Genomic DNA, 121,896 nt, shown 5'->3' on the forward strand with positions numbered 1-121,896 from the left:
ACTCGCACTCTCTATCCTCTCCTTCACTCGCTCACTCTCTCCTCTCCTTCACTCGCTCGCTCACTCTCTCTCTCTCTCTCTCTCTCTCTCTCTCTCCTCTCCTTCACTCGCTCTCTCTCTCCTCTCCTTCACTCGCTCACTCTCTCCTCTCCTTCACTCACTCTCTCTCTAAGCCCTTTATCCTTTACTTCTCTCTCGCACACACTTCCCATTACTCACTCTTCCCCAACAAGTCACTCGGTTAAGGAGACTCAGACTGGGTCTTGACTGTAGAAGTGGTAGCAGAGTCTCAGGATAGAACAACGGTGCCTGGTCTGCATATTCCCATACCACAAACTGCACAACAATGAGGGTCTTTGTCCAAGACTGTGAAAAACCACACATCACCTTCACTTGACTTTAATACTTAGCAGGCATCCCTGCTGATAATCGCTGGAGAAAATGTGTTGGCATTCTCCCTCTGGGTAATTTAGCCAACCTTATGTATTTACAGCAGCTGTCCAATAGGATGGCATGGCTCTCACCCACCAGTCACCACGGCCTACTGTAGAGCCTCTATGGACAGCACGGACAGTGATCACAGCTATTACTAAATAAACATTTCCAGATTGCAAGATTTTGTTATTGCACACACTTTCTGTGGGAGTATAATTTTCTGGATGGCAAAGAAATATAAAAGTATAAAACTCTGAAATAGTTTCCGAATGTAGAAATCTGTTGGTGTTTAGGCTGAAAATCTGTAATTATTTCATTTTTGAATCGATATCTACACACTGTAGATAGCAAGTAACTAAAGTCTCCTGTCCCTTTTGACAAAACAGAGGTCATCCCAATAGGACATTGGTCCTTGGTGCATTGCTGTAATTGGTTATCTGAGCCAGTGCTAATGACTTAGAGGCAAGGTCGCCATTGAACATTTAGATTCATTTGACCCAATTTTCATATCAATATCTGACCTGCTCTACTATTCAATGGGGTAGCTACATTCCAATATGACTGGATACAGGTGAAGACCTGGCTATGAGCCTGTTGTGGTATGTTCCTCACTAATTAGTCTTAAATATCAAACCCCAAAAGATGAGACACAAAACAAACGGTCTTGCTTTCTTGTGGTATGAGATCTGGAGCCGGGACATCTCAAAATGTTCTCCGTATGTAAGGGACCTGCACTGGCTCTTCTGCTGTAAAACGGTATGTTAGATGTTGTCCGTATGTAAGGGACCTGCACTGGCTCTTCTGCTGTAAAAAGGTATGTTAGATGTTCTCCGTATGTAAGGGACCTGCACTGGCTCTTCTGCTGTAAAACAGTATGTTAGATGTTCTCCGTATGTAAGGGACCTGCACTGGCTCTTCTGCTGTAAAACGGTATGTTAGATGTTCTCCGTATGTAAGGGACCTGCACTGGCTCTTCTGCTGTAAAACGGTATGTTAGATGTTCTCCGTATGTAAGGGACCTGCACTGGCTCTTCTGCTGTAAAACGGTATGTTAGATGTTCTCCGTATGTAAGGGACCTGCACTGGCTCTTCTGCTGTAAAACGGTATGTTAGATGTTGTCCGTATGTAAGGGACCTGCACTGGCTCTTCTGCTGTAAAACGGTATGTTAGATGTTCTCCGTATGTAAGGGACCTGCACTGGCTCTTCTGCTGTAAAACGGTATGTTAGATGTTCTCCGTATGTAAGGGACCTGCACTGGCTCTTCTGCTGTAAAACGGTATGTTAGATGTTGTCCGTATGTAAGGGACCTGCACTGGCTCTTCTGCTGTAAAACGGTATGTTAGATGTTGTCCGTATGTAAGGGACCTGCACTGGCTCTTCTGCTGTAAAACAGTATGTTAGATGTTCTCCGTATGTAAGGGACCTGTACTGGCTCTTCTGCTGTAAAACAGTATGTTAGATGTTGTCCGTATGTAAGGGACCTGTACTGGCTCTTCTGCTGTAAAACAGTATGTTAGATGTTCTCCGTATGTAAGGGACCTGCACTGGCTCTTCTGCTGTAAAACAGTATGTTAGATGTTCTCCGTATGTAAGGGACCTGCACTGGCTCTTCTGCTGTAAAACGGTATGTTAGATGTTCTCCGTATGTAAGGGACCTGCACTGGCTCTTCTGCTGTAAAACGGTATGTTAGATGTTGTCCGTATGTAAGGGACCTGCACTGGCTCTTCTGCTGTAAAACGGTATGTTAGATGTTGTCCGTATGTAAGGGACCTGCACTGGCTCTTCTGCTGTAAAACGGTATGTTAGATGTTGTCCGTATGTAAGGGACATGCACTGGCTCTTCTGCTGTAAAACGGTATGTTAGATGTTGTCCGTATGTAAGGGACCTGCACTGGCTCTTCTGCTGTAAAACGGTATGTTAGATGGTCTCTGTAGTAAACTAACTAATCACCTCTGGCATGTTTTTGCTAAATTAATATCTTGGTAGAGGAGGGATGGTGACTACAGCAAGAGAAATATGGCAGACAGACTTACTGCACCATAACTAAACGTGAAAGAGGAACTTTGTCACTTGTGTTAATCCTTTTATAAGCTCCCTCAGTCATTTTCAGAGTTTTAGTAATATATTGTGCACCATTAGTAAGTGAACTGTGCCTTTTTATGTACTTGCTAACAGCGGGTAGATTTATGGAAAAAGCGGTGTGAGATTGTCAGCATTAAAAGCACTCAGTGGAGTCAGTGAGAGTTACATGCAGGAGACCAGTACATACATGTGTTGTTATTGTCTATTTATCTTCGTTGGGCAGTGATGGCAGCGAGTCAGTCCTGTTTCCCAGATCTCTCAGCAAGAGCATGATTCATCTGGACACAAGCCAGAGATTGACTCAGTGATCACCCAGAATAGCTTAGCTCAGTGTAGTGCACGTGCATGTGTCTATATGCATGCGCACACGTGTGTGTGCGCATGTGCAACATGTGTCTTTGTGTGCGTGTATTCCTGTGTGTGTGTGTCATGAGATCTGCACTGTTTCTCTCCACCCACTGTGGGCCTCCCCATACAGGCCAGATGGATGGTCTCACCCAGTGTCAGGGAGGTGACAGCTGCCTGGCCTGGCCCCTCCTGTCCTGGCCCTGCCTGGGTCTGGATCCCGTCCTCTGACAGCCCCTGACAGGCCATCTGACGTGGGACACGCCACGCCAGCCTCTCCCCTCTCTCTTCCTCCATCTATCCCTCTCTCCACCCTCCCCACTCTCCCGTCTCCCCTCTTCCCCCTCTCCCCAGCCTCTCCCTCTCTCCTTCCCCCTCTCTGCCTTCTCCTCACTCTCTCCTCTCTTCCCCTCTCCCATCTCTTCTTACCCAGGATGCCTGTCTTATGGAAACTCCAGGTTTGCTGAGAAATTAATGATGTCACACAGAGTCCCTTAAATGAAATGTTAGTTATGAGTCACACCCCTACTCTATGCGTTTTTAGTGGCTGTGAGTGCCATGCAATAGGTATTCACCCCACTGACGACTGATTAATTAGTCTGTTCAATGACAATGATGAATGTTTTCATTAAAAGATCCTTAGCAAAGATTAAAGAGACTAATAATTATCTTACAACATACACTATATGCTACAGTGTGTGTGTGTGTTTAAGAGTGTTTCAGTGTGTCTAAACTCTAACGTCAGCCTCCCTTTTTGTTTACGATAACCTAATAATGCCTGTTTGGTGTCAGACTAATACACTTTATTTGGCTTTGGTCTAGCATGTTCAGAAGGGTTAGCAAAGGAATGTGAGCTATCAATTCTTCCTCTCCTCTTTATCACCCCCCTCTCTCTCGCTCTCTCTATCTCTCTCTCCCTCTCTCTCCCCTTTTTCTCTCTCTTTCTCTCTCTCCCTCTCTCCCCTTCACCCCCGCCCCTCTACCCCTTCTCTCTCTCTCCCCCACTCTCTCTTCTCTCTAAATGCTGTATAGACATTACAGAGCTCTCATTAGAGTGACTGGGGGTATGTGCTGCTGGGGCTGGTGCTGTGCAGACAGCAGTAACCTGGGGTGATGTAGTATGGTGCTGTGCTGGGACTGTGTAATATGTGAGTCATTACTGCAGACTAGGTAGTCTGCCGTTTGCAGGGCTCCACTAGGGTGGTGGAGGAGGAGGAGGAGGAGGAGGAGGACAGAGACTGGCTTGGTATAGCGCTGTGTTAACGAGACAGAGATCTCTGTGGGGAGGGAGAGATGGAGGGATGATGGGGAGAACACACACAGAGCCACTCCAGAGACGTCTGTCTCAACCTCCCATAGGTAATCCACTAAATGAAAACTGAGATGACTGCACTAAAATATAAACAGAAGCTATAGGCCTATTTTTATCATATTGAAATACATTTCATGTTCAATCAATTGAGTTCTATTTTTCTACTTGTTGGGTACTGTCTGTAATTTGTCTCAATATATTTCATGATGTGTAGCCTAACATGATCGCAATGCTGTGCCAAATCACCATGGTAATATCTGGTCATTTCTATTTAGTAGCTTATCTTTAATTGTGAAATGTAAGATTTTAATTGAGAAACCTGATCCAAGAGCAGCGCTCCCTTTCTTTCAATCCTATCAGTATGGAAACATGCTCCAACAATGCACTAAGCGAACGTTCTTTCAATCCTATCAGTATGGAAACATGCTCCAACAATGCACTAAGCGAACGTTCTTTCTGCTTGGTTGTTGGGGAAGCGCATGTTGCATTTTCGGTCATCATTGTGAAAACACTTGTCAGCCTAAATTCCATCGCTATCAGGAAACAGGACCCAGAAGCTCTATATATGATTTTTATTCATTGTAATTATTGTCCTCAAGCTTCTTTTTCATCAAAGACACCAGCATCACTAATGAGGTACATCTGGTATACATTATGACAATATAACCGACTCGATAAAGACTTGATAAAGCCCATTCAGGAGCTCGTTAGCCCACCTACTGGTTTGATGTGGAACATTGAGAATAATCTGCTTTATGTGTGAATAACCTCAGTTCAGGCATTGCTGTGCAATGAGCAAGAAACCACAGTGTCCCTGGAAGTGCTCTGTCATCTCCCTTCCAGCCTCCTAGGCCAATAGGCCTCCATCAGCCATTACTATCAAACTAGGCCCAAGCTGGGAATCCAGGGCCAATAGCCTTTCCAGATGTTCTTCTCCCTTGTATTTCATTTAATCCAACACCTCTTCAGGCCACTGTCCAGCCATAAATCAGAGGCTTGCTGCTGGAGGAGGGAGGGAAAGAGGATGTGGCTGGTTGCATAAGTCACATGCTGACTTCATGAGCTCAGTGTGGATATCTTCAGGACACTAGTGAAACAATTAGCTGTTACCTTAACCACAGAGGCCATCAAGTCTCTTAACAGGGGTTTAGTATCCCCTTTACTGCCCCTCCTCACAGCCATGGGGACTGTGGGGTTTTATAAAAACTAGTTTGTTTTCTGTGGTATTCTTGGATGACAGTCGGTCACGAGTCACTGAGCGGTGTTGAATGCAGTTTACAGTTCTATTTGTTTCTGCATTACTGAACTGTTTGAGTTGAAGTGTGTTGTACAGAAATTGTGGACTACACAAACTTTATCAAATGTGTGATATTTTCATTTCATTTTCAGTAGAATAAAAACGGAGTCAATTTATTTTTAATAAAAGAAGGAATCGTGCTACAACCACTTCAATCCTCTTTCTATTAGTCACAAAGTTAGTTATTCTCATACGATGTCCTTGAGGATACAGCCATGACTGTCACTCACATACTTCTAGATGGTTATTCCTCATCAGTCTCTGCTCTCTGAGTGCCTCCAGGTCATCTAGCCATATGGGAAATCCTAGCACTCGAAATCTGTCACCTTCCTAAAGGTACGATCCATCAAAGTCCCCCTTTATCTTGCTTAATAAATGGTCATTGTTAGGTTTGTGCTCCTTTAATGTGCAATCCATCTGCTCTTGGACTCAGGTAAAGGAAATTACCAGATCCATAATCCATACCTGCACTGGCAAAATGATTTGACTTCGCAAGGAGAATGAGTGATTCGGTTTTGGCCCACGGTTCATCTTTTTACTATAAGTTTTTACTTCTGAATGGCATGAGAAACTGGATGGGCTGAAAAAATCATGCAGACAGCCATTTGTTATAAACGCTCCAGCTCTGCTCTCCAAGCTGGTATGAATCATCAAGTCTACAAAAGATCTGCGATAGGCTATGGATGCAAAAGTTTATGATGCATTGCTCACACACTGTTAGACATTCTCCACATAGCTCCCCACCCTCCATATGTGGCTGGTGGAGTATTCAAGTCCATATGTGACTGGGCCAGTATTTAGCAACGTTTATACCTGATTCTAACATGCTTCCTTTGTCCTGATCTTGTCCTCATTCTGATTGTGCCCACCTTTTTAGACAGGTGTAGACAATTAAGTGTAAATTGGCAAGATCAGGAAAAGATGTAAGCAGTAGGTATACATGGGGCTTTTAAGAGCACAGGTTCTACTACCATAGAAAGGCTGTACATATGTGTCATTCTGAGGTGTGAAGAAACTATTTCCCGTGGACTATAGATTCACAGAAGATAAGCATGTCTGTGGGTAGATCCTGTGTGCCAGAGGAGGCTGGTGGGAGGAGCTATAGGAGGACAGGCTCGTTGTAATGGCTGCAAATAAATAAATGGATCAGTATCAAACACATCAAACATAGGAAATTGTTATGCAGATGAGTGAGGACCCAACAGCGATTCAACAGAAACAGAGTCCTTTAATGTCCAAACAGGGAAAACATAAATCCTCAATCTTTACAGGAGATGTCCAAACAGGGAAAACATAAATCCTCTATCTTTGCAGGAGAGTCCTCCTTCTAGTAGTAGAGGAGAATTGCAGGGCTAGCGGCAACCGACTGCAGGTCCCTCTGGGTAGGCGCGGGCCGTAGAGGACAGAGACACCTGCTCACACGCAGCATCTGATGAAGAGGCAGATTACGACAGGACGGGACAAGGGCAAAGCAAACAAGAATCCGACAAGGACAGAAGCAGAAACAGAGAGAGAAATAGAGACTTAATCAGAGGGCAAAAGAGGGGACAGGTGTGAGAGAGTAAACGAGGTCGTTAGGAGAATGAGGAACAGCTGGGAGCAGGAACGGAACGATAGAGAGAGAGAGAGTAACCAATACGACCAGCAGGGGGAAACGAAGAGAAGGGAAAGCACAGGGACAAGACATAACATGACAGTACCCCCCACTCACCGAGCGCCTCCTGGCGCACTCGAGGAGGAAACCTGGCGGCAACGGAGGAAATCATCGATCAGCGAACGGTCCAGCACGTCCCGAGATGGAACCCAACTCCTTTCCTCAGGACCGTAACCCTCCCAATCCACTAGGTACTGATGACCACGGCCCCGAGGACGCATGTCCATAATCTTCCGAACCCTGTAGATAGGTGCGCCCTCGACAAGGACGGGGGGGAGACGAACGGGGCGCGAAGAAAAGGCTTGACACAGGAGACATGGAAGACCGGGTGGACGCGACGAAGATGTCGCGGAAGAAGAAGTCGCACTGCGACAGGATTAACGACCTGAGAAATACGGAACGGACCAATGAACCGCGGGGTCAACTTGCGAGAAGCTGTCATAAGGGGAAGGTTACGAGTGGAGAGCCATACTCTCTGACCGCGACAATACCTAGGACTCTTAGTCCTACGCTTATTAGCGGCTCTCACAGTCTGCGCCCTATAACGGCAAAGTGCAGACCTGACCCTCCTCCAGGTGCGCTCACAACGTTGGACAAAAGCCTGAGCGGAGGGGACGCTGGACTCGGCGAGCTGGGACGAGAACAGAGGAGGCTGGTACCCGAGGCTACTCTGAAAAGGAGATAGCCCGGTCGCAGACGAAGGAAGCGAGTTGTGAGCGTATTCTGCCCAGGGGAGCTGTTCTGCCCAAGACGCAGGGTTTCGAAAAGAAAGACTGCGTAAGATGCGACCAATCGTCTGATTGGCCCGTTCTGCTTGACCGTTAGACTGGGGTGAAAACCGGAAGAGAGACTGACGGAAGCCCCAATCAAACGGCAAAACTCCCTCCAAAATTGAGACGTGAATTGCGGACCCCTGTCCGAAACGGGCGTCTGACGGAAGGCCATGAATTCTGAAAACATTCTCAATGATGATTTGTGCCGTCTCTTTAGCAGAAGGGAGTTTAGCGAGGGGAATAAAATGAGCCGCCTTAGAGAACCTATCGACAACCGTTAGAATAACAGTCTTCCCCGCTGACGAAGGAAGACCGGTAATAAAGTCTAAGGCGATGTGAGACCACGGTCGAGAGGGAATGGAAAGCGGTCTGAGACGGCCGGCAGGAGGAGAGTTACCGGACTTAGTCTGCGCGCAGTCCGAACAAGCAGCCACGAAACGACGCGTGTCACGCTCCTGAGTGGGCCACCAGAAACGCTGGCGAATAGAAGCAAGCGTGCCCCGAACGCCGGGATGGCCGGCTAACTTGGCAGAGTGAGCCCACTGAAGAACGGCCAGACGAGTAGGAACGGGAACGAAAAGAAGGTTCCTAGGACAAGCGGCGACGGAGTGTGAGTGAGTGCTTGCTTTACCTGCCTCTCAATTCCCCAGACAGTCAACCCGACAACACGCCCCTCAGGGAGAATCCCCTCGGGTCGGTGGAGGCTACTGAAGAACTGAAGAGACGGGACAAAGCATCAGGCTTGGTGTTCTTTGAGCCCGGACGATAAGAAATAACGAACTCGAAACGAGCGAAAAACAGCGCCCAACGAGCCTGACGCGCATTAAGTCGTTTGGCAGAACGGATGTACTCAAGGTTCTTATGGTCAGTCCAAACGACAAAAGGAACGGTCGCCCCCTCCAACCACTGTCGCCATTCGCCTAGGGCTAAGCGGATGGCGAGCAGTTCGCAGTTTCCACATCATAGTTACGTTCCGACGGCGACAGGCGATGAGAAAAATACGCGCAAGGATGGACCTTATCGTCAGAATGGGAGCGCTGGGACAGAATGGCTCCCACGCCCACCTCTGACGCGTCAACCTCGACAATGAACTGTCTAGAGACGTCAGGTGTAACAAGGATAGGACGGATGTAAAACGCTTCTTGAGGAGATCAAAAGCTCCCTGGGCGGAAACGGACCACTTAAAGCACGTCTTGACAGAAGTAAGGGCTGTGAGAGGAGCTGCCACCTGACCGAAATTACGAATGAAACGACGATAGAAATTCGCGAAACCGAGAAAGCGCTGCAGCTCGACACGTGACTTAGGGACGGGCCAATCACTGACAGCTTGGACCTTAGCGGAATCCATCTGAATGCCTTCAGCGGAAATAACAGAACCGAGAAATGTGACGGAGGAGACATGAAAAGCGCACTTCTCAGCCTTCACATAAAGACAATTCTCTAAAAGGCGCTGGAGGACACGTCGAACGTGCTGAACATGAATCTGGAGTGACGGTGAAAAAAATCAGGATATCGTCAAGGTAAACGAAAACAAAGATGTTCAGCATGTCTCTCAGTACATCATTCACTAATGCCTGAAAGACAGCTGGAGCGTTAGCGAGACCGAACGGCAGAACCCGGTATTCAAAATGCCCTAACGGAGTGTTAAACGCCGTTTTCCACTCGTCCCCCTCCCTGATGCGCACGAGATGGTAAGCGTTACGAAGGTCCAACTTAGTGAAAAACCTGGCTCCCTGCAGGATCTCGAAGGCTGAAGACATAAGGGGAAGCGGATAACGATTCTTAACCGTTATGTCATTCAGCCCTCGATAATCCACGCAGGGGCGCAGGGTCCCGTCCTTTTTCTTAACAAAAAAACCCCGCTCCGGCGGGAGAGGAGGAAGGGACTACGGTACCGGCGTCGAGAGCTACAGACAAATAATCTTCGAGAGCCTTACGTTCGGGAGCCGACAGAGAATATAGTCTACCCCGGGGGGGAGTGGTACCCGGAAGGAGATCTATACTACAATCATACGACCGGTGAGGAGGAAGGGAGGTGGCCCTGGACCGACTGAAGACCGTGCGCAGATCATGATATTCCTCCGGCACCCCTGTCAAATCACCAGGCTCCTCCTGTGAAGAGGGGGCAGAAGAAACAGGAGGGATAGCAGACATTAAACATTTCACATGACAAGAGACGTTCCAGGAGAGGATAGAATTACTTGACCAATTAATAGAAGGATTATGACACACTAGCCAGGGATGGCCCAAAACAACAGGTGAAAAAGGTGAACGAAAAATCAAAAAAGAAATGGTTTCGCTATGATTACCAGAGACAGTGAGGGTTAAAGGTAGCGTTTCACGCTGAATACTGGGAGAGGACTACCATCCAAGGCGAACATGGCCGTGGGCTCCCTAACTGTCTGAGAGGAATGTCATGTTCCCGAGCCCAGGCTTCGTCCATAAAACAGCCCTCCGCCCCAGAGTCTATCAAGGCACTGCAGGAAGCTGCCGAACCGGTCCAGCGTAGATGGACCGACAAGGTAGTACAGGATCTTGAAGGAGAGACCTGAGTAGTAGCGCTCACCAGTAGCCCTCCGCTTACTGATGAGCTCTGGCTTTACTGGACATGAAATGACAAAATGACCAGCGGAACCGCAATAGAGACAGAGGCGGTTGGTGATTCTCCGTTCCCTCTCCTTAGTCGAGATGCGAATACCCCCAGCTGCATGGGCTCAGCACCTGAGCCACTGGAGGAAGATGGTAGTGATGCGGAGAGGGGGAACGGATAACGCGAGCTCTCTTCCACGAGCTCGGTGACGAAGATCTACCCGTCGTTCTATACGAATAGCGAGTTCAATCAAAGAATCCACGCTGGAAGGAACCTCCCGGGAGAGAATCTCATCCTTTACCTCCGCGTGGAGACCCTCCAGAAAACGAGCGAGCAACGCCGGCTCGTTCCAGTCACTGGAGGCAGCAAGAGTGCGAAACTCTATAGAGTAGTCCGTTATGGATAGATTCCCTTGACATAGGGAAGACAGGGCCCTGGAAGCTTCTTTCCCAAAAACTGAACGATCAAAAACCCGTATCATCTCCTCCTTAAAGTTCTGATACTGGTTAGTACACTCAGCCCTTGCCTCCCAGATTGCCGTGCCCCACTCACGAGCCCGTCCTGTAAGGAGAGATATGACGAGGCGATACGAGCTGTACCCCTGGAGTACGTGTTGGGCTGGAGAGAGAACACAATATCACACTGGGTGAGGAACGAGCGGCATTCAGTGGGCTCCCCAGAGTAACACGGTGGGTTATTAATTCTGGGCTCCGGAGACTCGGAAGCCCTGGAAGTAGCCGGTGGATCAAGGCGGAGATTGTGAATATGTTTCGAGAGGTCGGAGACTTGGGCGGCCAGGGTCTCAACGGCATGTCGAGCAGCAGACAATTCCTGCTCGTGTCTGCCTAGCATCGCTCCCTGGATCTCGACGGCTGAGTAGAGAGGATCCGAAGTCGCTGGGTCCATTCTTGGTCGGATTCTTCTGTTATGCAGATGAGTGAGGACCCAACAGCGATTCAACAGAAACAGAGTCCTTTAATGTCCAAACAGGGAAAACATAAATCCTCAATCTTTACAGGAGATGTCCAAACAGGGAAAACATAAATCCTCTATCTTTGCAGGAGAGTCCTCCTTCTAGTAGTAGAGGAGAATTGCAGGGCTAGCGGCAACCGACTGCAGGTCCCTCTGGGTAGGCGCGGGCCGTAGAGGACAGAGACACCTGCTCACACGCAGCATCTGATGAAGAGGCAGATTACGACAGGACGGGACAAGGGCAAAGCAAACAAGAATCCGACAAGGACAGAAGCAGAAACAGAGAGAGAAATAGAGACTTAATCAGAGGGCAAAAGAGGGGACAGGTGTGAGAGAGTAAACGAGGTCGTTAGGAGAATGAGGAACAGCTGGGAGCAGGAACGGAACGATAGAGAGAGAGAGAGTAACCAATACGACCAGCAGGGGGAAACGAAGAGAAGGGAAAGCACAGGGACAAGACATAACATGACAGAAATGACATGTTTGACCCCATCCATTTTTCCTTCTATAGCTGCTCCCACCAGCCTCCACTGTTGTGGATCGGAAAAACTGAAGGAATATAAAGCATATATAACATGGTAGGCCTAATGTCTTTGAGACTGACAGTGTGTTCCAAATACACTTTTACAAATTACACATCTTTCCATGGCTAGTTTCCTTTCCCCCCCTGACCTGAGAAAACTTGGAAGATGAAAGTGGTGGTCATAAATGAATTGGCAAATATGTGGACAAAGCCTGTGTGTTCCAGGTCTTGTCCAATGAGTCAGTGTCATTGACCTTATGCTGGACTCTATGGTGTCTCCACCACATTGACAGTAGAGTAACGCCACTTCAGTGACGCCTCCTGAGAACTGCTGCCTCCTCCAGCCTTCACAACAAAGCCACTAGAGCAGCTGCTCTGAACTGACTGTCAGAAGATCATCCATTTATTTATTCTAAACAAATTGCTTGCACATGTTCCACACTGCCTTGCCCTCAAGGTTAAAGCACTTCCTGCTTGTAGCCGTGCCTGAGGAGTAGGGATGGAAAGAGAGAGGGATGGATGGATAGATGGAGAGAGGGATGAAGAGAGACAGTCGGCAGACTGATAGATCTGCTCTCTGCCGTGGCGACTACAGTGGTGGCTCTCGTTTCCCATCGACACCTCAGAACAGTGGATCAGACACAGGGGAAATTGGTTCCAGACACACCCATGTGTGATGTTCCATTGATCCCTGGTCTGTTTGTGATCACACCTTTAGATCCAAATGAAAATCAAATCTAAAATAACATGAGGCAACACCCTCACATGGTGAGCAATTACTATCAATGTCATTTGCACAAGTTGGGCTGTTCGGAGCAATGGGAAGTCCTGGGCGTGATGTGTTTCTTTATTTCCATATCAAAGAGTGTGCTCTTGGTTTCATAACTATCTTAGACCATACTTCATGCCATACCAGTGAGTGGTGTAATGATAAATGGCAAAGTTGAACCTAAGGTGATTTGAGGCTGCAGCTTGGAGCCAAAGGCTTGAAGACTTTGTTGTATGGGCTGATGTGTTGTCACCAGTACCCGCCACGGGGACCTGTAAGGATGTAGGGAGGTTGTTGCAGACAGCGGATGGGGTGACAGTACACCCTAACCCCAGTCATGTGTGGTGGTGATGAGGCCTGCTAGAACCATCCATATTCATCACAGGTCTTGTAAATGTGTACATGGGAACTGTTGTACACATACATTGGAAAGACCAACCGAAACAAGAATAGCCCTTATGGTTCAGTCCTATTAACTGTAACCACTTGATGTGCCAACGTGATGTGTTAAAAACAAATCATCATTCAAATCAAAATCAACACTAAAACATTGGCTGGCAGACAATTTGAAAAACAGCCATGGCAAAGTCAGTGACACTGTCAATGACACACAATAGCCAAGACTCACAAGACATAACAACAACAAACACACTTTTACTGCACTTCCGAGTTGTGTTCCAGGAAAGTTTTTGACTGCATCTCACATCGTTGGCACTGTCTGCTATAAAACTCTTTTCATATTTAATCAAATGTATTGATAGCAACAGCCATTCATGAAAACTTGGCAAAGGCCGTTGAGCAGATTTGTCTCTTAAACTTGGAGCTGCTCTTCTGGGAATGGTATATCCACATGTGCATTCCATGACATTCCCCCTCGCTTCTTAACAAGCTCAGTGAGACATATAAAGCCTTCAGTGTGGACTCAGTGTGGACTCTGGGACCAATGCAACTCCAGCTCTTTCATCCTGCACTTCAGACAATCTCACTGCAATGCAAAAGAACATAGAACTAAACCAATCAGAGTAAATCCCATAATTGAGGTATTAGATGGGATCCCATGCTGTAAATCTATTTTAATTGATAGACTAAAAGCTAAGCAGGCCCCTAAGTAGACGTATTTGTGCATATTGGTGATGTTCATGCTAAAGGAATGTCAGTTGACGGGTGATTCTGAATTCGATATAAAACTGAATCCAATCAGTCACCTCTATGTGATGTTCCTAAGTATTTATCTTCATTGCAGCATCATACAAAAGCACTGAGGAGAATATAATGATGAAAATAAACATTGTGATCGTGGACTTTGTTTTGAAACTTCGATCTGTTAGAAATGGGTTGCTAACAAACAAACAAACGGCAGGCTTTCCCCGAGCTCCTTAGGGGATCATGAAGCTTAAGAATAAACAATGACACAGAAATCATAAAAGGAAAACTCAAATCCCCTCCATGGCATGTGCTCTCGACATCACCATCAGTTTGAAAGAGCTGTTTCAAAATGGAAAGAAAAAAAACATCTCTGAATTTGAAGGGGAATTACTTTAAGCTCGGCTAGAAAAATATATATCTGTTCCATCCTAATCCATCTGTAACTTGTAAACAAACAACCCAGTGCTTTAACACCCACACCCGGTTTATGAACACCGCTGTAGTTAACCTAAAATACAATAAGTCATACTTTAAATTCTACTGTACAGTATGCAGAGACCTGTGGGGGCTCTTTGAATTGTGGTTTTCCTCCCTCATTGCTCATGGTTCCTTGTGGCCTATTACCGTGTCTTTTATGAATGCATGTGTCCTGCACTGCTTTTAAAGGTGATTGCATGTAGTCTGCTGTCCAAGACTCCTTGGCTCCAATGATGTGAATAAAAATGTGTTTTTCTCTGGATGGTGCTCCTCTCCCTCTCTCACTGAGGTGTTGGAATGAACTCTCTCTCTCCCTCTCTCTCTCTCTCTCTCCCTCTCTCTCCCTCTCTCTCTCTCTCTCTCTCTCTCTCTCTCGCTCTCTCTCTCTCTCTCTCTCTCTCCTCTCTCTCTCTCTCTCTCTCCCTCTCTCGCTCTCTCTCTCTCGCTCTCATATTAATATTTGATTTTACTGCAAAACTTATATAAGCTTGCGTGTGCCAGAATAAATGATTTTCTAGCGCATTTTAATGTATGCCTGTTACGATTTGATAAGGAGCATATGTGGTGGAACACCTCTGATATATAAAGCCATAGCTTAAAATGGAATAAAGTACGAGTTTTTTCTCTTCAATCATCAAACGGATATAAGTCATTTGCTTGAGAAATGTCACGCTAGCCATGTGCTACCCTTAGCAATACTGATTGTATTACTGCCGAAAGAGAGATTGGCTCTGTAGAGTACCTGAAATTAAATGTCCTCCATAGTACCAGTCAAAACTCATTCAAGTGTTATTCTTTATTTTTACTATGTTCTACATCGTAGAATAATAGTGAAGACATCAAAACTATGAAATAACACATATGGAATCAAGTAGTAGGCAAAAAAGCTTTGCACACTCATGGCACTCTCTCAACCAGCTTCACCTGGAATGCTTTTCCAGCAGTCTTGAAGGAGTTCCCACATATGCTGAGCACTTGTTGGCTGCTTTTCCTTCACTCTGCGGTCCAACTCATCCCAAACCATCTCAATTGGGTTGAGGTCGGCTGATTGTGGAAGCCAGGTCATCTGATGCAGCACTCCATCACTCTCCTTATTGGTCAAATAGCCCTTGCACATCCTGGAGGTGTGTTTTGGGTCATTGTCATTTTGAAAAACAAATGATGCACCCACTAAGCGCAAACCAGATGGGATCGCGTATCGCTGCAGAATGCTGTGGTAGCCATACTGGTAAGTGAGCCTTGAATTCTAAATAAATCACTGACAGTGTCACCAGCAAAGGAGACCCACACAATCACACCTCCTCCATGCTTCATGGTGGGAACCACACATGCGGAGATCATCCATTCACCTACTCTGCGTCTCACAAAGACACGGTGGTTGGAACCAAAAATCTCAAATCTGGACTCATCAGACCAAAGGACAGATTTCCACCGGTCTAATGTCCATTGCTCGTGTCCAAGTAATTCTCTTATTATTATTGCTGTCCTCCAGTAGTAGTTTATTTTCAGCAATTCAACCATGAAAGCCCGATTCACGCAGTCTCCTCTGAACAGTTGATGTTGAGATGTGTCTGTTACTTGAACTCTGTTAAGCATTTATTTGGGCTGCATGAACTTATGAACTTATCCTCTGCAGCAGAGGTAACTCTGGCGGTACTCACAAGAGCTAGTTTCATCATGAGGGCTTGATGGTTTTTGCGACTGCACTTGAAGAAACTTTTAAAGTTCTTTAAATTTTCCGTATTGACTGACCTTCATGTCTTAAAGTAATGATGGACTGTCGTTTCTCTTTGCTTATTTGAGCTGTTCTTGCCATAATATAGACTTGGTCTTTTACCAAATAGGGCTATCTTCTGTATATCACCCCTACCTTGTCACAACACAACTGATTGGCTCAAACGCATTAACTTTTAACAAGGCACACCTGTTAATTGAAATGCATTCCAGGTGACTACCTCATGAAGCTGGGTGTGAGAATGCCAAGAGTGTGCAAAGCTGTCATCAAGGCAAAGGGTGGCTACTTTGAAGAATCTTAATTTATTTTTAACTTAATTTATTTAATACTTTTTGGGCTACTACTTGATTCTATATGTGTTATTTCATAGTTTTGATGTCTTCACTATTATACAATGTAGAAAAAGTACAAATAAAGAAAAACCCTTGGATGAGTAGGTGTGTCCAAACTTTTGACTGGTACTGTATATGGTACAGTATATACAGTGCCTTGCGAAAGTATTCGGCCCCCTTGAACTTTGCGACCTTTTGCCACATTTCAGGCTTCAAACATAAAGATATGAAACTGTATTTTTTTGTGAAGAATCAACAACAACTGGGACACAATCATGAAGTGGAACGACATTTATTGGATATTTGAAACTTTTTTAACAAATCAAAAACTGAAAAATTGGGCGTGCAAAATTATTCAGCCCCCTTAAGTTAATACTTTGTAGCACCACCTTTTGCTGCGATTACAGCTGTAAGTCACTTGGGGTATGTCTCTATCAGTTTTGCACATCGAGAGACTGACATTTTTTCCCATTCCTCCTTGCAAAACAGCTCGAGCTCAGTGAGGTTGGATGGAGAGCATTTGTGAACAGCAGTTTTCAGTTCTTTCCACAGATTCTCGATTGGATTCAGGTCTGGACTTTGACTTGGCCATTCTAACACCTGGATATGTTTATTTTTGAACCATTCCATTGTAGATTTTGCTTTATGTTTTGGATCATTGTCTTGTTGGAAGACAAATCTCCGTCCCAGTCTCAGGTCTTTTGCAGACTCCATCAGGTTTTCTTCCAGAATGGTCCTGTATTTGGCTCCATCCATCTTCCCATCAATTTTAACCATCTTCCCTGTCCCTGCTGAAGAAAAGCAGGCCCAAACCATGATGCTGCCACCACCATGTTTGACAGTGCGGATGATGTGTTCAGGGTGATGAGCTGTGTTGCTTTTACGCCAAACATAACGTTTTGCATTGTTGCCAAAAAGTTCAATTTTGGTTTCATCTGACCAGAGCACCTTCTTCCACATGTTTGGTGTGTCTCCCAGGTGGCTTGTGGCAAACTTTAAACAACACTTTTTATGGATATCTTTAAGAAATGGCTTTCTTCTTGCCACTCTTCCATAAAGGCCAGATTTGTGCAATATACGACTGATTGTTGTCCTATGGACAGAGTCTCCCACCTCAGCTGTAGATCTCTGCAGTTCATCCAGAGTGATCATGGGCCTCTTGGCTGCATCTCTGATCAATCTTCTCCTTGTATGAGCTGAAAGTTTAGAGGGACAGCCAGGTCTTGGTAGATTTGCTGTGGTCTGATACTCCTTCCATTTCAATATTATCGCTTGCACAGTGCTCCTTGGGATGTTTAAAGCTTGGGAAATATTTTTGTATCCAAATCTGGCTTTAAACAGTATCTCAGACCTGCCTGGTGTGTTCCTTGTTCTTCATGATGCTCTCTGCGCTTTTAACGGACCTCTGAAACTATCACAGTGCAGGTGCATTTATACGGAGACTTGATTACACACAGGTGGATTGTATTTATCATCATTAGTCATTTAGGTCAACATTGGATCATTCAGAGATCCTCACTGAACTTCTGGAGAGAGTTTGCTGCACTGAAAGTAAAGGGGCTGAATAATTTTGCACGCCCAATTTTTCAGTTTTTGATTTGTTAAAAAAGTTTGAAATATCCAATAAATGTCGTTCCACTTCATGATTGTGTCCCACTTGTTGATTCTTCACAAAAAAATACAGTTTTATATCTTTATGTTTGAAGCCTGAAATGTGGCAAAAGGTCGCAAAGTTCAAGGGGGCCGAATACTTTCGCAAGGCACTGTATATATATATATATATATATATATATAGTGGGGAGAACAAGTATTTGATACACTGCCGATTTTGCAGGTTTTCCTACTTACAAAGCATGTAGAGGTCTGTAATTTTTATCATAGGTACATTTCAACTGTGAGAGACGGAATCTAAAACAAAAATCCATAAAATCACATTGTATGATTTTTATGTAATTAATTTGCATTTTATTGCATTACATAAGTATTTGATCACCTACCAACCAGTAAGAATTCCGGCTCTCACAGACCTGCTAGTTTTTCATTAAGAAGACTACTGTTCTCCACTCATTACCTGTATTAACTGCACTTGTTTGAACTCGTTACCTGTATAAAAGACACCGGTCCACACACTCAATCAAACAGACTCCAACCTCTCCACAATGGCCAAGACCAGAGTGCTGTGTAAGGACATCAGGGATACAATTGTAGACCTGCACAAGGCTGGGATGGGCTACAGGACAATAGGCAAGCAGCTTGGTGAGAAGGCAACAACTGTTGGCGCAATTATTAGAAAATGGAAGAAGTTCAAGATGACAGTCAATCACCCTCTGTTTGGGGCTCCATGCAAGATCTCACCTTGTGGGGCATCAATGATCATGAGGAAGGTGAGGGATCAGCCCAGAACTACACGGCAGGACCTGGTCAATGACCTGAAGAGAGCTGGGACCACAGTCCCAAAGAAAACCATTAGTAACACACTACGCAGTCATGGATTAAAATCCTGCAGCGCACGCAAGGTGCCCCTGCTCAAGCCAGCGCATGTCCAGGCCCGTCTGAAGTTTGCCAATGACCATCTGGATGATCCAGAGGAGGAATGGGAGAAGGTCATGTGGTCTGATGAGACAAAAATAGAGATTTTTGGTCTAAACTCCACCCGCTGTGTTTGGAGGAAGAAGAAGGATGAGTACAACCCCAAGAACACCATCCCAACCGTGACGCATGGAGGTGGAAACATCATTCTTTGGGGATTATTTTCTGCAAAGGGGACAGGACGACTGCACCGTATTGAGGGGAGGATGGATGGGGCCATGTATCGCGAGATCTTGGCCAACAACCTCCTTCCCTCAGTAAGAGCATTGAAGATGGGTCATGGCTGGGTCTTCCAGCATGACAAAGACCCGAAACACACAGCCAGGGCAACTAAGGAGTGGCTCTGTAAGAAGCATCTCAAGGTCCTGGAGTGGCCTAGCCAGTCTCCAGAGCTGAACCCAATAGATAATCTTTGGAGGGAGCTGAAAGTCCGTATTGCCCAGCGACAGCTCCAAAACCTGAAGGATCTGGAGAAGCTCTGTATGGAGTGTCACGAACCGGCTCAAAGCCCGTAACAAAGGGAGACAACGTGGAGATAAGGAGTAGCAAAATATGTATTTATTACCTAAAGCAACTAAGTATAATATACAATGGTGTGTGTAATCAGTAATCAGTAGTGTAAGTGAGTGTTTTGCATGCATGAATGTGATAATGCAGGGTGATGAAAGGTGCCAAAGCAAACAAACAAACAAACGGCCACCAAGAACCACAACACAATCTACAAAGGGTGTTAGCATGGAGAGAGTCTCCTCCATGAATGGGGAAGTGGTGTATTTATCCTGGGAGACACCGGGCCCAGGTGTTTCCCATGTAGCTGACGACCCTCCCAACTCCGCCCACCAGCATCCTAATAAGGAAATAACAGAGAGAATACGGCAGACAGAGTGGGAGGGTCGTCACATCCCCCCCCATAAAACCGGGGACCAACAAGGACCCCGGAACAAAATACCAGCCTCTAAGTTCCAAATTGACACAGCTTCTGCGCCACAAATTGATGAGGGTTTACGTGTTCACACTTACAATTTGCCCCAGCCAACCTCCTCCCCAGACCTCAGCGACCTTCGCACAGGAAGCAACATTTAAGAGGAAAGAAGAAAACAAGACCAGGAGGGAGCAGACAGGACAGAGAGAACATGACAATACGAAACAATGGTCAGTCACGTAAACATTAGGAACAGGGCGCACGAGAGAGCGCATCAGCAATCACGTTTTCAGTCCCCCGGATGTGCCTCACATCGAGATGGAATGATTGTAAAAATAAACACCATCGCATTATCCTCTGGTTTGGACACATCATGGACCTCAAAAAGTGAGGGGGGAGGGGGTTATGGTTGTAGTGCCCAAATTAGTGCTAGACCAACTGATAATCATTAAACTTTTTGGAAAAAAAACTAGGCCTCTCAATCCCAGACACATCTGCTTGCAGCCTGCACCTGCCCCCCATGACTAGCATCCACCTGCAAGGTAAATGACAAATCCATGCGAGGAGCAGCCAGCACTGTTGTAGCAACCTCTTTTCTTCCCAAGTAGATCTAAACAGCCATCAGATCACAGTAGAGAAGTTATTACATCGTAATCCAAATAAACAGCGCACCCGGCACTTCAGACCGCTGACAACCCTGTTCATAAGTCGCTGAAAAGTGGCAGGTGCATTGCGTCAGACCCGAAACTCATAACTGAAACTCATAACTGAATACGCAGAAACTCATAAGTACAGACCAAAGGGTGTAATAAAGGCAGAGATTTCACGTGCCCTACTCGTCAGTGGCACCTGCCAATAGCCTTTTAACAGGTCAAATTTGCTCACAAACTTAGCTGCACCGACTTGATCAACACAGTCCTCCATCCGAGGAAGAGGAAATGAATCTGGCTTTGTGACACTGTTTACCTTACGGTAGTCCGTACAAAACGGTTTGTTCCATCCGGTTTACTGACCAAGATACAGGGAGAAGCCCAACTGGAGAAAGAAGGCTCTGCTATCTTACTCTCCAGCATGTACTTGACCTCAGCATCCAGACAACGTAGTTTCTCTGAAGAAACTCTATAGAAGCGCTGACGAATGGGGTCAGCACCTCCAATGTCAATATCATGTTCTATTAAGTTTGTACGTGTAGGTGTATCAGAAAACAAACCTGGAAATCTCTGAATCAGACCAACTATCTCTTTCCGCCCATCAACAGGTAGGTGAGTGAGAAGACTGTCTAAAATATCCAGTGTTTCTGAATTTTTCAATCTACCCTGCAATATACAATCGTCAGGACCAGGAACATCTTCCTCCTCATGCACAGATCTAGCACGACAAGAACCCAAGGAAACAACGGTATCAGCCAAAAGAACAGGTTTACCGTCCTCTGTAGAATCCCACTGTTCAGTCTCAGAGGAACGTGCATAATAGGGTTTTAACAGATTTACATGGCACAGCTGGTGTGCTTTCCTCCGTTCTGGAGTGGCAACTAGATAATTTTGCTCAGTGCACTGGCGCACCACTGTAGTGCACTGGCGCACCACTGCTCCTTTTCAAGGACCTTGAAACTTGGCTTGAAAAGGAGAACCAACAATTGGCAGCAGAGCAAGAACCTGGTCACCTGGACTAAAGTGACGAGGCTCAGTTCGGCGATCAAATATGCCCTTCATCCTCTCCTGTGAAGATGATAACTTCTCTTTAGCCATTTCACCAGCGGCATACAGCCGTCGCCGGAAATCACACACATACGATAACAGGGACTGAGGAGGCTCGGGAGACTTCCAGTCATCCTGGAGAACAGATAAAAGTCCACGCACCCTATGTCCAAACACAAGGTCATTTGGACTGAAACCTGTGCTCTCCTGTGAAACTTCCCTAGCAGCTAACAGTAACCAAGGCAACCCCTCCTCCCAATCCTTATCCATCTCAGTACAATAAGCTCTCAACAAAGACTTAAGTGTTTGATGGAAACGTTCCAGTGCTCCTTGACTTTGCGCGTGATAGGCGCTAGACAAATTGTGTTTAATATGGAGCTGTTGAAGAACCTGACCAAACAGATTAGAGGTAAAATTAGATCCTTGATCACTCTGAATGACCTTAGGGATTCCAAACAATGAGAGAAACTGAGTCAAAGCTTTTAACACCGATTTAGTCGTGATAGATCGGAGAGGATAGGCAGCAGGAAACATAGTGGTCTGACACATCACAGTGAACAGGTAACTGCTACCCTTTTTAGAACGAGGCAGAGGACCCACGCAGTCAATAATCAGATACTCAAAAGGTTGGCTGAGTACAGGAATAGGAAACAATGGTACTGGTTTAATAGCTTGATTAGGCTTACCAGTTAATTGACAGGTGTGACAAGTTTTGATAAAATCAGAAACATCCCTCTTTAATCTAGGCCAAAAGAAATGTCTTAATATGCGATTGTAGGTTTTCCTCACCCCCATATGTCCAGCAACGTCGCTGTAAGAAGTTTCCAACACCAACTCACGAAGCTTAACTGGTACAACAACCTGACTAATTGCCTCCCCCAGAAAAACACTATCATGAGACACCCACTTTCTCATCAGGACATCCTCTTGGAGAAAATAGCCATGGGCGACATCTCCCAACTGTTCTATAGGCACAATTTGATCACGCAACTCTTCCAACGTGGGGTCATCCCGTTACGCATTGATTAGATCTGAGCGGGTTACAGATAACGGGATAACAGGGAAAACAGTGACATACTTTGTATTATTATCATTAGTCGGCGCAGTGACCAGTTCGCCACGGCTCATAGAACGTGTCACTGCACACGCAGAGAACACCTCTGGGAAACTCTGTACACTCTCATCAGGAATCCCAACAAATGACGGCTTAGTGGAAACCACTAGAGATGGAAACACGACAGGCCATACACGCTCACCAGCCAAGTTATTCCCAAGGATAACATCGATACCCTCAATAGGCAACGAAGGACGCACACCCACAACAACTTCACCCTTCACCAGCCCACAATCCAACATCAGTTTATGCAATGGAACTGACAGAGTGTTCAAACCTATTCCCCTAATTAGAACACTATTCCCCGAATCAGTCTCAGCAGAAAAGGGTAACACAGACTCCAACACAAATGATTCAGAGGCACCTGTGTCTCTCAGGATCTTCACTGGCACTAGGTCTTTACTTCCTAACATAGACACAAAACCTTCTGTAATGAAAGGTAAATAGTCTGGATCAATATGGACTTTCACATTCTCCTGGGCCTGAGGAAATGAGTCATGAATGAACTGATGTGGAACAGGTGCAGATAACGCAGTAGGCTTAGATTTAGCGTAAGCACCCTTTGACCTGAGAAGTGGACATTCGTTTTTCCAATGCCCTGAACCTTGACAGTAGTGACACTCCTGCCCAAAGTCAGCTTTACCATGGGAGTCAGGTTCAACCCTAGTTGAATAGAACTCTGCCCGAGAACCAAAGTATCTCGGTGAGCGAAGCCCAAATCTATCCGAACGCCCCCACTCTTTCCAAATACGGGGTTCTGCAAAGACACTTTTGTGAGTCAACACATACTCGTCTGCCAAAACTGCAGCTTCAGCAACATTCTTTACTTTCTGTTCATTAATATACGTGGCAATACGATCAGGAATTGTGTCCTTAAATTGCTCTAACATAATCAGATCACACAGCCCTTGAAAGTCACAACTGCAGAGGCGGAACACCAGCGATTAAACTGTAAAGACAACTGTCGCGCAAACTCAACATGAGTCTGGTTATCATCCCTTTTTAAAGTTCTAAATCGTTGGCGGTAAGCCTCAGGGACCAATTCATAAATCTGTAACACAGCTGTTTTAACTTTATCATAACTGGCACTATCGTGTACACTAAGAGCTGAATATGCTTCCTGCGCTTTACCAGTCAGCACACACTGCAACATTAAAGTGCGGTCAGAATCAGGCCAACTCCTAGCGTCAGCAACCCGCTCAAACAACGAAAAGAATGTCTCGGGGTCCCTTTCATTAAACCGAGGCAATAACCGTAAGTTCCCAACAATATCAAATGTCTCTGGGGCACGACCAAAAGCGGAACTACCCCTAGGTAAATCTGGGTCACCTTCCCAAAACAAACTCTCCCCTGAGATCTTTCCTTCCCTAACCAACTCTATACGTTCTTGTTGCAATTTGATTTTAGCACGCTCCATATCTTGTTTAAATGCCAATTCCTTTTCATATTTTACACGATCATGCTCTAGCTTCTCACGATCATGCTGCCGATCATGCTCTCTCTTCTCACGATCATGCTCCAGCTGTAACAAAAGCAGTTCTTTCTGCTGTTCAAAAAGAAGGCTACTAGGACTAACCGATGGAATGTCCATTGTAACGTTATGGGGAGACGACAAATCCTCAGCAGAGGCTGGCCCAGTGGTAACTTCAAGAATACCACTCTCCATTAGATTGGCTTTCAATATCAACCTAATAGAATTCTTTAGACGTTTATCACTAATCTCAACCTTGTAGTGTTCCGCGACCTTCAACAGCTGTTCTTTAGTACCTAAATCTAACAATTCCTCTGATGGAGAGCGAATGAACTTATCTACATAAGACGCCATAATCACACAAAAAAAAAATTCTCGCTCTTCCCTTCTGCTGAGCACACCAGACCACAACCCGAGAATTGACAATCACCCTGAGTACCACAGAAGAGAGATGAGATACAGAGCTTCCCCAAAACCTACAATAACTCAACCCTAGTCTTCGTGCAGATTTGCGGTGGGAATTTACGCACTGTAGCCCGCTGGCAAGGAAATAGAACTCCCCAGCATGCTGGCAAATTCCACCAAGCCACGGATGTGCCCCCGAGACAACTGCTCAGTCCACAGACACCACACAAAAATAACAAACATTAACCATGCCCAACATATTCCAAAAAATGAAACACGTCGCTAAACCTATCAGGGAAAAAAGGCTATAGCTCCGGGTAGCAAGTTCCACTACCCTACCCAAATCTCCCACCGAGGTACACAGCAGATTACTCACCTCAGACTGATGTCCCAACAGAAAGTAGAACAAGAGTTCAGGCTAGGCAGGGCCTGGAAACTAACCATTATAGTCTCTCCAACACAGCACACAAACCAAACAACAAAAGGCAACCAATACTGGGCCTATCAAACACAATATGCAAACCAAACGCGTACCTCCACGGTCTCCCAAACCAATAGTTCAAATATCCCGGATGAGCCCCCACTTGTCACGAACCGGCTCAAAGCCCGTAACAAAGGGAGACAACGTGGAGATAAGGAGTAGCAAAATATGTATTTATTACCTAAAGCAACTAAGTATAATATACAATGGTGTGTGTAATCAGTAATCAGTAGTGTAAGTGAGTGTTTTGCATGCATGAATGTGATAATGCAGGGTGATGAAAGGTGCCAAAGCAAACAAACAAACAAACAAATGGCCACCAAGAACCACAACACAATCTACAAAGGGTGTTAGCATGGAGAGAGTCTCCTCCATGAATGGGGAAGTGGTGTATTTATCCTGGGAGACACCGGGCCCAGGTGTTTCCCATGTAGCTGACGACCCTCCCAACTCCGCCCACCAGCATCCTAATAAAGAAATAACAGAGAGAATACGGCAGACAGAGTGGGAGGGTCGTCACAGGAGGAGTGGGTCAAAATCCCTGATGCAGTGTGTGCAAACCTGTTCAAGAACTACAGGAAACGTATGATCTCTGTAATTGCAAACAAGGTTTCTGTACCAAATATTAAGTTCTGCTTTTCTGATGTATCAAATACTTATGTCATGCAATGAAATGCAAATTAATTACTTAAAATTCATACAATGTAATTTTCTGGATTTTTGTTTTAGATTCCATCTCTCACAGTTGAAGTGTACCTATGATAAAAAAATGACATATCTCCACATGCTTTGTAAGTAGGTAAACCTGCAAAATCGGCAGTGTATCAAATACTTGTTCTCCCCACTGTATATATATATTGTATACATAATATATATTGTGTATATATATATTTATTGATAGGAAAGCATAATTTTAGCAGGTCCCCTCTCTTAACTCACATAAGGCTTGGTCCCTCCTATCTGAAGGGGTTCAGCTGCACTGTGTGTTTTCTTCCCAGCATATTGTACCGGCGTCATAGCCAAGGCCACACTGCCCTCATAAACACATCCAGAAGGGAGTGATTATTTCTCAAGATGTGGAGATCTGTGACTTGCCAGTTCATGAGTGTTTTGGCACAATGGCCTGTTTTGCTTCACAATGCTTTTGTTTCGTATCACCGGGGAGTCTTGTCGCACCTATTCAGCAGGAGTGTGTCTTTGTCACCTCAAGCATGCGGAGAGGGGCAGGGGCCCTCACTGTGGGCAGCCCTGTTTGTCTCTAAGCTAATGAAATGCACCATATCAAAGGAACAGTATTGCGGGTCATAATAAATGTAACCTAGCCTAATCTGAAATGGCACAGTGATGCCCACATCCCGACAGTCGGCAACATCATGAATTGATTTTCATCTAAAGCATTTTTGGGGAGGACAATTTGTCCCCAGATCATGAAACTTGAAGAAGTAATAAATCAGGACATTGTACAGCAGATTATGATCGGTTAGACCATTATTTTAGGGGGGGGGGGGGTCTTCAGTAACTGTCCCAAAGTGATCTTTTGCTGTGGAGTGCACTGATTATTTAAACTACAGAGATGGTTCTATTCTGTAATTTCAAATACAGTGCCTAGTGAAAATCTACACACCCCTTGCACAGTCTTCACATTTTCCTGCCTTAAAATAAAATGTACATTTAAATTTAGTTTGACACCCCGTCTTAGGGCAACATACAGTATTGTGAGAGCTCCGAATTATGTTGACGGAGACCTGTTAGCGGAGACCTGATGGCGGAGCCATGTTGGCGGAGACCGGTTAGCGGAGACCTGTTAGCGGAGACCTGTTGGCGGAGACCTGTTGGCGGAGACCTGTTGGCGGAGACCTGTTAGCGGAGACCTGTTGGCGGAGACCTGTTGGCGGAGACCTGTTGGCGGAGACCTGTTAGCGGAGACCTGTTGGCGGAGACCTGTTGGCGGAGACCTGTTGGCGGAGACCTGTTGGCGGAGACCTGTTAGCGGAGACCTGTTGGCGGAGACCTGTTGGCGGAGACCTGTTGGCGGAGACCTGTTAGCGGAGACCTGTTGGCGGAGACCTGTTGGCGGAGACCTGTTGGCGGAGACCTGTTGGCGGAGACCTGTTGGCGGAGACCTGTTGGCGGAGACCTGTTGGCGGAGACCTGTTGGAGGAGACCTGTTGGCGGAGACCTGTTGGCGGAGACCTGTTAGCGGAGACCTGTTGGCGGAGACCTGTTGGCGGAGACCTGTTGGCGGAGACCTGTTGGCGGAGACCTGTTGGCGGAGACCTGTTGGAGGAGACCTGTTGGCGGAGACCTGTTGGCGGAGACCTGTTGGCGGAGACCTGTTGCCGGAGACCTGTTGGCGGAGACCTGTTGGCGGAGACCTGTTGGCGGAGACCTGTTGGCGGAGACCTGTTGGCGGAGACCTGTTGGCGGAGACCTGTCGGCGGAGACCTGTTGGAGGAGACCTGTTGGCGGAGACCTGTTGGCGGAGACCTGTTGGCGGAGACCTGTTGCCGGAGACCTGTTGGCGGAGACCTGTTAGCGGAGACCTGTTGACGGAGACCTGTTGGTGGATTGGATTGATGACTGACTAACTGACTTGACAACTTTTCCTAAGCAGTATTTCATAATGTTTTTTGTGATCTACTCAGTGTTGGGTTGGTTTGAGTCCTGATCATCTTTATTTGTTGTGTGGAAAGGGAGATTTGAGTGATCTGAATGCATAATGAGACCAGTTTTACGCCTCCCTTCATGAACGAACATGAACATTGCATGACTGAGGTCACTTGAACCATTTACCGGGCCGGATGATTTTGTATAATACAACAAATGCAAAACAACCATTGTTTTGAAGTGGTTTCTAATGTTTTGAAGGGTTTATGAAAAGTTTATTTTCTATTCTGAGTTTTTCATGAGTCATTTCTAGACTATTGGTGCAGACTTGATGGGCCAGAGGGGACTCATTAATTGACAAATAAAAAGGAGAAAACATTTTTTTGCCTGTGCTACAGACTGCTCTAATACAGGACTAGTAAAGGCCCAGCGCACTACTTATATTATAATCTTCTTTTAATTTGTAACTTTTTATTATGATTTTTCAGCAACCTCAGCACCCGTACTTCCTGCGGCTATGGGCCTAACCAGTCACTCTCTTATTGACATGGACCAGTGTGGAAGTTCTGAGCTAGCCCTCCCTCTGAGCTAGCTCTCTCCCCCCAAACCTTCCTCCATTTTCTGTAACCCAAGACAAAGCATCAACCACAGCCAGAGCCTCCAGCCAAAACCCCTCAGGTGTTCCATTGGAGACATAGCAAAGAGGGACAATCTCCAGCCACATGTCCAAATCAGTATCAAGCAAACTACTCCAGAAAACCACAAGCCATACAACAATCCACAACAGGTCAACACACCTAACTCCCATCACAAGAACGAGTATCCTACTCTGGGGGCTTTGACAAAAGCTGAAACCCCAAGATTCACCGCCTACTACCCATCGGCATCCCCTTCCTTTCAGCCAATACCACACCAGCTGGTGTTACGCCTGTCCATAGGCCCTTGGACAGGAAGAGCCATCCTGGACACGGGGTCATCCTACACTGCTCAATGAGAAGCATGGAAGGAGGTGAAAGGTCCACAAGACAACAAGAAACCTTGGACAGAAGGTCCATTGTATCTCACTGACGGTAAGGCTAAATGATCACTTGGATGGAGAGGGGTTGAGTTCCGCCTGTGTAACCTCCTATATGATTCCTTCAGTTATTTTGCCATCCAAAACCCTTGCTTTTTCTGTCATTCTGGGACTTCATTTTGTGTACTTCAGTGGTGTCTAGATTGACATCACAGACAATTGCTACTGGTTTACACACAATCCGAGCTAAAAGCATTACTTCCAAGCAGAAGCTACTAAGTTACATGATTGTGTTCCAAGTGAGGCAGTTTTCTCTGCCATTGGTCCGGTACAGCTAACCCCCGGTAATCCTGCTGATGATCTACTTTTACAGGCTGTGAGAAGAGCTCAGCTGGAACAGCCAGAGGAGTTAAGACTGTTGGAACAGCTGCAGAATAACTCAAATGTCTGTACATCGGAGTTGGGACGCACCGGGCTCCTGAAGAACAAGATATTCCATACACAGGAAAGGCATATCAAGCAGAAGCCCTATCGGTTGTCACCAGCAAAGATGACGCCTTTTGGATTAAAGAACGAGCCTGCCTCCTTCCAAAGACTCATGTGTTAGGTGAGCTCAAAGAGAAGATATGTTTAGTCTATCTGGACGATATAATAATTTCTCCCAGATGAGAGTACCACACTTTCAAAGTCTTCAGGTAGTGTTAGACAAGCTAAGAGTAGCCGGTCTGACAGTGAACATGAAGAAGAGCATCTTCTTCCAAACCTCCCTGATGTTTATTGGCCATATTGTATCCTATTACAGTATTCCCTAGTAAGACTTCCCTGTGCCAACCACCCTCATGGCCCTTCAAAGGTTCCTTGGGACAGCAGGATGAAACCATCAGTTTGTGTCAAACTTCTCCCTGATGGCAGAACCACTCAATGCATTGGAGCGTAAAGGAGCGAAGTTCCAATGGCCGATAGACCTCCTTTGAAACCTTGAAACGACACCTTGTCACACCTCCCATTTTGGGTCCTCCCAACTTCGACTGTCCTTTTGTTGTTTACACTGATGCAAGTGAAGTTGGACTTGGTGCTGTCCTAGTCCAACGGACTGGGCTTGGTACTGAAGAAGTGCTGGTGTTGGCAAGTCAGACATTGAATGGGGCAGAACAGAACTACTCCACAATTGAGCAAAAGTGCCTTGCAGTTGTCTGAGCTTTGGGAAGGCTATGCCTTCAACTGCTACAACATTTCCATGAGGACCTGTTAGCTGGTCATTTGGACAGGTTCAAACCTACAAGCACTACTGTACGGGCCAAATCTGAGCCTCGATGTAAAGTCACACATCCAAAACTGTCAGGTTTGTCAAATGTAAAAACCAGAAGAACGGAAGACTGCTGGCAAGTTGCAGCAAACTGTGGTTACCCAATATTGGTAAATGTTTGGAGTGGATTTGATGGTTCCATTTCCTAGAAGCTCAAATCAGAATGTATGGGAATTCCTGATCACATCCTGTCTGACCGAGGTTCCAAATTCATCTCTTTGAGGAGACCTGCCAAAGATGGAACCTGAGACAGAAGATGACCACGGCCTATCACCCACAGACCAACCTCAAGAGAGGGTGAATCGAACCTTGAATACGATGTTTGCTTCCTATGCAGGGACCCAGCACAAAGACTGGGACAAGCACCTTCACAAGTTTTATTTTGCTCTAAATTCTGCTGTGTAAGAGTCCACTGGAGTCAGCCCTGCAGAGATTAACCTGAGTCGTCCTGATCAAGGCCCATCTCAAGAAGAAGAGGAACTATCATAAGAAGAGACAAGGCATGCAGTTCCAGGTCAGTGATCGGGTGTGGCTACGCTCCCATCTGTATTCAAAAGCTGAAAGATTTCTCGTCCAAGTTTGCTTTATGTCAGTTATGTCTGAACTGTGTCAGTGCGTCTCCTCCTGGCGTTGCGCTTCCTCTTTAATTTCCCATTATATAGCCAGCATCGCATCAGCTACATGAACAGGGTGACGTGATGCTCGAGAGAGAGAGAGAGAGAGAGAGAGAGAGAGAGAGAGAGAGAGAGAGAGAGAGAGAGAGAGAGAGAGAGAGAGAGAGAGAGAGAGAGGTGGATCCACTAATTTCCATTGTTGGACAACACATCTCTGTTGGTCTCCGCTGTTCTCTATGGTGTTTCTATGCCAGAGATCTGTTGGCGGATTGGATTGACGACTAACCAACTGACTAATAACTTTTCCTAAGCGGTTTTCATATATTTTCTTGTGATCTATGAGACCTTTCCACCCTGCTCCAAAACCACTACCCCTCTGCTATTTGTCCTCTGTTGCTCTGTACCCTCCGTATACTTCCTACTTTTCATGTGTCTAGATGTAAATCCATGTCTCATAGCCCCATGTCTCCACCCCCCTCCAGGTGGCGCCCATCTTCCCCATTATCCCCTGGGTACTTATACCTGTGTTCTCTGTTTGTCTGTGCCTATTCGTCTTGTTTGTCAAGTCAACCAGCGTTTTGTCTCAGCTCCTGCTTTTCCCCAGCCCCTCTTTTTCTCGACCTCCTGGTTTTGAATCTTGCCTGTCCTGACACTGAGCCCGCCTGCCTGACCACTCTGCCTGCCCCTGTCCCTGAACCTGCCTGCCATCCTGTACCTTTGCTCCTACTCTGGATTACCGATCTCTGTCTGACCTGACCCTGAGCCTGCCTGCTGTCCTCTACCTTTGCTCCACTACTCTGGTTTATCAACCCCTGCCTGCCTGGACCTGTCGTTTGCCTGCCCCTGTTGCTGTAATAAACATGGTTACTTCAACACAATCTGCATTTGGGTCTTACCTGAAACGTGATAGTGTTAAATTGTTGAGGAAAAGCAATGTGAGTTCTGCTAATCTTTATTTGTTGTGTGGAAAGGGAGATTTGAGTGATCTGAATGCATAATGAGACCGGTTGTACGCCTCCCTTCATGAACGAACAAGAACATGGCATGACTGAGGTCACTTGAACCATTTACCGGGCCGAACTGTTTTTAGGCCCGAGGTACGGGACTTTTCCTGAGTAACCTATATTATTATTTAGTGATTATTGTTTGTGTGATCATTTATTCTGTATAATACAACAAATGCAAAATAACAAATGTTTTGAATTTGTTTCTAAGTGACCTTTGTAATTTCCATTGTTGGACAACACATCTCTGTTGGTCTCCGCTGTTCTCCGTGGTGTTTCTATGCCAGAGATCTGTTGGCAGATTGCATTGACGACTAACCGACTGACTAACAACTTTTCCTAAGTGGTATTTCATTTATTTTCTTGTGATCTACTCCGTGTTGTGTTTGTTTTGTAATTGTATTTATTATGGATCCCAATTAGTTGCTGCCAAGGCAGCAGATACTCTTCCTGAGTCCAGCAAAATTAAGGCAGTTGGTGTTCAATTGTTGGGGAAAAATACTGTGAGTTCTTATCATCTTTATTTGTTGTGTGGAATGGGAGATTTGAGTGATATGAATGTATAATGAGACCGGTTTTACACCTCACTTCATGAACGAACATTATGTGACTGAGATCACTTGGGTTCACTTGAACCATTTACCGGGCCAGACTATTTTTAAGGCCAAGGTATGGTACTTTCCTGAGTAACATATTATTTTGGACTATTGTTTGTGTGATAATTTATTTTGTATAACACAAAAAAAGGAAAATAACCATTGTTTTGAAGTTAATGGGGTTTATGTTCCATTCAGACTTTTTAATGAGTCCTTTGTATTGGTATAGACTTGAAGGACAAGACGGGACTCATTCCCTTACAGACAAAAAGGAGAAATCATACCATTTCTCTGGTAGCCCAACCTACCTGGCACCCACCCCTAAGTCAAAACCGTTACAGTATATCCATTGTTTTTTTATCAAAATTGCTCAAGCTCAGTAGATTTGGTTAGGAATCATTGATGGACAGCAATATTCTAACTTTGTATCTGATTTTCAAGCACATTTAGGTCAGGACTGTGACTGGACCACTCAGGAATACTCAACACTTATTCGAAAGCCATTAGGTGAGCCTTCAGCATAAAAATGTGTGTAACTGTCCCACTGAAAAATAAAATCTATCCCAGAGTTAGGTATTCAGAAGACTGAGGTTTCCTCTACCTTTTTACCAGAGATTTTCTTCTTCATATTTATTTTGATCCGAACAAACTCCCCAGTACCTGCTGGTGACAAGCATACCCATAACATGATGATGCCACCACAATGAACGAAAATACAGAGGATCAACAACATTGCATTCACCCCACATTACTAGCCTGTATGACAAAGTGAAAAGATGAAATCCTTTATTATGGTTACTCATTGTGTATTTATTCCTCATGTTTTATTTTATATATACTTTTTTCTCTGCATTGTTGGGAAGGGCCGTAAGCATGTCACTGTTGTTAACAACGAAGCATGTCACAAGTACGTCACAAATAAAATGTAATTACATTTGACACTGGCAGGATCTGGGGAGTTTGTCAGAATCAAAAGAAAGATCACAGGAGTAGTTGGTAAAATCTTATTTTAAATTATTCACAGCTGTAATGGCAGCCAAAGATGCCTCCACCAAGTAGCTCAGTTGGTATAGCATGGTGCTTGCAACACAAGGGTTTTGGGTGCGGTACTCACGGGGGACCAGTACGAAAATACATGCACTCACTACTGTAATTTGCTCTGGATAAGAGTGTCTGCTAAAATGAAAATATATTAACATGGGGTTTAACTATTACTGAACAAAAATATAAATGCAACATGGAAGGTGTTGGTCCCATGTTTCATGAGCTAAAATAAGATTCTAGAAATGTCCCATATGCACAAAAAGCTTATTTCTCTTAAATGTTGTGCACAAATTTGTTTACAACCCTGTTAGTGAGCATTTTATCCTTTGTCAAGATCATCCATCCACCTGACGTGTGTGGAATAACAAGAAGCTGATTAAACAGCATGATCATTACACAGGTACACCTTGTGCTGGGGACAATAAAAGGCTACTCTAAAATGTGCAGTTTTGTCACACAACACAGTTTTGAGAGAGCGTGGAATTGGCATGCTGACTGCAGGAATGTCCACCAGAGCTGTTACCAGAGAATTGAAGGACCTCCACATCTGGCTTCTTCACCTGTGGGATCATCAGAGGAAAAACTAATTCTGATTGACTGGGCCTGGCTCCCCAGTGGGTGGACCTATGCCCTCCCAGGCCCAACAATGGCTGCACCCCTATCCAGTCATGTGAAATCCATAGATTAGGGCCTAATGAATTCATTTCAATTGACCGATTTCCTTACATAAACTGTAACTTAGCTAAATCTTTCACATTGTTGCTTGAAGTATTCATATTTTTCAAAATGTGAAGACTGTACAAAGGGGATGTAGACTTTCACTTGGCACTGAAACTGAGCCAGACCATGTAACATGCCAATAATACAGTATTATGTATGTGATTTCCTCTTGGCATTCAAGCTTTCATCAAAACACAACATTCAGTGAGTGAGAAACTCTAAAAGGCTTTGGAGTAGATGCTTGAAGTGAAAAGATCCATGTACATACAGTACACACTGTGCATCTTTTTTGTACCCACCAGTATCTTTAACCTGATCCTCAGTGTACTCAGACTGGGTTACGCAATATGAATTACACAACTCCACAACGAGATCATCTCTAAATACCAATCATTTTAATTATGTTGTAGAAATACCACTGACACTGTTCCCAGACTTCTATGTTCACAATCAGTCACACAAGATCAGGCTTGGCTGACAACTGTTTATTTTCCCAAATACTAAATGGGAGCCTGAGGATATTATGATTCATCCCAATTTATCTCTGACTTCAAAGGCTCTGCTGGGAATCGATTGTGTAATATTTCCACCGTTTCTATTTAGAAATAGAGCCTTGCTTATCAGAGAGAGAAGCTATTCCTCACACAGAGAGACAAAGAGACACGTTGATGCATAACAATGGAACTTCTTTTCCCACTGGGCAAAAACGGATTAAATCAATGTTTTTTCCCACAAAAAATCTATGTGATGACGTTGAATCAACGTGGAAAACTGAGCGGATTTGAAAAAAGTAATCAATGCAAGGGAATGTTGTCTTTTACACCCAACTTATAACCTAAATCAACATACATGGTAATTTTTTTTTGTTGATTTCACATTGAATTCATGTTAGTTGATAACTCAACCAAATGTAAATCAAAACTAGACATTGAACTGACATTTTTTTGCATTGTTCGTAACTTGTTTTGTACATAATGTTGCTGCTACTGTCTCTTATGACAATAAAGAGCCTCTGGACATTAAAACTGCGATTACTCACCTCAGATTAGACAAAGAGTTTTTCTTTAATGAGCTGGACGGGAGGAATATACTACAGACACCTGACCAGGCCCAGATCCCCGTCATTCGCTGGAGAAGGAAACGGAGATAACACAGAAAAAGATCAGGGTGCCTTGTGAGGATGAGGCGACGAGCGGCTAATCTGCCTTTGTCTTCCATCCTGCTAGCTAACGTTCAATCGCTGGGAAATACATGTGACAAACTGAAAGCACCCATATCTCACCAATGGGACATTAAAAACTGTAATATTTTATGTTTCACAGAGTCGTGGCTGAACGACGACATTAAGAACGTACAGCTGGCAGGATACTCTCTATCAGCAGGATAAACAGCAGCCTCTGGTAAGACATGGGGCGGGGGCCTATGCATATATGTAAACAACAGCTGGTGCATAATATCTAAGGAAGTCTTAAGGTTTTGCTCATCTGAGGTAGAGTATCTCATGATAAGCTGTAGACCTCACTATCTACCTAGAGAGTTTTCATCTGTATTTTTCGTAGCTGTCTACATACCACCGCACTCCGATGCTTGCACTTAAACCACACTCAATGAGCTGTATACCACCATAAGCAAACAGGAAAATGCTCCTCCAAAGGTGACACTCCTAGTGGTCGGGGACTTTAAGCAAGGGAAACTTAAATCAGTTTTTCCTCATTTCTATCAGCATGTTAAATGCGCAACCAGAGACCACCTTTACTCCACACACAGAGATGCGTACAAAGCTATCCTTTGCCCTCCATTTGGCAAATCTGACCATATCCATTCTATACTCCTGATTCCTGCTTGCAAGCAAAAAACCTCCCTGGGATAGACGTCCTGCCAGCGGGACACCTGTCGACAACTTCCGGTGAAATTGGAGGGCGTGCAATTCAAATAAATAATCATACAAATGATGGATATTAAACATTTAGGTACATACTGTACAAGTGTCTTATATCAGTTAAAAGCTTAAAGTATTTTTCATCTAACTGCATTGTCCGATTTACAATAGGCTTTACAGCTAAATGCATGCCATGCGATTGTTTGAGGACGGCGCCCCACATCAAAATATTTTTTAACCAGCACAGGCTTCGTAAAATCACAAATACTTTTTGAAAATCTTCCTCTGATTTGCAATCCCAAGGGTCCCAGCGACAACATGCAGGTCGTTTTGTTCAAATCATTCTTTATATCCCAAAAAGTCTGTTTAGTTGGCACCATTGATTTGAGTAATCTACTTGTTCAACATGCAGAGAGAGATTCCAACTTTGTTAAAGCAAGTCAAAATACGTCTCTCCGACGCTCGTCGGATGTGGCAGGGCTTGCAAACTATTATAGACTACAAAGGGAAGCACAGTCGAGAGCTGCCCAGTGACACGAGCCTACCATACGAGCTAAATAACTTCTATGCTTGCTTCGAGGCAAGTAACACTGAGAGCATGAGAGCATCAGCTGTTTTGGAAGACTGTGATCACACTCCGCAGACGATGTGAGTAAGACCTTTAAACATTCACAAGGTTGCAGGGCCAGATTGATTACCAGGATGTGTACTCCGAGCATGCGCCCTGTGCCCAAGAACACTAAGGTAACCTGCCTAAATGACTAGCGACCCGTATCACTCACGTCTGGAGCCATGAAAGGCTTTGAAAGGCTGGTCATGGCTCACATTAACACCATTATCCCAGAAACCCTAGACCCACTCCAATTTGCATACTGCACTAACAGATCCACAGATGATGCAATCTCTATTGCAATCTCTATTGCACTCCACACTGCCATTTCACACCTGGACAAGAGGAACACCTATGTGAGAATGCTATTCATCCATAGTGCCCTCAAAGGTCATCACTAAGCTAAGGACCCTGGGACTAAACATCTCCCTCTACAACTGGATCCTAGACTTCCTGACAGGCCACCCCCAGGTGGTAAGGGTAGGTAACTACACAACCGCCACGCTGAACCTCAACACGGGGGCCCCTCAGTGGTACGTGCTCAGTCCCCTCCTGTACTCCCTGTTCACTCATGACTGCATGGCTAGGCACGACTCTAACACCATCATTAAGTTTGCTGATGACACAACGATGAGACAGCCTATAGGGAGGAGATCAGAAACCTGACCGTATGGTGCAAGGACAACAACCTCTCCCTCAACGTGATCAAGACAAAAGAGATGATTGTGGACTACTGGAAAAGGATGCCAGAGCACGCCCCCATTATAATCGACTGGGCTGTAGTGGAGCAGGTTGAGAACTTCAAGTTCCTTGGCGTCCACATCACCAATAAACTAACATGGTCAAGGCACACCAAGACAAAACCTATTCCCCCCCGCATTGGTCCTCAGATCCTCAAAAGGTTTTACAGCCTCACCATCGAGAGCATCCTGGCGGGTTGCATCACTGCCTGGTATGGCAACTGCTCAGCCTCCGACCGCAAGGCACTACAGAGGGTAGTGCGTACGGCCCAGTACATCACCAGGGCCAAGCTTCCTGCCATCCAGGACCTCTATACCAGGCAGTGTCAGATGAAGGCCCTAAAAATGTTCAAAGACTTCAGCCACCCTAGTCATAGACTGTTCTCTCTTCTACCGCACGGCAAGCGGTACCGGAGCGTCAAGTCTAGGTCCAAGAGGCTTCTAAAACAGCTTCTACCCCTAAGCCATAACACTCCTTAACAGCTAATCAAATGGCTACCCAGACTATTTACATTGTCCCCCCCCCCCCCTTCTACACTGCTGCTACTCTCTGTTATTATCTATGCATAGTCACTTTAATAACTCTGCCTACATGGACATATTACCTCAATTACCTTGACACCGGTATCCCCTGTATATAGCCCCGCTATTGTAATTTACTGCTGCTCTTTAATTATTTGTTACTCTTATCTCTTGCAGGTATTTTCTTAAAACTGCATTGTTGGTTAAGGGCTTGTAAGTAAGCATTTCAAATCAAAATCAAATCAAATCAAATTTATTTATATAGCCCTTCGTACATCAGCTGATATCTCAAAGTGCTGTACAGAAACCCAGCCTAAAACCCCAAACAGCAAACAATGCAGGTGTAAAAGCACGGTGGCTAGGAAAAACTCCCTAGAAAGGCCAAAACCTAGGAAGAAACCTAGAGAGGAACCAGGCTATGTGGGGTGGCCAGTCCTCTTCTGGCTGTGCCGGGTAGAGATTATAACAGAACATGACCAAGATGTTCAAATGTTCATAAATGACCAGCATGGTCGAATAATAATAAGGCAGAACAGTTGAAACTGGAGCAGCAGCACAGTCAGGTGGACTGGGGACAGCAAGGAGTCATCATGTCAGGTAGTCCTGGGGCACGGTCCTAGGGCTCAGGTCCTCCGAGAGAGAGAAAGAAAGAGAGAATTAGAGAGAGCATATGTGGGGTGGCCAGTCCTCTTCTGGCTGTGCCGGGTGGAGATTATAACAGAACGTGGCCAAGATGTTCAAATGTTCATAAATGACCAGCATGGTTGAATAATAGTAAGGCAGAACAGTTGAAACTGGAGCAGCAGCATGGCCAGGTGGACTGGGGACAGCAAGGAGTCATCATGTCAGGTAGTCCTGGGACATGGTCCTAGGGCCCAGGCCAGTTGAAACTGGAGCAGCAGCATGGCCAGGTGGACTGGGGACAGCAAGGAGTCATCATGTCAGGTAGTCCTGGGGCATGGTCCTAGGGCTCAGGTCCTCCGAGAGAGAGAAAGAAAGAGAGAAGGAGAGAATTAGAGAACGCACACTTAGATTCACACAGGACACCGAATAGGACAGGAGAAGTACTCCATATATAACAAACTGACCCTAGCCCCCCGACACATAAACTAATGCAGCATAAATACTGGAGGCTGAGACAGGAGGGGTCAGGAGACACTGTGGCCCCATCCGAGGACACTACCGGACAGGGCCAAACAGGAAGGATATAACCCCACCCACTTTGCCAAAGCACAGCCCCCACACCACTAGAGGGATATCTTCAACCACCAACTTACCATCCTGAGACAAGGCCGAGTATAGCCCACAAAGATCTCCGCCACAGCACAACCCAGGGGGGGGGGCGCCAACCCAGACAGGCCGACCACAACAGTGAATCAACCCACCCAGGTGACGCACCCCCAGGGACGGCATGAGAGAGCCCCAGTAAGCCAGTGACTCAGCCCCCGTAACAGGGTAGAGGCAGAGAATCCCAGTGGAAAGAGGGGAATCGGCCAGGCAGAGACAGCAAGGGCGGTTCGTTGCTCCAGAGCCTTTCCGTTCACCTTCCCACTCCTGGGCCAGACTACACTCAATCATATGACCCACTGAAGAGATGAGTCTTCAGTAAAGACTTAAAGGTTGAGACCGAGTTTGCGTCTCTGACATGGGTAGGCAGACCGTTCCATAAAAATGGAGCTCTATAGGAGAAAGCCCTGCCTCCAGCTGTTTGCTTAGAAATTCTAGGGACAATTAGGAGGCCTGCGTCTTGTGACCGTAGCGTACGTGTAGGTATGTACGGCAGGACCAAATCAGAGAGATAGGTAGGAGCAAGCCCATGTAATGCTTTGTAGGTTAGCAGTAAAACCTTGAAATCAGCCCTTGCTTTGACAGGAAGCCAGTGTAGAGAGGCTAGCACTGGAGTAATATGATCAAATTTTTTGGTTCTAGTCAGGATTCTAGCAGCCGTATTCAGCACTAACTGAAGTTTATTTAGTGCTTTATCCGGGTAGCCGGAAAATAGAGCATTGCAGTAGTCTAACCTAGAAGTGACAAAAGCATGGATTAATTTTTCTGCATCATTTTTGGACAGAAAGTTTCTGATTTTTGCAATGTTACGTAGATGGAAAAAAGCTGTCCTCGAAATGGTCTTGATATGTTCTTCAAAAGAGAGATCAGGGTCCAGAGTAACGCCGAGGTCCTTCACAGTTTTATTTGAGACGACTGTACAACCATTAAGATTAATTGTCAGATTCAACAGAAGATCTCTTTGTTTCTTGGGACCTAGAACAAGCATCTCTGTTTTGTCCGAGTTTAATAGTAGAAAGTTTGCAGCCATCCACTTCCTTATGTCTGAAACACATGCTTCTAGCGAGGGCAATTTTGGGGCTTCACCATGTTTCATTGAAATGTACAGCTGTGTGTCATCCGCATAGCAGTGAAAGTTTACATTATGTTTTCGAATAACATCCCCAAGAGGTAAAATATATAGTGAAAACAATAGTGGTCCTAAAACAGAACCTTGAGGAACACCGAAATTTACAGTTGATTTGTCAGAGGACAAACCATTCACAGAGACAAACTGATATCTTTCCGACAGATAAGATCTAAACCAGGCCAGAACATGTCCGTGTAGACCAATTTGGGTTTCCAATCTCTCCAAAAGAATGTGGTGATCGATGGTATCAAAAGCAGCACTAAGGTCTAGGAGCACGAGGACAGATGCAGAGCCTCGGTCCGTTGCCATTAAAATGTCATTTACCACCTTCACAAGTGCCGTCTCAGTGCTATGATGGGGTCTAAAACCAGACGGAAGCATTTCGTATACATTGTTTGTCTTCAGGAAGGCAGTGAGTTGCTGCGCAACAGCCTTCTCTAAAATTTTGAGAGGAATGGAAGATTCGATATAGGCCGATAGTTTTTTATATTTTCTGGGTCAAGGTTTGGCTTTTTCAAGAGAGGCTTTATTACTGCCACTTTTAGTGAGTTTGGTACACATCCAGTGGATAGAGAGCCGTTTATTATGTTCAACATAGGAGGGCCAAGCACAGGAAGTAGCTCTTTCAGTAGTTTAGTTGGAATAGGGTCCAGTATGCAGCTTGAAGGTTTAGAGGCCATGATTATTTTCATCATTGTGTCAAGAGATATAGTACTAAAAGACTTGAGCGTCTCTCTTGATCCTAGGTCCTGGCAGAGTTGTGCAGACTCAGGACAACTGAGGTTTGGAGGAATACGCAGGTTTAAAGAGGAGTCCGTAATTTGCTTTCTAATAATCATAATCTTTTCCTCAAAGAAGTTCATGAATTTATCACTGCTAAAGTGAAAGTCATCCTCTCTTGGGGAATGCTGCTTTTTAGTTAGCTTTGCGACAGTATCAAAAAGGAATTTCGGATTGTTCTTATTTTCCTCAATTAAGTTAGAAAAATAGGATGATCGAGCAGCAGTAAGGGCTCTTCGGTACTGCACGGTACCGTCCTTCCAAGCTAGTCGGAAGACTTCCAGTTTGGTGTGGCGCCATTTCCGTTCCAATTTTCTGGAAGCTTGCTTCAGAGCTCGGGTATTTTCTGTGTACCAGGGAGCTAGTTTCTTATGAGACATTTTTTTAGTTTTTAGGGGTGCAACTGCATCTAGGGTATTGCGCAAGGTTAAATTGAGATACTCAGTTAGGTGGTTAACGGATTTTTGTCCTCTGGCGTCCTTGGGTAGGCAGAGGGAGTCTGGAAGGGCATCAAGGAATCTTTGTGTTGTCTGTGAATTTATAGCACGACTTTTGATGTTCCTTGGTTGGGGTCTGAGCAGATTATTTGTTGCAATTGCAAACGTAATAAAATGGTGGTCCGATAGTCCAGGATTATGAGGAAAACATTAAGATCCACAACATTTATTCCATGGGACAAAACTAGGTCCAGCGTATGACTGTGACAGTGAGTGGGTCCAGAGACATGTTGGACAAAACCCACTGAGTCGATGATGGCTCGAAAGCCTTTTGGAGTGGGTCTGTGGACTTTTCCATGTGAATATTAAAGTCACCAAAGATTAGAATATTATCTGCAATGACTACAAGGTCCGATAGGAATTCAGGGAACTCAGTGAGAAACGCTGTATATGGCCCAGGAGGCCTGTAAACAGTAGCTATAAAAAGTGATTGAGTAGGCTGCATAGATTTCATGACTAGAAGCTCAAAAGACGAAAACGTCTTTTTTTTTTTTGTAAATTGAAATTTGCTATCGTAAATGTTAGCAACACCTCCGCCTTTGCGGGATGCACGGGGGATATGGTCACTAGTGTAGCCAGGAGGTGAGGCCTCATTTAACACAGTAAATTCATCAGGCTTAAGCCATGTTTCAGTCAGGCCAATCACATCAAGATTATGATCAGTGATTAGTTCATTGACTATAATTGCCTTTGAAGTAAGGGATCTAACATTAAGTAGCCCTATTTTGAGAAGTGAGGTATCATGATCTCTTTCAGTAATGACAGGAATGGAGGTTGTCTTTATCCTAGTGAAATTGCTAATTCGGCGCATGTGACAAATACAATATGATTTGATTTTTGATGTATTTTCACAACGACCACAAAATACCACACCTAACGTAATTTCCAAGAATTTAAATATTCAAACCATGCACAAACGTTCTGGTAATGGGAGCACAACTCTTAAATCGTGTTAGTTTTTAAGTATAGGAAAAAGTATTGGATGATGATGTGTTTTTGTTTATGGTTCATTTCACAGTGATTTTTCCTGCTATTGGCCAAGCCTTGTTGCTTTGCATCAACATCAGAAAGGAATGCTCTGGCCCCGTACCTACAGACTTCATAAATAAAGATGTGTAGACAAATGATGCATGATGGCAAACATGACCGAAATGTGAGCTGTGTATTTAATAGCATGCTGTTTTGACTCTCTGGCAGGATAACAGAGGTATTATTATCGTGCTGCCTGCCCAGTCTCCCCAAACAAACTCACACTCGCTTAATTAAATCCTCTATTCAAAACATGTTTATGGAAAGAAAGAAAATCTCAGGTCCTTTCAGACAGCTTTCACTCCATCAGGGGATAAAAGAGGGGGGTAAAACATCGAAATACAAATAATGAGTGTGTTTGCAACACTGCCTGTCAAAAGCTGAGCGGAGTGCGTTTAGTACTATTTTACAGTTACAAGCTGACAGACAAATATAATTAATGTTTATTGTCCTAATAAAAATTGTTTGGCATTCAGGGTTGCATGTCCCACATTTTGTGGTGGGAGAAGCTGAAGAGAAGGAGGAAGCCTCCTTACTAACCCATGACATGTCAGGGATGAGGGTTATGGTGGGTTTCCTGTTGCTTGTTCTCACCACTCAATATTATTCTTGGAGTCTTTGTTTTGGGTGTCAGAATAAACATCCAATAAGCCTCTGGATTTTTCCATTGACTTTGCATTGTGTGAGTCAATGTGTGAGATATATGGTATGAAGCACCTTGAAGGAATCTCTGCATTGTGTTGGATTTTGTCCTTGAATAAGAATTCAGTTCCTACCAATGACAAGATGTTGCATGTTACACCTTCCATACACTACCCTCTGGTAAAACCTGTTTGGATTTTATCATACCAGTACATTGAGTGAGCCAGTTCCAAATGGTAGTTAACACTTACATTGTCAACTTACCACTTGCTGTTACTGTGGACCAAATAAGTGGAGGAAACTTCTAGTGTGCACTTGTAACACATCCATCACAGCATTATTCATATTTGGCATGAAGGGGCCTTCGTAAGTGTGAACAGCTATGGCATGCTGGCTAAATCCTGCCTAAATGCTATTCAGCTTTTAGTTTTATTCCACACCATTAATGATGTGATATATGGGCTATGCCAGAAGGGTGCCTGCACCAGAGGCTCTGTGTTGTAGTGAACTGACAGGCCTGCTTCAATGGACAACTTTCAAGTGGAGCTTGGTGTTGGAATAAGGACTCTGATTGGATGACGAATGGAGACATGTTGCCCTAGGCGACACCTGTCATGTGTTTCAAATGCCATGCTATTACTACAGCAGTCAATCTCAGTCTGTCTATAGGACTGGTTGTGGAACGAGCTGAATAAAACAAATGCATATTCTCTGGAAGATGCATTTCCACTATCCACAGAAAGCACATTCAATACTGCAGCATCCGATTGTCAGTGGTTTCCCATGACAATAGGAAAACCAGCTATTACATCCACTTAGGTTTGGCTCCAGACACCACATATCTTCCCATTTAGTGGCGTCCATCTTGAAGGGGGAGAGGGGTAATGGAATGCAGGGAAGGATGGTAGCCCTGAGAATGTCTGTAATGAGAAGCAGACTATGGGGGAATAGGAAACCTATTGTTGTCCACAGGTTTCCTTAAACTATCTCTTCTCGCATCCCCCCCTGCAGGCCCAGAAGCCCATGAATATTTAAATAGGAAAGTAACTTCCTTAAAACATCAATCAGAATCCATCTATTAAATTACTGGATCTAGATGTGAGATCTGAGGTCCACCCATACGTCGTCAGCAGCTCCTGATGAGAAGAAAAACTAGCAGCGCCCATGGCAAAATCTTATGAATATTCCAACCATGTGGACAATGACTCAATACAAAACAGGCTTTCTAAATGTTTGGCAGACCTTCAAGAGAATGATATTGGACATAATTGTGGGTAGGTCCATATTGAAAGAGAATCAGAATACCATTAAGGTATAACTTAAGACTCAAAAGAAAGACATGGCAGAAAGTCAAAGTAATCCCTTTGATTGAGGAGAACCTCAGTATCCATGCATGAAAATGAGACTAAATTCAATCTTCTCCCATAACTATTACTTGGCTGAATACAGAGGCCATCTTAAACTATTACCTTTTATTGAACGGGTTCAATCTTTGTCAGAATGATCCCTGAAGCAAGAATTTGTGTCCAGAAAAAGTGGAGCACATAAATCGTAAGAGAACGAAGTCTAGTGAAGATATGGTGCATCTCTGCTCAGAGTTTCCAGTAATATGAGGTCGCCAGAATCTTTTCTCTGGTGATGTCATCAGGTGGAAGATAGACAGTGAGAGTGTGAGAAAGATGAAGATAGATATATAGAGAAAAAAAGAGAGGTGTGTGAGAGAGATACAGGAGATAGGCAACAAAGACTACATTATGACACCTGTTCAAAAGCATTCTACGGGGGCCCTCCAAATGAAATAAAGAAATAAATATGACTCACATTAACTCCCATTGGCAAGGCATCAGTTGATAGGTGTGTTATTTAGTGGTTCTGACATCTGTCAGTGAGTGATCGCACACAATAGCACACGATCCACACAACCACAACAACACACACAGCCTGAGGAAAGTCTTCTTTTGAATAGCTGTTTCTGAGAGGAACCTATCTGATGTTAACAAGAGCCAGACACATCAGCTAGAGTGCTATTCTTGGCAGCCAGCACTGGTTCCTCTATGAAAGACAGATCCTGCAGCAAGACTAGACGTCTATCATGACCACTGGAGTGGTTGGTTAATAAAATGTTTGGCTTTCCTATTATATATATAAGTATTATTGCATCTTGGTTCTGATTTGGCCGTGCTAATTAAATTAATCAGACTCTAGACAGATGTAGTGTATGGTGTAGGTCGGATCTTTGGTCCTGCATGCTACCAAAGACTTCACCCATGAGCCCCTCAAACCAAACTGCTGTGTTCAGGAACTACTACCACTACTCCATTTCAAGAGCAGTGAGAGAAAGTTTAGACAGATTTAAGTAGTTTTAGGACTAATATCACTCCTCTCCTTTTATTTTGTGGAAAATATATAACAATTAATGTCACTGAAGATGTTCAGAAATGTAATGTGATGTAAGCTACATGACAGTAAAAGCACCAAATTAAGATGAACCTGATCGACCACACCAGTTAGTTGTGGGTGCTCAACAGTTGTGGGAATGTCTCATGTATGACTACAGAGTCATATGGAAGCACTAAAGTCCAGTGAACTTTACTTCTGATACTCTATGGCTAACTTGGATATCAAAGGGTGTAGGAGGGTTTTAACAAAGTAGTGTACTGTATGTCTGACACTCTCTGTCAAAAACTAGACAGACTTTTATAGAAGTAAAGAGAGTAGTGACTTTGCTTTAAAGTATCATTAAGATGAATAATATACAGCTCATTCCAAACAACCAGAAAGTGACGATGGTTAAATATTGTGAGAGTTGAAAAGGACCTGTGATGTATTAAGACTTGTGTTTCAAGTTAAAACAACTAGCTATCAGGAAGTGAAGGATTCCCCCTCGGGAGTAATCAAAAACATTATCTTTCCACTGCCAGCCATGCTGACATCAACTCAGTTGTGTTGTCAATCCATTTGAATCAAATTACGGAACTATTTCAAACAGTCTGTTTTGAAACGTGAAATGACATGTCTGAAAAACCTCACGGTTTGCATCAGAGGAGCTGGTTTCAATCAGCTCCTCAAACAGTACAATATTTTAAGTTGTCTTTGGAGCGTTGCTTCTTTATAAAAGCCTTTCCACCCAATGAGGTGGAGATGAGCTGAGGGGGGGGCATGGCAACATCATAACAACATGATGCATTCGTTAACGTGAGGGCAGCCAACAATGCCAATACACTGTGCATATAAAATATGAAATAGTTCATCAAATCTGAATCAAATGGGGAAAATATTAATTTGCTCATCTCATGTGAATCTGAAGTCATAATGTGGATCAAAGGCCTTGTATTGGGTGATATCTGATCCGACTCTATGCTCCCTGATGAACACACTAAGCTATGGGAACTCCTCCTCCTTCCCTGATGACTCAGTGATTCATGAACCATCCCTTGAAGCCTGGAATTGGCATGCTGTTTTAAAGTCAATATACGAGAAATCTGACATGAAGCTCACCCTAATATCAGCACATGGTATGAATTAGTCCTCCATGTATTGTTACTTGTTTGATTGGGCCTGTATGAAGATGGATTCTCTTGATGAGATAACTCAGACAGTAACCCAATGTAAAAATGTGCTTACACATTGAAGTGATCAGTGTCCAGTGAACCTTACATAAGACCTGACAGATGATGTCATGACAATACAGAGATTAACAACCACTAAATGTTGACCTAGCATTATATCAATGTCATTGAGAGCAAGCTGGTCCTGAAAAGTATTAGCTAGGTTAGTAGTTAGTAAGGACATCCATCCCAGGTGCATACGTGGCTAATGGTCACCTATCATCAAAGTGTGGAAACAGAGGGATCATTTCCCCTCCTGGCTGTGCAGTGTAAAGCTCCTTAACACATATCCCATATGTTCCGGTCCTGTGTGTGTCATAAACGTGTTACAAGCAGCGCAGCCACAGTCACCCATCCTGACACACAATCACAGCGCTCCCACGACTCACCTAAATCTGGGGCGCTCTCAGCACCTCTACACAATCGGAACGGTTTATGTTGTTGTGAGCAGCCTCCAGGAAATGAAGCATTAAAAACAGTGATATATGTTCAAAATGTCCATAGCTGTTACGCTTCTGATTTATTTCGAACCAAGGTTGAGAGTCATTGTCCAGGTATATTCACAATTGAAATGTCAAAAACAGTGTTCCTATGTTGCTAATGCTGCTTTGGCATGTTGGCCTAGTGCCAATGTTTTCTTTTTAATCATTTACAGTAATATAGGTGAAATGAAATATTAAATGGTTGTTTGGTTTGGAACTTTGACTTTGCAATAACAGCTGGGATGCAGATGATGATGGGAGATGAGGAGAGCAGCACACATGGGGTCCCCTTCTGAAAACTGTACTCTACTCACTGTGAGTTAAAGCAATGTGCTACTCTCTCCAAGCCAACACACACTGTAGGGTAGCATCATGGTGTAGCTGGAGGACAGCTAGCTTCCATCCTCCTCTGGGTACATTGACTTCAATACAAAACCTAGGAGGCATATTGTTTTAACCCCATTTCATAGATTTACACAGTAATTATGACAACTTCTGGAGGACATCCTCCAATCTATCAGAGCTCTTGCAGCATAAACTGAGGCAAGCTAGCTGTCCTCCAGCTACACCATGCTGCTACCCTACAGTGTGCGTTGAATCTACTGTAGACCTTCATTACAAAACAGTGTGTTTAAAAAAATTATTTGGCGACGTGAATATATTTAGTATAGTTTTATCTAAAAATTAACTAATTGTATGTTTCAATATTTCTATGAAATTCACCAAGGAGGATGGTCCTCCCCTTCCTCTTCTGAGGAGCCTCCACTGGTCCCTGAGATACACAATTTAAAATACATTTTTAGAGAACAAACATTAAATTGATTAAGTAGAAGTCAGTAGCGCTGATGACGATTACTATTTCGGTCTTTTTCTAATCCAGTGTGAGTTTTCCAATCTGATATATCTCCAACTTGATTTTGCCTCATGATATGATATTTTGCCTCACGGAAACATGACCGAATACAAACAGTGTAGCTATTCCCTCCGCAAGGCAATCAAACAAGCTAAGCGTCAGTATAGAGACAAAGTAGTCGCAATTCAACAGCTCAGACACGAGAGGGATGTGGCAGGGTCTACAGTCAATCACGGATTACAAAATAGAAAACCAGCCCTGTCACGGACCAGGATATATTGCTCCCAGACAGACTAATCAACTTCTTTGCTCGCTTTGAGGACAATACAGTGCCACTGACACGGCCCGCTACCAAAACCTGCGGACTCCCCTTCACTGCAGCCGACGTGAATAAAACATTTAAACGTGTTAACCCTCGCAAGGCTGCAGGCCCAGATGGCATCCCCAGCCGCGTCCTGAGAGCATGAGCAGACCAGCTGGCTGGTGTGTTAACGGACATATTTAATCAACCCTTATCCCAGTCTGCTGTCCCCACATGCTTCAAGAGGGCCACCATTGTTCCTGTTCCCAAGAAAGCTAAGGTAACTGAGCTAAACGACTACCGCCAGTAGCACTCACTTCCATCATCATGAAGTGCTTTGAGAGACTAGTCAAGGACCATATCACCTCCACCCTACCTGACACCCTAGACCCACTCCAATTTGCTTACCACCCCAACAGGTCCACAGACGACGCAATCGCAACCACACTGCACACTGACCTAACCCATCTGGACAAGAGGAATACCTATGTGAGAATGCTGTTAATTGACTACAGCTCAGCATTTAACACCATAGTACCCTCCAAACTCGTCATCAAGCTCGAGACCCTGGGTCTCGACCCCGCCCTGTGCAACTGGGTACTGTACTTCCTGACGGGCCGCCCCCAGGTGGTGAGGGTAGGTAACAACACCTCCACCCCGCTGATCCTCAACACTGGGGTCCCACAAGGGTGCGTTCTGAGCCCTCTCCTGTACTCCCTGTTCACCCATGACTGCGTGGCCATGCATGCCTCCAACTCAATCATCAAGTTTGCAGACGACACTACAGTGGTAGGCTTGATTACCAACAACGACGAGACGGCCTACAGCGAGGAGGTGAGGGCCCTCGGAGTGTGGTGTCAGAAAATTAACCTCACACTCAAAGTCAACAAAACAAAGGAGATGATCGTGGACTTCAGGAAACAGCAACCCCCCATCCACATCGACAGGACAGTAGTGGAGAGGGTAGTAAGTTTTAAGTTCCTCGGCGTACACATCACGGACGAACTGAATTGGTCCACCCACACAGACAGCATGGTGCAGCAGCGCCTCTTCAACCTCAGGAGGCTGAAGAAATTCGGCATGTCACCAAAAGCACTCACAAACTTTTACAGATGCACAATCGAGAGCATCCTGTCTCACCGCCTGGTACGGCAACTGCTCCGCCCACAACCGTAAGGCTCTCCAGAGGGTAGTGAGGTCTGCACAAAGCATCACCAGGGGCGTACTACCTGCCCTCCAGGACACCGACACCACTTGATGTCACAGGAAGGCCATAAAGATCATCAAGGACAACAACCAACCGAGCCACTGTCTGTTTACCCCGATATCATCCAGAAGGCGAGGTCAGTACAGGTGCATCAAAGTAGGGACCGAGAGACTCAAAAACAGCTTCTATCTCAAGGCCATCAGACTGTTAAACAGCCACCACTAACATTGAGTGGCACCTGCCAACATACTGATTCAACTCCAGCCACATTAATAATGTAAAATTTGATGTAAAAAATGTATCACTAGCCATCACTAAACAATGCCACTTCATATAATGTTTACATACCCTACATTACTCATCTCATATGTATATAATGTACTCTATACCATCTACTGCATCTTGCCTATGCCGTTCTGTACCATCACTCATTCATATGTTTTTCTGTACATATTCTTTCATTCCTTTATACTGTGTGTATAAGGTAGCTGTTGTGGAATTGTTAGGTTAGATTACTCGTTGGTTATTACTGCATTGTCAGAACTAGAAGCACAAGCATTTCGCTACACTTGCATTAACATCTGCTAACCATGTGTATGTGACAAATAAAATTTGATTTGACGTCCACCAAATCAAAGGATCAGAGAATATATCTAGTACTGAAACCATAAGCTACAGCTATCTAGCACTGCAGTGCATAAAATGTGGTGAGTAGTGGACTCAAAGAGAGAGAAAGACAATAGTTGAACAGTTTTGAACAAATACATTTCTTAATAAATGAAAGAGAAGCAAGGGTGAGAGAGAAAGCTAGCTATATTTCTTTTTTTCCTTCACTTTCACTTGCTTAGCTAGCTAATGCTGCTAGCTAGTTTAGCCTACTCAAACACCCGGCTCTAACAGAGAGGGATGTTAAGCCAAGTTTAGGTCCAAAAGGCTCCTTAACAGCTTTTACCCCAAAGGTAGAAGACTGCAGAACAATTAATCAAATGGCCACCTGGACTATTTGTGTTGACACCCTCCCCCCTGTTTTTACACTGCTGTTGCTTGCTGTTTATCATCTACGCAGTCACTTTACCCCTACCTACATGTGCAAATTACCTCAACTAACCTGTACACCCACACATTGACTCAGTACCCCCGCACATACCCCCTGTATATAGCCTCATTATTGTTATTTTGTGTTACTTTTTTAAATGTTTTATTTTTTACTTCAGTTGATTTAGTAAATATTTTCTTAACTCTATTTTCTTAAAACTGCATTGTTGGTTATGGCTTGTAAGTAAGCATTTCACAGTAAGGTATTTGGGGAAAGTGACAAATAAAATTTGATTTGATATTAGCTAGCTGGCTATAGCTATCCAATAATGGAATTCTTCCAAGTCAGGGTAAGCTTTTGGTTGTATTACTTTATGGCACCTTGATTACTCAAATGTCTCTCGATCTGTGCACCTACTTTGTAAACTCTCATTCATAGGCTAGGTTGTACGAACCTCATGATGGGTGTAGGGAAAATGTTAGTATCCTGTAGTAGTCGTAACCTATCAATGTTACACTGAGCTGGGTGAATAGAATATTAATGACAGTCGTCCACTATTTTGTAATAGAAAATAAGGCCATGCTCATTAAAAAATGATCGTCCTCCCTCATCTAGAATGGCACCGACCGCCACTGTCAGGTACCCAATAAGGTTTTATTAAGCACACTGTGATGCATTAATGTGACAGTCTGAAAGTATGGCAGTTGGCAGGATAATGTCAGAGGCAATGCCAGATTCCAATAGCTCACTTCAATTGGCTTCAGATCACTTACATGCTGTGATAGATTGTTATTACTGTCATTTGAATAATTTCCTTACCATTGTAGTCTAGGCAGAGTACCAGTAAAGACAGAAATCATTTGCATTAAACCCAGGAAAAACATGATAATTGGCAGTAATGGGAACATATTTATTTACTTTTACCAACAGCAGCTGTAAACAAATGGCAAGCAAAAAGACAAAATTCACTAAATGAAAATGAGAGTAGAGAGACAACCAAACCCTAGGGAATAATAGTACCCAAAGGTGTCCTGCAGTTTCTACTTTTTTATGTTCTCACCATCCAGCACAGAGAGGCTCATCATAGGCGTATGAAAGGCTTAACAAAGGCTTATCATACATGTATAAAGGACAGAGAGTGGGGGTCTTCACTACTGGGCCATAAAGAGAGAGCAGCTCTCATCCACCCTCCAGCACGTCCCAATGTTTGACATCATGTATTGTTAATGAGAGCCAGCTGCCGACAACATTATAACTTAACTTCATATAAGTATAAAAAAAACATAAAAGTTAGTGCTTTAAACACGTCCAGATTCCTTTGTGTGCCACGGGGCAGAACAGCCTGCTCGTTGTGATTACAATCAATGGTGCCTGTGATCATCAGGGTGGAAATTAGCTCTCAGCCCAGGAGCACAAACACACACACGTGCACACACATGCTTGGATGTGCACCCCCCGGCCTAGGAACACACACACGATCATTCGCTATAGCATACATATACACACACGCAAATGGGGCAGGACTTATGCCTCAGACTGGGGATTCATTTTATAAACACTGTGGTTTGCCAGAGCCATGTGTTGGCTGCAGCCTGTCTTATATTTAGAAGCAGCAGTGTACAATATAAAACACGTCAAATTACCCTGATGATGTTTTATTAGTAAAGTCAATCATTTCAGAGTGCCCACCTCCCTGTTTCCAATGACTTAATAGTTTAAGTGCCGAATAGTTTTGACATCCATGCCATTCTTTTACAGTGTAATCAATTTCATGCACCTTCTCGGTTCCTGCCTCCTGTTGGGTTCTCAGAAGGGAAAATGGCTTTAGCAGAGGTATAAAGCACAACAACGGCTATAATTACAATATTATGAGTAATATCAACTTCTGTCGACCTCTTATTACACATAAACAAGTGACATTAATTTGTCTGGTTTTGAACCAGATGTGACCTGATGCTTAGCAGACCTTACATAAGGAACACCCAATTCCAAGCAGTGCAGACATGTGGATTGTATATTCTGATAGGCAGACTGTTCCAGTCAGGAACAATCAGAACTAAATAGAACAGCTTTTCTTTCTCTCTGTTCACTAACAGAAACACACTGCTCTTTGAACCAACTAGATGTTATCACGGTGTATTACCTGTTTCCAGTTGCATGAGACAGATGCCGGATAAACAGATGCCAGGTTGCCCAATTCATTAGTTTATCAAAGCAAAAACAGGGAAGAAGGAGATGAACAGATGTTGTTGAATTGTCAATAATCTTTCTAAGCATTTGAAAGTTATTTTCCATACAATCTTAGGACCAAATCCCTCCTCTTACAAGACAACCTCTCACATAACAACAATCTGCTTGATATGATCACTTTTTGATTCAGGTGGAACTAAGGAGGAGGTTGATCTTCTATCCATTCTAACATCCTGTGAGTGGATTCCCAACTTCTGAAGTCGACCACTGACCCGGCTCCTTGTCCCCCCGCCCCCACCCCAGGTCCTGCCCTGCCCCTTGCCCTTCCACGGGCCCCGGCTGCAGTGTCTGTCCTCTGGGGGGACAGTGACCTCTGACCTGCCTTTGAGGCTCCTCTACCGTCCAGCTCTGTGACCCGGGGTCCTGCCACGGACTTCAGAGGACAGAGAGGAAACACTAGATCTAAAGTTGACTTCCTGGCCACTGGTCACTCCTAAAGCTTTAGGCAAATGTGACATGATGACAAGGGTAAATTATTCCATGACTAGTGGCTGTAACCTGAGTTCAAATCAAATCACAGTTCCCTTTATCTAAACTTTCACTTAGCTTTACGGTAGACATAATCTTACCTTTCACCTAGTACACATAATTGTGTATTGACATTTACAGTATGTATTTTACAATCAATATCTGAACGTAACTGGGCTGAATGTTTGAGGAAGTGAGCATGCTAAGATAGATGGAATAGGCCGATAGGGCCTATACCTAACCTCTTAACATTCTAACCTCTTAACATCCTAACCTCTTAACATCCTAACCTCTTAACATCCTAACCTCTTAACATCCTAACCTCTTAACCTCTTAAAGTCATTCATTATGAGCAGGTAACGTTGGTCAATATTTTTTCTTTCCCAGGAAGGACCATTAAAAAGTCCAAGAGCAAATCTGAGAAGATTATAAACCGCTATTATTCGTCTGAATGATAGTTTCAAACTGATCTCTCTCCACTATGTATGCCTGTTAGTTGAGAAGGATGTTTGGTTAGGAGAGAGGGATCTGGATAATGATTTCTCAGGGGAGGCCTTCTTAGTAAACACTTAGTGGGATCTCAATGGACCTCTTGTTTACCTTTGACCCGAAGCTCGAGGAACTCAATGGCAGGTCCTCCTAACATTGCGTGTTTGTAATTCAACACATTAGGCTAGTGGGTGAAGAGTGAGAAGTGTTGCTCCCACAAAGAGGAGGATCACCTGTGTGATTAGAGAACAATATATAATTTATAAATGTAGAATTGATACAGTATAAGACCATAAAACAGAGGGGTAAACAATGACTACTTTTTGTCATTTGAAATTCATGTCAAATATAGGCTCAATAAAAACCTCTACCCTTCTCCACAAGTGTGCAGAATTCGGAATATAGAGCTATCCAAATAAAGGGAATTCAGAAAGACATATTAATATTTGTCACTTTATGGGTCCTTGAGAATCCATACACTATTCTGTGCATAACAGAGTTATGTTCTGTGTGTGTCTGCAGTGAAAGTGTGCCTTACAGAAATGAAAACTCTTGAAATTGGAAGGTCATCGAATCCGGCATGACCACAATACATTTGTAAAGTTACTTCCTAAGCCCAAGTACTACTCTTAGTATATGTGCTAATCCTCCCCTCAGAAATATTATTTTGTATGTGTCGTATAGTTGCATAATGTGTGCCATGCAGGTCTACATACGTCCATACATGTTCTGGTCTTCATTAGATTATGGCTGAACATCCTCCCGGCCTGACAGAGGTCTTTCATCTGCACCTCCCCAGCCTGGTCCTGCTCAACCAGAGTATAACTAGTAACACCCCACAGCCCCGGGCAAGGTCAGAGTTTGCACCAGCACACAACATTACAGCAGCATTGCCTGCTCTAATTGAAAAATAACATTCAAGTTACCTTGCATCAATCTCACAGACAATGTATTCCAGTCCAACCATTCATATAAGTCCCAATGGAAATAGAATAGTTCCAGGTGGTTGTGATCTAAAAAGAATATCATACTCCATCAATGGCAATGGAACTGACCTGGAACTCACATGGGAATAAACGGGTGAGCATTCAAATCATTAAGGTTACCCATCATAACTGGTAACGTCACGAATGACAATGAATGGGAAATTACTGTTTAGCGAGATGTCCTTAAGTTTGCCTAATGAAATGTAAATACTATATTAGGAGGGCCCCAACCCCAACACTGCAGGGCATGAAAACCATCTGAAATCCATTGATTCCTTATGAGGTACGGCTGATATTGTTTTGGCAGTAGGGTGTGTGCTTGCGTTAGGACGTGGCGAGTCTTTTGTAAGTGAAAAGGGGAGACAGAACTAGCGTGCAAGGTTTGATAAATGGCGAAGCATGGCTCAGTGCAATGCTAATCTGCAGAACGGGTGCTGAGGGGTCAGAGGAGATGTGTGGGAAACACAGACAATCGTTGTTGCTGTCAACTGAAAGGAGTTAGTGTTTTACATACCCCATTTAATCAAAAAGACAAATGTCATCGAACAGAAGGGTAAATATTTGACTGATCGTGATTATTTGAGGGCCTAAAGGACAATAATTGTTTACCAAAATATGTTTCAATTGGAGAACAATATCCCCTAGCCTGGAACAATGAGCTTGTAATGTCACGCAAAATGAATAAACACTATCTGGGCTTGTAGAGTCCGAGACAAGCTTTTGTGCCCGACAACGAGCCTTTTATTTAGTTGCAGTTTTTCTTTCCTTTTATGTCCTCAGAGACTTGGACTTAGTGCAGCGTGGCTCAAAGGAGGATGGAGGCCTTTGTTTTAACATTTTCACACTTGAGGGCTGTGGTATTTGGTGTGTGTGTAGAGAGGACTGTGACAGGCTGAAAGGGAGAGAAGCTGGCTCACAGAGAAAGGAGGCCTTGGCAAAACACTGGCCATGGTCCTGGAGCACAGAGCAGCACAGGGGAGGATTAGTGTGCACGGACCGAGATGAACTAATCTCTTGTGACATTATAGAACTGTACATAAACAACATCATGAGAGAAGAGTGGCCTGACACTTCCTTAGTCTCATCCACATCCAAAGACAGCCTCTGACTGACTGGAGAGGAGAGGGCCTGAGTGGGGGAAAAGCAGGATTCGGAATAATTACCTAGCTGCCAACTGTGGAAAGACAGGGCTGGTTCTTGACCACTTGGAAATTTTGATGTTCTTAGAGGCCCAGCAGCCAATCGTCTACAGTCTAGACTTCTAGGGTCTCGGTTGTCACAGAGAAAGTTCTTCAAGCACAGTGCGTGCACACACGGAAAAGCATACACGCTCACATGGCAACTGGGATTGAAGACTTGGCAATATACAGTACACTAATCCAATAATCTTGAACATGAATCTTGATATACCACAAAACAGTGCAATTATCATACTTTTCACAGATTCATGATATTGCATTAATAAACAGTAATAGAGCCCATAATAGCTTGAGACCATACCATTGTATAAAACCCATATGCAGAGAACACTTAGCGGTCTGTGGGAGAGCTACAGTAAATCGGCTGTCTGTCAGTTGTGTATATGAAAAGCAAACCAGAATTTGAGGTCTAAAACAGCACTGTAGACATTACAAGGGACATAAGGGCTAACCAAGTGTAACATGCTGGGTCGTCCAAAACAAATGTCAGGATGTAAAAACTCCATCAGGCAACACACTTGGCCAGCGCTGATGGGTGTTGTATGGGTGTTACTGGCACAAGCGTAGAAGGTATGAGTCAGCCGCAGACAGCTGACTGACTCGTCACAGCCAACAAATAACCATTAAGTAGAACTAGCATCTGTGAGGTATGATTAATATCAAAACGCAAGGAAAACACCACAAACCTCTGGCCTATGCTAATTTTAGTCGATTTCACACAGTTTACTGTATTCTCTCTCATACCATAAGAATTTAAGTAATCACAAAAATGTCAACATTCCACAGCATATTGAAAAAGTGAAGGGATTGAGACAAAAAGGATTTAAAGCTGTTCGAATACAAACAGCACACTTTACGCAACTGGCAGGGCACAATACTGTGGTCTAAAGGAGAGTATTATGTCCAGGGCACCCAACTCCAGCCATGGCTTGCTGGTAAGCTCTGAATGACCTGTTTATTTGGACTGTATGTCTCAAGCTTCTGGGGAGATCAGTGAATATGCTTTGTTGGAGTCTGGCGTTATGGACTACACAGCCAACATAAGCACCAGTATCTGCCAAATAGTCCAATGTTTAAACAATATACACCATTTCATATTGACTCCTCACAGCAATTTCAATTAAGAGGATAAAGCATAAGGAATTAGGTTAAGGATTATTTTATTACTTACCAGTTTGTACAGTTTCTACCATGGAAAAATAACATGTAACATGAGACTATATTTACAATTCCATTTTTACAAAATGTCTTTACAAGATGTTTTGCCGGTTCAAAAACACTAGACTAAAAACACAACACACACACACAAATAAATAGACATTCACTGACTGTTCCACAACAAATATTTCTACAGTCAAGAACATAAAATTCCATAATTTCCACATAAAAGTTATAATTTCATTAATAAACATGACATATTATTCCCCATATAATTATCTGTTAATGAAACATTGCTAACATATCCAAAAGAGGTAACAGACCTGTTCATGCCTACAGAACACTAACGTTTGACATGCAAAACCATTACAAGCATTCAATTTGAAGCTTGAAATGTATTTACAGTTTTAAATTCAAATGTTCTACATGCAACATACTATGAGAAATATTCTGGGTTAAACTACACTGGTTTTAGTTACATTATTCATCACTACATAGGGTATGCCTAAGCGACATCTTTTTACTTGGTAAAACAAAATAAATAGGTGAACACGCGCCTTTCTCAATGAATACGTGATTGTGTTTTACAATTGTATGTCGTTCTCTCCACTGTTATTAACGTGTCTTCAGTTTAGTTACCATTCAAACTAAATGTGATTGACTTTTTTCTTGTCCTTTCATAATCTAACAATCTTTGAGTTCTAGATATACAAAGATGTACAATTGGAATTGATAAAATACTGTTGCTTTGTTATTGTTTCTATTGGAACAAACAGTTTGAGAATTCCTAAACCAACTTAGTCTTAGTGTCCCATAAATAACAGGAGAATGAACCAGCCAGTCCTAAAGAAAAGAGTCCTACATATCAGTATGCATCTAACCGTATGGAGAGTCCAGTCAGTGGATGGAATCAGGAAGGACTGAGGGGAAAGCATATGCTGTGCAGCCTGAAGGTGAACCCATTTCACATAGGTTGGGGTCAGATTTCATGGTCTGCTGTGTTGCTGTTTGGTTCCACACTGTATTCCCTCCCTGGGTGAAGGTGCTGAGAGACATTGGTTCCTGTCGCACTGGGTCTGATGGGTCAGGGGTCTCAATGTCTCTCCGCTGAGGACTTCTGGTGATGTGGATGGTGCTGCCTGAGTCTGGGTCCTACAACACAAAACAACACAAATACATGTCCATTTCAGTTCCTAATGGTACTGCAGAATCATGATCAGAATAGAGTAATGTGTGGTCGTGCAAGAAATATACTGGTCATTGATGAAGATGTCACTGAAAAAAGATCACAGATTTTCTCAAATGAGCTATGGTATCTCTGTTTAAATCTAGCTGGACACAGTCATGTGGCTGACTACAGGAGAGCAACAGTCAGTGGTCAGTGAGTTGGTACTTACGGTGTTGAAGGACTGGTAACACACTGGGGGTCTGGAAGGTCTTAATGGTGGCAGGACCCTCACCTCCTGACGTCACCACCTGGACCTCCAGTCTGTAGTACGTGGCTGGCCGCAGGTTAGACACCACCAGCAGACTATGGTCCTGAAAGGGTTAACAGCACAAGAGAAGACCATTAACCATCTTTGGTGCCAATGTAGAAAACATTATTTGACATACCAAATGTTGTATGTAAGAAGCATTCAGACACCAAGGATAAATCAAAGCTGATCTACTTTTTGGGGTCAAGAACTCACACTAATAACATTTTCTATCAGCTTCCATTTTCTTTTGTGAAACATTTTCTACAACTGTAAAGGATTTGAGCAGCAATGTTCTATCAACTTTTAATTGTCCTCCAAGACTGGCTGAATACCTTTCTCACAGACAGACTGTTGTTTAAAGCATTAATCTTGGTTGGACTTCAGGGCTAGTATAACTTTCTGGTACCTGTATAACTTTTCCCCCATAGAAGTCTAGAGTTTTTGTCCGTTCTGTTGTTAAGATGTTGAATTATCTGTTAGGTAAACCTGGGCTACATCCCATACACCATCTGCTCTCTATTCAGCCACAGAGGTAAATAAACACTTCTACTGATAAACTGAGTGTAGTGATGAGTGGTTTTATTTTTTAGAACTGCGAGCGGCTCACTGGGTGGCGCAGACAGGCGGAACGTGTTGTTGATCGAGTAGATTATGTAAAACAGTGGGTTTTTCAGCGCGCTCATACAGGATGAAAGAGGAAGCAGGGAAGGTAGATGAAACACAGGAGGAGGAGAACTTCTAACGGAATCCCTCCCTCAGATCTCTGTGTATGATTGCACAGCACTGCTTATCTAGTTCTTCATGTAAAGAGGGCAATGCAGTGTATCCTTAAAACACCTCCACTCCTGGCAGGCATTGTATAATGAAATGCTGAAGATCACACTTATTTTTTCAGCACACAGAGGGCAGTGTCCTGGGAAAAGTACAATATATTCTTGATAACATTTTCCTTAAAATTTTGTGTCCTACAGCAAAAGCAAATAAATTACAATAGCCACTTCCTGGTATAACCAATTCTAAAGTGAGTGACTGCATGTAACTTTCCAAACAATAATTTTCACTACAGGAATAATAGTTATTTGATATAACGGAGTTGAATAGACTTACTGGAGGCAGGATCTGGGACTGGGAGATGATGCTGTTGGGCAGGCTGTTTTGTCGGCTCTCAGTGGTGACCTCGGCCCAGGTGACCTGGAAGCCTGTGATTCGTTGATGGGCCAGGACCTGTGACACCCGCCACAGAAAGCTGCCTGTGATGTTTCCCTCGTGGATGGAGAAGGACGCTGTCAGATTCTCCGATTTAGCCAACACTTTGGGAAGTGGGGCTGCAGAGAGAGATCGGAATAACTATGTTGAAAAACACTCGTCTGATGGACATATATTCTTGGCATAATGTAAACTGTATGTGTTAGGCTGGGAAGAAATAAGTCATAGTTAATAAATAAGGCAAAAATCTACTATAACAAAAGAAGAAGCAGCCTCTTTCAACAACCGTGTGGAGAGTCTTGGAGTCAGGCACATAATGCAACATGATAATAAGAGTATGAACATAACATGACTTGGTTGTACTGGGCAGCTGACTCACCTTCCTCCCCAGGACAGGGGATGTGTTTGTGGCTCTTGCTCCTGATGGTGGTGCAGGACGGGGTGAGGAAGGTGGTGCTCTCGTCCTTGGCGCGCCTCTTGGACTTGAGCATGTGAACAGTCACTTTGTACTTGCAGGAGAAGAGCAGGCCCGGGAGGTTGATGTAGTTCTCCTGAGCCAAGAGACGCATTAAACGTTCAGAGCCCTGACATGATATCACCCAGGTCACGTCCCAGGGAACCACCACAGATAATTAAATACATGGAGCCAAGAGAGGATCAGGTTCCCTCCCTATGCCCTGGAACATGGCCCACATTACTGAACCACTTTGAACAGTCACATGTTAGAGGTTAACCCACTAGTCCTCCATTCAAACTACAATGAAAAAAATATTAGATTATTTTGATGGGTTCCAAGTGTAACACAAATATAAAAAGGAGGTATCTGATGAAGACGAGGGGACAAGAATGCATTTCGGGTTCATTTGAAATGAAAATGACATGTTAAATGAATTACTTCAGACATTTTTTCCAGAAAACATGGAGATTTCCTGCTGAGTGAGTGGCTGATCTTTTTTATTATGATTTCTTCGAATAAAAATAACAATACAATATAATATGAATGGCCGCTCCCATCAGTCTGTTCATTGGGTGAGCTCGTCCCCAGACGCCAGCAGGGCAAAGCCCTCGCCCCGAAGGGATTTTCCAATGGCGGGAAGGATCAAGCCCCGCCCAATGCCCGGGAGGGCATGGAAGCGAGCATACCCAACCACCAGGACCAGCACACACACTGCTCAGTGTGAAACCAAAACAAAAAACAGAATTAACTAAATGCAAAACATACAATAATCACATCCCCACCCTCACACCTGATTGGAGGACCTCAAACATGATACTGTGCATGTGTGTATGTATTTATTCCCACACTCATTCATTCCAACCTTCAGATAGACACAGATCAACCCATCTTTCTCATTAAATCGTCATTCTACCATTTCCTCTTGCAATACATAACTTCATTCTACCACGGTGTCTCACGAGGGACTTCAAACTCTCCATCTGCAACATTTCAGTCCAAATTTTCCCCAAAATAAACATTTTACCCAAGAGCACAATGATATTTCCTATTGACTGACTGTGGTCCAACCGCGCTCTGATATTGACATAACAATCATTCCTGGCCCCGACTCCAGAAACAAGCCACCGATGGACCAAAAGATATGTTCTATTGCTTCGGTTTCCTCGTGGCATAGTCTGCACAAGGCTGACTGACTCTTTTTCTAGCAATCATTTTAATATAATAGCTTAAATTGAAAAGAAAGGATTGATGTGTCAATTGTTGTTTTGTATATCAACTCATAAACCCGATGCCACGTTATTGGGACATCGTAAATCTGTGCCCAATCATTTAGAATTTTATGTGGCATAGTTGTTAACCCTCTTGACTGTAAGTGAAACTGACACATTTTACATGGGTCATTTTAAGCCATTTATGATTTTACATTTTTGGCAGACAAACTAATTAAGTAATTGCCTCTTCCATTTTTGTGACAGAACTGCAATGAGTTGTTATCATTTTGTATTGAACATACACCTTGATAACTGCTTGTATGACAATTTTAACAAAGTTGTTTCCAAAGTACATCATAAACATGATACCTTATACTATACATTATCTTGAAAAACATGGGCTTACCCTCTATCAGTAAGTACAGTGAAGTTTAGCCATATTATTTGCTGTAATAAATGTTCTGCCTCTTCTGGAGGATAACATTTAAATTGTAGCCAACTCTGTATGGCTTCATTTAAAAAGGAGGATACTTTAAACAGGTTTCCATTGTCAATCCACCGAAAATTGATGGTTTTAATCTGTATAACAGCAAAGAGACAACTTTTAAGGATTGGATGTGCCTCTCTTAGTGGCTCACTGGAATTAAATCTTCCATTTGTAATAACGACATTCTACACTAATAGTCGTGAACTCAGAGGGCGAGTGTTTTCTCTCTGATATGCAACAGCCCTGATTAAAAACGAACCAAGGCGCCATGTTCACACACAAGAGACAAGGACAGCGCTGTGCTGGAATCCTTCCCAGGGATCTATAGAAAAAGGATGTGTATTTCCTAGCAACCAGAGAAGGGCTCCCTGAAGAATGTGTTGCTTGCCAGGCTATGCCATCCTGGAACAGCGCTGAGTTCAAACAGCGCACCCCCCCCCCCCCACACACACACACACCCAGCCCCTGCACCCAATGTGCTCATGCTGGGGGTGCATGGTCCATCATTCCCGAAAACATTGTTTTAGTACAGCGCACCATGTTTGGGCAGTGCACCATGTTAGACCACACCGACTGAGTCATAATCAAAACAGTCGCTGATTTACCCGCTGCAAAGCTGCACAGCAGGACTGAGGCGCTGAGTGGGGCCCTTTTCTTTACACGAGATGTCTTTTCTTAGTGCCAGACAAAAGGCTGGCGGGCGCTTTGCATACCACTGAGATGTAGGGCTGTGACGATACCAGCATCGCTATATTTTTTCCTTGACAAAAATGAAAACACAATGCAGACCAAACTCTATGGTCCTTTAAAAACCTACTGTACGTCAAATATATTGGAAAATAAATACATGTGACTCTGAATGACAACATGCTGTTTGGTTCTGACACTAGAGCTGCTTTCATAAAGAAATGAAATCTGCTTCATGTTTTGAACAAGACACAGCCGCACACACACTTGGCGCAATGACTGTACTTTGATAGAAGGATGATTTGGGGTATGAGACAGACCTGTGTGACTGACTTCTCTGGTCCTCTGGTCTCGTTGTGACTGCAGTACTCAGGCATCCACTGGACATGGTAACGACTCACCAAAGGATCTGGGAGGAGAGGAGGAAGAAGAGAGAGATGAGAGTATTCAATGACCTGGTGCAAAAACAACAAAGGACCCGATGACAAAGACAATATCAGACATGATACTTGCTTGTTGGGTAAAATGAACTTATTGTATAATACATTATCTTACAATAACACCCAGTCAGACTGTCTGAGTACTCTCTATTAGTGTCCCACCATCAGTGGGATATTAGCAGATGCTGCTGATACACTAGCTGGTGAAACGCATTAAAACACGATTCTTACATTTCCTACTGTGACTCATTTCAACGTGACATTAATGTCAACATAATAAAATAAGAAATAAAAAGAATTTGAACGACTAAATACGTACATTCAAATATTTCTCCTAAATGTTGTGTTGAATCATCTCATCAGCGGAACGTGGCCATGTTTAAAGGCCTACCCTCAGCAATGGTGAAGCAGCGCCAGTCTCAAACACCGGGTCCCAGCCCCAGTTCGCTTCATTACTAAACCATAGACCCTCATTGCCTAATCAGCGCTGTTTATGCTCCCATTGCCCCCTGATATTTGATAGGAATTATTATTCATCTGGCTGTGTGCGTTCAGATGTGAAATTATACTTCTCAGATTAATAATTGAGTTACGCTGTGTTAGCCCTTGGCAGGGGACTGGATTGCGGTCGGGAGATAAAAGGAGGCCTTTGAAGGTTTCGACACGGATCTGGCGTGCTCAGCCTCCCAGCAGTTTGGAAGCAGAAGAGAGGAATTAAGGGGAAGCGGGAAATTAGGGGAAAATAAACAAGATATGCGTAGCTGAGCTGACAGAGAAGAAGAGGTACGTAAAAAAAGGGAAGGAACATTAAATCAGGTATAGAGCAGCGCGGCGGAGCTCGCCTCAGAAGTCTACTGATCGCCTGTCTGCCTGTTTGTCTGTCTACCTGTCTGTCTGTGTCAGCCAGTGATCCACCATCTCACCCTCTGAGACAGTCCTTTATAAACCTATGTGTTATGAAACAGTACAGATAGACATTCCTACTTGACCAGATGTGTCCCAATGTTGAGCTGCCTCAGAATGAGCGAGTGCAGTAATCAGCAGTGTTGAGTTAATCTGTCCCTCAGTCTGAAGTTCTGAACACAGAGTCTGATGAAGAGAAACCTGATCCTAGGCTATCAGGGACCAGGTTTCTCGCTCTCTCCTTCTTCCAGTATAACCCGGGTGGTCAGACGCAGACCCAGAGGCATCCATCATCAGCCCAGTTAGAGGCTGAGTCTGTGCCACACCATCACCCTCACAGACTAGGACTGCTGCAGCGTAGTGTAGTCATCCCCCCAGGCCAGGCCATGGAGCGAGCCCAGAACTAACTCCACAACACTCTGGGACTGAAAGCTTAGCCGACCCAGTCACAATCACTCAGCCTCCGGAGCCCGGGCCAGCCCTGCTAATCACTCTGGACCAGGAAGACTTCCGTCTCTTCATGGTCTCTTTCTCTCTCTGCGACTCAGCAGATGGCTTCTCCATCAGAAGCACCACTGGGCCTCTCCTCAGCCAGGCCAGCTTGGGCATTCCTGCCTCCACTCTGTGGAGTTTGGCTTGGCAATGACATACACTACCGTTCAAAAGTTTGGGGTCACTGTTTTTGAAATAAAAAGCACATTTTTTGTCCATTAAAATAACATCAAATTAATCAGAAATACAGTGTAGACATTGTTAATTTTGTAAATTACTATTTTAGCTGGAAACGGCAGTTTTTCTATGGAAAATATACATAGGTGTACAGAGGCCCATTATCAGAAACCATCACTCCTGTGTTCCAACGGCACGTTATGTTAGCTAATTGATCATTAGAAACCCCTTTGTAACTTTGTTAGCACAGCTGAAAACTGTTGTTCTGATTAAAGAAGCAATAAACTGTCCATCTTTAGACTAGTTGGGTATCTGGAGCATCTGCATTTGTGTCTCAAAATGGCTAGAAACTAATAACTTTTGTCTGAAACTCATCCGTCTATTCTTAATTTGAGAAATTAATGCTATTCCATGCGAGAAATTGCTAAGACACTGAAGATCTCGTACAACACTGTGTACTACTCCCTTCACAGAACAGTGCAAACTGTCTCTAACCAGAATAGAAAGAGGAGTGGGAGGCCCCGGTGCACAACTGAGCAAGAGGACAAGTACATTAGAGTGTCTAGTTTGAAAAAAAGACACCTCGCAAGTCCTCAACTGGCAGCTTCATTAACTAGTTGCTCCTACCCTCTACTTTTTTGAACATTTTGTTAAAAATCGCGCAACATTTCAGCGCCCTGCTACTCATGCCAGGAATATAGTACGTTCATATGGTTAGAATGTGTGGATAGGAAACCCTTGGACGTTTTTAAAACTGGTTAAATCACGACTGTGGCTATAACATAACGTGCGTTACATCGGAAAGCGCAGGAAAACCTGATCACAGAAAATGGAAATAAATATCCTTGCGCCACTTCCAGCAATTGTTAACAGTGAGCCGAATTAGATAAGACCGAGCATTCAACTCCCACAGCATCCCCATGTTGTCTAGAGTCTTGTGAATTGAATCATCTTTGATTCTTGGTTGAACCGAAACAGGGGCACCACTTACCTCAGGTCTCCGCCCAGATCATTCCGGAAGAGCTCTCTCGTGAAATTTTTTCCAAGACGACAGCTAATGATTTTTACATCGCCTATGGATGATTTTTATCGCTTATTAACGTTTACTAATACCTAAAGTAGCATTACAAACGTATTTCGAAGTGTTTTGTGAAAGTTTATCGTCTACTTTTTGAATTTTAAAAAATGACGTTACGTTGTGAAATCGCTGTTTTTTTCGTTTATCACACAGTCTACATATAACGATATCTTGGCTTTAAATGGCCCGATTTAATCGAAATAAAGACCCAATAGTGTTTATGGGACATCTAGGAGTGCCAACAAAGAAGATGGTGAAAGGTAATGACTGTTTTCTATTTTATTGTGCGGTTTGTGTAACGCCGAAATGCTAATTATTTTGTTTACGTCCCCTGCTGTGCTTTTGTGTTGTAGTGTATTGGTGCATGCTATCAGATAATAGCTTCTCATGCTGTCGCCGAAAAGCATTTTAAAAATCGGACTTGTTGCCTGGATTCACAACGAGTGTAGCTTTAATTTGATACCCTGCATGTGTATTTTAATGAACTTTTGAGTTTTAACTAATACTATTAGCATTTAGCGTAGCGCATTTGCATTTCCAGAGCTCTAGTTGGGACGCAAGCGTCCCAAGTAGAAGCAAGAGGTTAAATAGTACCCTCAAAACACAAGTCTCAATGTCAACAGTGAAGCGGTGACTCCAGGATGCTGGCCTTCTAGCCTTTTAAAATGAATAACTAACACTATGTGCCATTGGAACACAGGAGTGATGGTTGCTGATAATGGGCCTCTGTACGCCTATGTAGATATTCCATAAAATAATCTACCGTTTCCAGGTACAATAGTCATTTACAACATTAACAATGTCTACACTGTATTTCTGATCAATTTGATGTTATTTTAACTTCTTGAGTGTAGGGGGCAGGATTTTCATTTTTGGCAACAAAAAAAAACGTATCCATTTGAAACGGCCTATTTCTCAGGCCCAGAAACTAGAATATGCATATAATTGTCCTATCAGGATAAAAAACATTCTAAATTTTCCAATTTTTTAAAAATATTGTCTGTGAGTATAACAGAACTGATATTGCAGGCGAAAACCTGAGGAAAATCCAACAAGTGCTGTTTTTCCTGAAAGCTCTCTGTTCCATTGGATGCCTTTCCTCCATTTAAAAGGGATATCAACCAGATTCTTTTTCCTATGGCTTCCTCAAGGTGTCAGTCTTTAGACATAGTTTCAGGCTTTTATTTTGAAAAATTAGTGAGAAAGATCACATCACGTCAGTGGATAGCTGGGTGTTCAGAGTTTTGCTTGCGCAACAGAGTGGGGCAGCTATTGTCTCTCCCTCTCCTATTGAAAAAGCTACAGTCCCAGGTGATATATTATCGATTATATATTTTAAAAACAACCTGAGGATTGATTATAAAAAAACGTTTGACATGTTTCTGTGCACATTACGGATACTATTTGGAATTTGTCTGTGATGTCGTGACCTCCCGAGCCTGTGGATATCTGAACATAACGCGCCAAACAAATGGAGGTATTTTGGATATTAAAATCATCTTTATGGAACAAAAGGAACATTTATTGTGTAACTGGGAGTCTCGTGAATGCAAACATCCGAAGATCATCAAAGGTAAGCAATTTTATTTATTTATTTTCTGACTTTCGTGACCAATCTACTTGGCTGCTAGTGTTTGTAATATTTTGTCTACCAAGAGAGATGTTCTTACATAGATGCTTGTTATGCTTTTGCTGAAAAGCTGTATTGAAATCTGACACACCAGGTGGATTAACAACAAGCTAAGCTGTGTTTTGCTATATTGCACTTGTGATTTCATGAAAAATACAAATTTTTAGTAATTTAATTTGAATTTGGCGCGCTGCAATTCAGCGAGTGTTGATGAAAATTATCCCACTAACGGGATAGATGCGTCAATGAGTTAATGGACAAAAAAATGAGCTTTTCTTTAAAAAACAAGGACATTTCTTAAGTGACCCCAAACTTTTGAACGGTAGTGTATATTAGCAACATAACATAGTCCAGTGAATGGGACTTGACTGGCTTACCTTTAGAGCACGCCTTTCAAGGTTTCCATATTTTTGTAGGGGCTGGGGAACAAGGAGTTTGTGGACACTGCAGTGGGGTAAATGTTTTAACTCTTACATGTCGTCCGTGTGTTTCTGGAGGGTGACGTCAGGTCTTGTAAAACAAAATGTAAGGTTTCAACACTAATATATGAGAGAGGGCTCATATTAATTTATTTGGGACTGGGGGGCAGTATTGAGTAGCTTGGACAAAAAGGTGCCCAGATTAAACGGCCTGCTACTCAGGCCTAAAAGCTAGAATATGCATATACAGTGCCTTGCGAAAGTATTCGGCCCCCTTGAACTTTGCGACCTTTTGCCACATTTCAGGCTTCAAACATAAAGATATAAAACTATAAAACTTTTTGTGAAGAATCAACAACAAGTGGGACACAATCATGAAGTGGAACGACATTTATTGGATATTTCAAACTTTTTTAACAAATCAAAAACTGAAAAATTGGGCGTGCAAAATTATTCAGCCCCTTTACTTTCAGTGCAGCAAACTCTCTCCAGAAGTTCAGTGAGGATCTCTGAATGATCCAATGTTGACCTAAATGACTAATGATGATAAATACAATCCACCTGTGTGAAATCAAGTCTCTGTATAAATGCACCTGCACTGTGATAGTCTCAGAGGTCCGTTAAAAGCGCATCATGAAGAACAAGGAACACACCAGGCAGGTCCGAGATACTGTTGTGAAGAAGTTTAAAGCCGGATTTGGATACAAAAAGATTTCCCAAGCTATAAACATCCCAAGGAGCACTGTGCAAGCGATAATATTGAAATGGAAGGAGTATCAGACCACTGCAAATCTACCAAGACCTGGCCGTCCCTCTAAACTTTCAGCTCATACAAGGAGAAGATCAGAGATGCAGCCAAGAGGCCCATGATCACTCTGGATGAACTGCAGAGATCTACAGCTGAGGTGGGAGACTCTGTCCATAGGACAACAATCAGTCGTATATTGCACAAATCTGGCCTTTATGGAAGAGTGACAAGAAGAAAGCCATTTCTTAAAGATATCCATAAAAAGTGTTGTTTAAAGTTTGACACAAGCCACCTGGGAGACACACCAAACATGTGGAAGAAGGTGCTCTGGTCAGATGAAACCAAAATGTAACTTTTTGGCAACAATGCAAAACGTTATGTTTGGCGTAAAAGCAACACAGCTCATCACCCTGAACACACCATCCCAAATGTCAAACATGGTGGTGGCAGCATCATGGTTTGGGCCTGCTTTTCTTCAGCAGGGACAGGGAAGATGGTTAAAATTGATGGGAAGATGGATGGAGCCAAATACAGGACCATTCTGGAAGAAAACCTGATGGAGTCTGCAAAAGACCTGAGACTGGGACGGAGATTTGTCTTCCAACAAGACAATGATCCAAAACATAAAGCAAAATCTACAATGGAATGGTTCAAAAATAAACATATCCAGGTGTTAGAATGGCCAAGTCAAAGTCCAGACCTGAATCCAATCTAGAATCTGTGGAAAGAACTGAAAACTGCTGTTCACAAATGCTCTCCATCCAACCTCACTGAGCTCGAGCTGTTTTGCAAGGAGGAATGGGAAAAAAATTCAGTCTCTCGAAACTGATAGAGACATACCCCAAGCGACTTACAGCTGTAATCGCAGCAAAAGGTGGCGCTACAAAGTATTAACTTAAGGGGGCTGAATAATTTTGCACGCCCAATTTTTCAGTTTTTGATTGTTAAAAAAGTTTGAAATATCCAATAAATGTCGTTCCACTTCATGATTGTGTCCCACTTGTTGTTGATTCTTCACAAAAAAATACAGTTTTATATCTTTATGTTTGAAGCCTGAAATGTGGCAAAAGGTCGCAAAGTTCAAGGGGGCCGAATACTTTCGCAAGGCACTGTAATTAGTAGATTTGGATAGAAACCACTCTGAAGTTTCGAAAACTGTTTGAATGATGTCTGTGAGTATAACATAACTCATATGGCCTGCAAAAACCTGAGAAAAAATCCAACCAGGCAGTGAGAAATCTGAGGTTTGTACTGTTTCAAGTCATTGCCTATTGAATATACAGTGTCTATGGGGTCATATTGCACTTCCTAAGGCTTCCACTAGATGTCAACAGTCTTTAGAACCTTGTTTGAGGCTTCTACTGTGAAGGAGAGCTGATTGAGTCAGGTGTCTGGCAGAGTGGCATGAGCTCAGTCTCACGCTCTCCCATGAGAGTTAGCTGCGTTCCATTGCATTTCTACAGACAAAGGAATTCTCCGGTTGAAACATTATTGAAGAATTATGATAAAAACATCCTAAAGATTGATTCTATACTTTGTTTGACATGATTCTATGAACTGTAATATTACTTTTCGTCTGAACTTTCGCCTGGACTTGCCCGGCACTCCTGAGTTTGGATTTGTGTACTAAACGCGCAAACAAAAACTTTATCGAACAAAACAAACATTTATTGTGGAACTGGGTTTCCTGGGAGTGCATTTTGATGAACATCAAAGGTAAGTGAATATTTATAATGCTATTTCTGACTTCTGTTGACTCCACAACATGGCGGATATCGGCATGGCTTGTTTTTGTGTCTGAGCGCCGTACTCAGATTATTGCATGGTTTGCTTTTTCCGTAAAGTTCTTTTGAAATCTGACACAGCGGTTGCATTAAGGAGAAGTGGATAAATTCCTTGCATAACATCATCAATGTTTATTATGTGTATTTCTGTAAATTGTTGTGGCTCTCCGCAAAATCACCGGATGTTAAATATGAACTTTATCGAACAAAACATACATGTATTGTGTAACATGAAGTCCTAGGAGTGTCATCTGATGAAGATCACCAAAGGTTAGTGATTCATTTTATCTCTATTTATGCTTTTTTCTTTGGCGGGAAAAATGGTTGTGTTTTTCTGTGATTGGGTGCTGACCTAACATAATCATTTGGTGTGCTTTCGTAGTAAAGCCTTTTTGAAAATCGGACACTGTGGCCGGATTTACAACAAGTTTATTTTTAAAACGGTGTAAAATACTTGTATGTTTGAGGAATTTTAATTATGGGATTTCTGTTGTTTTGAATTTGGCGCCCTGCAATTTCACTGGTTGTTGCTGAGGTGGGACGCTACCGTCCCACATATCCCAGAGAGGTTTACTACAGCTGTCAATAAACCCCAGCATACAGAGCCCCTCGCGTTGCCTGTGTTTACTGTTCTTCAGCTAACAGAACACCCTAGGCCGCCATTCCTCCTGGTCCACAGTAGATTTAAACTCACCCTGTGCTCTTATTGCCCATGTCAAAGACAACCCGTTTCATTTAGTTGATCTACAATATCCAATAGCTTTTCCTACAGATTTATCTCAAATGAGAACCAATCATTTCCCGACATTGATTAACCAATGCAGGATGCAGGATGCCTGATGAAGGGCAGAATGATGTGGTAATTACAATAGGGTCGGCGCCAAGGCCAAGGCCCACGCACACTACAATAATATGGTACGTACCCCCTCGGTTCTTCCAGTAAATGCGGACCTGTAGCTGGCCATCCTGGTAGAAGGGTGTGCCCACCTCCAGAGGGCCGGCCGGGCGCTTGCCAAGTGTGGAGCCAACAGGCATCATAACCTCCTCCTTCTTGGACACTGGTTTCACTGGGTTGGAGAAGGAAGAGAAGTTAACATCGGATTTATAGTCCAGCTAATCTCATAAAATCTCCAAATGTAGCTCAAAACTCTAATATGGGAAGGTTACAGTATAATTAAACATATATTATCATACCAATAGTTATGCTAATAAATACTCTAAAATGAACTCATAAAACTATTAAACAGTGTCATTATTTATCACTAAGTCAGATGGGTGCAGCCTTGTTTAGACTCGATGTCCCATGATGCCTTACCAGAGTCATTGTTCTGGGCAGCGGTGCTGAAGTGGAGTGATGCCTTGGAGCTCTTCAGACGCACCTGACCCCAGTAGGTGACTGCCTGCAGCTCCACTGTGTAGCTATTGTTAGTCAGCAGGCCGTCCAGATCCACCCAGCTCTGGGCCTGAAATCCCAGAGACAACACCACGTCAACCACAGCCAGAACACAATGTGGCCAGAACACAACCGTATCACTCAAACCAGATGAGTCAGATCCCTGTCCCAGTCTAGTCCATTCCAGTCCCAGCCCAGGGTAGCCCAGTCGAAGCCAGGTCTGTGGGAATAAGGACCATCCTTATTGGGAACACGTGTGCTGGTCTAAACCAACATGGAGAGAGAGGAGATAGTGATAGAGTCTTAGGCCTGAGGCTTTACGCACCGTGTGAGGGAGCAGTGTTATCCCCATCCCCTGGGGCTTCGTTACGGTGTGTTTAGGTCTCAGCATTCCTCCAGCAGCATGAGCCTGATAGGCTCCAGTTATTGACCAGAACTTGTTTTGATATTCCACCATCAGCAGGTAGCTTTCAAAGCCCTGAGGTGCCAAAGTATCAAAAGATATCTGGTGTCTCCCAGCTTTCTCACCTCCATGCCACATCTGCATCTGGTTACCAACACTAATTCCAGATTCTAAGTCAGCACAAGTGGAATGACTGTCTAGACAATAGCGTTTTTGCTTTATTCCTCATAGCGATGCTAAGCTAAACAGACATTTGATACTATTGCACTTGTTAAACCACTTAATTTGACAGCTTGTTAATTGTTATTCAATTAATAAGAAACCACTGGGCTAAAGGACCTTGACTTATTCTCAGTTACCAGTAGTCAATCTAAATAACAGTAACCTTGACAAATATGGGTTAAGTTATCCAAGGAACACATCCCTGTGACACCATCTAGCCGTAAATGAGGAATACATTATATGTTATGTTTTCTTTCAAAGCTTAACCAAGCGTTTAAGGGTAATTTAATTAGTTTGAGGAAATAAAACAATGAAAAGGGCAGTGTGCCGTGCAACATGAGCGATTGCTTTAAGAGTTGATGTATTTAAATGGCTTACGTTGCTGATCTTTTTCCATTGTGGGGCCTGTGGTTCTTATTTACAGTGCAGAGACTAGGGGAGTGAGGCTGAGCTTGAGATGGGTCTGATCCAATCAGCCCATCCAGGCCCTCGGGTGTCTAGCCTCCCAACCCGCAGACACATCACCCAGACGGGAAGAGAAGAGCCGATGCTTACCCCGTTGGTGGTCTTCCTCCTCTTCTTCTTGGACGGCACCAGCGACTTCCCGGGAACAGTCCAGCTCCAGAAGACTTTGTAGTGATGGACGGGGATGTCGGGCTCAGAGGGCAGGGTCCAGTTAAGATGGACTGTCACCGTCCCCTCAGCACCCAGCGTCATGTTAGTAACATGCAGGCTGGTTGGTCTGGGAGGGGCGGCGGGATCTGGAGAGAGACCAGGAACACAGTACTCTAATGTCATGTAATCCACAGCAGTTCTCCTTCTCTCTCCCTCCAGCTGTTAAGCTTTAATTCAGGGACTGAGTGAGGAGGATAATGTTAGACACAGAAAGACTATTGTTTCTTAATGGAAGACAGAAAGAGATCATGATGGAGCTGTTTTTGTTTGTACAATTTGGGAACGACCACAAATAACGGCGCCGGCAGAAAAGTGACAGCTGCGATGTTTTTTTGGTGCTAATAAGTGGCTGGAGACTCACAGACCAATGAAAAAACACTAATCAACTAAATATTGAGATTCATTCAAATGGACGATCACTTTTAAACCACAATGTGTTTATCCTTGCTTAAAATCATATCAGAAGTTTGGTTTAATGTGTCTAACCAGGATACATTTGCACCAGTTAAGACAGCTTTGCAGTGCAGCTGAGAGACCAGAATAAGACGGGCCCATATGAGAGGCCCAGCCAGTATGATGGTGTAAAGTTATTAGTCCACCACTGACAATCTGTCATGAAATGTTATGACAGGTGTCACGTCTACGACAGCGTTACACAGGACAGAGAGCTCGGCTCAATGGTCACCAAACACATGCTGCTCACTTTCACATTCCATCTTAACTTGAGTCTACCTAGCGTGCATGTGTGTGCATCCAAGTGTGTGTGTAAGATGATGTTTCAGAGCTTGTTAAGAGCCTGGCCAGATGGGGTCTGCCCCAGGATTGCTGCCGGCTGCCGCATATAGTCAGTACTGATGTCAGGCCATGGGTCCCAGGCAGGGCCAGGCGGAGGCAGGGCCAGGCGGAGGCAGGGCCAGGCGGAGGCAGGGCCAGGCAGAGGCAGGGCCAGGCAGAGGCAGGGCCAGGCAGAGGCAGGGCCAGGCAGAGGCAGGGCCAGGCAGAGGCAGGGCCAGGCAGAGGCAGGGCCAGGCAGAGGCAGGGCCAGGCAGAGGCAGGGCCAGGCAGAGGCAGGGCCAGGCAGAGGCAGGGCCAGGCAGAGGCAGGGCCAGGCAGAGGCAGGGCCAGGCAGAGGCAGGGCCAGGCAGAGGCAGGGCGCCAGACCAGAGGGAAAGGCCTATTACTGAGAAAATGGAGACTACAGCCCTGTTACTGTTAGCTCATCTCCCCTTTCTTCCTTCTCCCACCTGAAACACATTTGGGGTGGTTTCAAAGTGCAATTGGACGCATCGTTTCCGAGTGAACCAGCTAATGTTATCCACGCTATATAAATAAGCAGTGAGTTTTTTGCAAATTGCCCAAACAAAGTATGGTGGTGCGAAATTGCAATCAGATGATCAGGCTGAGCTATGTAAATAACAATGGAATGACAGAATCAATCGCTCATCATGTGACAGCTCTCATCCATCCATCAGCGTTGTGGGACTGATTGGAGGTCAGTTTCCAGGCCTGCAGCACAATCCTGTTTCCACCTGGTGTCTGGTGATGTCACGCAGCCTGTCAGAACACCCAGGGGACTTCATGTTAGAATATAAATGACAAGGAAGGTCATTCAGGCAGCATACAGTTACCACTACCACAAAACATATGAGGATGAAGCAAGGTACTTCATTTTGCTTCCCTGGTGAATATTGCACCACAATCTTGTCATAGACTATGTAAAAAAAGAAATGCCTTCATTACTTCCTCAGCTATTCATATTGAAGACGAAGACAAAGGTGGTCCCTGCTAGACAAAATCTCTACCCATGTTGGTAAAGCAAACACACCACAAGAACTCAGACAAAGGGCCAAACCCGGAGCCAAATCAACTGAACTGCAGAACGTTGCTCACAGCTCTGCCTCTACACCTCAAACCAAACTATCTGCTCTACCTCAGATGAAATCTAGACACAATATTACATTCATAAACCTGTAATCCAGACTAAAGGGTTGTTTAGAGTCATTCAACATAGAAACACTCAGAGTAGTACAGGCATCAGCACAGTCTCAGCCCACTATCAAACACAATGCTAATCTGTAACACAGATCTGAAGCACTGAGCAGCCTACCTTACCTCATTCTCCCTGGAAGCCAGACAATAACTTACATGCAGTTGAAACCTGCAATATCCTGACTAATTTGGACATATGACATTTTATACAGCTGTAAAGAGGGAAAGCCCCACCTTTGAAGAGTTAAACGTACAAAAGTGTGGCTGCATCGCTATGGAGAAAAGCACATGTTCTGCACGCACAGGGGTTTCTGATGACTTTCTATGTTCTGTTTGGCATCAGTGAGCATCAATTTCCATTTAGCTCAGCGGACAACTTTAGGGACGGAGGGGCGAGGAATGCTTAATAATCTGATTTAAGGTTCAGGTTTGTTAGATAGGAGAAAGAAAAATAAACAGATTACGTATGGTTGTGATGGATATTTAAAGATACTGTGCCAAAACCATTTTGTGATTTGCTTTTAACCTCTTCAGTCGACCCTCTACTTTTTTGAACATTTTGTTAAAAATCGCGCAACATTTCAGCACCCTGCTACTCATGCCAGGAATATAGTACGTTCATATGGTTAGAATGTGTGGATAGGAAACCCTCGGACGTTTTTAAAACTGGTTAAATCACGACTGTGGCTATTACATAACGTGCGTTACATCGGAAAGCGCAGGAAAACCTGATCACAGAAAATGGAAATAAATATCCTTGCGCCACTTCCAGCAATTGTTAACAGTGAGCCGAATTAGATAAGACCGAGCATTCAACTCCCACAGCATCCCCATGTTGTCTAGAGTCTTGTGAATTTAATCATCTTTGATTCTTGGTTGAACCGAAAGAGGGGCACCGCTTACCTCCGGTCTCCGCCCAGATCATTCCGGAAGAGCTCTCTCCTGAAATTTTTTCCAAGACGACAGCTAATGATATTTACATCACCTACGGATTATTTTTATCGCTTATTAACGTTTACTAATACCTAAAGTAGCATTACAAACGTATTTCGAAGTGTTTTGTGAAAGTTTATAGTCTACTTTTTGAATTTTAAAAAATGACGTTACGTTGTGAAATCGCTGTTTTTTTTCGTTTATCACACAGTCTACATATAACGATATCTTGGCTTTATATGGCCCGATTTAATCGAAATAAAGACCCAATAGTGTTTATGGGACATCTAGGAGTGCCAACAAAGTGGTGAAAGGTAATGACTGTTTTCTATTTTATTGTGCGGTTTGTGTAACGCCGAAATGCTAATTATTTTGTTTACGTCCCCTGCTGTGCTTTTCTGTTGTAGTGTATTGGTGCATGCTATCAGATAATAGCTTCTCATGCTGTCGCCGAAAAGCATTTTAAAAATCGGACTTGTTGCCTGGATTCACAACGAGTGTAGCTTTAATTTGATACCCTGCATGTGTATTTTAATGAACTTTTGAGTTTTAACTAATACTATTAGCATTTAGCGTAGCGCATTTGCATTTCCAGAGCTCTAGTTGGGACGCAAGCGTCCTAAGTAGAGGCAACAGGTTAATAAATGTGAGCATTACGGGAGTAATCTTGCAGAATATTCCAGCACAGGAACAATGTTACGTTCCTGCAGTGTGGGTGTTTCCCCTCACTGCAGGGTGGATTGAATTTCAGGCAAAAGTTAGACACACTCACAAATATGCAAAAAAACACAATTTGTCCATGAACAAAATGGGGAAATTGGCCGTTACTGAGACAAATCAGGCTGTGATGGATTGTCCCAAAGTCTCCACCTGTTCATAGCCCTTGACTGTAGTAAATGTAAGGATAGGGTGTCACACAGGAACTGACACTGAGTAGGGGCCACACACACACACACACAACCCCCACACTCTCCCAGACACAGCCTACCTCTGGAGGAGCGGAAGTGCTTGCTGGGGGCAGTAAACCCGCGGGTCCCGTGTACATTGACGGCAGCCACTCTGAACTGGTACCATCTGCTGGCTCTGATGTCGGCCAGTTGGATGCGCTCCTCTGTAGTCTGAGCGACAGATGGGAGAGAGCAGCCACACAGGGGTTAAAGGTCACACAGGGTCGCAGTTCGTGTGAGTGTTGCTGCCACATCAGTCATCTGTCTGTTTCTCTTTGCCAAACTTTCAAAGACACTGCAACTAAGGAATGTGCAACAGTGTGCGACAGTGTGATTGAGTGCAGTGCTTCCACAGCTGTGGAGTACCACCCCGACATTGTTATGTCTCTCTTTTGTGTAAAACATATTATGGTTTAGTTTTAGGGTTGGTTTTTCCACCAAATAATGCATCACTGATTCTTCATCTTCCTAAAAAGTACTGACCATGTTATTAATTTAGGATAACTAAACAGGACATTTGATTATAATATACTATATGTGAATGAAAGAGAAATCCTCCAGCAGCATTGAGGTAGTCAGAGAAGGAGCCTGGTGTGGTGCCCTACCTGTGCCACGGTATCCCACTCTGTGGCGTCGTCCTCACTGGGGTGGATGCCATAGTTCCAGCGGCGCTGCACCACGTACAGTACAGGCTCCACAGAGATGTTGAACTTAGAGGACCAGCGGATCACCAGGCCTCCAGACGGCTGCTCCACAAACACCAGCTCCTTTCTGGGCTTCAGGGGTGCTCCTGAAAACAGTCATTGACATCACTGTGAGACGGAGCAGGGGGAGAGAATGGGGCATGACATCATCACTGTGAGTGACTTTAAGCAGAGAGGAAGAGGCGAAGCCAGATGATTTAGATAAGTCCTTTTTTGTATGGAGGTCTATGAGAGTGTAGAATTACGTGAGGCTTATTTGAATGAATATAAGTCTCGTAATGTTTAGGCTGTTATAAATGTACTAATATCACCAACTTTGAGAAAAAAACACTTCGTTATGCCTGTTGTTCACACGCGTATCTGCCCTCTCATTGTCTAGAATGGTCCCACCTGATCTCGCCTGCCTTCAATCACTGAGGACATGTATTTCCATTGTTAGAGCGGTCACTTGGCTATCTTGTCAATAAAATAGATAATCTTTGCTTGAGGACAGACATATAACATCATCACTGTGAGACTGACTTTGGGAGAAACAGCACAGATTTGAAATTGACAGACACTGTCCGAGACACTGTCCACTGGGTCAATATCATGGTCATTGTGCTGTGACGGACCGTGATATACTCTTGGATAGAGAGAACATGTTTTACCAGCTGTCTCTTTGGGGAGGACACAGATAGTTAGCCTCTGGGTATGTGAGGTAGTGGAAAGCCGAGGAGCTTACATTATCTTCTCTTCATGTCAAAACACACTCAGACGCACACACATGTGTACAATCCATTTGCCTCATTGTCCCTCACATTCAACCCATTTAAACTCTGTCAATGTGCCCATGTGCGATAAATCCGATTTATTAAGTGTGCGGTGTAGGGAAAAGTGAGTGTCCATGACAGACTAACTCTCTCCTGGAGGATTTATTTCAGCTGAGATGTAGTGAGTTGTTGATTGAGCATCGGGCTGAGTGTTAATGAGATGGAGATTGGAAATGCAGCGTTCAGGAGTACAGAAGAACACTGAATAAATCCCACACCTCTCAATAAATCACCTGCCGTTCTCACACACTTACTTACCCAAGGACCTCTCCCCTCGAACCGAGGAGAGCGAGCGCCTAGCGCTGCTCTGCATTCATGAAATGCACGCAGTATAAACACACATACTCAAGTCAAAGTAACTGCAAACAAGGTGCTGAAAATAGTGTTGAATTGCCTGTGCTGCATAAGCAGGCTGCTTCAACTTGTTACATCTCGATTGATTATTTTTAACGTGATTGATTAGTACTCATTGAATACTGGGTGGGAGATGGAGGTGGGCCCATTTGCCAGACACAGAGTCAGTCTTGAGTCTCGTAGATAGAGGCTCTACACAGAGTAACAGCTGTGTGCCATTGTGCTGATGTTTCACAGCTCCAGTGTGTGTGTGTGTGTGTGAGACGAACACAATACCACAGCATTCCTACTCCCTTCGCCATGATTCATCTTCCCTCAGCCACACACACACATCCCGTCTCCACATCCAACAACCATCCACACGCAGCAAAGAGACAAACCCTAAACCCGCTCTTAGCTCGCACCCCTACAAAGATTACCCCTATGGGGTCAGATCCCATCCAAGAATCGTACTAGCAGGATTCATCTTCCAATGGCCACATGCTTGCTCTGCCCCATCTAAAAAACATAACCATGAAGTTTGCCTTGATGAACAGTCATCAAGAGCTGAGCATTCATTCATGTATTGTGCATTCCAACAATAACGCTCCTGGATTATAATGCTGAGTGCTCACGCACACACTGTCAAAATGACCTGGCTAATTACTGGGGCCGTGGCAAACAAGCACCAATTAAGGTGGGAGGAACACATCCAACAATACATTATTCAAAAGGTGATTGTAGTACAATGGCCTCCCATAGACTTCAAACACTGATGAGTGCTCAGTGTCATGCCATGGTTCCCAGAGTCATCAATATACATGGTTACATAGGTCTCTGACGGTTAACAGTAAAGATATGCTTCATATTTTACGTGCATCAAATGACTGTCTTTGTTTTGGAGCACAGAGGCAGCAATACATCCATACCCCAGGATGGTCATGCACTGTTCAATCTTTTAAATCCATTAGGGGTGTGGAGCTGTGAATGGCTGGGGAGGACGACTGCTGGCTGGCTGGCGAGTGTGAGGATCAAGCATCATAGCGTCTCCAGAGGGAGAGAGACCATAAGTAAAGACTGACATATTTACACAAGGACACGGGGCTGAGAACAAGACTGCCTTTCCACACTGGTCTCTCAGTGATCTCCATTATGGTGACAGAATAACCATCTATCACAAATGACTGCCAACCCATCATAGCTGAGGGAAAAGACAACTTATTCAAAACTCCACTTTGCTAGTACAGCTTTGAACAAAAAAAGAAGACGTTACAGTCTAGTGAATAGTATGTAATATCACTGGGTTCTATTGATATCAAGAAAAAAGCTCTACATATGGGACCAAGGCCCTGTAGTCGTCTTCTGTGTATTTGTGTTCAAAAGACATAACACACACAATGAGCTCTGCTTTCTACAGCGCACTCTTCCACTGTCACACACTCGCTGGGGACCTTCACCTGCACACACACACAGGGCACACAAACACACATCTGAGAGCGATCTCCGTGGGGGGAAACACTCCATTTCACCCGGCTCGCGTCAGAATAATGGCTTCCAGCATTATGGATCATCTTGAACACACACTTGTGCACATACAGAAACAATTACTCTCTCCACACCGTAAGCACATAATTACACCTTCAACAATGGAGATCAGGATTGGAATTCAAACATGACTTAAAGCAGACTGCAAATTAAAACATGTGCAAATCTCCTTTTATCTTTCTCCATCCACACAGGCTGTGAATCTCCAGGCCATGACACTGCCTTTACTGTACATCCATTCTTTCAGAATATATTAATGTATGCTTCAACACCCCCCCCTCCAGGTTCTCCTTTACCCAAATCCAGATAGCAGATGTTCTGAAAGAGCTGCAAAACCTGGACCCGTATAAATCAGCTGGGCTTGACAATCTGGACCCTCTATTTCTGAAACTATCCGCCGCCATTGTCGCAACCCCTATTACCAGCCTGTTCAACCTCTCTTTCATATCGTCTGAGATCCCCAAGGATTGGAAAGCTGCCGCAGTCATCCCCCTCTTCAAAGGGGGAGACACCCTGGACCCAAACTGTTACAGACTATATCCATTCTGCCCTGCCTATCTAAGGTCTTCGAAAGCCAAGTCAACAAACAGGTCACTGACCATCTCGAATCCCACCATACCTTCTCCGCTATGCAATCTGGTTTCCGAGCCGGTCACGGGTGCACCTCAGCCACACTCAAGGTACTAAACGACATCATAACCGCCATCGATAAAAGACAGTACTGTGCAGCAGTCTTCATCGACCTTGCCAAGGCCTTCGACTCTGTCAATCACCATATTCTTATCGGCAGACTCAGTAGCCTCAGCTTTTCGGATGACTGCCTTGCCTGGTTCACCAATTACTTTGCAGACAGAGTTCAGTGTGTCAAATCGGAGGGCATGTTGTCCGGTCCTCTGGCAGTCTCTATGGGGGTGCCACAGGGTTCAATTCTCGGGCCGACTCTTTTCTCTGTGTATATCAATGATGTTGCTCTTGCTGCGGGCGATTCCCTGATCCACCTCTACGCAGACGACACCATTCTATACACTTTCGGCCCGTCATTGGACACTGTGCTATCTAACCTCCAATCGAGCTTCAATGCCATACAACACTCCTTCCGTGGCCTCCAACTGCTCTTAAACGCTAGTAAAACCAAATGCATGCTTTTCAACCGATCGCTGCCTGCACCCGCTTGCCCGACTAGCATCACCACACTGGATGGTTCCGACCTTGAATATGTGGACACCTATAAGTACCTAGGTGTCTGGCTAGACTGCAAACTCTCCTTCCAGACCCATATCAAACATCTCCAATCGAAAATCAAATCAAGAGTCTGCTTTCTATTCCGCAACAAAGCCTCCTTCACTCACGCTGCCAAGCTTACCCTAGTAAAACTGACTATCCTACCGATCCTCGACTTCGGCGATGTCATCTACAAAATGGCTTCCAACACTCTTCTCAGCAAACTGGATGCAGTTTATCACAGTGCCATCCGTTTTGTCACTAAAGCACCTTATACTACCCACCACTGCGACTTGTATGCTCTAGTCGGCTGGCCCTCGCTACATATTCGTCGCCAGACCCACTGGCTCCAGGTCATCTACAAGGCCATGCTAGGCAAAGCTCCGCCTTATCTCAGCTCACTGGTCACGATGGCAACACCCATCCGTAGCACGCGCTCCAGCAGGTGTATCTCATTGAGCATCCCCAAAGCCAACACCTCATTCGGCCGCCTTTCGTTCCAGTACTCTGCTGCCTGTGACTGGAACGATTTGCAAAAATCGCTGAAGTTGGAGACTTTTATCTCCCTCACCAACTTCAAACATCAGCTATCTGAGCAGCTAACTGATCGCTGCAGCTGTACATAATCTATTGGTAAATAGCCCACCCATTTTCACCTACCTCATCCCCACAGTTTTTATTTATTTACCTTTCTGCTCTTTTGCACACAAATATCTCTACCTGTACATGATCATCTGATCATTTATCACTCCAGTGTTAATCTGCAATATTGTAATTATTCACCTACCTCCTCATGCCTTTTGCACACATTGTATATAGACTCCCCTTTTTTTCTCTACTGTGTTATTGACTTGTTAATTGTTTACTCCATGTGTAACTCTGTGTTGTCTGTTCACTCTGCTATGCTTTATCTTGGCCAGGTCGCAGTTGCAAATGAGAACTTGTTCTCAACTAGCCTACCTGGTTAAATAAAGGTGAAATAAATAAAAATAAATAAAAAATGGTCCAAGGCTGTCAGCAGCCTGAGAGAGTCAGTGTGCTGCTGACAAACACAACTGAAGAAGATCCAGCTTCCATCTCCTGGCCCAGAGGCACCGAGAGTCTTCTCTCGCTCTTCCACAATGGGCTGTGCGCTCTCCTCTTCTCTCTGAACATCCACCTCAGGCAGTGCCATTAAATCAGTTTTACTGGAGGTCTCCCTCCCTCTCTCTCTATGCATCTGTTCTTTTGTGAGCCTAAAGCAGATTTAGAACAATTTCACACACTGGATGTATCATAAAATACAGCATGTACAGAATGTGGAGACAAAGAAACTCAAGTGAAATATTGGTCTATTTTGAATCAAATTAAATGTATGGTTCACTGCATAGCTAAATGGATTTTGCAGCACTACTAGTGAAACTTGGTATATCGTGCATACACAAACACTTACACTAAAAAGGCATAGCCTTGCTAAATAATAACAGAAGATGATTTACAATATTCAAGGAAAAAAGTTACGGCGCTGAAAGCTACTGCTTCATTGGAATAACTGAATCTGACAAAGGTCTGTGTACAGTAACTAGCGTTAGTGTTGTACCCAATGATGTCACATACGGCGCCTGTACAGTACGTGTCATTGTACCTTTGTAGAGGTTCTTGGGGGTCTGACAGGTGTGTCCGCAGCCATTGGAGCAGCACTTTTTGACAGCGGAGCACTCTCCATCCTCCTCACAGCTCTCCACGCAGGCTGCAGCGAAGCCACTGGCCTTCTCAGGGGCCGAGCAGTCCCCCTGTTTCACCCCTTCTACAGACTTCAGGAACTCACAGCTAGTCAAACACTCATAGTGCTTCTTGGGAAAGAGGGGCTGGAGGGTAGATTGGGACGAGGAGGTAGGAGGAGGAGAAGGGGAGGAAGAGGACAAAGAGGACGAGGTAGGAGGGGGAGGAGGAAAGGCAAATTAAAAATGTGTGTCAGGTGACTTGTAGCGTTGAGTGTGCCAGTGCTTGAACAGGCAGGTCAGCGAGCTAACAGGGTTTGTCCTGTTTACATTGAACCTGATGACTAATTTGAGTGGTGAGTAAGTTAAACAGCTTTGATTCAATCTTACACGGAGTGCCATTACATTACATTACATTACAGTAGAGAGAAAAAAAGAGCCTCCACTTTACTTTGCTTGACGCTCTTCGTTCCCTCAGACTTTCCCCACTCCAGAGGGAGCACTCAAACTCAGAGGCGGTGGCAATAGTGACATACGTACCTCACATAAGTCCTGGCACTGATTTTCCTTCAGGTCCCAGGATTCCTTGCAGGGCTCCAGGCACTATGAAAGGGAGAAGGAAGGGTGTCAATGCTTCAAAGAGTCAGCCACATTAAAGAGCTTAGTGTGAGCGAAGCCTGAGAGGGTGCTATCTCTCGCTCTCCCTTGCTCTCTTTCTGTCTCGCTCCCTCTCTGACTGCCAAGCACCTCACACATGGTACACACCACAATCAGCATTCACACCTCTTTGTCACAGAATCCCCACATACTTTCAAAGAACATCAACAATTTTCTACAAAAGAAGGTAACAGGCCTAGGGCCAAAGCGGATTCGTTTCAGAATAGAGCACAGTCGCTGTGACTCCCAAAATCCACTCAATAGCTATCATTTTTTGTCTGGCTCTTCTGCCCTTGACAAATTCCTTACAAAAATGCATCAGCATAAACCCCAACCCCCCCTCACCAGCTCTCTCCACCACCTCATGTCTGAACCCGATACAGCCTCTCTACCGCCCTCTCTCCCTCCCCACCGCTTCCAGTTGTACACGGAGAGGATGGTTAATAGATAATACACCCAGTTAAAATGTTCTTGGGATTCCCTTTTCAAACATGTGGAACTTATTTAGTGGATGATTGGCGCAGGCGCGGGATCAAAGAGGATCCTAGAAGAGACTGCAGGGCAAGTCGTTTAGCCCAACATATCGGATGAAGAATTTTAAATGAAAATACACCAATAATGGACAAATTCCTCTCGCTGTAAATACAACCACTCGCCCTCAACTAATCAAACTCAATAAGGCTAAATGTAATAAAACATGAAAGTTCATGCATGTCCAAGGGAATCAGGCATCAGATGCCACCGCAGAAAAAGGGGCATGTGTTCAGAACCTTCATAGGATAGAGTAGCTGGAGGCTGATGTGTTCCGGGTGCTGCTAGCTGGCTGCTACAGAACCAGTGGTACTGCTATAGCCAGTAGGAGAGTCTCCCAGAGAGGAACCACTGCTGGGCTGCTGCTTCTGGGCAGCCACTGGGACAGGCCCAAACCACAGTGACCATTCGGCCCCATTCAATTTAGGCTCTCTGACCCAGCTCCAATACAGAGACCCAGCAGCTAACTGTCAGACTCCACCACCGCATTCCTCGTATGGGAAAGTCCAATATGTTGGTCAGCAGGGGGGAATCATCTTTGATGAACCAGAGATGGAGACCTTCCGTGAGAGGAGAAATGAGAGCTAGGTAGTGAACTTCTGGCCAGAGCATTCTGGATGTCTCACGTCAATCTCAGAGAACATTACCTATTAGATATATATAGAGAGACAGAGTCATTCGATGAGCGTAAAACAGTATGTGCCCATGTTTTACTGATATGGTACAGAGACACTTGCATGAGAATAAGATTGTCTTAAAAGGCAACATAAGAAATTACACCTTAGTCAGAGAGCTGTGTTTATGTGTCTTTAATCAGCTCATTAGCAGCCTCTGTTTTTATTATGCCATTGCCAGTGAAAAGTTGACTTGCTTTTTATGGAGTGCGTAGGGCAGGCACATGTTGAAGTGTAAACCTGGCTTCTAGGAGGAACATGGCGCAATCAGGGCCCTACATTTGGGTTGCCTGACAGTTCTCAATTACACACTGTGGTCTCGCAGTTAAAACTTGCTAAGCTCGGTCTCGCTTTTCCACTCCACTCCACTCCACTCCACTCCACTCCACTCCACTCCCACGGAGCGGGTTTGAAAGAAGATCATCTGGACACTGAAGTGTTAAGGAGGAGATACAGGACTGAGAAAAGGGAGACAGGAGGCAGTAGGGAAGCAGTAGTTCATATTTCCCCTAAAAACAAGTATAGGCTATAGTATGTGATGAGCAGGAGTTCAGAAAGAACCCCTGGAGATTCAAAAGAAACCATTGTGGGTTCCACAGAATTACACAGTGGGAAAAACTGAAATAAGAGTCTTGCAATGTCACTATCCCCACATACTGCATGGGAATATGATTTGATGAACACCTACAGTACATGTAGTAGCACTAAATGGGCAGCCAGTCTTCCTTCCAGAGAAACCATGCTGACACATTGAGGTGTTGAGGCAATGGCTTTTGCTCCAGCAGTCTCACTAGTCTAAAGGAACCTCTGCCAACAGACATGGCACATGCCAAAGGCCTAAAATCCCCTCTACAAATCACTGAGCATACACATGTAAGCTGCGGAATCAAGCCAATTTTCCCAATGAAAGATCTTGTGAGCATGGCAATGAATGCATTCCAGTGGTTGAAGAAATTTTCCCAATGAAAGATCTTGTGCATTTGAGCATGGCAGGAATTAAGATGGAATGCATTCCAGTGGTTGAAGAAAGGCAAGAGAGATGTTTTTTCGAATTACAAATTGGGATCAGTCTTTGCACTCCCCTTTATGCTTCATCACAATTAGATCTATAGGGAAAGTGAAAATGGATTGAGTGAGTCTTTAACATGGGGTTGAACCATTACTGAAGAAAAATATAAATGCAACATGTAAGGTGTTGGTCCCATGTTTGATTAGTGGAAATAAAATTCCAGAAATGTCCCATACGCACAAAAAATATTATTTCTTAAATTTTGTGCACAAATTTATTTACATCCCTGTTAGGTGAGCATTTTATCCTTTGTCAAGATAATCCATCCACCTGACAGGTGTGGAATATATCAAGAAGCTGAAAACAGCATGATCATTACACAGGAACACAAGTGCACCTTGTGCTGGGGACAATAAAAGGCCCCTCTAAAATGTGCAGTTTTGTCACACAACACAGTTGAGAGTATGCAATTGGCATGCTGACTGCAGGAATGTCCACCAGAGCTGTTGCCAGGGAATTTAACGTTCATTTCTCCATCATAATCTGCCTCCAATGTTGTTTAGGAGAATTTAGCAGTACGTCCAACCAGCCTCACAACCACAGACTGTGTAACCACGTCAGCCCAGGACCTCTATTTCTGGCTTCTTCACCTGCAGGATGGTCTGAGACCAGCTAACCCAGGGGTGGACAACTCCAGTCCTTGAGGGCCTGATTGGTGTCACACTTTTTCTCCATCCCTAGCAAACACAGCTGATTAATCAAATTGCATTCTAAACTGAAGATCTTGATTAGGAGATTATTAGAGTCAGGTGTGTTATTTGGGGCTTGGGCAAAACTGACACCAAATCAAGCCATCGAGGACCAGAATTGCCCACCCCTGAGCTAACTGGACAGCTGATGAAACAGTTTGCAGAACCAAAGAAAGTTTGTGCAGACAGTCAGAAACCGTCTCAGAGTAGCTCATTTGCATGCTCATCGTCCTCAGCTGGGTCTTGACCTGACTGCAGTTTGGGGTCGTAACCAACTTCAGTGGGCAAATGCTCACCTTCGATGGCCACTGGCATGCCGGAGAAGTGTGCTCTTCACTGATGAATCCTGGTTTCAACTGTACCGGACAGATGGCAGACAGCGTCTAAGGCTTCGTGTGGGCGAGCGGTTTGCGGTCAACGTTGTGAACAGAGGGCCCCATGATGAAGGTGGGGTTATGGTATGGGCAGCTACGGACAACGAGCACAATTGCATTTTATCGATGGCAATTTGAATGCACAGAGATACCGTGACGCAATCCTGAGCCTCATTGTTGTGCCATTCATCCGCCGCCATCACTTCTTGTTTAAGCATGATAATGCACAGCCCGATATTGCAAGGACACAATTCCTGGAGGCTGAAAATGTCCCAGTTCTTCCATGACCTGCATACTCAGACATGTCATTGAGCATGTTCGGGCTGCTCTGGATTGACGTGTACGACAGCGTGTTTGAGTTCCCGCCAATATCCAGCAACTTCACACAGCCATTGAAGAGGAGTGGGAAAATATTCCACAGGCCAGAATCAACAGCATGATCAACACTATGCGAATGAGATGTCGCACTACATGAGGAAAATGGTGGTCACACCAGATGCTGACTGGTTGTTTTCTGACCCACACCCCTATAATTTTTAAAGGCACTATCTGTGCCTTAAACAACAGATGCATCTCTGTATTCCCAGTCAAGTGAAATCCATAGATTAGGGTCGAATGCATTCATTTCAATTGACTGATCTCCTTATATGAACTGTAACGAAGTAAAATCTTTGAAATTGTTGCATGTTCCATTTATATTTTTATTCAGTGTAGGAGATCTCAGCTGGGCAGAGACAACATGGAAGGGAAGGCGGGTAATTGGGATAGACATGCTGCATCTGTCTAGTTAACCTGGGTGCCAGCCTGAGATGGTGTTGAAGCTAAAGTCTGAGACTGGCATCCAGGCTAACATATGTTGGCATAACAACACCACATGAAAATGTTCTATGATGCATAAACATGCAAGTTAGTACACTAAATGATGTTGAATTGAACTGTTCTCATTCCCAGATGTATACAAGGACTTTGGCTATTGGTTGAGGCCAGAGCTCCACCAAAGCAGTTGGCTGTAGCAGTTTCCCAACAAAAGCATTTGTGCTCCCGACTCTCCCTTTGTGTCCTTATCGTCCTTCCAAAAAAGTGACACATTCTGCATGGGTAAGTAGGACCAGCCTTGGAGCCCTTTCACTCCCCATTTCACGCTGTAATAAAACACAGCAGTTGTTGCACTGTGGAGCCCTGAAAGGCTTTCTGTGGGGCCGATGTGAGAGTCAGGGACTGAATGGCTGCCAATGCGACAGCACCATCCTCACTTTGTCACAGCGAAGGGGAAGAGGGGGGTAAGACAACTCGGCTATGTGTGTGTGTGTGTGTGTGTGTGCGCTTGTGCATCTTTGAACTTCCACTTCCCCAGGCGGCTGGGGTAGGGGCTCGCCGGTTCTCGGTCCAACGTAAAAAAGACTCACTTCCCAACGGGGACAGCTGAAAAAACAAACTCTGTCAAAATGTATTGTATAAAATGTCACATAAAGTGTTTTGCTTCAGTTAATGAAGTGTGAACCGCTACCAGTCGAGATTGCCTCGGGCTTCACAATATGCACTGCAGACATAACAAAAGGCATGAACATCATTCATGCTAATGTATTACGTACAGGAGACATTTTCCCATACCGCCTGAGCATATTTGTACAATCATAGGGCGGGTTTAGGAGAGATGAGTGGTTTTCCGACGACAAGCTATGATTCCTTCATTTCGTTACCATACTGCAATCCATCAAATAATTTGCTATTTTATTAGGATCCCCATTAGTGAAAGCCGCAGCTCCTTTTCCTGGGGTCCACACAGAACATGAAACATGACAGAACATTAATAAACAAGAACTGCTCAAGGACAGATCTACAGTGAATTGTGTAAGTATTCAGACACCATGACTTTTTCCACATTATGTTACAGCCTTATTCTAAAATTGATTCAATTGTTTTTTTCCAATCAATCTACACACAATACCTCATAATGACAAAAAAATAGTTTCTAGAATTGTAGAAAATGTATTCAAATATTTTAAAAAGTACTGTGTTGAAACACCTTTGGCAGTGTTCACAGTCTTGAGTCTTTTTGTGTATGAGGCTACAAGCTTGACATACACATATTCTCCCATTCTTCACTACAGATCCTCTCAAGCTCTGTCAGGTTGGATGGGGAATGTCGCTGCACAGCAATTTTCCGGTCTCTCCAGAGATGTTCGATCGGGTTCAAGTCCGGGCTCTGCCTGGGCCACTCAAGGCCTGACTAGTCTCCCAGTCTCTGCTGCTGAAAAACATCCCCACAGGATGACGCTGCCACCACCATGCTTCACAGTAGGGATGGTGCCAGGGTTCCTCCAGAAGTGACACTTGGCATTCAGGCCAAAGAGTTCAATCTTGGTTTCATCAGACCAGAGCATCTTGTTTCTCATGGTCAGTGTCCTTTAGTTGCCTTTTACTGAGGAGTGGCATCAGTTTGGGCCTCCTTTTACAAAAGGCCTGATTGCTGCAGAGATGGGAGAACCTTCCAGAAGGACAACCATCTCCACAGAGGAACTCTGGAGCTCTGTCAGAGTGACCGTCGGGTTCTTGGTCACCTCCCTGACCAAGGAAGAGTTTTGGTGGTTCCAAACTTCTTCCATTTAAGAATGAAGGCCACTGTGTTCTTGGGGACATTCAATCCTGCAGAAATGTTTTGGTACCCGTCCCCAGATCTGTGCCTCGACACAATCCTGTCTCAGCGCTCTACGGAGAATTCCGTAAACCTCATGGCTTGATTTTTGCTCTGACGTGCACTGTCAACTGTGGGACCTTAGACAGGTGTGTGCCTTCCCAAAACATGTCAAATCAATAGAATTTACCACAGGTGGACTCCAATCAAGTTGTAGAAACATCTCAAGGATGATCAATGGAAACATGATTCACCTGAGGTCAATTTCAAGTCTCATAGCAAAGGGTCTGAATACTTATGTAAATAAGGTATTTCTTGATTTGTTTTGAAAAAATGTGTAAAAACCTATTTTTGCTTTATCATTATGGGCTATTGTGTATAGATTGATGAGGGGAAAAAAGTATTTTATCCATTTTAGAATAAGGCTGTAACGTAACAACATGTGGAAAAAGTCAAGGGTCTGACTCCTTTCTTAATATACACACACACACTTAAAAGCAGCACACATAGCCTACATATCACACAAAATATCTAGGTCAGATACTGGAGTGACGCTGTGCCGTGGTGTTAATTTATCTGTTGTTGTTTTCTTACCAGGTTTGCTGTTCATTTGAGCAATATGAGATGGAAGGGAGTTCCTTGCAATAATGGCTCTATATAATATGGTACGCTTTCTTGAATTTGTTCTGGATTTGGGAACTATGAAAAGACTCCTGGTGGCATGTCTGGTGGGGTAAGTGTGTGTGTCAGAGCTGTGAGTAAGTTGACTATGCAAACTATTTGGAATTTTCAACACATAGTTTCTTATAAAAAATAAGTGATGCAGTCAGTCTCATCAACTCATAGGCAAGAGAGCATGCCTAGTATTTAAATTAGCCTTCTGATTACAACTAAGAGCAAGATGTGCCACTCTGTTCTAGGCCAGCTGCAGCTTAACTAGGTCTTTCTTAGCAGTGTGGTGTCAAAAAGCTTTATTACGGACAGACCTCTCCCCATCTTTAAAACCACTGAATCTACATGTTTTGACCATGACAGTTTACAATCTAAGGTAACGCCAAGTAATTTAGTCTCAACTTGTTCAACAGCCACACCATTCATTACTAGAGATTCAGCTGAGGTCTAGAGCTTTGGGAATGATTTGTACCAAATACAATGCTCTTAGTTTTAGAGATGTTCAGGACCAGTTTATTACTGGCCACCTATTCCAAAACTGACTGCAACTCCGTGTTAAGGATTTCAAATGACTTCATTAGCTATGGTTGCTGACGTGTATATGGTTGAATCATCAGCATACATGGACACACAGGCTTTGTTTAATGCCAGTAGCATGTCATTGGTAAAAATAGAAGGGGAAAAAAGTAGAGGGCCTAGAGAACTTCTCTGCGGTACACCACACCCTACATGTTTGACAGAGATGCCTTTGAGTTCTATTAGATAGATGGCTCTGAATCCACGACATAGCAGAAGTTGAAAAGCCATAACACAAGTTCTCAACAACAGGTTATGGTCAATAATATCAAAGGCTACACTGAAAACAGTACAGCTCAAACAATCTTATCAGTCGTTTGTGTAGTATATGTTGAGTGTCCTTCTCAATAAGCATGATGAAAGTCTATTGTCAATTTGTTTACAGAGAAATAGCATTGTATTTGGTCATACACCACTTTCTCCCAACAGTTTGCTAAGAGCTGGCAGCTAGCTGATTGGTCTGTGGTTAGAACCAGTAAAGTCCGCTTTACCACTCTTGGGTAGCAGAATGACTTTGGCTTCCCTCCAGGCCTGAGGACAAAAACCTTCCTCCTAGACTCAGATTAAAATATAGGACAGATAGATGGAAGTCTACTGTGTATGGCCACTCCTAAGTTGTCGATGTCTAGTGTGCCTGTCCCACACTAACTTTGCAAAATTCTAACTTACAATGCTTTTCTTTCATTATTCGTTTTTTATGCATGAATATGATGGCTCACTGTTCGTTGTTGGCATTTCCCGCTTAAGTTTGCCCACTTTGCCAATGAAGTAATCATTAAGATAATTGGCAACATCAAATGGTTTTGTGATGAGTAAGCCATCTGATTAATTGAAAGATGAAGTTGAATGTCTTTCTGCCCATAATGTCATTTAAAATATGCTAAAGTGTTTTGATCATTGTTCTTGGCTTCATAACACAGTTTCTTATTATTATTGCTAAGTTTAGTCGCATCATTTCTCAATTTGCAGTTGAGTCAGGTGTGCATCCAGACTTATTAGCCACTCCTTTCGCCCCATCTCGTTCAACCATACAGTTTTTCAATTCCTCATCAATCCATGGAGCCATAACAGTACTAACAGTCAGTTTCTTAACAGGTGCATATTTATCAATAATTGAAAGCAGCAATTTCATAAATTCATTAAGTTCAGCATCTGGATGCTCCTTATTAAATCACATCAGACCAACAAATATGTTTTACACCCTCCACATAAGAGTCACAGAAAACTTTTGATGATCTCTATTTTAGGCCCCACTTTTGGAACCTTGGTTCTCCTAGATATAGCCACTATATTGTGATCACTGCATCCAATGGGTACGGATACAACATAATATTTCTACACATGAATAACCAACCCCCCCCCCTCCCATCTATCCCATAAAGGAAAAGATGGCTGGGGCCAGTAGAAACTGTCGATCATGGTCCTGAAGTTTAGCGTCAGCTTGGCAATGCGGTGGGGATATTTACAAGGCATGTCTGGAGTCCCTGGGAGTGTGCAGAGCTGCAGCAGGAGTGACCAGACTCCTCTGGGATAGAGTGATAGGGAGGGGCTCTCCGTTGATCACACGCTGTAAATATCACCTATCTATTCTGCTGCCCTGGCACTTTTCATGCACACCACCAGACTCAATTACTCCAGCGGCACTTGATAGACGCCCCGCTCATATTTATCGACCCACACAGAAGCTACCACTGGTCACCAGGACCTACTCTGGTGTTGCGGTTAAAGTGCTCTCTTTTTAATCTCTCTCGCTCTCTGTATATCTTTCTCCCCCTCGGTCTCTTTCTCTCTCCCTCCATCACTCCCTTGCTATGAGCACCATTACTCTTAATGGTTCCCTACATCCCTCCTCATTCTTATTCATGGCAGAAGGCCCACTTCAAACTGCATTAGATAATTCAAAGTCAGCTTGATTTACACTGAACAAAAAAATATAAAAGCAACATGTAAAGTCTTGGTCCCATGTTTCATGAGCTGAAAAAAAAAATCCCAGGACTTTTCCATACACACAAAAAGCTATTTTCTCTAAATGTTTGTGCACAAATTTGTTTACATCCCTGTTAGTGAGCATTTCTCCTTTGCCAAGATAATCTATCCACCATCCACAATGCCACAGATGTCTTAAATGTTGAGGGAGCATGCAATTGGCATGCTGACTGTAGTATAGTCCAACCGAGCTGTTCCAGAGAATTGAATGTTAATTTCTCTACTATAAATTGCTTCCAATATCTTTTTAGACAATTTGGCAGTACGTCCAACAGGCCTCACAACCGCAGACCACGTGTAACCACGCCGCCCCATGACCTCCACATCCGGCTTCTTCACCTGCAGGCAGGGGGGTGCTGAGGAATATCCCTGTCTGTAATGAAGCCCTTTTCTGGGGAAAAACCAATTTTGCTCGCCAGTGGGTGGACCCTATGCCCTCCCAGGCCAATCCCCTGCCCAGTCATGTGAAATCTATAGATTAGGGCCCACATCCATATTCAAGTAAAGTGTTTGTTTTCTACCATGTCCACCATGTCCAAGAAAACATTCAAAAAGTGAATTCTGTGACATATTTGAAATGAAAGAATTAAAGTTGTACATCTGGTGAAGATTTGCCTGTCATGTGATGCACTGGGAGTATCAAAACAAGCTGAGGTCAACAAATCAGAACAGTTTAAACATATTTCATCGAGTGTTGAGTTGTGATGTGAATAAGTAGAAAGTGGTACGTTCTAAAGGCTTTCCAATATGTTATTGACTTGTCATTAACTTTCGTAGGAGAAAAGTGTGGAGTGATTTACGGTGATTAATAAACAATAAAGTTCAGTGTACCTTCCACATTGTTCTTTCAGTGGACTGGGAGTAAGATGAGGTGTGGTCGTGCATAGGACTCTCCGGTTGTCTCTCTCTCTGCGCTTACAGTAAACCAACACAGGTGCTGGTTTGGAAAAGCAGTTGAGGCATGCTGCCACACTAGGGTGTGTGAGTGGATTATATATTTCAAGGTTGGAGGAGGAGACCGATGAACTGAAGTGCTCAAACTTGAAACATGGTTCTACATCCCTCTCCCCAGCACACAAACACACCTTTTTATCACAATTCATGTCCTGGTAGGACTCAAGAAAACTCAGACTTCAAAGTCCATCCCATGGGTTTGTGTTGGTTATGGTGTTTACCATGGATGACATGACTCATGTCACCATATGCCCTCTCATTAGTTCACAGAGCAAGGATAACACAGACATGGCTCTTCTCAATGTCTGTCATATAACAGACTAGGGGAGGAAAACCCATCTGGTTTCCATCTCTCTCTCTTCCTATGGAGATCGTCAACTCCTTTCATAAGGCCCTTGGTCTTTATCTCAAATCTTTTCCAAATGTCATTTATCAAATCACTTGCTATCTGGGGAATTACATTTGAATTCAAATTACTTTTTGACTGCATCCCTTTTTATTTAAACAAAACTTCCCAAACATTGTTTTCCCGTGGAAGAAGTGGTCAGAAAGTGCCTTTTTGGACCTAAATGACAAAACCTTCAGGAGATAAAGGTGCTCAAAGTGTAGCCAGTTAGCATACCAACATACCATGAGACATCCATGTCTTCTTCACTGGAAAATATCAAAATGGTTGGGATTGATATCATTTAAAAACTTAGACAGGGTTGTCAAACTAATTTATAATTTCTTGAAAAAAATGATGTAAATGATCTAAAAACACAAACTTGGATTTCATATTCGCATATGGCGTATCTTAAACTATCCTTCACATCATCTGCGGTTGTGTTGTACCGACCAACGATTGAGACGCCATGCTTTTGAAGAGGGGGGGGGTCATTTCAATCATATTCATAGACTGAACCTGTCCCTTCAGACCACTGCAATTTAGCTGGTACACCGTTGAAATGTACATTTAAACTTCTAGTTAGTACCACAAAAATGTAACAGATATTTCCATTCAAGTAAACATTCTCTGATGTGTGGACTTCCAACCATCTTTGTTGTACCATTTGAAAGTTGACATTTAAAAATTGTATTCACATTTTAGTACATTTATCAGCCAAAACATGACACCCACCCTGTATTCAAGAGCATAGCGTACACAACACAAAACCCTTAGATGATATAAAAGTAGGGTCTAAGCTACAACATATGTTAATATCTAGGTCATATTGGGGATTTACATTAAAAAAGGTCGAATAAATAACAATTTTCAGTCAAATAATTTTTCCCACCAGAAATGATAAAAAATAGTAAGACAACCCTGTCTGTAAGCATTTAAATGATATCAATCCCAACGATATCAATCCCAACCATTTATATTTTCCAGGGAAGAAGACATGGCTGTCTAATGCTATGGTGGGGTATGCAACATGGATAAACGTTGAGCACCTTTATCTCTTGAAGGTTTTGGCATTCAGGTTTAAAAAGTCCCTTTCTGGTCATTTCTACAATAAGCAAATATGTATGGAAGGTTTCAGTCAAATCAAAAGGTGAGCTGTCAAAAAGGGATTGAATTGAAATAGATTTACTCATCTACCATTTGTTGGGAGTCATAAGCTGTCAAGGCATAACGCAATTAAAAAAATAAAAAATAAAAAAATATATTTTTTATTTCACCTTTATTTAACCAGGTAGGCTAGTTGAGAACAAGTTCTCATTTGCAACTGCGACCTGGCCAAGATAAAGCATAGCAGTGTGAACAGACAACAGAGTTACACATGGAGTAAACAATTAACAAGTCAATAACACAGTAGAAAAAAAAGGGGGGAGTCTATATACAATGTGTGCAAAAGGCATGAGGTAGGCAAATAATTACAATCTTGCAGATTAACACTGGAGTGATAAATGATCAGATGGTCATGTACAGGTAGAGATATTGGTGTGCAAAAGAGCAGAGAAGTAAATAAATAAAACAGTATGGGGATGAGGTAGGTGAAAATGGGTGGGCTATTTACCAATAGACTATGTACAGCTGCAGCGATCGGTTAGCTGCTCAGATAGCTGATGTTTGAAGTTGGTGAGGGAGATAAAAGTCTCCAACTTCAGAGAGTTTTGCAAATCGTTCCAGTCACAGGCAGCAGAGTACTGGAACGAAAGGCGGCCGAATGAGGTGTTGGCTTTAGGGATGATCAATGAGATACACCTGCTGGAGCACGTGCTACGGATGGGTGTTGCCATTGTGACCAGTGAACTGAGATAAGGCGGAGCTTTACCTAGCATGGACTTGTAGATGACCTGGAGACAGTGGGTCTGGCGACGAATATGTAGCGAGGGCCAGCCGACTAGAGCATACAAGTCGCAGTGGTGGGTGGTATAAGGTGCTTTAGTGACAAAACGGATGGCACTGTGATAGACTGCATCCAGTTTGCTGAGTAGAGTGTTGGAAGCAATTTTGTAGATGACATCGCCGAAGTCGAGGATCGGTAGGATAGTCAGTTTTACTAGGGTAAGCTTGGCGGCGTGAGTGAAGGAGGATTTGTTGCGGAATAGAAAGCCGACTCTTGATTTGATTTTCGATTGGAGATGTTTGATATGAGTCTGGAAGGAGAGTTTGCAGTCTAGCCAGACACCTAGGTACTTATAGATGTCCACATATTCAAGGTCGGAACCATCCAGGGTGGTGATGCTAGTCGGGCATGCGGGTGCAGGCAGCGATCGGTTGAAAAGCATGCATTTGGTTTTACTAGCATTTAAGAGCAGTTGGAGGCCACGGAAGGAGTGTTGTATGGCATTGAAGCTCGTTTGGAGGTTAGATAGCACAGTGTCCAATGACGGGCCGAAAGTATATAGAATGGTGTCGTCTGCGTAGAGGTGGATCAGGGAATCGCCCGCAGCAAGAGTAACATCATTGATATATACAGAGAAAAGAGTCGGCCCGAGAATTGAACCCTGTGGCACCCCCATAGAGACTGCCAGAGGACCGGACAGCATGCCCTCCGATTTGACACACTGAACTCTGTCTGCAAAGTAATTGGTGAACCAGGCAAGGCAGTCATCCGAAAAACCGAGGCTACTGAGTCTGCCGATAAGAATATGGTGATTGACAGAGTCGAAGGCCTTGGCAAGGTCGATGAAGACGGCTGCACAGTACTGTCTTTTATCGATGGCGGTTATGATATCGTTTAGTACCTTGAGTGTGGCTGATGTGCAATCTGGTTTCCGAGCCGGTCACGGGTGCACAGCGGAGAAGGTACGGTGGGATTCGAGATGGTCTGTTGACTTGGCTTTCGAAGACCTTAGATAGGTCTGTAACAGTTTGGGTCCAGGGTGTCTCCCCCTCGGACGATATGAAAGAGAGGTTGAACAGGCTGGTAATAGGGGTTGCGACAATGGCGGCGGATAGTTTCAGAAATAGAGGGTCCAGATTGTCAAGCCCAGCTGATTTGTACGGGTCCAGGTTTTGGAGCTCTTTCAGAACATCTGCTATCTGGATTTGGGTAAAGGAGAACCTGGAGAGGCTTGGGCGAGGAGCTGCGGAGGGGACGGAGCTGTTGGCCGAGGTTGGAGAAGCCAGGCGGAAGGCATGGCCAGCCGTTGAGAAATGCTTATTGAAGTTTTCGATAATCATGGATTTATCGGTGGTGACCGTGTTACCTAGCCTCAGTGCAGTGGGCAGCTGGGAGGAGGTGCTCTTGTTCTCCATGGACTTCACAGTGTCCCAGAACTTTTTGGAGTTGGAGCTACAGGATGCAAACTTCTGCCTGAAGAAGCTGGCCTTAGCTTTCCTGACTGACTGCGTGTATTGGTTCCTGACTTCCCTGAACAGTTGCATATCACGGGGACTATTCGATGCTATTGCAGTCCGCCACAGGATGTTTTTGTGCTGGTCGAGGGCAGTCAGATCTGGAGTGAACCAAGGGCTGTATCTGTTCTTAGTTCTGCATTTTTTGAACGGAGCATGCTTATCTAAAATGGTGAGGAAGTTACTTTTAAAGAATGACCAGGCATCCTCAACTGACGGGATGAGGTCAATGTCCTTCCAGGATACCCAGGCCAGGTCGATTAGAAAGGCCTGCTCACAGAAGTGTTTTAGGGAGCGTTTGACAGTGATGAGGGGTGGTCGTTTGACTGCGGCTCCGTAGCGGATACAGGCAATGAGATCGCTGAGATCCTGGTTGAAGACAGTGGAGGTGTATTTGGAGGGCCAGTTGGTCAGGATGACGTCTATGAGGGTGCCCTTGTTTACAGAGTTAGGGTTGTACCTGGTGGGTTCCTTGATGATTTGTGTGAGATTGAGGGCATCTAGCTTAGATTGTAGGACTGCCGGGGTGTTAAGCATATCCCAGTTTAGGTCACCTAACAGAACAAACTCTGAAGCTAGATGGGGGGCGATCAATTCACAAATGGTGTCCAGGGCACAGCTGGCAGCTGAGGGGGGTCGGTAGCAGGCGGCAACAGTGAGAGACTTATTTCTGGAGAGAGTAATTTTCTAAATTAGTAGTTCGAACTGTTTGGGTATGGACCTGGAAAGTATGACATTACTTTGCAGGCTCTCTGCAGTAGACTGCAACTCCTCCCCCTTTGGCAGTTCTATCTTGACGGAAGATGTTATAGTTGGGTATGGAAATCTCTGAATTTTTGGTGGCCTTCCTGAGCCAGGATTCAGACACAGCAAGGACATCAGGGTTAGCAGAGTGTGCTAAAGCAGTGAGTAAAACAAACTTAGGGAGGAGGCTTCTGATGTTGACATGCATGAAACCAAGGCTTTTTCGATCACAGAAGTCAACAAATGAGGGTGCCTGGGGACATGCAGGGCCTGGGTTTACCTCCACATCACCCGCGGAACAGAGAAGGAGTAGTATGAGGGTGCGGCTAAAGGCTATCAAAACTGGTCGCCTAGAGCGTTGGGGACAGAGAATAAGAGGAGCAGGTTTCTGGGCATGGTAGAATATATTCAGGGCATAATGCGCAGACAGGGGTATGGTGGGGTGCGGGTACAGCGGAGGTAAGCCCAGGCCCCGGGTGATGATGAGAGAGGTTGTATCTCTGGACATGCTGGTTGTAATGGGTGAGGTCACCGCATGTGTGGGAGGTGGGACAAAAGAGTTATCAGGGGTATGAAGAGTGGAACTAGGGGGTCCATTGTGAACTAAAACAATGATAACTAACCTGAACAACAGTATACAAGGCATATTGACATTTGAGAGAGACATACAGCGAGGCATACAGTAATCACAGGTGTTGAATTGGGAAAGCTAGCTAAAACATTAGGTTAGACAACAGCTAATCAGCTGGCACGACAACAGCAGGTAAAATGGCGTTGACTAGGCAACGGGGCCAACAGATAAAACAAACAAGCAAAATGGAGTACCGTGATTAATGGACAGTCCAGCGTGCATCAGCTATGTGGCCAAGAGATCAGTGTCCAGGGGGCAGCGGTGGATGGGGCAGGGAAGCTGGACTGGCGAGTGTTATCCAGGTTTAAAAAAACTAACAATGACTAAATAGCTTGTAGCTAGTTAGCTGGTTAGCTTCTGGAGGTTCTTGAGTGTGTTCTAAAAAAATAAAAAATAATAGCTATTCCGTATCACATTGGGTGAGGCAGGTTTCCGGAAGGTATAAACAAATTAAAAATCAAAAAGAGATAGAAAGTAAATATGGGTGTTTGGGATGCGGCGATGCAGACGGTTAGCAGGCCTGTGCTAGCAAGCTAACAGTTCGTAGATAGCTAGATAGCTAGTTGTGAAGATCCAGCTGAAAAATGTTCCATTTGCGGTGGGAATCCGGTGAAGAATCCGGGGATGAAAAAATAAATAGGTCCGTTATGCTCTGGTTAGAGTCGCGTTGTTCGAACTGGCGAGAGCTTTCCGGGCTGAAGGTTAGCTGATGACCGGTTAGCTGAAGACCGCTAGCATGGCTAGCGATTAGCTGGCTAGCTTCAGTTGAGGGGTTCCGGTTCCGAAGTAAATATAAATATAAATACTTTAGGAAAAATAGCTACATTGGGTGAGGCGGGTTGCAGGAGAGTATTTGGAAGAAAAATATGTAAAAAACGAAAAAGATATATACAGGGGACACGACACGACAGGACTTACTGCTACGCCATCTTGGAGACAATTACCTGGAATACTTCTATAGCTCATGCACCAATTGCAATTAACAGGGTAATAACAATGAAGACCTGCAGGCATGCATGCCAAGTAAGTCAACATACCTTTAATGTTCTTTGACACAATTAGCGATTCATTACATGTCAACTCTAAACAGCATACAGCCTTGAAAGAGTAGTTTAAAACGTTGTGAATATCATTATTTATCCAATGTTTTCAAACCAACAAAAACAGCACTGTGCTGCCACTAATGGGCTGAAATCTATATGGTTGAAGACCTGCTATTATGTTCTTAGAGAGAGCGGGAAACGATGAGCAACCTAGCAGGTGGTACCACAGACATTCTTTGAGTTTCACTTTAATTATTCATTGAAATGCAGTTGAAGGGAACAGAGCCTTGGAGAAATATGTTGCCAGAAAGGGAGAAAAAAAAAAGAGGAGTTCATGCATTATAAATGTACCCCACAATCGAAGTTGCCTGCGTTATTTATGAGCTAAAATAAACACCCAGCCCAGCTAGGATCGGAGCTTTGTCTGTCTGCTGTGGAATGCAATAGCAGTTCACACTAATTACTTCATGACTGAAGTTTCACCCATAACAGCCATTCAACAAACCACTGACATCCCACTCACACTATATTTCTGAAAATGCAGACCAACACAACAACCAAAGCGGCAACGAAGCTGATGTGACTCATTCCATTCTGGTCCTTTGGAACGGTTGTTACATTACGCCACCAGCCAGACCAGAGATGGATATTACAGTGGCCGGTAACGTGAGCCTCACGTATCACCTTTCTCAGGGCTCGGTTGACACGTCATGACAAATAGACTCAACAGGATGTCTCAATCAGATGGGGTCAGATGGGTTAAAAACATGTCTAGTTGTCCTTTTACTGTGCTGCGGTGGCCTGGGAAAGAGCTGGGCCCTCTGACTCTGTGGCTGTCCCACGCCACTCTGCTTAACGTCCCATCTGATTTACTGTACTCTAGCAGCTCCCCCATACCAATGATGATGGGAACCACCACATCATCCTGCCTGATGATGGACGGATGAAAGCGTAGCGTAGAATGGGAGTACGAGCTAATGCACTTTCCCAGCATCACTGAGTCATTTGTTTAGGTTTTGTTCGCAATGCAAGATTTCAAGTTGTGATTATCAGATCATATTTTCCACAGAGCAGAAGTGAGAGAAAATAACATTTCTGTTATGGGCAGTGTAGTCAGTGGTGAATTGGGGAGATAGTGGGCGATTAAATGGATTTAGGCTTCGTTAAAACATGCTCCTGCTGGGCCCATACACACTATGCGGTGGAATTGTGTCTGGACTGGGACTCAAGGAATTAGAAATGAAATGTGAAGGATTTGGAGTCAGGAGACTTCAGACCACTCTCCCTATCTAGGCCAGAAATATCTGCAACATGAAAAGTCTTCAGAGGGAGTGAGACTGACCTGATAACATTCCACTGCCATCTCCTGTTATTTGAGGTTAAAGAAACACTTCAAATCCACTAATCCCACTCAACCAGCCCCCACTAACTTTCACAAACGGTAGTACTCTTCCTCAAAAACAAAATGTGTCTGTATCATCTCTACCAATGAGAATATATTGAGGAACACAACAGCCAGAATATCAATATTCAGAGCATGGAAGGCTTTACCCAGAGGGCCATAGGGCCAGGTCGAAGGTCACTGGATTTACACTGCTGCGTGTTTGTAGGGATCAAGCGAGAGCTTAGGACAGAATGGTCAATTTCGATTAGAGAGACATTTAGAGCCTTTGGAAATCCTAGCTGTGTAAATTACTCCTCTGCTGACATACTGACCACACTAACGCCCACATTATCAGAGTATTACTATGGACTTCATCATACCAGTGATGCCCAAATGAATGTCACACAAGATCTGTGCAGTTTCATTTCAGGATTTGGCCATCTCGAACATGACGTGATTGATTCAATAAAAAAAATATCCAATATCCAACACCCTCCTGTTGATTGTGTAACAAACTAACAATCCAACCTTTCCCTCAGATATCATTCTAATCTAAGAGCTCTCAAAGTAGAGATGGCAACATCAGGAGAGGAGAATACTAAGCTATGGGCTGAGTTTGTGGGTGCTGATAAGCCACGCGGCCAATAGAAAACAGCACAGAGCTCCTCGTCCGCAGAATGGGAATAAACAACATGGATTAGAGCAGATTGTCTCGGCTTGACAGGTCATTATTGCTTGAAAAGGATTTGACAAGCAGTTGTGATTACAATGATCCTTCTAGAAAAGAAAGAACACGAAGAAAAAAAAAGCCTGACATTTGACAAGATGTGTCATTGTAGCTGTATAAGCTTATTTCTGTTTAACAGTTTATTTGGGGCATTTGAAGATGCTTTCTGCATGTTAAAAACATAAATTGATGCATGGTTGAAAAGGAAGTGATCCAAATAGCTCCTTGAAATGACAAACAAATACCTGTTTATATTAGTGACTCACATTTCCAAGCGATGCCATAGAGGAGACACCCATGGTAATGCAACTTTTTCCTTCAGTTACTCACCATTGAGTCCTCACCTCCTCAGAATCATTGGAATGTTCCGGAAGGGAACCATCACCACTAGAGAAAGTCTAGGGGCTGTAACCTCAGTGAGGAGAGAATGCGCGTCTCCAGTGTCGATGGTCTGGTGTTTCTGGGAGGGGGGGGGGGTTCTCTCCCTGCCACCCACATTGTGTATAATGAGCTCCACAGATAGCAGGCAATGGAGCAACCCCCCTCAGTCAATGAAACTTAACAGCCATGTCCAGATCCTTCCTGCTAGGACTGACCAGCCTTGCTTCACACTCCTCCGCCACACACACAGGCCTCAGACTCAAACACCATTCAAGTATAAAAGTGCAAGGCGGAGTGTGGAATGAATAAAAACAGTAAGAGATGTGCACACAGAAATTAACCTAAATAAAAAGTGTTCTCAAACAACTACCACCACTGTCCAATGAGACAAATAAGTGGAGTGAATGAATACCAGATAATAATTGTGCATTCGGAAAGTACTCAGACACCTAGACTTTTTCCACATTTTGTTACAGCCTTATTCTAAAATATCACACAATACCCCATAACGACAAAGAAAAAACAGGTTGTCATTTTTACACATTTATAAAAATGTAAAAAGTGGAATCACATTTACATAACTATTCAGACACTTTACTTTATTGAAGCACCTTTGGCAGAGATTACAGCCTCGAGTCTTCTTGGGTATGACGCTACAAACTTTGCACACCTGTATTTGGGGAGTTTCATTCTTCTCTCCAGATCCTCTCAAGCTCTGTCAGGTTGGATGGGGAGCGTCACTGCACAGCTATTTTCAGCTCTGTCCAGAGATGTTCGATCAGGTTCAAGTCCGGGCTCTAGCTGGGCCACTCAAGGACATTCAGAGACTTGTCCCAAGGTTGTGTGCTTAGGGTTGTTGTCCTGTTGGAAGGTGAACCTTCGCCCCAGTCTGAGGTCCTGAGCACTCTGGGGCAGGCTGTCACCAAGGATTTCTTTGTACTTTGCGTTCATATTTCCCCTTGATCCTGACTAGTCTCCCTGTCTCTGCCGCTGAAAAACATCCCCACAACATGATGCTGCCACAACCAAGCGTCACCGTAGGGATGGTTCCAGGTTCTCTCCGGACGTGAAGCTTGGCATTCAGGCCAAAGAGTTCAATCTTGGTTTCATCAGACCAGAGAATCTTGTCTCTCATGGTCAGAGTCCTTTAGGTGCCTTTTAGCAAAGTCCAAGCGGGCTGTTATGGGCCTTCTACTGAGGAGTGGCTTCCGTCTGGCCACTTTACCATGAAGTCCTGATTCGCGGAGTGCTGCAGGAATGGTTGTCCTTTTCCTATCTGCACAGAGGAACTATGGAACTCTGAGTGACCATCGGGTTCTTGGTCATCTCCCTGACCAAGGCCCTTCTTCCCCGATTGCGGAGTTTGGCGGGGCAGTCAGTTCTAGGGTGAGTCTTGGTGGTACCAAAGTCCTTCCATTTAAAAATGATGGAGGCCACTGTTTTCTTGGGGACCTTGAAGGCTGCAGAAATGTTTTGGTACCCTTGCCAAGATCTGTGCCCTGACTAAATCCTGTCTTGGAACTCTACGGACAATTCCTTCGGTCTCATGGCTTGATTTTTGCTCTGACATGCACTGTCAACTGAGGGATCTTATATAGACAGGGGTATGCACTTTTCCAAATAATGTCCATTCAATTGAATTTACCACAGGTGAACTCCAATCAAGTTGTAGAAACATCTCAAGGATGATCAATGGAAACAGGATGCAACATAACTCACTTTCAAGTCTCATAGCAAAGGGTCTGAATACTTATGTAAATAAGGTATCTGTTCATTTGTAATACATTTGCTAAAAATGTTGTTTTAAAAAAAAAAAAATTGGCTGTGTCATTATGGGGTATTGTGTGTAGATTGATGTGGAAATAGATATTTTATAAATTTTATAATAAGGCTAAAACATAACACAATGTGGAAAAAGTCAGGGGGTCTGAATACTTTCCAAATGCACTGTTCATCTCAATATTTGGTCTGCTTTAATCTTCAGTCAGACTCTAGCAGCACACCTGGAGGCTCCTCAGAGGAAGGGGAGAACAATCCTCCTTATTGAATTTCAGAAAAAATGTAATAGTGAAACAAAGACAAAACTACCATATATAAATATATATATATAAATATATAATAATATATATATAATATATATAAATATACACACACATATTTACATGTCACTGATTATTGATTAAAACACATTGTTTTTTTAAATGAAGGTCTACAATAGCCTCAACAGCACTCTATAGGGTAGCATAATGGTGTAGCCGGAGGACAGATAGTTTTCATCCTCTTTTGGGTACTTTGACTTCAGTACAAAACCTAGGAGGCTCATGGTTCTCACCCCCTTCCATAGACTTATACAATAATTATGTCAACTTCCGGAGGACATCCTCCAACCTATCCGAGCTTTTACAGCATGAACTAACAGTTTATCAACTCAACTGAAAGGATCAGAGAATGAATCAAGTACTGAAAGCATAAACTATAGCGAGCTAGCAGAGTAGTGCATAAAATGTGGTGAGTAGTTGATTCAAAGACAGAATAGTTGATCAAATTATTATTATTTTTTTAAATGGAGAAGCAAGAGCGAGAGAGCGACCTAGTTATATTTTGTTGCATTTTCACTCTAACTTTCACTTAGTTAGTGAATTCAGCTAGCCAGTTTAGCCTTCTCAAACACCCAGCTCAAACAGAGAGGGATGCTATGTTAGCTAGCCCTGCTATGGCTATCCAACGCTGGAACTCGTCCAAGTCAACGTAAGTTTGTGGATTTATTGATTGATTTCCACCGGGGCCCGCCTGTGTAACTACTAAACTGCTTGCTGACTGTACTGCATGATTGTAACGGGTTTACAAACTTGTTAGTTCTAGTAGCTATGTTAGCTACGACGTTAGCTAATATGGTGACAACGATGTAGGCTGTGTGTAGCAGTCATGATATGAAGGTTTGGCTTGGATTTCTTTTTCTCCAACTGGTCACAGACAGCTGATGTGTTGTGCACTGAAGTCCACAAGTGAAGGGAAATCGATCCGAGAAGGAATTATACAATGAGCAGATCATGCTGTTTGTATGTGGTTGCTATGAACGTGAACTGTGTTCGCGTGTGATCAGGGGTGTATTCAATCCACCAATTCTGTTGAAAAAAACATTACTTAAACAGAAGCAAACGGAATGAAAATGGGGATAAAAATACCCACATTTGTCCAATAGAAACTCTCGTTTTGGATGAATGATGACACCCTAGATGCAGGTAAGAGTGTGCAAGGCTGTATAGAATGTGTCACTGTCTGTCACCTTGATTACTCACATTTTTCTCTCGACCTGTGCACCTACGTTGTAAACTTTTCATAGGCTAGGTTGTAGCAACCTCATGATAGCTATAGGGAACATTTTAGTATCATGTAGTAGCCTAAACCTTTTAATGTTAAATTGAGCTGTGTGAATGGAATAGGAATGACAATATGCTGTAATAGAAATATGGCCATGCTCATAAAAAAAATAGTCCTCCCTCATCTTAAAACGACACCGACCGCCACACACTTGACAGTAATTGTCACCAAAAGGTGCTTTGAAGTGCGTCCAAGCAGACAAAGACCCAGCCATGCCACGACCATAAACCATCCACACAGCATCTACTTAAATCAGATATTTTCACTGCGCCTCCAAAATATACTGCCTTCCTCCAAATGACCTTAGTAAATTGCCATGACACACTTCAGGTTTGTAGCCAATGAGGAATGCTATATTTTCCCAGAACGCATGCCATTATTTTCTTTTTTAATGACGATTAATGCAGATTGAGGACCGAGCCAACACTACCAATAGACTGATTGACCTAGAAAAACACTACTGTTGGGGAAGTCGGATAAAAAAAAATTGGCGTGAGAAAACTAGTGGGTAAGAAAGGGGGGGTGACGGGCTTTTTGAAAGACACTTTTCAATGAGAGACGTACATAGCTCTCTAGTTCTTGCTATTCAGGCAAACTGCACGGAAGCATTCTTCACAAAATGTAAAGGTTCAGTTGAGACATGTGTTATCCAATAGAATAAACAGATGTTGTTTGTTCTTAATGCAGGGATGTCTAGCTCATTGGGTATGATGGGTAAGCAGAGTCAAAAGAGACACCTGGAGCATTACAGTTCCATGAAGGACATGCATTGACATTAAAAAGCTGTCCATACAATGTTGCTTTACAAAGCTTCTCTTGGCAAGCTCTGAAAACCTTGGTGGGTTGGTGATGTGGCGGGCCGGGAAAACAGAGAGGAGAAGTCGTCAGTTCACTGCTAAGGGATGTTAGACTAAAGATTAATGGATTACTTTTGTTCATCCTACTGATGGGCTGAGCATTCTAGTTCACAGAGAAATCCATCTCCCTGGTCAACAAGTGTACATGGCATTATATCTTAATTTCAAAGCATGATTTTCTTCTTAAATCCAAAATACACTTTGGTCATACACCACATTTTTAAAACTGGATATTGGAGAAACGGGTTGAAAACTGGTTATATTCCAACATCTCTCCAGACAAGTGTAACCGAGCGTAGCACACGTGTGGGTAATGAAGTACATTGCTTATTTGCAAACTGGCATTTAACAGTCTCAAGTCAATCCTAGCATTTGATTTGGAGCATGGATCGCACCCTTTGGGAAATCAGCCCTGTTAAATGTCAGTCATACTCTGCATGTGGAAAGCTTTTTGGCTGACACACACATTCTTAGCACAAGGAGCAGGAAAAGAGAGAACGCCCTGTAGTTTGAAAACTTTCGATGAGTACCTTATCCAAATCTCTCAAGTGGGAAGCTATCAAAGCAGAGTAGACTAAATGACAATAGCTCATACAAATGTTGCCTGCACTCCGCTCTATCCTCCTGGTGTCCCCTAGCTGAATAGGGGCTGGCCTGGTGTTACGGCATGCTAATGACTGCCCGCTACCTCTCCCTGCCCCAGCAAGCGGGAAGACGGGTTAATCACCATGACAAAGGGGGCTGCTGGGAGTTAGGAGGCAATAGGAGTGACTCCGGCCGTTCCCCCGTCTAAGATGTAAACTGGGAGGCTTTGATTTCCTAAACCGCTGACAGACGAAGAGTCATAGCATCTTTGTCTAAATAATTAACCAGTCTTTACCACACATTGTCCACAAAGGGACCCCCACTATGGACTTGGATGGAAAGAACACCGGTCCAGGGAGGGGGAGGACTTTTTAGCCACTGCTTTTGTCCGTCTGTTTGACTGTGAGCTGTTCATGAAGTGAGGAGAAGCTAATCAGAATCCGTAGAGCCATCCAAACAGAGGCACTGTACGACATGGGCCATTTGTAGTGATTGTTTGAGCTGACACAATGGCCCCTGTGCTTTGAGAGGCTCAGAGAGAGACTCTGTAAACACTCCACTCAATTATGTCGATATGAAGTGTGTGTGTGCGCATGTATGCTCATCAAACAAGACAGAACTTTAGGGTTCTAGTCCTTGTTTGAATAACTAAACTCTTATTTGCTCAGTTCTAAAATATACCAGAGGGATACAGGTCTCATCAACAAATTGGAGTTCAGTATTATGATGGTGAACTTTGAATATTACTTTGTAAGGTGCTACATCATGTTCACACTCCAATAAATCATGTCTGAAAGTACAGGCTAAACAAGTGCAAACTGATTTGTAACACCCCGCGCACACACACAGACAGAGGGTAAATGAGTGCAAAGTCACATGCTTGTCAAGAGAACAAGACGTCCATTAAAGAATCTCTGGCATTTTCAGAGATTCAGCCATGTAGCCGGTTGATTATGAAAACAGTATGCTGTGCATTGACTTGCAGCCAGCAAAAGCCTTTTCAAACATAAAACTCATGATGAATGACAAGGGAATGGCTGGTGCCAAGAACCGGTGTTGGCCATCACTATGGAAAGGAAAGAAACAAGTTGAGCTGCATTATAGTGAAAACAATGGAGGCTCTACTTTAAAAAATACACATAATTTAAAACACCCCGACAAGGCCATTACAAATTACCTCAAAACGTAATCTTCTGGAGCACAGAAATATTAACTTTGAATATACTTTAGTCATTTAGCAGCTCCTACTTATAAGCATGTGTAAATGTCATACTGTACAGTATAATGTACTGATACTATGCATATGATCACATATGTAGGTATCCACACACACACATACTGTACCAGTCAAAAGTTTGGACATACCTACTCATTCAAGGGTTTTTCTTTATTTGTACTATTTTCTGCATTAATAGTAAATAATAGTGAAGACATCAAAACTATGAAATAACACATATGGAATTGTTGTAACCACAAACATGCTCAAATATATTGTATATTTGAGATTCTTCCATGTAGTCACCCTTTGCCTTGACAGCTTCGCATACTCTTGGTATTCTCTCATGAGGTAGTCACCTGGAATGCATTTCAATGTGTGCCTTGTAAAAGTTAATTTGTGGAATTTCTTTCCTTCTTAATGTGTCTGAGCCAATCAGTTGTGTTGTGACAAGGTAGGGGGTGATATACAAAAAATAGCCATATTTGGTAAAAGACCAAGTTCATATTTTGGCAAAAACAGCTCAAATAAGCAAAGAGAAATGACAGTCCATCATTACTTTAAGACACGAAGGTCAGTCAATAAGGAAAATGAAGAAACTTTTAAAGTTCTTGACAAGTGCAGTCACAAAAACAATCAAGCACTATGATGAAACTGGCTCTCATGAGGACCGCCACAGGAAAGGAAGACCCAGACCCAGGAAGACCCAGGTTTAAATTCTTAGAGTTAACTGCACCTCAGATTACAGCCCAAATAAATGATTCACAGAGTTCCAGTAACAGACATATCTCATCATCAACTGTTCAGAGGAGACTGCGTGAATCAGGCCTTCATGGTCGAATTGCTGCAAAGAAACCTCTACTAAAGGACACCAATAATAAGAAGATATTTGCTTGGGCCAAGAAACACGAGCAATGGACACGGTGGAAATCTGTCCTTTGGTCGGAGTGTAAATTTGTGATTTTTGGTTCCAACCGCCATGTCTTTGCGAGACACAGAGTAGCTGAATGGATGATCTCCGCATGTGTGGTTCCCACTGTGAAGCATGGAGGTGGTGGTGTGGTGGTGCTTTGCTGGTGACCCAGTGATTTATTTAGAATTCAAGGCACACTTAACCAGCATGGCTACCACAGCGTTCAGCAGCGATACACCATCCCATCTGGTTTATGCTTAGTGGGACTATCATTTGTTTTGACCCAACACACCTCCAGGATGTGTAAGGGCTATTTGACCAAGGAGAGTGATGGAGTGCTGCATCAGATGACCTGACCTCCACAATTACCCAACCTCAACGCAGTTGAGATGGTTATGGATGAGTTAGACCGCGGAGTGAAGGAAAAGCTTCCAACAAGTGCTCAGCATATGGGAACTCCTTCAAGACTGTTGGAAAAGTATTTCTCATGAAGCTGGTTGAGAGAACAAGAGTGTGCAAAGCTGTCATCAAGTCAAAGGGTGGCTACTTCAAATATATTTTGATTTGTTTAACACTTTTTTGGTTACTACATGATTCCATAGTTTTGATGTCTTTACTATTATTCTACAATGTAGAAAATAGTCCAAATAAAAACCCTGGAATGAGTAGATGTCCAAACTTTTGACTGGTACTGCACACACACACATACATACATATGTATGTAACAAACACACACCACACACACACACACACACACCAGCCTGTATGAGGACCCTAAAAACTGACCAAACCTTTTTCAATTAATCACAATCCGCATGGATTTGATTTAAATATCAAAGGAATATAGAAATATTTAGATCTTAAATAAAAGGGGATGGTTTGCATTTGGGTGTGAATACAAAACGTTGATTGTAATGAATATTCATAACAAATGCAATACTGCGAAGTCAGTAAAGAGTGTTCAGCAGTTCCACATTTCACTGTTTCATATTATCCATGTAGTCATTAATATAAAAAAAGGGAGCCCAAATTAGTGTTGGGCAATATTACGATAGTATCGTCTATCGAGGATGATTGACAGCCATCGTTGATGGCGATGACGTCGTGATGTGACAGACGATACCTAAACCTATTTCAACTTGACTGCTGGCGCACAGTAATGAGCCGAGTCAAGAAGCACACAGCACAGCACTGCACAGATGACAATCTGAATAAACTGCATATATTCCTATTTGCTACAGACTATTACAATAAATGTGTTATATTTACAGAATGCAAGAGAACAATGTAGACAGACCTTAAGAGTTTTACCAAAGCGGCACAGAATGTCCGGTAAGAAAATGTGTTTTTGTTTTTTCCCTCTCGAATGATCTGGGTCAAAAAGTTCCTTTTTACAGCAGACGCTCTGGTGTTTTAATGTTATAGAAGCCCAATGTTCTATTATCTCTCAATTTGATATCAATATGACTATTAAGACACTTTCAGTTGAATGCATACTGGATTTCCCCCGCCACACTATTTCATGATCAAACAGTGATTGAATCTAATGGAGTTCTAGGCTATTTAAGGAAGTTTAAGTTGTTTTTGAATAACTTAAAACCATGGTAGTCCTAAACTAAGGTAATATTGAGGGAGATGGAACAACCAATAGCAATGAGCAAGATAGAAAAAAACAAATGATATATATATTTGAACAAACCTTACAGTACAAGACAGAAATGCATGCGAGGCCAGACAAAATCCCTCCTTGCCGTTGCAAACCAAACAGCCAAATGCCTTATCCTACTAATGGAAATATCATAAAAGCATTAAGACTAATTACAATTATGAAGAGTATTTCCCAAACATTCCAATAAAGTGTTTAATGTCCTAAAGTTGCAGCTTTTAAATGAGAACAATTATGAAAGTCAGAGTCTATGCTATTCTCAATCACAGCTTTATTATTATGAAAGTCAGAGTCTATGCTATTCTCAATCAGCTTTATTATTATGAAAGTCAGAGTCTATGCTATTCTCAATCAGCTTTATTATTATGAAAGTCAGAGTCTATGCTATTCTCAATCAGCTTTATTATTATGAAAGTCAGAGTCTATGCTATTCTCAATCAGCTTTATTATTATGAAAGTCAGAGTCTATGCTATTCTCAATCAGCTTTATTATTATGAAAGTCAGAGTCTATGCTATTCTCAATCAGCTTTATTATTATGAAAGTCAGAGTCTATGCTATTCTCAATCAGCTTTATTATTATGAAAGTCAGAGTCTATGCTATTCTCAATCACAGCTTTATTATTATGAAAGTCAGAGTCTATGCTATTCTCAATCAGCTTTATTATTATGAAAGTCAGAGTCTATGCTATTCTCAATCAGCTTTATTATTATGAAAGTCAGAGTCTATGCTATTCTCAATCACAGCTTTATTATTATGAAAGTCAGAGTCTATGCTATTCTCAATCACAGCTTTATTGTGAATGACATATTTCAGGCCACAAGAAGTCAAATTGAGCATACAATGTCAAGATGGAAAAAATCGAATGAGAAGTCAAAAGAGCTGTGACCTAAGTTCTGAAAGAAACTATACGTAGCCTATAGGCATATTATTCTAGCAATATGCTACCTACAACACATAGTACCCTAGGCCTAATAAGATATGAAACTGGTATTCTCATTATCCAGTTCTGGGGACAACAGAGTTGCTTGCTCTGCACCCTATGATGATTGACAGTGTGTTACTCACTCTGCGCTTTGGCACACACAGTCAGGCCTAGGCTACCCATATTATTATTATTGATTGATTTTAAATCTAAAGTTGCTATAGCCCAACCCTAGACAAATCATCATTAATAAATCATTGAACACTGATTGGGCCCAAATGTTCAGTATACAGGCTCTAACAAATAAACTGGGTGTCCTTGGACATTTCCAAATATATGATTTATAATAAAACCTCAATAACACAGTGTAAGAAACGCAAACAATGACTCAAGAGAGTAATTGTTTTCTCTCCCTGTGCTGCATGAACAAGCCATACAAGTAAGTAGTCAGTACAGACAAGGATGAGATCCAATTTGTCGTCGCCTCCGCAACAGCACGCTTCCCATGAGCTATTAAGACAACGTTTTTATAAATGCAAAGGAAAACACGGGAGAGATGAAAAACAAGACAGAGACACGCTCTCGCGAAAGAGAAAACTGTAAGCGTCCGTAGAAGTGTGAATGACAACACTCGATTTACATCCTGGGTGGAATTCAGTCCTCCGACGATGACATCATCAGGACCAACGTGTAGGGTGGTTGCTGCTGTCCTGGTTGATATGAACAGAAGAGTCTTTGACAGAGATAGGGTATCAGTTACTGTCCCAAATGGCACCCTATTTGCAGTACCCTAATCTTGGCCAGAGTCACATAGGGACAAGCTGAAAGGTAGTCCACTATTTTGTGAATAGGGTTCAAAGTTGCCCCATGTCTTTGATCCCTACTGTTGTGTCATCATCATTCCTCCCTCCTGGTTGTCCTCCCAGAATGCCCTGGGCTGAGCCTGTCCTCAGTATACTGTCTACTCAGTGGGCTCAGCACCACAGTGAGGGGCTTGTCAACAGCTCCCAAAGAAGCTGAGAGGACGTGTCAGCACCATCCTTTCAGAGGACCTGTCAACACCATCTTTGTACCAACTGTCTTTGGGACAGGGCACGAAAACCAAACAAGACCTTCAGGAAACGCTGGATAAAATGGACTACTGTAATTCTAATGAACAGGGGTTTAGTGGTGTCAGAGACGGGTGGTGGAACCTCAATAACCCTAGAAGAACTTGACTGATGAAAAGGTGAAGTGTGTTCACATAACGGCTATCATGGTTTGAAATTGTTCACCTAAAACTTCTATAAAGTTTGGGTATAGACAGGTTTCTCAAACTTACTTTATAAGTTTGTTATTTCATTTAAAGCACATGCAGTCAATACTTTGTTACATACCTTTGAGCACTGTTTGTGATTCTGACACCAAACCAAGGATCCATTATTCTGTAATGAAAATAGAGAGCAGATGAGTTACAATTTTCAATTCAAGAATTATCAATTAAATGCTAAACACATCATAATTCAGTCCAGTACAGTAGGTATTCACACAATAATTCATAACAACATCAAAAACAGAAAGAATGCTTTGAATCAGTTTCACCACAAAACTTTCTAATTTCTTTATTTAGAAGCCATGGGAAATGTATCAAAACTCAGTTGAATCTTTGAACGGAGTAATACACCCATATGTGTAACCTAAGGAAGCAAGGTCAGAGAGGGGTGGGGGCAGATCTCTGGTCAGTTTCAGTGTCGTTCAGCAGAGCACTGTGACCTCAACTCTTATCAGCCTGCGTTTGATCTCACAACAGACATCCCAGAGGTCACTCACACAGGAACTGATGTCAGCACTCTTGTGTAGACTGCAGACACCTCCAATTCCCCCTAATTGCTGTGGAAGTGCCACCTTCTGGGTTCCATGAAGCCAAACATTTGGTCCTAATTGTGCCGGCTAAAGAGAGTGTCTCCCTGTCATCTTGAGAAGTTCCAATGGGCTAAATGCCTGGCTCAAGTGTCCATTTCCTGAGCTCCAAAAAACCACAAGGCTATTATCTTCAATTATGGTTTCACTTGGACATTAAATGTAAGATAAATGATCGCCCAGACAAATTGACCAGTTGATTAATTCGCTGGTGGGGGTAATTCCATGGTAACAGAATGATGCCGATTCCCAGATTTTTCACTTTAAAATGTATGCTAAAAAAAGTTACATGATTTTGTTTGATATACATTTTAAAGTGAAAAATCTGAGTCTCAGCATCATTCTGTTACCATGGAATTTCACATTTTTGCTAAGGTTCTAGGTATGAAGGCTTGGGTGCAAGTGTTTCATTGATTCATTCAAATCCCCATTGAAGTTTTGTCTGCCATTATTAATAGTTGGGAAATTCCAAATGTAGAGAAAGGAAACCTTCTCAATAAAGGCGATGACTCTAAATTTCCATTACCAGACATATGTTAAAAATGAAAGGTCACCGTTATACATGAATCCGTGCGTTGTTCCTTACAATAAGACACTGCACCAGGAATGACTGACTAGCCAAACCTTAAGGGTCTGTGAACCAAGAAAGTCTGCATAAATTCAATGTCAAGTTCAAAGTATTCTCAAACAATGTAATCCAGTGGAAATTCCCAGTGAGACCTCGGGAAAGAACTTCTCGTTAAAGGATTTCATTTGCCATCCAGTACCAGTGTGTGTTATGTGTCAAGGATAATGGTCAGCCAGTTTAAAAAGCATCCATGGTGCATCAGGAAGTCTAGGGAAGAGACTTAACAGCAATTCCATGGTAACAGAGTGACAGTGAGACGCTGATTCTTCACTTTAAAATGTATATGTCAAATAAAAAACAATGATTGCAAAGTTAATGCAAAACAATTTCCACTGATTTCCATTTGACAGAAATACATTCACTTGAAGAACAATGCAGATAGAAAGTTTGGTAACAAAGTAAAACTGAAGGAGATTTGTCCTACCGTGGAATTGCCCTACTGCTAATTGTAATAACATCATAAAGAAATCCATGTTACTAATGAATAGGATGCAAGCGGGACAAATCTCATAATTCTACTAAACAAAGACCAAATTAATAGATGGAAATGTAGGTAACAAATAGACATGTTTTACCTATAGCTTACATTTCATAGTCAGCCCTAGTTTGGAACAGGAAAACCTGAAGAATTCACTTTAAAAAGGCAGGCTGCAGCAGGAAATGAAACGTGTTCTTCTGTAGTACTATATGTACTGTATTTTGATTGAAATGTTGTGCTCTATAACATGATGAATGTACATGTGTAATAACATGATGTACATCTAAAACATGTCAAATAAATTACATGTGTAATACAAATCTAATGGCACTAAATATACCCAAAAATATCAATCAAACATGTCAAAATAATATATCAGTGCCACTGACTCTGTAAATAAAACCCTGGCAATCACTCAAGATCATTTATACACATTGGCATGACTCCAGCCTGCTCCTAAATCACAGGCACAGTTTTTCTTTACACCTTTTCTTGCCCATCCGTCAGTGGCAACAGAAAGAGATCTGTGGAGGGGCTAATTTTGCTCAGTGACAGCATCTCTGCAGCACCGGCGGGGCTCTGTGGGATGTTGCCCCAGCTGTCCAGGCCTGACCTCAGCATGTCATGGACCAATGGGGAATAATTATAGGTCAGGACTTCATCCCAACGACTCAGTGGCATTCCTCAGCAGTTTCAATATGATGCAGTGCTGCCGAGGAACTGTTTAAGACTCCGGTCGATGAAATGCTTTCCACATCCGGATAGTCACTAAAACGACTTGGAGAGCCAAATAGTTGCTCTGTGTGTCTGAACGCAGAGGTGAACTCACAGCTTTCTCTGTCTCACTGGTAAAGTCATGTAAACACAGATTCACCCCAGAGATGTATTCTGGCTTGTGCCAGCTGAGAAGGCAGAGCAGGTGACCAGGGCCATGTTGTATTTCTAGACATCTGAGGAACATAGACAAAAAGCCTGCTCTGCTTTTGAGTACAGCATTCCTTCTTTTGAAAACAGCTATACATTTTGTTTCCCATCCATCTCTGATTTGTGGTGCCATCGCTGTTCAGTGTTCACTTTCTGAATCCATGTGATCCTTTATCAACTATCGTGTCGCTGTAGGCCTACATTACATCACGCAGTGCTGATGAGCGATGAATGTCCTGCTTTTTTAAGTTCAGCACAGAAATTACAATAGGTCACTTATACATCACTGACATTGGTAAAAGCCCTGACAAAAATCTGTTTGGATCAAAACATTGTCAACCAATAAAATATGTGTAGCACATAAGGGATGTGCAGAGCATATTTTTTTATATTATGGATTTGTTTTTAATGGCCAAGCACCACATGCAAAGTGTGTGATTTCATAGGCAATTGGAACCCCAGGTAGAGACAGTTCAAAGAGCTGGCAACCTCTCTATATGTCTATCAACAACCCAGAAGCCTCTCCGGACCAAAATAACTAAGCAACCCTCCAGGTTGACTGTTCAAATAGCTGTGGGCTCTAAGCAAATAAATCAGAGAATTTGACATGCATGGATTGTGACAGTGAGGTTCCTCAGTCATATTATTCAGCATCAAGGTTAATATGAAAGTGAATGTTGTATCAAATTGAAATGGTGAAGACGTTGAGCCTGTATCCCGTTAGGAATGTGTAATGTTTGTCTGAGGAGGCACTAGAGGGTGTAGCAGGCAGTAGCACTCACTGGGAGCTGAGATTTACAGACATGACGGTCGTGGTTTAAAAGCTTTTACAGAGAGGTGAGGCCAAGCTACACAGAGCCCTATTCATCCCCTGTCTTCACTAATGAAATAGTCCACACATGAGACGAGCAGTGGCTGTGGTTTGATTCCACCCCAACTTATTTAATATCAAAAGACAAAAACAAGGGGATACGGAAAAACTACTTTCCCATGTTTTTCTTTCCTTCGCTATGAACACAGGTCTCACAAGTGCAATACTTTAACTTTCAGCACCCCCGCTCACTGGGTATGAACGACCAAATTTAAAATGTTATATTTTTATGACTTAAAATGTAATAACAACACCACATGGACACACCTTGTTTTTTGGTTTCATGGGTAGTCATAAATAATCCACTACAAGACTGATGCTTTCAGAATGCATTAGTGAACAGAGGTCCCAGTTCACTCCTAATATTTTAAATGTCCAGTGACCATATTTATAACTGGGTGTTCCCCTCTCTCTGTCTATTGTACCAGGGTGACAAGTCCCCCATATATGAAGAAAAATTTCAATAAATACATATGTATTTTGGAAGTACTTCTACATTTATAAATCCTAAATTGCCATAAATCCAAAGCCCAAAAGGTCATGCCTTTTTCCAACTCTGTATCTGTTCTTGCTGAGCTCAGTAACTCATCACTGACAATTATCCTTGGATCCTGATTCGGCCAAGTTCAAAGGAGGACTTGTGTGGGAGTTTACAGCTTCAACTGCTAAAATGTTTTATTTCAACATGCAAAAAATGTATGTATAACTTCTACAAAGGACAATATAAAAAAACGTACACCCCCTTCAACTTTTTCACATTATGCTTCCTTCATTTTTTCTAATAATGGATTCAATTAGATTTTTTTCATACAGATCTACATAACCTAACTCTGAGATAGGGTTTTATTTTCTCATACAGATCTACATAACCTAACTCTGAGATAGGGTTTTATTTTCTCATACAGATCTACATAACCTAACTCTGAGATAGGGTTTTATTTTTTTCTGGGGGAGGATTAAACACATTTTTATGCAAAATACACCAGAGTTGCTTTCAAAGAGGTGTTGAATGTGCCTGACCAATCAAGTCTCAGTCAGACTTAAATCTGCTTTAAAAAAAAGAAAAAAATCAAACACACGGTTTAAATATCACTGTCCATCGATGATCCCCATACAAATTTACTGCGTCTGTGCAATTTTGACAAAAACGATGGATATATGATGCCCTAAGAGTTGTGCAAAGTTGGTAAAATATTTATAAAATTATTCACAGCTGTAATGGCTACCAAAGGTCCTTCCACCAAGTATTAACTCAGGGGTGTGGAGACTTATCCAATTATGATATTTCAGGGGAGGTGTTTCTTAATTTGTAACATTTTCAAAAAACTTTCTTTCACTTCGAAAATTTGTTGTAGGTTGTGTAGAATTTTTAAAATATAATTAAGTCACTAAACTTTTTTTTAAAAACGTTTCTATAGGCGTATTGCTGAAAAGGGTCTATTTCCATGAAACTGGAAACGTTGTGTGTCTTGGAGTCCTTATAAAGTATTAAATTAATCCTAAGCATGAATGCTTTCTGAGTTGAATTAAGAGGTCTGCAGTCTCAATCATGTTAGAGGTTGGAGGCAAGCCCCCGCCTAGCTGGGCCTGCTCTGTAATGAGATCTGTCAGAGGAAGCAGATCCACCTGTAGGTCGCAGCACGTTGAGCGCTGACTGGGCAGGCTCCAGTGTTATGGCAACAGTACATTAGAGCTTATCACATTTAGCCAAAGTGGGCCTCTGCGTTTAGCAGGAAGGTGACCTCACTGGGGATAGCATCAGTGGGCCAGTGTCCCCGCTATGAGGTGTGATGCTGGCATTTGGTGGCAAGGGTTAGGGCCATGGGCTAGAGCAGGGGGAGGCATGTTTTTCCAGCTGACCAGACCTCCCATTTCCACATGAAAGAGCCTGCTGAGAACACAATGCATTTAACAGTACTCAGTGTATCAACAACAATTGGCTTCTATTCTTGGAGCTCCAAGCATGCTCAACCAGTCCCTTATCACGGAGCAAAAATGCACCTCTCTCTTATAAACACATCCTCCTAATTTCCTGCCCTCTGAACACAACAGAGGTTGAATACAACTTCTGGGGCAGTCAATTATCAGACAATTAACCCATTATAATTGCAGGGGAGTTAATACATTTCATCTCAATCTCTAAGACTTTTCAGTCAAATAGTGATTGATTATAGGCCTCCATATTAAGAACATGGGCAGTGCCGAGAAGTTGTTGAAATTATCTTCAAATTCATTTCGGTGAACTTCACTAGACTAAATGGCCTAATAAAGAATCTGAAATCAAATATATCAATGCTTCCTAACATAAAACCAACTAATATAAAGAGATTAGACAGGAGAGGGAGACAAAGCACTCAATGATAGTTAATAACAGTTGACCAGCTCTCGCCAACATTGATTCCAAAACACACAGCAATCAGTAATGAAATAGAATAGAGAGTATAAGCCCAGACTTCATCCTGCAAATGTTCTTAAGTCAAAACTAAAAACTGACTGCAGATAGGAGGTGAAAGACAGTTGGGGGAAGAAAAGGATCGTTTTACTGTGTCCTTGGAGAGAACAATGTGTCTAGTGGAGGGTGAAAAATAACTTCTGACACCACATACCAAATCACCCAATTAAAAGGTTAATTCCACAGCAAATCACTTCTTCCAACTCAAATTCTAGAAGAGCATCGAAACATGCTTGGTGGTCATCTTCGGTATGCATAATCATATTGTGACCTATTTTCTGGGTTATTGTGGGTGCTAATTGTGAGGTAATTGAATATATGGGGTGAAAAATAAAACTGGTCCATTTTGATAGAGGGCTATAAACAAATCAGATCAAACATCTAACCACAACATTCTTAAGACTCAAAATCAAAAGCAGTCCTCATATTTCTTACTATGGAAAATTAATGAACCAGTTTGACAAAAAAGGTTCACATGCACAAAACAGCAAGGCTATAATGTCCTTCCACTATAATAATAATAATAATAAGTGCCCACAATACAGTATGTACACAATATGCATCAACTTTGCAGCTGTGGAAAGCAAAACCAATAGACTCCAAGTCCTATAGGGTCATCAGCTGCCACTGTTTTAGTCACTGTGTGACAAGTGAAGTCCAACAAAACTATCAGTAGGCTATTCTGTCAGAGAAGAGGCCACATTGTTTATATTTCAGAACCACTTAATTTATGCCTTGTTTCATTTGTAATGTGACAGACGCATTCATGTCCAATAGCCTATTCATCAACTCATCCATATGGGGTGACACACACACACACACACACACACACACACACACACACACACACACACACACACACACACACACACACTTTTTTATTTTGAGGGGGACACATGAAGCGTAAAAGTTGGACAGACTGTGAGCAACACGCTCCTACCTGGGAGTGCTTGAAAAAAGCAGAGATGCGAGTGATATGCAGGCTGAGACATCTCGAGGCGCATCTTGCTCGGTAAATGCTAGCAGTGAAGAACGAGTCATCCTGCCTGGTCCTCGCAGCGAAGGTTCCATGGGTCGACAACACTGTAATCCATAGACACAGGGTTACACATACAGTTAAGCTCCTGGGCAACATTGTCCGACGACGGGTACTGCTTTTTATCCGTTCACTGATCGGGCTACACTGCGTGTTGACTCCGCTGTAGAAACTAAAGAAACTTCAATTATACACTGGGGAGGAGTCAGAACCGCGTGCGCTTTGTGATTGGCGGATACCGTGGTGATTGGCAAATACTGCGAGTGCCTTGCAGCAGGTAGAGATTATGGACTCACTATCAAGCATTTTCAAATATGAATTCTATTTGAGTAGATGGTTTGAATGATTTTGTGCTGAAAATCAATTAGGACAATTGTTATGAATAACATTTATATTCAATGTCACCTCAAATGTATTGGAAATATATTGATTATTTGAACTGTCTCTACCTGCATGTACCAGTGGGTAACCTGTCAGGTGTGAAATGGGAAATGTGTTTTTTTTGCGTATCCCAACTCCCCTGAAACATTCTCAGAGAGTGGCCTCACAGTCAGGTACTCTACAAGAGTGATTGACAGTGACCCTGGAGCAATTAGGGTTAAGTGCCTTGTTCAAGGGCAGATCAACAGATTTTTCATCTTGTCAGCTCAGGGATTCAAGCTAGCAACCTTTTGGTGACTGGCCCAACACTCTAACCACTAGGCTACCTGCCACCTCATGACATTGTAATACTGCATGATAAACAGGGTAGCCTAGTTTATCAGGTCCACTTGGAAAACCTCTATCCTAGTGTGTGCAATGAGACGTTCAACAGATCTTAATTATAGACAATCTCTCCAAAACATAAATGGCTCATACATAAGCAACACCATTTACAGGAAGCTCCACATTTCATGTGTGCAGCGGATTGCAGGAAGTATTCGACCTACTGCCACCTACTGATGACACAATACATCAGAAATGCAGAATAGACAGGTCGTCTAAACCAAGCCCCCCACATATGGCCCCTGGAAAGCCTGCCAACATATCAGGGAATCCCTTTCCACCAGTATGTGCCTCACCGTTAAACAGTAGCTTGGAAAAACTCTTCTACCTGGAAAAAATGTAAACCGCCCTAAAACAAATTCCTCAACATGGTCTCCCAAAATTTGGCATTGTTTCATAGCCCAGGGAATGGAGCAAATATGACATGTAGGAAAAGATTGAAATCTTTGAAGAAGAAGAAAAACAACATCCATCTTTAATAAGAACGTTCCCTAGGGGGTCTACTAGACATTCTTTCTCTGCTGTTCTC

General features: G+C 43.4%; 1 protein-coding gene across 1 annotated transcript; it reads right to left on the reverse strand.

Moving 5' to 3' along the window:
- Positions 1–57,168: 57,168 nt before the first annotated feature.
- Positions 57,169–120,780, reverse strand: LOC115128466 (anosmin-1-like). Its single transcript, XM_029658326.2, has 14 exons — positions 120,507–120,780; positions 113,691–113,738; positions 83,798–83,860; positions 83,182–83,404; positions 77,548–77,732; positions 76,984–77,113; positions 72,954–73,159; positions 71,696–71,843; positions 71,304–71,447; positions 63,030–63,118; positions 60,247–60,418; positions 59,769–59,986; positions 58,581–58,722; positions 57,169–58,335 (listed from the first exon to the last, which is right to left on the reverse strand). Exons 1-14 carry the CDS (start codon positions 120,699–120,701, stop codon positions 58,277–58,279), a joined length of 2,022 nt encoding a protein of 673 aa, XP_029514186.1. The 5' UTR covers positions 120,702–120,780; the 3' UTR covers positions 57,169–58,276.
- Between the last annotated feature and the right edge of the window lie 1,116 nt (positions 120,781–121,896).

Source organism: Oncorhynchus nerka, linkage group LG1 (assembly GCF_034236695.1).
Source record: "Oncorhynchus nerka isolate Pitt River linkage group LG1, Oner_Uvic_2.0, whole genome shotgun sequence".
In the NCBI taxonomy this organism is placed as follows: domain Eukaryota; kingdom Metazoa; phylum Chordata; class Actinopteri; order Salmoniformes; family Salmonidae; genus Oncorhynchus; species Oncorhynchus nerka.

What these genes read in the sequence shown, in the direction of transcription:
- LOC115128466 (XM_029658326.2), bottom strand. Translation starts at nt 120,701, where the DNA reads ATGTTGCCCAGGAGCTTAACTGTATGTGTAACCCTGTGTCTATGGATT. An exon ending in TTACTGGAAGAACCGAGGGG is followed by an intron (nt 63,119 to 71,303) that starts GTACGTACCATA and finishes CTCTCCTCCCAG; the next exon opens with ATCCTTTGGTGAGTCGTTAC. An exon ending in GTTACCAGTCCTTCAACACC is followed by an intron (nt 58,336 to 58,580) that starts GTAAGTACCAAC and finishes TTTGTGTTGTAG; the next exon opens with GACCCAGACTCAGGCAGCAC.